This window comes from Pelobates fuscus, chromosome 6 (assembly GCF_036172605.1).
Source record: "Pelobates fuscus isolate aPelFus1 chromosome 6, aPelFus1.pri, whole genome shotgun sequence".
NCBI classification, from domain to species: Eukaryota; Metazoa; Chordata; class Amphibia; order Anura; family Pelobatidae; genus Pelobates; species Pelobates fuscus.
This window is the reverse complement of record NC_086322.1, coordinates 80,393,993-80,538,171: the sequence shown is the minus strand read 5'-3', so window position 1 is coordinate 80,538,171 and position 144,179 is coordinate 80,393,993. Positions and strand designations below refer to the sequence as shown.

Genomic DNA, 144,179 nt, shown 5'->3' with positions numbered 1-144,179 from the left:
GCCCGATGGCAGTTTTATTTTCGCGGCCCTAAAGTCCGCAAATGACCTTCGGCATTTTACACCTACAGGAAAATTACTAATAGATCAGCTTGGCAGCTCATGGACCGGCTGCTAGGAAACAGGTCACAACCCCACGTACAATGGATCTACCAGTGGAAGGTGTTTTTTCCGTATTTTGGGGTGCCTTGTCAGTTGGCATTCTCATCGATTCACCTACTGTCACTTCTCGCAGTTGGAAGGTCTATTTAAGATTGCTCTAATATATCCCGGAATAGGTACCAGCGAAACAAACAGCGTTGGATTTGTTGGCTGAGAGTTAAAACAGCAAATACGAAGCCTTCTGTCCTGGACAGGAGGCGAGTATTTCCCGCCCTTTCTTATCCCTCCCTTGTTTAATTTTATAGTTTGGTTTCATAGGTACGTATGCAACTCTGCTTGTTGTCTCTGCTACCTGTCACTTGTTCTTATGTCTGTTTTTCATTGTAGGGTTGGGATTTCTGTATATTATGGTATTTTCTGGTTGTTACACTGGGTGACTACATGTTTGTTCAGAGTACATTTCATTAGCTAACCAACCATTTTTATTCTGTTTTTTCTCTCGTTTCAGTTTACAGTCCATCAACGCTATCTGGATTGGCAGTTCTTCTCGGATGGTGGACATTGTTGTATTCATTGTATCTAGGACTTCGTTTCTTCCCCTATGTGTTTTTCTGCATTTTGTTCTGTTTCTGTCGCAGCTTGAAAGAGGAAATGATGCACGGGGAGAGAAGTTTTATAGTACCTAACTTTTTTCTGATTGGTTGTTTTTTTCTGTGCTGCTGTGGAGTTCTAGTAAAGAGAGACTTAAACAAATACTCGCCTCCTGTCATTAATAAAATTAAGATTATAGAGGCAGTCGCCATTTACAAACGCTCTTCACGGCCAGCGCTAAAATAACGAAAAAAAGGCACACCCGTAGCCCATCGACTTAAACTAACGACGGGCACAGCTTCCAGGCACACTGCTGAACACGCAGATGCCTTTTTTCCAACCGTCGGGCACGAAACGCCGCATCAAGGGGCAGGGGGCCTATCGCACACACGACCAGTACCTCACCAGGGAGCTGACAGCGTGGCTCGGGCAAAGCCCGCAGCTCATAGAGGCAGACTCCCACGCAACTGAAGATATGGGACGGAGGTCCAACAAACCGTCTGCAAGCACTTCCACGCCTAACCGGGACATTGGCAGCATACTGCAGCACCCTCCACCCGCACAGGCCCGGGCTCCCACGGGCCCTAAGAGGTCTGAAGACGAAGACTCAGAACACAGCACAGCGGAGGCCAATACAGGCAACACAAATGCACAGGCTACTAATGGATTAACCCCAGCGACAAAACTGGACATCCAGACCATGCTAATGGGTCTCCAAAGTAACCTACAACTAATGTGGCAAGCAGACCTGAAGGGACTGGCAGCAGAGGTACAGACGGTATCGGCCCAAACACAGGCCACGGAACAAGAAGTGAACGATCTGAGCCAAGCCCTGAACTCACTAAAAGACACGGTTACCCAGATGCAAACAACACAGGCTAACGTCTCCAGGCAAGTAAACATCCTAGATGACAGGGGTAGGAGGAAGAATGTCAAGATCAGGGGGGTACCTGAATCGGTGCCATTGGAGGAACTACCCCACTTTATAAGACGCCTGGTGGCCTCACTCATTCCCAACAGGCAGGCAAAACACTTTACATTTGATGGCGTATATCGCAAAGCTAAACCCCAAAGGGCACCTAAGTCAGCCCCACTCGACATAATCCTACGATGCCAAACCGTGACAGATAAAATAACCCTAATAACGGCCATAAAAGGGAAAGCGCCCTATGACTTTGAAACACATCAAATCACATTCTTTCAGGACTTATGCAGAGACACATTATCATGGCGCAAGAGCATGCAGCCTGTGACCACCGCCCTGCAAGCAGCGGGTCTAGTGTACAGATGGGCAACCCCCAGAATGCTGTGGGTGACCAAAGGCGAACAACACTATAAAATCACCAAAGTGGAAGAAGGATCGGCCTTGCTGACCACACTGGGACTCTCTAACAACGCTATAGGGGTGGGCACTCCGCACCCAGGACTCGTGACATGAAACCTGGACTGATCAAACAAAAGACCTCCAGTTATTGTTATATAAGTTTTTAATGCTTCAGGTTCATGTTCAACGCACTACACCAAGTTATGAATAACCTGTTTTTATTTAGGCCCTCATCTCTTACACCGACAGGTCATGCTTCCCCTCTCCCCCCCCCCCCCCCCAATGCCTCAGGGTTAAGAGGCGTAGCAACCGCTGGAACACATACTAGTCAGAATGGTCCAACCTTTTTAATTCACATAGACCTCCCCCACAGCCTTAGAGAACCCAGCCCTAACACGGCACAGACACACATACTTTGAAATATAGACCATTCACACATAGACGACTCTCAAACTCCTAGCCCCTACTCTAGTATCCACCCTTGTACAACTGCACGACCAAAAGGGGCAGGAGGCTTACCAGCACAACTCCTGTACCAGAACCATATCACCATCGGTGCAACCCACTAAATTCACACTAGCTATGATACCCATAGTCACCACTGGTATGGGCGATCACATCGTTATGACTACCTAGCCCTATATACAGAAAAATGTGCACAGATAATCTTAGCTCGAAAGGCAGGATGCTTCGATCACTGATATATTTTTTTTTTTTTTTACTTATTTAATATTTTATTCTTTTTCTTATTATATAAAACATATACAGCATAATATGCATTACCATTTTCTCATATTGCAATTACGTGATAAAAAAATTCAAGTGTATACATATCTAACATACAAAACATTGACTATACATTAACAAAGATAAACAATAAACAAAAAGTCCAGACTGAGGGCTCTCTTGAGTCAGATTAGATTTTAATTTAGTAATTTTACATTCCTATTATAGCATCAAGCTATCTTTATATCAAATGTAAGCAGGGTTTATCTGTAGACTAATTTTCCTGTATGATACCTAGCCAGTTTTTCAAAGTACTTGGTTCTTTAACTATCCCTATCTCCATTTTCAACTGATAGATTAATTGTGATTTTACTTCCTCCCATATTGGGATTTCTCTGGCTTTCCATTTCCTAGCAATTGATATTTTAACTGCTAACAATGTATGGATTATCAGGACAACATATTGATCCAAATTCTGAGACATATATAATTGTAACAGAAATAACTGTGGTTTCCTGTCGACCTTAATTCCTGTCCATGATTCAATATTCATAGTTACCATATCCCAAAATCTTTTTATCTCACCACATTCCCACCATATATGTAGCATTCCTGCCTTATGTTCCCCGCAGCGCCAGCATTTATCCGATGCATCCGGGTACATTTTAGCAAGTTTATCTGGCGTTAAATACCATCTATTCATGATTTTGTATTGGAGTTCCACTAAGTTCAGACAGTGTACATTTTTTATGGTCAAATTCAGTGCTTTCATCCAGTCATCGTAACTTATGTTATTGTCTATTTCCTTCTCCCATTTTGATATCACTAGACCAATAATTTCTTCCGGGTCATTTTCGATTAAATTAAAACACTTTGAGACTAACTTTTTAATAATAGTATGGTCTTTTAATAATTGTTCCAGTATTAAATGTTTCGCTGAATAATTTTTTATTAAGTGCTCTTTAAGATACCCCTTTATTCTCATATAGGTAAATATCTCTTTAGCTTGTAGCTTATATTCGTCTGTTAAAGTATTAAAATCTTTTATCTTACCATTATCTATTATATTGTTAATTTTGTTAACCCCTGCATTGATCCAGCTCTGGATGTTTAGATCCATTATATTTTTTTGCAGCTGTCTAAAATCAATGCTAGTAAGCAGTTTGTCTTGTAAGTCTAGATCTTTTCTTAATTTATACCATATGGGGATTAAATTGTTTAGGATCAAGCCCTTATCATAATTACCCTGTCTAAGGTTTTTTCTATGGTCTGTCTTCCAGAAAAGAGAATATATATCCTCCTTTATTTCATCGTTAAGTAAACTCTGTTCCATTTTAAACCAAATTTGTTCTTTTGCTAAATCGGATTGGGTTATTATTGCTTGTGCTATGTTACAAACTCTCCAAGTATGGTTTAATTGTGGGATTCCCAGTCCACCCGATTTTATCTTTAATTTTGAATGGTTTCTACTTAATCTAGGACGTTTTTGACCCCAAATAAATTTATTAATAATTGATTGTGCTAAAGATAGCCAGCTTTCTGAACAGTAAAGGGGTAGCATGCGGAAGAGATACACCCACTTTGGGTATATATAGAATTTTATAATATTTATTCTCCCCCACCATGATACTTCAATTCCCTTCCAATTATTCAGGGTTTTTGCTGTATCTTTCATTAGTCTTAAAAAATTTTGTTCCATCATATTATTCGGTTCATTAGTAATTTCTATGCCCAAAACTTCCATGGTTTTTTTTTCACAATTAAATCCGAATTTGTCAAATAACTTTTGTTTAATATTCAACGTGAGATTGAATGAAAGTGCTGTAGACTTGCTTAAGTTTAATTTATATCCTGAATAGAATGAATATTCCTCTATGGAATCCATGACCTTTTCCATGGATTTCACGGGGTTTCTCAGAGTAAGTACCACATCGTCTGCATACATTGTAAGCTTTAATGATTCCTTCTCTAGTTCTATTCCTTTTATAGAGTCATCCGCTCTGATTTTGTGTGCTAATGGTTCAAGACTAATCAGGTATAATAGTGGGGACAGGGGACAACCCTGTCTTGTTCCATTTGTTAACTGGAACCATTCGGAAGAAAATCCGCTTCCCACTACCCTAGCCGTTGGAGTTGTATATAAAGCCATGATAGCCCTGGTGATATTACCTTGAATTCCGAAGCCAGATAGGGCTTTCTCCAGAAACTCCCACCTTACCCTGTCAAAGGCCTTTTCGGCATCTAATGACAGGGCAAGGAGGGGGATCTTGTGTCTGGTTGCCAAATCTGCCACATCTATCAATCTCCTAATATTAGAAGTTGGGGCTCTACTGGATATAAACCCCACCTGATCTTGATGAATAATACTAGTTATTACGTTAGATAACCTGTCTGCTAGAACAGAAGAGTAGATTTTAATATCGCTGTTAAGTAATGAAATAGGTCTATAATTTATTACTAATTCCAAATTTTTCCCAGGCTTTGGAATTGGAACTATGTGGGCTTTTAACAATTCGCTGGGGATATTTCCGTATGACATAAAGTCATTAAATAGTTTGGTAAGAGGTTCTATTATATTACCCCTAAAGGTTCTATAAAAGCAGTTACTAAACCCGTCAGGTCCTGGTGCTTTTTTTGATTTTAATTTTTTAATTGCAGATTCTACTTCATTTTGTAAGACAGGTTCATTTAATACTTCCAGTTGAGCCTCTGTTATACACGGGAGTTTGAGTTCTGTAAAGAATTTGGAAATATCATCAGTACTGTTTCCCCCGGGTAGATTATATAGTTCTGCGTAATATTTTTGAAATGCGTTACCGATCTTCTCTGGCGACAGGACTACTTCTTCTCCGTTTATTTTTATTTTAGAAATAATTTTTTTAATTTTTTCCTTTTTTAATCTATTTGTTAGTAGTTTATCCGCTTTATTCCCTTTATAATACCAGTTTCTTCTTAAACGTTCTAACGCAAGGTTGGATTTGTTTATCAATATATTATTAATACTCTCCTTTATTTTTTTTAATTCTTTACTTGTTTCAAACGATATTTTTTTTTTTATTCTGTTTTTCCAATCTATCATGATCTATATAAAGTTGTGCCAAGTTTTGTAAGTTTCTTTTTTTTCCCTCTGTGCCCATTTTTATAAAGCTTCCCCTGATTGTACATTTAAACGCACACCAGAGCGTAGATAAGGAGATCTCAGAATTATTATTTTCTCTGAAATAGTCTTCTATAGCCTTTTGTATTGTGTCCACATTTTGTTTTTTTTTTAACAAATATTCATTCAATCTCCAGTTAGATCTAGTTTTGGCAAATTCTTCTTTGATTTCCAAAATTAGAGCATTATGATCTGACCATGGGATATTAGTGATCAGAATTTTCTTGACCCTTCTAACAATATTTATTTCTGTCAATATGTAATCTATTCTTGAATATACCTGATGCGGGAAGGAAAAACAAGTATAATCCCTTTCCATAGGATGCCATATGCGCCAAATATCCATAAGACCTGCCTTTTTAATTACCTCGTTAAATTTTTGGGAGGATTGTTCTAACTGTCTCTTGTTCTCATTTGTTTTTAATTTATTTCTGTCCATATCGGGGTCTAGTATACAGTTGAAGTCTCCCATATATATTATTTTCCCTTGTTTAATTTTTTCGACTTTATTCACCAGTTTATTTAAAAACCTTATGGGTGCTTTATTGGGGGCATATAGATTTACAATTGTGTATCTCTGATTGTTTATCTCTCCAGTTATTATGAGAGTCCTTCCTTCGTCATCTGAAACTTGGTGAATTAACTTAAAATCTATCTTCGCAGAAATTATAATTGCTACTCCTCTTTTCTTGTTCTTGGGCATAGAGGATCTAAAAATATGTGGGAACTCTTTTGAGCTAAACCTATCTTTGTCATTTTTTAACCAGTGTGACTCTTGTATTCCACATATATGTATTGACTCTTTCCTAATAAAATCGGTGAGGATAACTCTTTTCTGCGGTGTATTTAACCCCCTTACATTGAGAGATGCTATTCTAAGCATACCTTAATTCTATCTGACCCCTTTCCCCTCAGTCTGGACAACCAAAAAATAACATAACATACAAGACATTGCACCCCTACATTTAACATTAAAATAAATGGTTCCTTTCCCATAGGAGCCATAAATATCCCTGCGTTCCTTCCCCCTGTATATCAGGAGGGAAGAAAATTACAAATTAACCACCCTATATGGTTAGGTAATGGGATATACTAACAATTCTATCAAACATGTAAGAAATCTGCGAGTTACCCTGAATTCAAGCGGAGATAATAATATGAAAAAAAAAAAAAAAAAAAAAAAGTTGCTTTACATTCTTTACCAAAATTCCTTCTCTCTCCTCTGTCTTTTCCCCTGTATTATTTATCTTTAGTGCTCATGTCCAATATTATTTACTTAAAGTGTATTAAACTCTCTCTGTTTATTATTTATTTAATTTCCCTATCCTTGTTCCTTACTATTTATACTAATAATATCTATTTTTCAGTGCTCAAGTGCTCCCCTCTCTTGAATTTTACTTCTTTTTACCTGGAACTACTATCATTTATTTGTGTGATATTCAAAAGTATCTTATATTCCTTCACTTCTAACCCCCTTTGTCTTACTCGTCCTCTTCCTCTCTATTTCCTTTCTTTCTATATATTCTTTAGTGTTTGTGTGAATTATTTAACCATATGATTTTCTGTTTCTCTAATTGTATTTATCTCAGTTCAATTCACCTCGTGTTAATTTCTATAAAAAAAATTATATTAGCTACCCTACTTTCCTAATTTCCTTATTCTTTGTTTCAAAACGCGTCTTTGTATAGACTACTTATCAATGTTACCAACCATACTCTCTCTTCAAGGGAAAACGATATAGGGGGAAAGACACACAAAAAAAAAAAAAAAAAAACCTTTATAGGGCTACTTAGAGTTACCTCTTCCCGACCCCTATTCATGGGGAGGGGGAGGGGGAAGTCTAATGTAGACCCATACATCTATTATTTAAAGGTTTCCTGAATCCATTTTTGCAAACTCTGAACTTCTCTAAACATTTCCACTTTTTCTCCATACGTGAATCTTAATCCAACTGGGAACAACCAAATATACTTAATTCCCATTTCTCTCAATTTAACGGTGCAAGATGTAAAATTTTTCCTAGCCATTCTGGTACTTCTAGATAGGTCGTTAAATATTTTGATGGATTCATATTTAGAGTCCTGTAGGGACTTGGATCTCATTGCCCTCATAATTTCTTGTTTAAGTCTATATGAGTTTAAAGCTGCAATGACGTCTCTTGGATGCTGGGCTGGAATATTGCTTGGGTTTGGGATTCTATGTATTCTTTCCGTACAAAATTGGCTATTGTTCTGCTGGACCCCCAAAAATTTACAAAACTCTTTTAGGAATTCGTCAAGTCCTCCTGAAGTCACTTCTTCTTGGATTCCTCTTATTCTGATGTTGTTTCTCCTTGCTCTATCTTCGTTATCTGAAATCTTGGCTTCCATTACCGCCATTTTTTTTCCCATCTGTATAATTCTTTCTTCATTTAAACCTTGTTGTAGTTTTATATGATCCATTTTGTCTTCCATTAGATTTATTCTGCCCATTATTTTGTCTGTCTCTGTTTTAAAATCCCCCATCATTAGGTGTATCTCTTTCTTTATATTTTCTAGTTGCGCTTGTAAGCATTCATTCAAGAGATCTTTTCCAATCAGGCCAGCGTCTTTACTTAGAGAGTCCGATATTTCATGCTCGGGGTTTGTTTGTATTATAGATTGCATTATGGGTTGGGCTGCTCCATTTATACTATTTCTTCTTTCTGCCTTCTCCTTATCTTGGGGTGAGAAATAGTTTGAAAGTCTTTTTTCATTTCTTTGGTCGAGTTTTTTTTCTCTTTTGTTTCCCAGCTTAAGTTCACTTTTTTTGTTTGCCATTATTGCACTTTCTTGTATGGAGTTAATAAGAGCAGGATAGTATGTATCAAAAAGTATATATCAAAAAAAAAAAAAAAGTTTTTTATTTGATTGTTCCGTCTTTCTTTCGCTTGACTGTGTCCGGTATCTTGAGTTCAAGGACTAGGGTCTCACGGCGTTCCACGGCTTTCAATTGTTCTCTGGCGTTTTATTCTTAAGCTCCAGTTATCTTAACATTCGTTCTTAACATCTTAACATTCAACAAGTGAACTTTAGAGCTTTTAGAGCATTTAGAAAAAAAAAAATATATATATATATAATTTTATCCAATTAACCCACAGCTCTCCAGATAGCTCCAGGCCATTTACAAAATAGTAATTTTCCCTCTTGAATGTCTATTTTGAACGTGTACATGGGACTTAACGATATTCCATACTATTCCATATATTCTGTGTTATTCCATTTTTTTTTTTTTCCGTTTCAGCTATTTTATGGATAACAATTAAGTTAAGCACGCTTATCCAGAAGAGATAACTCTCTCAGCCAAAATTCGTTTGGAACCTTTGCACGCTCCTGTTAACGGAGTTTTCAATAATAATAATAGGTTAGACACATATCTCCAGTGGGAACGAGTCTCACACCCAGGATTAATTTGGAGCCTTTTCCACGCTCCTATTAATGGACTTTTCCTTAGGTCTATATATCAGTATATATCAACTGAAATTAATTTGGAACCTTTGCACAACCTTTGCACACTCCTATTGGTGGAATTTTCAGTAAGTCTATATATCTGTATAAATCCAGTATTTACCAAGTTTACGTTCAATATGCCCGTGAAAGGGATAAAATAGTTTTCTGTTGATTATGCAGACATTATTCAGCTTGTTTATATGCTTTTTATATACTTGCAGTTAGATTGTCTTCTGCCTGTTATTTATGCCATTTTTTAGGCTTGCTGCCGTACTGGATGTTCCGAATTGCTCGTCTGTCCGTCCACCACGTGTATCTGCACGTTCGTTCCCCTTTACTGCATTGACACTAACTTCAGTCTTCACTGTCCTGGATCTCTATGCCACCGGAGACTCTCCTGTGCTATCTGGACACTGTCAGCCGCGTGTCCACTCATCCGTCGCCAGCTACCGCCAACTGCCGCCATAGACCCTCAGCCTCAGGTACCTCGCGGCTTCCTTATCTTTTTCGCGGCTTTTCCCCTCACCTTCCGCGGGACGTGACCGGCGTGCGTCGTCACGTCATCGCCCCTCCCGCCTCGTGTGTTACTCATGTCGATCACTGATATATTTTATGCAATTGCTGTTGTGGCATACTCAAACAAAGTCTGTATCATTGAACCGGCACTGAAAAATAAAGAATTAAAATTTTTTTTACAAAAAATTAAGATTATAGGTACACTAACGCTAGCATAATCTACAATTATTATACCAGAACACTGCAGAACAGGAACACCTAATGAATTTTGGTTTAGTGACTAAGGATTGTGTCATTGAGACAGGCAGGGCATTCTACACACTAAACCAATTGAGATCTATATTAGAAACTGCTCAAGGATTGGTAAAACTTTAGAAACTCACCTGTGCAATAAATGGACAGGTACCGGCTTAAAAGGGACATGTCAATCTGCTATGTTTGCATGCCAATCTGACTGGCAACCAAGTTAGCCTGCCAATCTCAGAGTATAGTTTTCACAGCACAAGTGTATATTATGATATATATTCACACTGTGGTTTCTGGGAATCTGCTCTCTGCTGTCCCTTGAAGCAGTACACATAGTCCAAAAATTGGGACAGCTGGACAGGACTTTAAAGAGATCTGATTTTGTCAAATAGATTAGGTGTGACAAAATAGATGGATAACATTAGTCAAATACCCTGCTTATGGTTATTAGTAAGTAGGAGAAGTCTCTGGTACACTGAATGGCTTGTGTGCTGAGTAAAATAGCAACATTTTGTATAGTACAGATATCTGGTTATATAGGCAGGCAGCTGTATTAATTGTATACGGACGTAATACCTACAGCATAATTCCATTCTTTTAATTTTCAAGCAGGCACGCTGCAAAACCAGACTCCTACCTCCATGACCACTTCTAAAAGCAGAAGTGGTCAATGTGGTTGAAGCCAACTTTTATTATGATCCATTGTTTTATATAATACCATCAAAACAATATACAATCCTACACCTGAATCGTGGACAATACCTTCCAACCACTAACAATTACATTGACACACATATAATTCACTATTAATTATTAAATAGGCTGATAAGTACAACTTAGACATAATGACTTCTGTATTAACAATACTTTTTATAAAAATATTTCTTTACTGTAGATTCATAATATCGTATATATTATGACTTCTGCTACAGAAATAATAATATATATATAGTTAATAAAAATTTTAAACAAAAATCTGCACACCAGTCAATCCCACAGAAATCACACATTTGCCGTGATGTTACTACCGCAAAGGATTCTGGGTGGGCATAGGCAAATTTAACAAAGAATCCCATTTTTGCCTCATTCCATTTTAAACATGGATTCCTTTGAGTCTATGAGGTGAGTGCTTAGAGAATAGGGTGAATGGTTAAGCAAAGAATTGGTGACTAGAGAATAGGGAGAGTGGTTACAGAATAGTATCAGTACTTAGGATAGGGAACAGAGTGCAAGTTAAAGTTAGGAAATAGGGATAAAGTTTTTTGTTTTTTTTACAAATTTTAGTGGATACACTTTGGCGCAGTACCAATAGCGCACTATAAGCCTAGCGACACGACATGATTTATTAACTGATTGTGTAATGTACACTTTAGCATCAGGTGATAATACAGTAACTGTTCTTGCAGCACAAATCATGTCTCAAGCACAATGTGTCACAGAGCAACAGAAAACAAGAACTGTAGCTAACGGAGGAAATGACTACACACAAAAATGCTCAGAACACAGGAAAAGTAAGACAGACATGGCGTGAACATGCAGTCACCTAGTGACACGTGTGTAAAATGTCAAAATCTGATGTAATAAAACTATGCGTTGGGATAATTATTGTCCTTATTATTTGCATTCCTGAAATGATCAAGACTGTGAAAGGTAAGTTTTTTAAATTTCATTTTATCTGTCAGCATTATTCATTTTTCAGAACCCTTTCTGTTTAGAGGTTTCTCTGTATACCACGTTGTGCAACTTCTTTTAAGTTGTCAGATAGATTGTCTTGGCTACATGAGACATTAATGAGACACAGCTATGTTATATATGTTATATATTCTGTGGGTTTCCATTTACTAAACCGTGGTTAATAAAATGAAACAGTTATTTGCAAAAAATCAGACCAAAATAGCTAAGCTGGAATTTATTTAGTTATTTTAGCAATCTAGCCAATTTATTCCCATAATGTAAATGCTGTTTTCAATTCACTGCAGTTCATTGTTTACATACAACATATGAAACCCTACAATACATTTTATTCTGTTTTTATTAAATACATTTCTAGAGAAAGTGTTGCATAATAGTCATGGGAAATTAAAACAGTTTAATCCTAAAATTCTGGGTGTGGGGATTTGTGTAGAGAAATGTATGAGTTCTTATGCACTAAATTATAAAACACTAAATGTATGTTTGTACATATGTGAGTGGTCAAGAGGGACTTCGCACAATTATCTTCCCAATGGCTAAATGATAAGGGTCGGCCCTGCCTTAGGGAAAACTATCGGTGTTCTTCCATTGGATGACACTTTTCATGAATGGTGGAGCAGGGTAAATCCATGCCATGTTCCTCCAGAATCTAATATATCTCCTGCTGCCCAGGCATATTCATTAATGGTGACGCTATTTACTAAAGTGAGAATTTAAAGCCAGATCAGCCAAACAGAAAGTATAGACTTAGAAAATGTTGCTATTTTCACATTCAATTTCAATTCACCTTGAATTTTCTCTTTAGTGAATAATTCAATGAATCTCAATGGACTATGTGAGTCCATTCTATGTTTCTTTAATAGTCGAAAGGTTACTTTATTGTCACCAATACGTATAGAACCATACTATGTAAAATAATATGAGCAATGTCTAGCAATTAACAAACTTTGTTCCTGATTTTCACCTCCTGCGTCATTTTCACAGTTAGTGTCATATTCAGTCACCCTCCCCATCCTCCTGTTGACCCCATCCCCATAGAATAGGGTTGTCCTTCAATGGTCCTACTCCCCATCTCTAATTCCCTTCCTGTATCAGGGAGTCTACCCTCATGAGCCTGGACCATAGACTGAAGGTCTTAATAAAGGTGAGATTATTCACAATGCGTAGATCGTGAAAGCAGCCACAAAACAATATATCCCCATAGTTCACCGTTCTTCTCTCAAGGGTCCCTTAAGTTTTCCATCCTCTGCCCCTCCTGTCCCCTAATAATCACCTGCCCCAAGACCTCAACCGTAGTCAGAATAGAGTGCTAAGTATCCCTTGGTCCCCCTGATGAGACTCTTGCCAGGGGTCAGCGTGCCAGCAGTCTTTGAAAGAGTTTGTCTCTAGGTTGCTCACTCTCCTTTAGATTTTGTATCAGAAAGCCATGGAGAGTTTGGAGCTTTACAATTTGCTCATCCTAATGAACTGTGCTTTACACATCTATGTCCAAACAACTTTTTTTAAAGGAATCCCTGTTTCGCCATGTGACTTCCGTTCACACTTGGTTATTCATTGGGCGGACCCATCCATTTACCGTGTGGTGCGTTCCTTTTGGGAGGTGCAGTGACACATTTCTGTTGGGGGTATGTTTGAAGTGAAATTCCAGGCATCATATCCACTAACTACAGTTCATACCACTAGATATGGTGCCAAGAGGCTAAGGTGCAGATCTGATTTGTCATACCATTTTTAAGCAGTTCAACAAAAATTGTAGGTACCAGCCTTGAAAAGTCTGAGTTGAAAATATCTGTACAGATAAAGAAATAAACTTAGCCAACATTGTAAAGAAAAAAAAAAAAGAATTGGGGGCACACCCTGAACATGCTTTTCTCGCAATTGTACTGCCATAGAGACCAACATTTATACAATATATAAATTAAAGAACACATAAAAATACAGTTTTACATTTTATAAGGATACTTAAAGTCATCTATCTCAGCAAACAAATACGTTGGGATTAGTGTAGGACCCACCGATATTGGGGTACTGTGGAGTAGTGGTGGGCTTAGCACAATATGGCCATATGGTGGAACTGAATCCCCATATTTGTTTCCTCAGATTAAGTAGTCTTCTGTGTACGCTGTTCCTTAATCTGTATATTGTATAAATCCCAGCCAACATTGTGACTGAATTGACAAAGGCTTATAGACAAAAACTATAAGAGACCCATACAACCCTTACACCATACGCACTACAATAAACTGTATTGGTTATGGCACTTGGAGTGTCCATTGATTTTGTGTCATAGTTTTGTGAAATTGTGTGTGGTAGAAGACAGGGGAAAGCCTTGAACAATAAAGGCTCTGTTAGGGGTTAATTTCTTCCTTCAACCAGCCTTGCCCAATAGGGTGAATGATTATTTTTGTGTCTAAGTGGATTCACTTAGCACTATTTGCCTGTAAACTGTCTTCCCTTTACCGTTAGGCAATCGGTGACATTGCAATATGCTCTGGAATTGCAAAATACAGATTGAGGAAATAGTGCGTGTGCGACAGGCAGACAGACACACACACACACACACACACAAGACACATATACATATACATACAAAGACACATACATAAATACAAACAGACAGACAGACAGACAGACACACACACACACACAAGACACATATACATATACATACAAAGACACATACATACATACAAACAGACAGACAGACACACACACACCCATAAGGTGCAACTAAATCCCCTTTATATTTGCTAAGCTATGTGAGAAATTGAGAAATGCTTTCCTATGGACTGATTGAATGCGCGCGCGACTCGTGACAATAAAATATGACATAATGAGCATGCCTAATGTGTTATTGTAAGCCAACAACTCTCTGCTCCTGTCATCACTAATACCTATTGATGCAGAATAATATTTCCTAAGTCTCCCCCCCCCTTTTATATTTAAGGTATTATATGCTATAGATTGAGTAACTATGCACTTTTGACATTTATCATATACAACTTGATATTGTTATTATACCAGGTATAGTTGCAGTAATAGTTCCTATATATTTTCAGTTATATGTGAAATAAATTGGATGTGAAGATTGTTAATATAATTCTTAACAAATATAAAAACATTATTACTTTTTGTGTAAATTGTTTTGTGTATTTTATCAGATATACAATTCAATATATATGTTGCACCTGTGCATTTCCTTTTATATTGATAGAAATTAAGTAAGGTTTGACTTTTAGAGAAAATTAGTCTGTGGACCTATAGGGTATTTACATTACAGCTAATCCCATACCTTAGCTAAACTGATCAATAGATTTTGGTGACAGCTGTTGAACTTTGGCAAGTACAAATTTGGACCTAGTGAGTATAAATTTGACTTGGTGAGTGTGCAGAGGCGGCTCTCTAATTAGGCGCCTAAACCACCTGAGGGTGACTGAGGACACGACACCAGGAGGGGGCCAGGCGGCTTGCCCAATATGCTGCTGGGTGCGAGGCCCCTCCTGTCTGTCCGGCCAGCCATCGCAGACACCGGTCTGCAGTGAGCAGAGCTGCAGACCATGTGTCTCGCCGAGAACTGGCCAATCAGAGTGTTGCCATGGGTTACCACGGCAACGCTATGATGGACTTACGAGATACATGGTCTGCAGACCAGAAGTAATGGCCACTGGACCACCAGGCAGCCCACACTGGACCACCAGGGAATAAATTAAGGTATGTTGTCTCCTCCCTCTCCCCATCAGACCCCCTCCCTCTCACATCACCCCCCTCCCTCAGCATCACCCCCCCTCACCACCCTCAGCATCACCCTCTTCCCTTAGCATCACCCCCCCTCACCATCACCACCCCTCCCTCTCACATCACCCCTTCACCCTCACCCCCTCCTCCTCACATCAACCCCTCTCACTCTCACCATCACCCCCTCCTTCTCACATCACCCCCACATTATCACCTCCCCCTCCCTGTCACCATCACCCCCCCTCCCTCTCCCCATCACCCCCCCCCACACTATCACCTCCCCCTCCCTCTCACATCACCACATCTCCCTCTCACCATCACCCTCCACACTATCACCTCCCCCCCTCACATCACCCCCTCTCACCATCACCCCCACACTATCACCTCCCCCTCCCTGTCACCATCACCACCTCTCACCATCACCCCCACACTATCACCTCCCCCTCCCTCTCACATCACCACCTCTCCCTCTCATCATCACCTCCCCCTCCCTCCCTCACACCATCACCTCCCCCTCCCTCTCACCATCACATCCCCCTCCCTCTCACCATCACCAGGGCCGGTGCAAGGATTTTTGCCACCCTAGGCAAAAGAAAAATTTGTCGCCCCTCCCCCCATGTGACATCACAATGCCCCACCCATATGATCTGCCATATGAACTAACGCCAGTGCTGCACACTGTGTTTACATTAAAAAGCCTGCAGGGACAGGCTATAGACACTGGAACCACTTCATTAAGCTGCAGTGGTTCTGGGGACTATAGTGTCTCTTTAATGTGAGCTTAATTAGAGATTAGTGTCACTAATAATATACTAGATTGCCTACTTACAACCAGATGAAGATGGTGATGGGCTCTAGCTGCAGTCTGGCTCCACTGGTCTGGTGTAGAACCGGATCTCTGGAGGCTGTTTGTAACTGCGGTCACAAAATTCAATGTTCTGGGAGAACAGGAAGCAGCTCCATTTTTTTGAGGCCCCTTGCACAGCTCAAGGTCTGGGCCCCAGGGCCTGACGGTGAGTATGCCCATAAGGCCCACCCATAAGTCCACCTATATGTTCCACCCATTAAATTCACTCACAGGGAGTGTAGTGTGTAGGGCATGTGTTATGTGTTATTGTAGAGGATCTAATGTGTGTGCTTATGGAATGTAGTGTATAGGCATACCAGTTTGTGTAGGTGATGCAGTGTGTTTGTGTGTAGTGGAAGCAGTGTGTGTTTGTGGTTGTCTGTAAGGGATCCATTGTTTGAATCTGTGTTTGTATGCATGGGATGCAAGGTGTGTGTCTGTAAGTGTGTGTATTGAGTGTGTGTAATAAATGCATTTTTTCTGTGTGTATGTAAGAGAAGCAGTGTGTGTGTGTGTGTGTGTTTGCATGTGTGTAAGGGATGCATTGTGTGTTTCTGTGTATGTATAGGGATGCATTGTGTGTGTGCGTGTAGTGTGAAAGAGCTCTCCCTTCTGTCCCTTAGAGCTCTCCCCTGCCCCTTAGTGGTCTCTCCTCTCCCCCCAACCTCCCCTGGAGGTCTCTTCTCACACCCACCCACCCTCCCTGTGTTTTCCTCACCTCCCCTTCTCCTCATCTTCACTTCTCCTCACCCCCTCTCCTGTGTTCTTCTCATCTGTCCCCGTGTCTTCTCACCTCCTCCCTCCCCTCTTCTTCTTACTCCCCCCCTCCACTTGTCTTCTTCTTACTCCCCCTCCCCTCTTTCTTCTTACTCCCCCCTCCCCTCTTCTTCTTATTCCCTCCCTACACTTGTCTTCTTCTTACTCCCCCTCCCACTTTCTTCTTACTCCCCCCTTTCTTCTTACTCCCCCCTTCTTCTTACTCCCCCCTCCCCTTTTCTTCTTACTCCCCCTCCACTTGTCTTCTTCTTACTCCTCCTCCCCTCTTTCTTCTTACTCCCCCCTCCCCTTTTCTTCTTATTCCCCCCTCCACTTTTCTTCTTACTCCCCCTCCCCCTTTCTTTTTACTCCCCCCCTTTCTTGTTACTCCCCCCTTTCTTCTTACTCCCCCCTCCCCTCTTCTTCTTACTCCCCCACCCCTCTTCTTACTCCCCCCTCCCCTCTTCTTACTCCCCCCTCCCCTCTTCTTCTTACTCCCCCCCACCCCTCTTCTTCTTACTCCCCCCTCCACTTGTCTTCTTCTTACTCCCCCTCCCCTCTTTCTTCTTACTCCCCCCTCCCCTCTTCTTCTTACTCCCCCCTCTTCTTCTTACTCCCCCTCTACTTGTCTTCTTCTTACTCCCCCTCCCCCTTTCTTCTTACTCCCCCCCACCCCTCTTCTTCTTACTCCCCCACCCCTCTTCTTACTCCCCCTCCCTCTTCTTCTTACCCCCCCTCCCCTGCCCTCGTTCTTCTTACCCCCACCAGTTCTTCTTACACCCCCTTCCCTCACCTCCCCCAGTTCTCCTTACCCCCCCTTCCCCAGTTCTCCTTATCCTCCCCCTCCCCAGTTCTCCTCCTAACCTCACCTCCCTTGTAGCGTGGCCGAGCTCCTCTCCGGTCCGCGGTACAGGAGCTTGTGTTTCCTGTACCCGGCCGGACTGACAGGAAGTGCACACTCAGTGTGCATTTCCTGTCAGTCCGGCCGGGTCGCGGACCGGAGAGGAGCTCGGCCACGCTAAAGGGGAGGTGAGGTGAGGCAGTGCGGCAGTCGCCTGAGCGCTCTCTATAGAGCGCTCAGGCGGCTGCAACATTTAAAGGGCCGGCGATGGGGGCACAGGGCGCCCCCTCCTATATGGCGCCCTAGGCGGCTGCCTAGTTCGCCTTATAGGAAGCGCCGGCCCTGACCATCACCTCCCCCTCCCTCCCTCACACCATCACCTCCCCCTCCCTCTCACATCACCTCCCCTACCTCTCACCATAACCTCCCCCTCCCTCACACCATCACTTCCCCCTCCCTCTCACCATCACCACCTCCCTCTCACCATCCCCTCCCCCTCCCCATCCCCTCCCCCTCCCTCACACCATCACCTCCCCCTCCCTCACACCATCACTTCCCCCTCCCTCTCACCATCACCCTCTCTCCCTCTCACCATCACCTCCCCCTCCCTCACACTATCACCACCCCCCCTCTACCTCACACCATCACCCTCTCATACACACAGTATCACCCCCTTCACACACACAGCCTCCCCAGACACACTGTCACCTCCCCACACATTGTCACCCCCCACACTGTCAGCCTCTTCATGCATCCACACTCACATTAACCACTCCTTATTCTGTTAATCTCACCCCCTCCAAACTCACCTGCCCACACTCTGCCACACTCACTCTGTCACATTAACCCCCCTTAATCCTGTCACACTCGTCCCTCCTACCATGCCACAATTGCCCTGACACACTTACCTCCACTCGCCCTGTCACACTCCCTCATCAAACCATGTCATACTCCCTCTCCCTCATTCTCTCTTACAACCCCCCCTGTCCATTTACCCCCCCCCCCCACCCTGTCCTTTTTCGCCCTTCGCCCTGTCATGCTTTCCCTGCCACTGGTACCCCTTTATTCACCTTGTCACAGTCACCAGCTGAAGACATTCACCATGCACACACAGTCAAGAAACATAGCTTTGCCATAAACACAATGCACAAAGGGTACAGGCAGACCCCCCCATACACACAACACACTTCAAGCAGCTACCCCATACGCATAGGGTCCCAGACAAAAACACAAACATGCTCACAGAGACCTACATTCACACACACATGGATACTCTCTGTCAGACACACTCTCAGGCACATACACAGGCAAACTGTGCATCAATGTGTATATGTGACAGTGTGCATGTATTTTGTGTTAGTGGGGCCCAGGGCCGTCTTTAAGGAGGGGCAAAAGGGGCAGCTGCCCTGGGCCCTGTTACTCCTGGGGGCCTAAGGCAGCTGCCCCATGGGCCCCCTGCAGCACCTGAGGTAATCAGGAGACACGGCCCTTTAATACTGCTCTGGACCGGGCCCCTGTAATATGGGCCTGGCTGACTACATACTTACAACTAGCCCCCTTACACACTGCCCTGTGAGTCTCTTTCTTCCCGTGGCATGCTGGGAGGAAGTGATGTCAGACCCAGTAAGAACAGATCACTTCCTTCTCAGTGCCGCTGGGGAGTAGGCACACTTCACACAGAGGATGCAAGCATTGTGGGGCAGCTGAATGCATAGTCCTATCAGCCTGGGCCAGCAAGCTCCCAATGGACCTCAGGGAAGCCATCCTTCTCAACCCAAAAGGTAAAGAGACAGGAGGGTGGCTAAATATTGTTTTTGTTTGTTTTGCTAATTTCTGATTTCACTTGTATTCATCAGACATTACAAACATCCATGTGTGGGTGTTTGTAATGAAACACACTAGGGATAACTACATGTTAAAAATCCTAGAAGAACCTGACAGTTCCCTATTAAATATAAATAAAAAAAATATTTATTTTTAAATATTATTGCATAAAGTGTTATCAAAGGCTGTACACCATTTCCAAATGTCACTTTTGCCAAATTCTGGACCAGGGTATGTAAAAAACAGAGTTGATACATTATATTGGCCAAGGTTGTTGGGAGTTGCTGTCCAGGAGCTGCTAGAGGGCAGAGATTAATATATGTAAATTTACACACATATTTGTGTGTGTGTATCTGGCTGTGTTTGTGTCAGTGTGTGTATTTGGCTGTGTTTGTCTGTGTGTCAGTGTATCTGCGTGTATGTGTACTTGTGTGTCAGTGTGTACCTGTGTGTATGTATATGTCGGTGTGTGATAATGCATGCATCCCAGCATTTTAATGCCAACACTGCACACAAATACACTCCAACATTCCATTGCTAACACTGTACACATATACACCCCTGCATGTATACCTTTGTGTGTGTGTAAATACCTGTGTCAGTGTGTGTGTGTGTATATATATCTCTGTGTGTGGATGTGCCAATGTGTATATGTGTTTGTGAGAAAGTGCTTGTATCTGTTTGTCAAAGGGTGTGTATCTGAGTGTCTGTGTGTGTGTATATGCCAGTGTGTGCATGTGTCAAGGTGTGAGCATGTCTCATTGTGTTTGTGTGTATCTGCGTGTTAATGTGTACGTGTATATGTGTTAATATGTATGTGCATACATCCCAGAAATCACACAACATGCAAACAGACCCCTGCAAACACAAACATTACATACAGACACACCAGTTTGCTGAAACACCAATACTACACACAAATGTAATAACGCATTTAAAAAACAACACTACATACAAACACATCCCAGTATTAAACCGTTAAAATTATATACAAACACAAACTCTACACACAAAAGTACACCTGCATTTAAAAGCCAACACTACAGACAATCACACACCCCTGCATTCAAATGCAAACACTACACACAAGTACACCACTGCATTGCAATGTAATAGTACATACAAATACACACCTAAATGCACACATACACTGTATAAAAAAAACATGCTTACATTCAATTGCACAAACACAGCTCACAAATACAACCGTGCAAGGATGGTAGATCCCCAGCTGGCATAGCATCGCAGGAGTTGTCTGACAGATGGGGATCTATCTTTTCTTTACTCTTGTGCTACAGGGGAGGCCTAAATTTTTTTTGGCACCAGGGCATTCTCTACATTAGTTTTGCTGCTGGGTTGCGGTGGAGGGAATGATTACATGCCCAGGGGGCCCAAGCAAATGCTTGCCCAGGGTCCAATCAATATTAAAGACGGCCCTGGTGGGGCCTCATGTTTGAGTTTCGCCTAAGGCCTCTTAAAGTCTAGAGCCGCCTCTGTGAGTGTGCCATGGACACTCCTAGCTTGCAAGAGCAAGGAATGTTTTGGCCTTTGTAGTAGTTTTGGACTTGAAACATTGAGTCCTGCTCTGTAAAATGGAATACTGCTGTATTTAGGAAATTAATTATATTGATTGATACAAATTGGGGCAACTTTTCTGGTTTCCTCTAGTAAAACCCAGAATTTCAAATGGATTCTCAAGAGCTCACTCAACAATCCTTTTATAGAACATATGACATCGCTATAATAACACAATATAAATCTTTCTCTACGGTCTGTAAAATGGAAACAAGTCATCCAGACAAACTAATGTCAGACTAAACAAACAAGAAAATGCAGCAGCCACATCAGATAAAAATGAAATGAGACCTTGAGTCGGAAATTCCCCAAGTCTTGACATAATGCCACTTTGAGAAGTAAATACAGGTAAAGAGGGCATTGGAGAAGACTGATTGCCAGCCTCCTGCCATGTGACTATGGCCCCTGGGATGTATTGCCTGCTCTCCTGTACCGCTGAGGATTGCTACCAACTAGGTGGATTTGGCTATGGAGCTGTGTAGTGCCCTCTGTTGGTAGCAACAGTAATATGCACTACCTGAATAGCAAGACTGGTCATTTGCATATTCGGGTAGATTTGCATATCGCTAATTCTGCATGCAGGAGAGACATTTTGTGTTAATTATGTTTTTTCCACCCATTTATAAATATGTAATTATGTTATAATAAGTCACTGTATGTTGTCTTTTATTGAGTTTTCACAGCAATGTTAATGTAATGCCCATATGGGCTAGTCCCAAGTAAAACAATGTTTCAGTCAGTTCTACTTCACCCTCAATTTGGAATCCTGTCTCTTATTGGGGGAATCTGTTACAAGGTATTGCTATGCTCTGCATATTCCCTTGCTATAATCACTCCTAAGCTCTTTTAAGAGCTCGTTGCTGCTTTGCTCAGAAGGAAGAGAGGTTTTGCCTGCGGTGGTTGTGGTGTTGGCTAGAGTGCTTGGAATCCTCAAGAAGCGCTTGGAGCATCCATCAACGGAGGTACCCAGTTGGGGTGCCAGATGATCCGTTACAAGGCTCAATGGAAATTCTCTTGTATTGCACAGTTTGATAAACCTCTGAGGTACCTAGTAGATTAGTGACTGCAGTAACCAATTGTTTTTTAATCTTCCAAGAATAGTCACATAAATAAGTTGTGGTGACCATATTTTAAAAAGGACCATCTTTGAGCATGATATCCATGAAGGGGAAATTATTTTAAGGGTTACTGAAGTATAAGATTTAGAAATATATTTTATGTGAGTAGGATTGAGAATGAGTAAGATTATTATTTTTATTATGTCATTATTTTTATAGCGCCAACAAATTCCGCAGCGCTTTCCAGTGGGTGGAGGAACAAACATGTAGTTGTAACCAGACAAGTTGGACACACAGGAACAGAGGGGTTGAGGGCCCTGCTCAATGAGCTTACATGCTAGAGGGAGTGGGGTATATAGACACAAAAGGTAAGGATAGTATTAGACTAATGACAGTTGCAAGAGAGGAATCGGTCAGAGCTATTAACAGATTAATTGATACGCTTTTATGAAGAAGTGGGTTTTTAACGATTTTTTGAAGGAGTGGAGACTGGGTGAGCATCTAACGGAGGAGGGAAGTGAGTTCCACAGGAACCAGAATTTTAAATTGAGCCCTATATCTTACAGCAAGCCAATGTAGGGACTGACAGAAGGTTGAGGCGTGGGAGGTGTGGGCGGGCTTGAAGATGAGCCTCGCCACCGCATTTATTATGGACTGTAACGGCGCAAGTTGGGAACACATAAGACCACTGAGAATCAGATTACAGTAGTCAAGGCGAGAAAGCACAGTGGAATGGACCAGCACCTTAGTCGCATCTGGCGTTAAGTAGGGTCGGATGCGCGCAATGTTTTTGAGATGACTTGATGGTCCTCCCCAACTCTTATTAATGTAAATAAAACTTTGTTGAATTTTCTTGTTTGTGCACTCTACCCATAGAATAAAACTGCAGAAAAAGATGTTGACTTTTAATAAATTAAATAATTGAGGTGTCACAGGTTTGGGTAAATGGGCTCAGGATGCAGAGATGGAGGCGAGCACAGTCACCAAATTAACAGGTCTTTTATTTGTAACGTAAATACAGGTTTCATATGCAGAAAATAAAGGAACAGTAAAGTAATTATTTCAATGTGCAAATAAATGTCTTTAAAGAAAATAGAGTCCTTTACCAGAGTTACTTCACTAGCTAAGGCAGTCCAAAGGAGAACCAGTGTAGCAAGGGTTAATCCAAATCAAGGTCAAATATGAAAAAGTCCTTTTAAAGGGGAATCAGCAGGAAATAGGAACACAGCAAGGGTTTTCCATAAACAAAGGTAGGCAATATGCCTTATAAGACGGCTCTTTACTCCTAGGGATGACCAAAACAACTGAGAACAGTCGTAGATTGTATATGATAAACCGCTACAAATATATACAGAGCCAATACAAACCATTCCTCAGTCATCTGTTAATTAAAGTAACTGCGCAAAGCAAACAAAATCATATTAAAATCCAAGAAAATGTTTTACTTCGAGCTGTAAGAACACTTATAGTAAGGTACTTATAGTAAGAACATACAATTTTCGAATTCACCCTAAACTTCAACTGTTGCTTTCAAGCAAATCATAATTATATAAGTGCTTCAAAATGCAACATGTTTGTTGATGGAATTCCACTTGCAATTGAAACAGGGCCATGCTATGTTAATGGTGTCTACGATACAGTGCAAGTCAATGAGTAATTCTCCTGTCATCCATACAGTGAATCATTTGTTTGTCTGTATGCATTATTTATGTAGCACTTATGTATCTACTTAGCACTTTAGAATATATATTGTGGTAGGGAGTGAACATTAAGGGTAACATACATTACTAACGGGATGCTATTCATTAAAATACAAGGATGGGATGTCACGGACCATTAGAGCATTTAGAAATACTCCAAGCACCATAACCACTAAGCATTATGTAGTTGTTACTGTGCCAGGAGTGACCGGGCTTCCCCTCCCATATAAATAGTCAAGTTGTTTGCTCATTAATTGAATCAAATCCAAACTGACCGAATCTGTGCATAAAATGTCCATCGTTAGCATGAACTGTGTGCTAGTGATGGACATAATGAGCTTCTTCATGTGCAGGCAGCACTGTGAGCGTGCCTGCAAGGACAAGCCTGTATGACTATGTGCGTGCGTGGACTCGAGCGCACACATTCCTGTTCATCATTGGCTCATTGTAAAATTGTCAGCTTCTTCTGGAATGCCAGCCCTCCTAGTCCCCCTCGCCTACCTACGTTATATAGGACTATCCTTTATTTCTTCCAGTGCCCTTGTTCACTCCCCTATACTGCCCTGTATGCTGCCCTCCTTCTTCCTTGGCATCTCCAGAACTGGGAGGTGGGCAGGCGTTAGCTGTCATTTAGTTAATTTTACAAACTAAAAATATGTGAAAAGGGTGCTAAAATATAACCAAAACCTTTAAAATTTAAATTTAATCAGTTCCTCAAAATACATCCTTGTTCTCTCATAAAATTCAAGTATAATTTTTTTTGTTTGTTTTTAAAGGCAGGGCACTTAACAAAAACAGCAAATGCTACTCTTTTCAAACAAACCAAAACAAATATATCCATAAAATCTATATTTCAATCACCAACTGATTAAAGTGCTACCATAAAATCATGTGTAATATGTTGTAGTATAGTAAAGATTACTAACTAAGAAAGTTGGTTTGAAAAGAGAAGTATTTGTGGGTTTTCATTTAGCTCATCTCGTAAATCATGAACGCACACACTGTGTGCATGCGCAGTGTCAAGTCTACTACTAACACTGATTGGCATGTCATGGTGCTCAACACATATGCACCTAAGGTCCATAAATACTTCTTTATGAGAAGCATTTGATTGGACAACAGACAGGAACTGGGTGACGTGGTGTGATGTCGAAGTAGGTGGAGACTGGTTCGGAAACAGATTCTAATTAAGTTTAAAAAAACAATCAGTTTACAAGTATGTGCATAAAAAACGTAGGGGGGGTGGGGGGGAGGGGTGTTAATAAGTGACCACTATAGGTTAAAATATAACCCTTTAAGCCAAATTGTCTTTATTATCAATTGAAAATACCACAACCATCACAGTAGAGCTGGAAATTCATAAGCAGGAATTTCTGTTATCTCTTCTGGGCAAAGCTTGCAAAGCTGGCTGAGAGTGTTCATCTGATAATGCCTCTTTACAATCTTACAATCTGTAGTGCTTATAGTGCTTGGAGTGTTCCTTTAAAGCCATACCAAGCCAGAATGATATTGTACCTAATACCTGAATGAATATTTCCTGCGCACTAAAATTCCATGCAGCCAGATGTTTCCAACTGAATGAATCATCACATCATTGCATTCTGTTTTTAAACGTATTGGAAGCACAGCTCTGATTGATAATCAATACTGCTATGCACTCTGTATTGATGTGATTTCTAATCTTTTGCAATGAGTGAATAATGTACAAAACATCAGTCATTTATAGATGTGTTATCAATTATTTCCAGAGAACTTCTTTCACGGCCTCTAATTTGATCTCACAGTCAGAAGACATATATTATTCATTGACCCATTTTCCAGAACAGTGAATAACAGCATATTTGGATTTCTGATTTCTCTCTCCAGAAAACTCTGTAATGTTGTCCTGTACAGATACTCTTCTCAGCAAAGGATCGCACTCTTCTAAAATGGTAAACGTCTCTTTCGTGTGTATATTACAAAAGAATGAGGACAACTTCACACATGATCAACTGGAATCTTTCATGAGTGATAAACGGACAATATCTGCCACCATTGTCAGAAGGTGTGTCAACATGTCACATATTCACTCTAAGCAGTTTAATTCTGCTCCAGGACAAAGTGTGCACGAGGAAAGGAAGGCCAAAGGTAGGCACAGAGACAGTAAAGCAAGGTGTCATCTGTTACTGGTGTAAGATTTGGAAATGTGGAGGAAACCATAGGTCATTTTGCAGTCTTTTGTCTATTTCCCAATTAGAGTTGTTCTCAAACGTTTGCATACCCTTGGAGAATTAGTAATAAATGTACCATTTTAAAGAAAACATGAGTGTGCAGGCAAAACACATTTCTTATGATATTCATATTCAGCTGTAAGCTATAACAGAATAGCGCAATCATAAAACAAAACATGGGAACAAAGAAAAAAATGAAATGACCCCTGTTCAAAAGTCTGCATACCCTTAGTTCTTAATACTGTGTATTGCCCCTTTTAGCATTAATGACAGCATGCAGTCTTTTGAAATAGTTGTCTATGAGGCCCCTAATCCATGCAGGTGGTACAGCTGCCCATATGTCTTGGCAAAATGCCTCCAAGTCAGGCAAAGTCTTTGGGCATCTTGTATGAATCCCATTTTTGAGATCTCCCCAAAGTGGCTCGATGATATTGAGGTCAGGAGACTGTGATGACCACTCTAGAACCTTTTTCTGCTTTAACCACTGGAGAGTCAACTTTACCCTGTGCTTAGGGTCATTGTCATGCTGCAAAGTCCAAGAGCGTCCCGTGCGCAGCTTTCGTCCAGAAGAATACAAACTGTGTGCCAGTATTTTCTTTTTTCTTTTTTTCCAATATATCATTTTTATTGGAGTTTTGTCATAAAAAAAACCCCAAAATCATACATCAACAGTGTAGAAACAAAGTGCATGACATTTTGTACAGATGTAAATGTGCGTACGCTGTACAGATATTTCATACCTTATATTCCATGAATACTTTTCGCAGTTTACATGAGATTAGTATCTTGCATTGGTAGACATTTAGATACAGAATTCATTGCTTGACTGGTTCGTACAGAATAGAAAATTGGTTCGTTAAACATGCAATGTTACATACTACATCTGCGGATATGGCACTAAACATTCATGGACTTCAAACGAATCTACGCTAGCTGCTACACTCGGTGTAGTTTCGTCATGCAGAAAATTAGATCATACAGAAAAACTAATTTGGAGGGAGCTAGGGTAATTAACGAGGGTGAGGGACTGAGGATGGGGCAAAGTGCCCTTGGCTATGTTGCCAAGACTAGATAGGTTGCTGTGGATGTGTGTGTGGACCTTTTGGGCCTCTCAACACCAAGATTTCTAAGATTTGCTTTACACTCATTGTTCTCCTTGCCTCAGTTTGCAGAGTATTGTGTGGTCTAGACATCCAGCCGGTCTAATTTTTAGCATGGAGGTCGGTTTTTCCCTTTAACCCAGCTGCCATTTCCTCACTTAAGCATGTCCCTTCTACCCGTTGTAGAACCTCCTGTATTGATGGCGGCTTGGGATCTTTCCAATGGTTCGCAATACTAATTTTGGCAGCCATTAAGAGGTGCGTGATTACCACTTTGTGAGGAGATGTGTGGATTTCTGGTGCCATATGCAGAAATGCAGTAAAGTAATTTTTGGGGCGGAAGGGAAATTTGACCGCAGTCAAGTCAAGGGTAACACTCTATACTCGCTTCCACAGACTAGACAGGATGGGACAGTCCCAAAAGATCATGACCTAGGTCTGCATGCCAGTCTCTCATGAACCCACAGGGTGGTTCTGTTTTGTGTGCTGTTTTGTGGTTGTAGCAAATTGATAAGGATTTCTGATGTGGGGTCCTGTTCATACACATTTTTTCAAAGGGGGTTAACCCAAGATCGATTTGTTGGTTGTGAGTGTGAACTTAAGTGCCCTTTAACAGTGTTTTAAGTTGTCGGTATGGGAATGTTAATGATTGTGGCAGGGAGTATGCTTCCTGTAGCTCTGGGAAATTTTTTTAGACCGTTCTATGTATATAGCTGGTGTATGTGTGTTAGGCCGTGGTGCTGCGATTTACAGTGATTGAAAGTATCATTGTATATCTGTAACGATCGTATCAGTGTTGCTAGGGACCATGGTTGTGTGGTGGTGGATAAGTTATGGTTACATTCAGTTGGTAGTACGATTGTTTGCTGTATGCCATTAGTTCGCGTGTAAAGTTCGGGAGAAAGATCATAGGTTGTGTGAGTGTTAGTAAGATATCATCAGCAAATACGTTCAATTTGTAGTCCTTGCCCTTTATGGATACTCCATGTATGTCTGGGTTCTGTCGAATTGCTTCTGCCAGTGATTCTAGGGCCAGCACATACAGGAAAGGTGAAAGGGGGCAACCCTGGCGAATTCAGCTAAATTCCGAGTTCAGGACCTTTGCCGTTGGGGCACTATATAGGGCTTCAACTGAGGAGATGAAATTAGGGGGGAAAGCCAAACCAATCGAGGACTGCCCGCAGGAATTGCCAATTGAGTCAATCAAACGCTGTTTCAGCATTTAGGGAGAGTAATGTATTCACTGGTTTGGATTGGTTGAGTATGTGGTATATGTCTAAGACCTTGTGTGTATTGTCCGGGCCTTGTCTACCCGCCACGAACCTCACTTGATCTGTGTTGATGAGTGCAGGGAGGATGGACTTCCGCTTAGATTTTTGCATATAGTTTTGCGTCTGAGTTTAATAGTGAGATTGGGTGGACATTTTGGCATAATATAATTCAAATATAAAAGCGCTAAAATGTATGGCTCTCTGACCACCAAATGAGGAAAAGAGGAAACAAGGATACATTTGGGGTCCTGCAGGAGACTCTCATTTAGTCGCCATGGGCTGCGGTTCCTGTATTGGTAGTGGTCAGTCTTGGAAAGCGTGATCGGGCTGTGGTCCGACCACGTTGATGTGCCTATTTCGCAGGACAAAAGCTGGTATAGATGTGCACTATGCATGAGGATGCCATTGATCCTGAAGTAAGTGTTGTGTACTGGAGAGTAGTGGGTGTATCACGTTCGTTTGGATGAAATATGTGCCATATGTCCTAAAGACCATATTTCGTAAGTGTCTTGTTTATTGAGTTGCAGTGTTTGTATATCAACTTTGATCTCATGGAGGTGAAGGTAGCTGTGGAGTATGTGGTCGGGTCTAGAATGTAGTTGAAATCCCTGCATATGACCGTGGGCCCTGTTTGATGCTGGGTGATATGGTGTAGAAGCTTGCGGAGGAAAATTGGTTGGTTAATGTTTGGCGTATTTGCATTAACTATGGTGTATGTTGAGCTATTAATGGTGCACACAAGGATTATGTACCTGCCCTGGGGGTCCAGGTTGAGGGCTATTTTGTCGAAGATGCCTGCTTATGAGGATGGATACACCTCTAACTTTCTTGGGTGATGTGGCATGGAATTGATTCAGGCATACCTTGCACCCAATAATTAACGAGGAGTTGGTTTTGAAGTGTGTTTTTTGAAGACATATAATGTCCGCTTGGGATTGCGCCAGTTCTGTTAGGAGGGTAGAACGTTTTTGGGATGAGTTGAGTCCCCTAAAATTATGTGTGTATATTTGTGCGCCTGGGGTCATTGTGTTGCTTATGATAGATGTTTGTCTCTTCTCTGGGACTGCCGAGCCTAGAGCCCGTGGGATGTGTACGAGGTGTGGAGTCTTCGTTGTGGCGGTGTTATATGGGACACTAAGTGTGTTGCCCTGGCTTTCCTGGGGCCTGACTATCTTTACCTTTTGGAATGGGGGTTGAGCGGTAGTCTTAAGGAGAGTGTGCTCTCTGGGTCTCTGGCATGCACTGGAAAGGTCATTGTCGTACCTGCTGCAGTGAAGAACAACTGTAAAGCATAACAATTTAAACAGAAAATATATATAAAATCAATGTAACATGTACATTTTGGATACTTTTAGATCCAAAGTGCCTGGTGAGTTTATCCAGAACACCTTCTGGGTGGGAGAATAGTGGGCGAACCAAGTCTGGGTCCAGTCGGGATGGTCTGCCTCTGGATGGGCTCCTGTCAGTGGAAGCTCTGCGGTTGGTTGTTTTGGCTGGTACATATTACCCCTGGGCGAATAACAGTCGTGTGCTCTTTGCTTGGTTACTCTTAGTCACTGGGACTGGGTTGTTGTTGGAGGAGGGGTGGTATCTCAAACTCGGTGGGTACGGACCGTAGGGACCGGTCTGCTGGCACCTGTCTAGAGAGGCATCCGTTGTCACAGGGGTCTGTGGTAAGTGGGGAGTGGGCGAGGTCTACCAGGGAGGAGCAGGGACCATCTCTAGGGGATTATCCAGTTTTCCAGTATCGCATAAGCGGTGACCTATGTATTACAGGCATCCTCCCCCCTATGGACCTAGCATGCAGTCTCTCAGTCGCATATCCCGTCAAGTACCCTGTGGAGCCATCTGGGGACACATATATGTAACAACCTTGGTATACGTTTTAGTTGCAGGCACGGTTGCAATAACAATGAATTTGCATAATAGCACAATTACATTCACAATAGGTCCCTTTGTCCCTTCCCTTTGTTGTAATACCCAAGCGCCCATGTGGTATATCAGCTATCCCTGGGCCACCTTCTTCTCCCCCTGACTCAGGTGTGATGGAGGTTTGCCTCCCCCTGTCAAGGAAAGGACAAAGGTATAGCGTTTCCCCTTCCCAGGTGCTGCTCAAGGGGTAATGTATGTGAGATGCTGGTCCCCACGCCCCAACAGGAGGTTATGAGCCCAGAGGTTAGGGTTGAGGGGAAGTAAGGCTATCGAAAGCCCTTATGTCAAAGTGGTGTATAGTCCAGAGCAGATATGTGTGGGTGTTCGGTGATTTTATGAGGTGGTGTAGGGTGTGCAGGAGGGCATCACTCATCTCTCGGGGAAGGTCTTCTCTTTCTCGGGGTCTTCCACTCTGTCCTCAGCCGAGGGCTTTGTGTTGGACTGCCAGCGATCGGTTTCGGAGCCAGGCCCCATGTGGGCAGCAGATTAGACCCTTCAGTGTTAGATAGGATCGGGATCAGTTTGCCACCTTTCGAGATCAACAGCTTTGCCGGGTAACCCCAGCGGTAGGGGATTTTGTATTGTCGGAGCGTTTCAGTTGTTGCTCGGAACATACGCCTTCTTCTGAGTGTTTCGGGTCATAAGTCCATAAATATTTGTATCTTTTTGAACTTTGCAGCTATGTTTGCACTTTCTCTGTGTGAGTGGAGAATCAGTTCTTTCACACTTCAAGTGTACTCTGGTCAAGACATCTCTCGACGTTGAAGGAGGTAAGTGCTTAGGTTTGGCTGTGCGGTGTATGCGGCCCAGTAGAAGCATGTCTGCCAGTATGTCAGGGACCATTATTTCTTCCGGCATCCCCCTCAGACGGCGGTTGTTTCTGCGGGAATGGTCCTCCATGTCCATTATTTTTCACTAACATGCCAGGAATCTGTCTTCTAGACCCTCCATATGTTCCCTGCCATGGTGTTGTGAGATGCGGCGTGGTGAGGTGTGATTCCCCAGATCAGTAACCTCCTTTTTCAGGTCTGCTATGGCTGAGCATATTGTTGCTTGCATTTTGTTTGCCAGTGTGTCCAGTATTACTTGCAGCATTCCTGTAGTGATTAGCTGTGCCAAGCTGGTTTGTTGGCTGCCTGTGGGGTCTCCATCCACATCTAAGTTGGCGTCATCCTGGGTCTGTAATTCCACCAGCCTTGCTTGCAATGAGCGGGCTGCAAAGAAGGTCGCCCATTCTTTTACCTCTGTTGATTTCTTGTTGCGGTGCTGAGCCATTGTGCTGCAGGTAATTGGGGCAGTTTGTGCTTCTTTTTGTTGCTTTTAAGCCACTTTTGGGAGCCCTCCATGGCAGAGCTCTTTCAGAGTGTGACCCTGCAGCTCGGGTTCCGGCCACGCCCCCGCCCCCCCAAAATTTTCCACTTCTTAATAAGTGACTGAAGAGCTTTTTTTTTCTTTTTTTTTTCTGGTAAAAGGGAAAAAGTACAGGATGGTTGAGACATACATGGTTCACAGTAGAAATCAGTAGCATATGTCATATGAGATATTGCACCCTTTTATTTTTTTTTTCTTAATTAAAGTAATCCGGTATTAGCAAAATAAACAATATGACATAGAGGAGGGAAACAGTGGGAATTAAGTAATGCTAGATTGAACGTGCCATAATGGTAAAAAAAAAAACCTGGGCCCAGTTATTATTAACTGCTGGATTTAGTACGTTAACTCATGGGGAAAGACCTTAATCCCCAGATCATCATCCCATCCCCGCCACCGGCAGGACACAGTCCCTACTTGCAGGTATATGCCTGTGAGTAGTCCGCCATCAGAGTCTTGTCTGCCAAGCTTGCTCCAGTACCAGAGAGTCACTTATTGAGTGCTGCGTCAAGCGGTGGAGCGGGAGCCAAGGTGGAGAAGCCAGGTAAGCTTTGTAGAGAGGGGTTGTTCGATGCCTTGGGCGGTCCGCCAGAAACCAAATGTTGCTCAGCTGTATAGATCTCCCACATTCGTTGTTCTGGGCCTCAGGGCCGCCATCAGGGGGTGACAACCATGACGGTTGTCACGGGCCCGGCGGCCCTGGGGGGCCCGGACTGCTCTGGCAGTCCCGGGCCCCACTTTTCCTCTCTGCACACACAGATAGCGAATATCGCTATCTATGTGTGCAGCCGCGGGCCCCCGGCTCCCTGTTACCGCAGAGGGGGCCCAGGCAGCACACAGCTTCTCCTCTTCTCCTCTCTGCTAATAACTCTTGCGAGACCTGGTTGCCATGGCAACGCTCCGCGGGTCTCGCAAGAGTTATTGGAGGAGAGAAGAGAAGAAGCAGTGTGCTGCCTGGGCCCCGTTTGCGGTAACAAGTAACCGGGGGGCCCCCCACCGGACCACCAGGGATGGAATCTCCCCCCTCCCTGGACAAAGGTAAGCAGGGAGGGGGAAGAAACTATTTAATTACATTTACATTTAAAAAAAAAATTTTATGTGAAAATGCCCCTTCCTCCCCCCCAGATTGCACATTTACACACACACACACACACACTACATACACTGACACAACACACACACACACACACTACATGCACTGACACAACACACACACACACTACATACACTGACACAACACACACACTGCATACACCAACATAACACACACTGCATACACTAATACAACACACACTACATACACTAACACAACACACACTGCATACACTAACACAACACACTGCATACACTAATACAACACACACTGCATACACTAACACACACACTGCATACACTAACACACACATTGCATACACTAATACAACACACACACACACACACTACAAACACTAACACAGCACACACACTGCATACACTAACACAACACACACACCGCATACACTAATACAACACACACTGCATACACTAACACACACACTGCATACACTAATACAACACACACACTACATACACTAACACAACACACACTGCATACACTAACACACACACACTGCATACACTAATACAACACACACACTACATACACTAACACAACACACACTGCATACACTAACACAACACACACACTGCATACACTAATACAACACACACTGCATACACTAACACACACACTGCATACACTAATACAATACACACACTGCATACACTAATACAACATGCACTCTGCATACACTACACACTAACACACTCACTGCATCCACTATACTGACACACACTCTGCATTCGCTACACATTAACACACTCTGCATTCACTACACTAACACACACTCTGCATCCGCTACACACTAACACACTATCTGCATTCACTACACATTAACACTCTGCATTCACTACACTAACACACACTCTGCATCCGCTACACACCAACACACTCTCTGCATTCACTACACAGAAACACACTCTCTGCATTCACTACACTAACACACTCTCTGCATTCACTACACATTAACACACACTCTGCATTCACTGCAAATTTACACAAACACTACATTCATTACACTGACACACTCTGCATTCACTACACCCTAACACACACTCTGCATCTATTACACACTAACACAAACTCTGCATTCACTAAACTATGCACACACTCTGCATTCACTATACTAACATACACTCTGCATCAACTGTACACACAGCATCCACTACACAAACATCCTGTATTCACAGTACACACACTACATCCACCACAAATTGAAACACTCTGCATTCACTATACACAGACACTGCGTCTAATATACACACTACATCCACTACAGACACTGCATCCACTAAACACATTTCATCTAGTACATACAAACACTACATCCACTACACAAACACACACTACATCACTGTACACACACTACATCCACTACTCAAACACTCTCTGCATTCACTACACATTAACACTCTGCATTCACTACACTAGCACACACTCTGCATCCGCTACACACTAACACACCCTCTGCATTCACTACACATTAACACACTGCATTCACTACACTAACACACACTCTGCATCCGCTACACACTAACACACTCTCTGCATTCACTACACAGAAACACACACTCTGCATTCACTACACATTTACACACACTCTGCATTCACTGCACTAACACACACACTACATTCATTACACTGACACACTCTGCATTCACTACACACTAATACACACTCTGCATTCATTACACACTAACACACACTCTGCATTCACTAAACTATGCACACACTCTGGATTCACTATACTGACACACACTCTGCATTATCTGTACACACAGCATCCACTACACAAACATCCTGTATTCACAGTACACACACTACATCCACCACAAATTGAAACACTTTGCATTCACTATACACAGACACTGCGTCTAATACACACACTACATCCACTACAGACACTGCATCCACTAAACACATTTCCTCTAGTACATACAAACACTACATCCACTACTCAAAGACACTCTGCGTTCACTATACACACTGCATCCGCTACACAAACACACACTCTGCATTCACTGCACAAACAGTATCTAATACACACAAACACTACATCCATTACACACATTCTAATTCACTTCCACTATACACACCACATTCAGTCCTGCATCATTGTCAGCGGACCAGGTAGGGCGTGGGCGGGCCCGGGAGGGAGGGGGCGGGGGGGGCCCAGACCTTGTGCTTTGTCAGGGGCCCCAACATTTCTGATGGCAGCCCTGCTGGGCCTCGGTGTTGATTGTTAGCGCCCTGGGTTGTGCCTCGTGAGCCTTTTGTTACTCAGCTAGTTTTGACCTGCATTGACCACCCAGGGCGTCAAGAGCCCAGAGGGGGGCAACTTTCTTCCTGAAGTGTGGAATGCTTTTAGCCGCCATTTTGTTTGATGAGCGAGTCCTCTGACTCCAGTAGCCGGTGAAGCTGATGAAGCTGATAGTTGGGCCTCAGGGTTGACCGGGACGACCCCCACCAGTCCAGAGGGGGAAAGGTTCTATACTTGGAGGATAGCAGAGAGCTGGCTGTCCACCCCACTCACCGCCAGAGTAGGCCACAGCCACATAGCTTGAGTTAGTGGGCCAAAACTTGCAGGCAGAGCTTGAGAACTAGCACTTCTTAGTGCTTGTAAGTGCTGTTTCTGATTGTCAGATGAAGGGTTATATTGCTGTTGTGGGCCAAAAGGTTTACAAAGTACGGGAACTGTTCATTTATGTGACTAGTCCGCATGGTGGTCTGGCTCCCCCCCCCCCTCATGGAATTTCCCTTTTCAAATGTTTTTTTTCTTTGAAAAGGGAAATTCTCTCAACCACTAATAATCGACTTACACTGTGTGTGCTATATCTGTGCGTGTAGCATTGTTTACACGGTCTGAATGAGTATGTGTATAACAATGTGTGTATAGCAGTGTTTCATTGTGTATGTAAAGGTATGTGTGTCATTGCGTGTATACTTTGTCTTTGTCATGTATAACATGTGCATACTGTGTCAGTGAGTGTGTGGGACAGTGCATGTCAATATGTGTCTATGTCATTGTGTGTGTGTGTGTGTGTATATATATATATATATATATACAGGGAGTGCAGAATTATTAGGCAAGTTGTATTTTTGAGGATTAATTTTATTATTGAACAACAACCATGTTCTCAATGAACCCAAAAAACTCATTAATATCAAAGCTGAATATTTTTGGAAGTAGTGTTTAGTTTGTTTTTAGTTATAGCTATTTTAGGGGGATATCTGTGTGTGCAGGTGACTATTACTGTGCATAATTATTAGGCAACTTAACAAAAAACAAATATATACCCATTTCAATTATTTATTTTTACCAGTGAAACAAATATAACATCTCAACATTCACAAATATACATTTCTGACATTCAAAAACATAACAAAAACAAATCAGTGACCAATATAGCCACCTTTGTTTGCAAGGACACTCAAAAGCCTGCCATCCATGGATTCTGTCAGTGTTTTGATCTATTCACCATCAACATTGCGTGCAGCAGCAACCACAGCCTCCCAGACACTGTTCAGAGAGGTGTACTGTTTTCCCTCCTTCTAAATCTCACATTTGATGATGGACCACAGGTTCTCAATGGGGTTCAGATCAGGTGAACAAGGAGGCCATATCATTAGATTTTTTTCTTTTATACCCTTTCTTGCCAGCCACGCTGTGGAGTACTTGGACGCGTGTGATGGAGCATTGTCCTGCATGAAAATCATGTTTTTCTTGAAGGATGCAGACTTCTTCCTGTACCACTGCTTGAAGAAGGTGTCTTCCAGAAACTGGGAGTTGAGCTTGACTCCATCCTCAACCCGAAAAGGCCCCACAAGCTCATCTTTGATGATACCAGCCCAAACCAGTACTCCACCTCCACCTTGCTGGCGTCTGAGTCGGACTGGAGCTCTCTGCCCTTTACCAATCCATCCATCTGGCCCATCAAGACTCACTCTCATTTCATCAGTCCATAAAATCTTAGAAAAATCAGTCTTGAGATATTTCTTGGCCCAGTCTTGATGTTTCAGCTTGTGTGTCTTGTTCAGTGGTGGTCGTCTTTCAGCCTTTCTTACCCTGGCCATGTCTCTGAGTATTGCACACCTTGTGCTTTTGGGCACTCCAGTGATGTTGCAGCTCTGAAATATGGCCAAACTGGTGGCAAGTGGCATCTTGGCAGCTGCACGCTTGACTTTTCTCAGTTCATGGGCAGTTATTTTGCGCCTTGGTTTCTCCACACGCTTCTTGCGACCCTGTTGACTATTTTGAATGAAACGCTTGATTGTTCGATGATCACGCTTCAGAAGCTTTGCAATTTTAAGAGTGCTGCATCCCTCTGCAAGATATCTCACTATTTTTAGCTTTTCTGAACCTGTCAAGTCCTTCTTTTGACCCATTTTGCCAAAGGAAAGGAGGTTGCCTAATAATTATGCACACCTGATATAGGGTGTTGATGTCATTAGACCACACCCCTTCTCATTACAGAGATGTACATCACCTAATATGCTTAATTGGTAGTAGGCTTTCGAGCCTATACAGCTTGGAGTAAGACAACATGCATAAAGAGGATGATGTGGTCAAAATACGAATTTGCCTAATAATTCTGCACACAGTGTGTATATATATATATATAAATGTGTGTTCCTGCCATGTATATTAGTGGATATTCTGGCTCCATTTATCATTTTTAAATAAATAAAACAAATACAAGTACAAGAGGATACACTGTAGGCACTGTAACTGCATCATTTCATTGAAGTGGTTATAGTGTATTAAGTCCCCTGGCACTGTTCTTCCATTTAGCATTAAACCATTTTTAATGTTTTAATGCTAAAGAAATGTACTCAGCAGCCGATATCCTCTGTGCAGATTGGTGTAATGAGGTAGCCTGAGCAGCATTGGGCAGCTGTTATCACATCACCCATTGCTGCTATCATTATTATTGGCATTTAAGCAGCACCAACTTATTCCGAAGTACTATACAATTTTATAAAGGGGGAAATTTAACAATAGATCATTATCGGATGATGAGTACTCTGTTCGAAAGAGCTTACAGTCTACAGAAGGTGTGGAATAAAAACACAATAGGAAGGGCAACAACCAATCGACATGGTGGGAAAGTAGCAGGATTGGAGGTGAAAAGGGAGTGTTGACCCTCTATGAGAGAGTGAGAGTTAGATTTGTGAAATAGCAGTTACCTTGGAAGGCCATTGAGTATTTTGAAGAGATGGATTTAGATGGACTTCCTCAATGATTGAAGACTTGGGGAGAGTCTGTGGTGTAGGCAGGCTGTTCTAATGGAGTCAGGCTGTCCACAAGAAGTCCTGTAAGTGCAAATTATCAGTAATATAGCAGCGAGCAGCGGATAGGAGAAGGTCACCGGCAGAGAGGAGAGACTGAGAAGGGGCATACCTATGAATTAGTGACAACATGCAGGGTTAATATTTTGAATTCCATGCTAGAGGACACAGGAAGCCAATGTAAGGATTGGAAAAGGGGCGAATGGAGTGATGGAAAGAAAAATCAGCCTTGCAGCTGCATTCATTACAGACTGTAGTGAGGCAGTATAGCTTCAGGGGAGACCAATTAGGAGAGAATTACAGTAATCGGTGCGAGAAATTACAACAGTATGAACAAGCTACTTCGAAGAATCTTGCATAAGAATGGGGCAGATGTGGGCAATGTTTTTAAGTTGGAACTGGCAGGCTACAGACTGGATGTGAGGTGTAAAGGTGAAGCCAGAATAAAATATAACACTAAAGTAGCAAACACGCAAGGATGGGCTGTTGCGTGTACCATCAACTTGTAGGGAGAGTGAAAGAAGAGGTACGGCTTTAGAGAAGTGTGTAATCTCTGCCTTATGCATACCTCCAGTAGGAGCCAGGAACTCTTACTAGGCATGTGCATGGGGAAAATTGTCGGTTCGGCATTCCGAAATTCGGAATATTCGCAATTTGGGACTTCGGTAATTCGGCACTTCATTACTTCGGAACTTCGGCAACTTCGGCTGTTCGACACTTCGGAACTTCGGCAACTTGCGGTGGGTGGGGGCCCTAAATACAAATGGGGGACCTATTTTCCTCCCCCCCTGGCCCCCACCCCTGAGCAGTGGGTGGGGGCCCTAAACAAGAATAAGGGGGTGGACCTAATGTCCTCCCCCCTGGCCCCCACCCCTGAGCGATGGGTGGGGGCCCTAAAGGAAAATTTAACCCCCCTCCCCCCAGGTGACTAGGGGTCCCCAAACCCCTAGTCACCCCCTCCCCCAAAAAATAAACTCCTAGCTACCCCCCTCACCCGAAAAATAATGAGGGGGAACCATTTAACTAAGTATCTGTAAAAATAAAAATAAAGTTACCATTCAATGTTTTCTTTCTTCTAAAATCTTCTTTTTTTCAGCCCCAAAAAAGGCCAAATAAATATCCATAATAACCGAGGCAATTTAAAAAAAAAAAAAACAGCGCAAAAAAACCAATCCATCTTCACCCTGCAAGGGCTCCGCACAGACTGAGCTCTGCAGGGCGGGGGGAGGCTTATAAAGCCTTGCCCCGCCCTGCAATTAGGCTCAGAGCACTTTGATTGGTTGGTTTGAAATCCACCAATCAGAGTGCTCTGTGTCATTTTACACAGGTGGGAAAGTTCTTTGGAATTTTCCCACGCTGTGTAATTTGACTCATAACACTCTGATTGGTTACTTAATCCACCAAACAGAGTGTTATGAGTCAAATTACATGGCGTGGGAAAATTCCAAAGAACTTTCCCACGCTGTGTAAAATGACACAGAGCACTCTGATTGGTGGATTTCAAACCAACCAATCAGAGTGCTGTGACAGGTAAATGTAGAGACTTACCTGTCAGTCTCTTCATTTACCTGTCAGAGCACTCTGATTGGATGGCTTAAACCCACCAATCAGAGTGCTCTGAGCTTAATTGCAGAGCGTGGCAAGGCATTATAAGCCTTCCCCCGCCCTGCAGAGCTCAGTCTGCGCGGAACCCTCCATGGGTGAAGATGGATTTTTTTTTTTGCGCTCTGATTTTTTTACATTTTTTTTAATTGCGTCGGTTATTATGGATTTTTATTTGGCCTTTTTTGGGGCTGAAAAAGGACGATTTTAGAAGAAAGAAAACATCGAATGGTAAGTTTATTTTTATTTATTTTTACAGGTTTTAGTTAAAGGTCCCCCCTCATTATTTTTAGGGTGAGGGGGGTAGGTAGGAGTTTATTTTTGGGGGGAGGGGGTGACTAGGGGTTTTTGGACCCCTAGTCACCTGGGGGGGGGTTAAATATGTATTTTGGGCCCCCACCCACTGCTCAGGTGTGGGGGCCGGGGGGAGGACATTAGGTCCCCCCCCCAATTTGTATTTAGGGCCCCCACCCACCGCTCAGGGGTGGGGGCCAGGGGGGAGGACATTAGGTCCCCCCCTTATTTTTGTTTAGGGCCCCCACCCACCGCTCAGGGGTGGGGGTCAGGGGGGAGGACAATAGGTCCTCCCCCCTTTTTTTACTTTAGGGCCCCCACCCACCGCTCAGGGGTGGGGGCTGGTGGGGAGGACAAATAGGTCCTCCCCCCTTTTTTAACTTTAGGGCCCCCGCCCGCTCAGGGAGGGGGGACCCTTTTTATTTTTTTATTATTTTTTTTAACAGTGAGCAGCCACAGGCTGCTCACTGTTTAATAGACATGCCCCTACTCGCAGTATAGTGAGTAGGGGCATAATTTACTAATACTAAGTAATCTTTACTTAGTATTAGTAAATTTGGCTGAAAGACCAATTTAGGTATTTTCAGCCTTTTGGTATATAACTCCCTAATACCGTGGGAATTAGGGAGTTATCTACTTATTAATTCCTGTCATTACACTGACTGGCCAAGTAACTTACATTTTATATGAATGTATGTTACTTGATTGTTGTAAATGTTGCAAATTCTTACAGCTGAATCCTGTCTATGTTTGTATACTTTTTATTTGAAATTGTATACAGTGTAACATTCTTCTTCTTTCACTGGGTCAGTATATTCGTACTTAGGCAATACTGTGCTTCGGAACTTCAGCACTTTGACACCTCGGAACTTCGGCAACTTCGGCACTACTACACTTTGGAAATTCGGTAATTTCAGCACTTCGGGACTTCAGCAATTCAACTATTCGGACATTCGGAAGCACCCGAATGTCCGAATTACCTGCAATTCGGCCGAATTTTAATTCGGACCGAAACGAATTGCACATGTCTAACTCTTACCCTATATAGTGTAACATTGCTTGAAACGGGTTTAACACTGAATGGAAGAACAGGGCCAAGAGACTCCAACGATTACACCCGATACCTTGAGATGAAGATGGGATGGTCTCTACAATCTTTTAAGCATGCTAACACAACCAGTTTTCAATATTTGTTTGTAAAGCTGACACATATTACTCAGTGCTGTACAATGCAAAAAAAGGTAAAACAACCCCCCCCCCCCCCAAAAAAATATACAAAATAGCTAATTTATCTAAACACACATAAAAAAGGAAGGGACGTTTGTCCTGCTCACGTCTGTTTACAACATTGAAACAATAAAAAAAATACTCCAACCAATCACATGTATTTATTTGTTACTCAGATGACATAAATCGCTTAATGGAAATGAAAGGAAAATATCGGATTTCTTCCTACGAGAAGTTTCACGTTATTTTAGTGAGTTCTGAAGAAGATACCCAACCTTCAGCATCAAACATCGAAATCTACATTGCCAATGTTAGTGGACACAATCCGACAACAGATGCAATATCGTCTTATCTACCCGATGAGCTAAGGAGCTACGACATGATTAATATATCACTACAGTTTTATAGTAACACTCCATGTAAGTTATACAAAATGCATTAAGGAAATGTTTACCCTGTTTACGAATCAGAACATTAAACGGCATCCATGTAACGATTCGATACTTATTTATCTATCTTTGTAGCTCATGTTGATAATAAGATACGTAGGATATAACTGCAGTAAAAAAAAAGCACAAAAAGAAACAATGACAATCTACGTCAGTTTGTGTAGAAATATATATTTCTAAAGTAAGCTGGGGCAGTGCCAGTTGGGAAATAATAGACCACAAGCCATTAGGCAACTTCTAAATAGAGAAACGCAATAGTTTCTGTATCTTATTGGGAATGCCAAAGTGATATATCTGACAGGGTAGGGGGGAGGAGGGGAGAGGTGTCTAGCAACAGTCTACAAGGAGTGACCTTAAAAAGATAGGATAGAGATAAAGAACAAAAGAGGAATAATGAAAGTGTTTCTGTATTTGGAATGAAATTGCTATATTCTCCAATAAAACCTGTGTTCTTTCTACCCAATGATTTCGTCTTTGTTTCTTTCTACAGATTTCACAAGCACACTTGGGATCGTCTGGCTGTGTCTGCTGCCACTTATTTTTATTTGTGCATTATTCATGTTTATATATAAAATGTCGACTCAAAACAGAGATTGGTAAAAAGCTGTACGTTCTAGTGTATTTATGAATTTTTTTATTAAATAAATGATCAATTATAAATGTCGTACTCTACCTTTGTTAAAGGGGAGCTGTTAATTCCCATAGTTTTTAATATTATGTTTACTTACACTTTTTTTTTTTTTTAGCCAATCAGCAGCGCCCCTGCCCTGCAGCACTCCACGCATTCTGGCACCATAACAAAGTTCTTTAGATAAAGTTGTTGTGGTGCCTAAACTGTCCCTTTAAAAATGAGAGAAATCTTACCGCATTCTTAAATGCAAACACGATACAAGCTAGTTACTAAGTCATACAAATTCTCACTGGTGAATTTAGAACACTGATGTCACTCCAATAGAGAGTGTCTCTTGATTGGCCATTTTGACTTTACATTTTAAATTCCCCTTGAATTCTCACTCGCGTTAATAACCCTCCCTTGTTGTCCATTTCACTATGGCTGTGCTTTTGGTGACTTAAACATGCTTTATAGAGCTGTCATATACCGTACTTATTGCAAATGCTCTCAGTGATTTACTGTGCAAAGAACATAATCTATTTTATTGATTGTATTGTAAATTTGCGCTCTCAAAATAACATTGTCTTGAAGTATCTTTATCGACATCTTGCAGGATTTAAATACCGATATGCCTATGCTTAATTTTCCATCTGAAATGCTTTTAAAAGGTGTCCTCTGGGAATAAAGGAGCTGAATATTTTTTTACAGATGGGATACATATGTAATTACAAGCTCTTAAAATATTGTGTTTATTTTTTATTTATTTTTTAAAAGAGAAAATTTCATTTTTGCATTAGTCTGGTTACATTTTTACACTAGAGATCCAGGATTTTTCCAAACTTGATTTTTTTTTAAATTAAAATGTTCCATGCTCACTGTATAGCCATTACAAAATGTATTTTGTAATAATTATGATTATGTATTAGGTGTGATTCTGGGCAGCAGTGAAAGTGGAGGATTCATCAAGGAAACCAATGAATTGTTCCTGCCAAACACTTAAAACTTTGAACAATAAATGCAGTCTATATATCACCCCAAAGGATGACAGAATCAAGCAATGACACAAAAAAATAAATAATAAATTATTAAGTTATATAAATTTCCTACCAAAGCAACTGGTTTACTTTGCTTATGTCTTTGAATAGAGTATTTCCTTGTGACAATTTTGGTTAATGTTGTGTTGCATTAACAGAACCAGAGAGCAACATATTTTTATACTTTACTTTATATAGGATTAGAACTTACGGTAATTATTATTATTATCCTAAACGTGGAGTCATTAACCCCTTAAAGACACATGACATGTGACATGTCATGATTCCCTTTTATTCCAGAAGTTTGGTCCTTACGGGGTTAAAGGGGATAATACATGAAAATACTCTAGCACTGTTAGTAATGTAAAGATGTCAAATATGGTGCGTAACAGCTTCGTGAGCCTATTGCCGTTATTCCTTCTATATTCCACTAGTCCTAATTTCAGATGTGCGGAATATAGTGAAAGTATTCCCTTTGTGCGGAGTGTCCCCACTATATTGGAAGCAACCAGTCCTATTGGGTAAAAGCAGCAATCTGAACTTTATTAGGCCACACTCGGCATCTCTCTCTTATGCAGTGCCCCTAGCATGGGGTTTCTAATACAAAATCACAGGGGTTTCCTTCCCACAAGCCATTGTGTTTGAGAGATAATTGAGCTAATCCAATTATCTCTCAAATAGGAAAACGTACATACAATTTTTACATATCACAAAAATACATGACAACAGCATCAGAACCCCACAGAAATATATTCCGGAATAGCCCCGATCTGAGTGCACAACATATCCGAAAAGCGCTCAGATCAGTTTAGTAAAACTAAAGTTATGTTTGTGCATATATGAACTGGCTGCCTGGTAGAGGTGGTATTGTCAGTTTCAAAAAGGGTTAATTTGACTGTATGGGAGGTCAGATCTTGCAACCTAAATGCCTCTTTGAAGCTGGGACCCCACTTACAGCTACTCTGTAAGGTCGGAGAAGTCACACATAAGTGGCCTGGAAGTCTGGTTTAGGTATAAACTAACGCTCTCATTTGCCATATGTCTGGATTCCCTCTTAGATAAAGAGTCCTTTGATATGAACAAGCCTTGTGTTCCAATATCCTATCCAAAAGAGACATTAATGCCTATCCACAGATTAATACTCAAGCCTAATTTTTATCATATTTAGAATGGGACAAGCACAATCTTTAATCAAGCCTAAACATGATTTGCGAACAAGGGGACCTCACAGAATCAGTTCGGTAACCGAACAGAAGGTGACAATTCCATTCGAATGCAGGGAAACGGACGATACAAAGTATAATTAAGGGAACATGTACGAGGACTCCAGTGACATGGTGATTCTGCGATTAAAGTGTTACTCCAACCATTATAACCACTACAGCCTACTCAAGTGATATATTAGTAGGAGTAACAAGGCACTGTTTCTCGGTAACGGGGCAATCCTTTTTACTACTGTTTTGCCCTCTTACTTGGTCCTACCGAGTGCCTGGTTGTGAAGCAGGGTTTGCGACACCTAGCTTATGCAGAGTTGTTGAAGCCAGATGTTGATCCTTCTGCTCGTTATTTGGCTGAGAGCATCAGCTGACCGGTTTCAGCCAATTAAAGAGTGTCTGATATCTAAATTTGTACAGAATTAACATTAGCCAGTCCAGAACTACTGGATGACCCATCATGACGCTACCGGAGGTGGAATTACAGCTCCAGCAGCAAAGGGGTTAAACTTGGTGTGTGCACTTCACAACAAAACGCTGCACAGATAGACTCCAGGAACCATGACCACTTCTAGAGGGACAAGAGAAGTGAAATGAAGATGGCAGGGGGTGAATAGGTACAGCCCAATGACTTAGGTTAGGGCTGGTTTATAAGTCTCTGATAAAGTGCCAGTAGGCGTCAGTGGTAAAGACCTATTGCTCCCCGGTGTATTTCCTAGCCGTCGGTCCTTTTCACAGGAACAAAGGTATTTTGAGCCCTATCTATGGATTGAAGCGTCTTCTGTATGGAAATGTTTTGTCCATTCAGCGTTTTGTTTTCTTCTTGTATAAAAGGTAGAAGGCCAAGGAAAATCAGGATTGAGGGAGTGAAGACTCAGTGCAGAGAGGAATTGAACTGGAGGAGGAACTGATTTATATGGGACTGAGCAATAAAAAAATAAACATATCTAAGTGGGGATTGAAATGAGGGAAGGATGAATGAAGAAGTGTGGACATTTTCCGGATTTCATCAGAAGATGGGGGACCTGAGCATTTACCTTTACTGCTTTAGTGGTGGTTAATTTGGAAAATTAGAATGTAAAAAAAAAATTTATATATATATATATTTAATGAAGCTCAATTGCAAAAGTTTTAACAGAGCTGTGCATACTACTGTAATATGTAATATGTAATATAGTGTTTAGCAAAAATTGAGGCTGATCCGAGGGCCATATCTGGTGACTATAGTGTTTAGTGGAAGATGCTTTATAAATGTTTATAAACACATGGAGGTTTTGTTTAAAAAAAAAGAAAAAAAAAAAGTGTTGTACAGAAAAAAAAATGACAAAGCGTTAACACATTTAGGCCGAAATAATAGAATAGTAGAAATTGTCCAACCCATGGTCAACTTGCAACTCCCTTGAATACTTACATAAATGTTGCCCATACACCATGCATGTCATACTACTCCCATTAAATAACAATCATTAATGCTTTAAAAAGCATTACTTGTTATCTACACACTATACTAACAGAAAGGCAGCCAAATGTATAGAATTGTATAATTTCATCCTACCGCAACTCAGCCAGTCTTCGGCCAAGATGAATATTGGGTATTCCAGATGAATATTGGGTATTCCAGATGAGTATTGGGTATTCCAGATGAATATTGGGTATTCCAGATGAGTATTGGGTATTACAGATGAATATTGGGTATGACAGGTTAAGGAACGATACCAGCTTTGAAATTGAAATATACCTTTTAATGTTTCCAATGAAAATGTATAAGCCAAATTACAGCACCATATTTATGGTACATATTAAAATATTTTATAAAAGAAATGTTACACGCCCTCCCAACTCTGACAAACTATTAACACAGTACATAAACACTTCCAGAAAAGAAGTCCATGTTATCCGATTTTTAAAGCAAGTTTCCTGAATGAAATCGTATTAAACACCGTCATGATATGATTCCGTAGGATGCATTGGTGCAAGCCATTTAATAACATGACATAATCAGTATACATTCCTAAACTATTTTGGCTATTTACAGCAATGTGGAAACATGAGACAACATTTTGATAAGCAATAGGATTTATAATTATAGACTGGTGTAGTGATATATACAGGCACTTGACTAGAGCACTATTTTGCAGGGGTGCTGTGTGACTCAGGGGTAGAGCTTAGCAGTAATTTTGCAATAACTCCACCCACATCTGAGACTCTTTTTCAGGGGACACTGACTTCTGGGTTAGATTCTGTATTATCATGTATTTTGTGTAATAAAGTCGAATTAATCATCAAGTTTGGGCACGTCTTATCTGGATGAATCTCTTGTATCCTTGTAGTACCTTAAATGAATATCAGTTCTATGGCTCTATGCTTAGTTAGAATGGTGAAACTAAAAATATGTATTGATAAACACTGTAGTTGTAAGAAGTAAATTAAATATACATGGAAACATTTTAAAAGCCAATTCATCAATGTTCAGCTGCTACAAAATAGGGAAATCTGTATGTAATTAATTGTAAATACAGTTCTAGTAATTTTGTCTTCTGAATTACACTCAGACCATTGCTCATTATGGAAAAGGGGGGGGGGGGAGGTGTTCAAGATATTTACTGGGGAAAAAATAGATTTGTATTTAGACTAATAAGTAGAATATATACAGCAACTATTTTAAGAGATCCGAGTACTGTGTTTTAGATTTGGTGCTTCACTGCATATCTTGCAGTCAGTAAAATATACTTAAATTACACACAAAAATTTAATGTTAACTTAATTGTGTAACCTTTTTGGTTTTAATAGTAAATGCTTCCCCATGTTCAAGAGATATAATAACGTTTTGCGAGAGTGAGGATAATGATGTGATAATAGGAATCCTTCTCTCTCCTCCCCTCCTCCCCCTCTCTCCCCCCCTCCCCCCCCCCCCCCCCCAGGCAGTACTGGGGAATACACATCAGGGGTCAGCAGCCTTCTGAACTCCAGATGTTGTGGACTATATCTCCCATAATTCTCATATAGTCATAATGCTGGCAAAGCAACAGGATAGATGTAGTCCACAACATCCGTAGCGCAGAAGGTTGACTACCCCTATTCTACATTATTCACAGTTACTGTGTGCTCAGAAATCATGGATTCATTTACTTGCAGTAAAACTCAGACAGAGACTAAAATACCTTTAGAAAACACTCATGTTGAATCTATTTTTCATTCTTTAGTTACTAGCTATTAACCCCTTAAGGACACAACTTCTGGAATAAAAGGGAATCATGACGGAATATATCCGTCATCTGTCCTTAAAGGGAAACTCCAGTGCCAGGAAAACGATCAATTTTCCTGGCACTGGAGGGTCCCTCTCCCCCCACCCCCCAATCCCCAATTGCTGAAGGGGTGAAAACCCCTTCAGTGACTTACCAGAGGCATGTCCCACGTCGCTGCTTCCTCCTCCCCCGCCGCTCCTCCTTCTGCTTACGTCGGCCGGTGGGCGAGACTGATCCCGCCCGCCGGCCGAGGAGACCTAATGCGCATGCGCGGCAATGCCGCGCATGCGCATTAGCGCACCCCATAGGAAAGCATTGAAAATGAATTTCAATGCTTCCCTATGGGGAATAGAGCGACGCTGGAGGTCCTCACACAGCGTGAGGACGTCCAGCGACGCTCTAGCACAGAAAACCTGTGCTAAAGAGCAGGAAGTTCCCTCTAGTGGCTGTCTAATAGACAGCCACTAGGGGAGGACTTAACCCTGCAAGGTAATTATTGCAGTTTAAAAAAAACTGCAATAATTACACTTGCAGGGTTAAGGGTAGTGGGAGTTGGCACCCAGACCACTCCAATGAGCAGAAGTGGTCTGGGTGCCTGGAGTGTCCCTTTAAGGGGTTAACCCCTTAAGGACACATGACATGTGTGACATGTCATGATTCCCTTTTATTCCAGAAGTTTGGTCCTTAAGGGGGTTAAAGGAAATTACAATCTAACGCTCCATACTTATAAACACATTAACGGCTGCCTACAAGCCAATAACGAAGCTCTGACGTTATAACAAATAATAAAACTATGACAATCCTAACACTCTGATACTTTGAAACACGGCTTGATTTGATGACGTGGACTTGTGATTCCTACTTATGATTCCTCAACACCAGTTAAAGGACAAATAAGCACTGTAACTACAACATATTGACATTGATAATATTACCAATATACACGGGCACATTGTTAATTTAGGCACCTTAAAAAAAATAAAATAATAATAATAATAAAATAAACCACACACTATAATGTCCATATTAAACATAAAATATCAGTGAGACACCTGTATCATCAAAACTGTTGTTTTAATGTAAAGCCCCTCTAAAAAGTCAGTTTGGTTTGTCATTAACCGTATGATATTGGCTGAGCTCGAGATATGATTAATGTTTAGATCATGTTTTCAAATTATAAATGTCGGACTTTGGCACCATTTCCAGCAGAAGAAAGGTAATGAGGTATGGTAATTTTGGATTGTGCTCATGTAGACATCTAGATTACAAGCACTGAATTGCATTGTTGGTCAGTATTAACAAGTCTCACACTGCCCTCTGCTGGACTGCTTCTATAGTGGCTCCAGCTCTTGTCATTTTGTCTCGCTTGTGGTTATGGTTCCAGGAATGACCTAGCAACCTCTCAGAGTAAGTAGTCAAATCATTTAAGAATGGTTTGTCAACATACATGGGTTCTGCCAATACCTCCTCTGCAGATAGACGCTCCTGCACTGTGCCAAAGCTGGTGATTTCAGCCAATAAATAGACCCTACAAAGCGGTCACATGTCAATAACATTATCTGTTGCAAGCTACCTGAACCATGTACTTAAGAGTGACTCAAAGTCAAGAAGACCGGGGGGCGGGGCCGAGCCGCCGAGCTGGACGGTCGCACGCGAGTTTAGCTCCCGCTACACATCCACAATTATACACCCGAAACATGGCAAACGACCTAATAAACCGTCAGCACGGGTAATCAGTACCACAGAGACACCGGATCCAGGGAGAGGCTGGCTACTGGAGCTACAGTCCCCTGGAAGCGAGGCCCTCGACGATCGAGTGGGGGCCTATGCTGGCGGTGAGAGGGACGGACGGCCGCTGCCCCTCTATCCTGCCTCATGGTGCCGAAATGGAAGCGGAGACCTGGGCGGACTCGGCCCTGTCCCCCCCCCATGGACCGGTGGGGGTGATCCCGGTCCTCACCCAAAGGCTATGCATCCAGGGCCCAAAGACGGGGCCATCCCGCTCAAGCGCCTGACCGCACCACCCAAGATGGCGGATGCCATGTGCGCCAGGACCGGCGGGGGTGACTGCTCCATCATGGAGAACAGAACAACAAACAAGGCCTACATAATCGAGCCTAGGGGGCAGAAAGAACTCAGGCCCATTATACCAAGCACCGCAGCCCCGCAAGCAATCACCCACCCGCCCTCCTCACGAGTGGTATCACGGACAAGCAACGGCGGAGGCCTAGCCGGATCCATAATGGTTGCGGCACCGGCATAGACCAAACACTACTCACCCATACCAGCGACTGCCGTCCCGGCAACAGGATAAGGTACTCCCGCGACGGGGCTGACCGCATACCCACCCTGCACGCATCAAGCAGCACAGCGGCCCAGAAGAGGTTCCCACAGGCCCCCCTGACACACAGATGCATCAATGAGCCTCCAAGCATCCCCCCTAATGGACACTCACCGCCGGACGTCCAGAGGAAGCACACTTTGCTAGCTGGGGAGACTAACAGCACTACCCGAACACCGACGGACACCCCCTCCTGGCCACATCGACACAGTAGATCGGGCATCGGTTAAGCACAGACCCGCGACCACAAACAAGACCTCTGGCCCACCAAACCAAAGGCCCCTGGAGCATAAATCAACCCAAGTACTCTAGACCAGCCAGGGTGATATACCTCTGCTATGCTACTACTCGTAGCCTATAATTTTTTACCAACGTGTTTATATCTTAATCTTTCCAGTGTGATATATTGTTTAGCATATATATAGGCATGCTTCCACTCATTCATATACTCATACTCAGAAAGACATGTAATCTTATACAGGATAAATGTATGATTATTTTGACCAGAAGTCACTGTATAGCATGCATGTCCCTCTCAAGCATAGATCACCATAGATGAGCATAACCAAACCAACATTGAGAAACTAAAACGATTACACTCGCCATGAACACTCATCCTCAGCTACTGAATTAAACGTATTTCTAACTTATAGTTGCACTGCACACTCAAATTTCTGAGAATTTCACCTCGCATGTCATGCTTACTCACTGTCTTTACCTTCTCTAACAAAACCTAAAAAATGTACCGTTTACTCATAAACTGTATAATGTTTAGAATATGCACCTGATTAAACAAAGTGTTAAACATGAGCAACGAGCATAGACGTATAAGGATTAGAATGTATAAAGAGCCTATAAGCTTAATGATTAGCATGTGCAGCGAGCGTAAACGTATACTGTTCAAAAAGTGCTACATAATACTGTTTTTCTCTTCGTTTTGCATTACAATCTCAAAAAAAATTGTGCAAGTCCTAGCTGCATACCACCTCCTATGTCAAGCTATGTCTTAAGAGTTTTGTGTCAACTGCTGTTGTGGCATGACATAACTGTTTGTACATCTCTGCACAGCAAAAATAAAGAATAATAAAAAAAAAAAAAAAAAAAAAAGTCAAGAAGACCTGGGAAAATACACATTTCAAGTCTGAGCCAAGTTCGGAGATAAGATGAGCCTCTTAGATCATGGCTGACACTGTATGTGCATAAAGTTTGAGGTCCACCATTTGAACAAACAAAATAATGAGTAATTAGTGAAAATTACATCAGGGGGCAGGCCAGACCCTGGAACTCAGCGGCAGCCATTTCTGAAAGCTCCTGCCCCGAGACACGAAAATCAGGCAATTTCCACCCGCTCTTACTGATTTGCTCGACAGAAGCACGCAGAGGAATACCCCTGCTCTCCACCGACACCCGCCCGTTACTGATCTAACTCGGGTAAGGGCTACATGAGCACCCCGGGCCTACATCCCATGCCAACAATGGTAGACCTGACCCGACTGGAGAGCTTAGAAGGGGTCTCTATGCCCCAACGGAACCACCCTGACTGCTGAGCAGTAACATAGATGCGAAGCCGCAACAACCCTGAGATGGCACGAACCCCGGCCCCGCTCCCCCCCCCCCGGCCGGTGGGGGTTATCCCGGCCACCAGTTTAATACGCTCACTATGACCGACACACATTGCCCTCGTTGCTGGCCCTATATCCATCTTGAGCCTGTCAGCCCCATTCAGCAAGAAACGATCCGTATTATACCAGCACTCTGAGGCACTGCGCACGGGCAGCAGGGCCCGCCATGCAACAACCGCGACACCCAGGTGCTAGACTGCCATGAAGTCTGGGCTCCGGGTCTGTGCCGGGCTGGGATTGTGGAGCCGTCGCATCCAGGTTTTGAGGGGGACCTGGAGGAACTTGTCCCCAAAGCCGTAAAGTGGGGTGCCGGAAAGTGAAGGCCTCTGGCAGACCGGTAGCCGTGAGGACCGCCGACGCCGGCCCTGAGCGGCCGGAGATGGGAGAGACACTCGAAACTCACATCTTACCCAGCTGGGGACCCTGGGCACAGTGGGGGTGCTGGGGACGACCGGTGCATGGACTTCAGTGGGGGGGTCCTGTGGACTGGGAAGCTCCCGAGTGCCCGCTGGGCCAGGGGACCCTCGGTTGGAAGCCTGGCGCAGCCTAGAGGGCCGCGGACGAGTGGCTGGTGGCCCTGGAGTAGCCCGTGGAGGTGGGTGAGAATGGCACCCTGCCTGAGTGCGCCCCACCTGTTGCTCCCCCTGCTGAGCATGAACAGGACACAGGCATGAAGAAAAGACCACTGTATATACCATTTTAACACTTGTTTTAACTACCCTAGCCCCCTTTTTTACTTTGGCGAGACTGAACGCCTGGAGACACGTGCACTGGAACAGACCCAAGGGAGCATGGAGACAACTCACTCCAGAGCTCACACAAGGGCCTTCACGTACTCCCTACACCCTATTCTTGACTCCACCGAGAGTCCTGAACTTAACTTTACTTTCAATTTTTTTTTTTTATTTTTTTTTATTTTACATGTACAGATCCACAGGTCACACTTCCTGAGGCGAGGCAATCCCAGGGCCTGAGTTGTTGTAGGACCATCATATACCTATATAATGCCTTCTCTTGCCATCCCGACACTGCTATACAACTAGGCTGGGTCTCGAGCGATTGGTTAGTACTACCTTTCCGCTGCATCACATGCAGAAACTGGAGAAGTAGAATTACGCTCACTTAAGCTGTTTTATCATTTTAGCCATTACTTTTGATATATACCTGCTTCATTTATGTGACTACCCTTTAGAAAGTTAACTATGATATGTACGGCTTGTTTTGACATAACCAATTGTAGACGACTGTTATGGATCACTGAAATTAGTATATGCGTTAGTCGTGTCTAACCTGTTTTTGATAATTTTCGGCTACTACTCTCTAGCACAAGAATCTGAACCATACCATAACTAGCTACTCCACATTACATATATTTAGTCTACGCTCCGTGATACTAGCTTACGTAACTTTGTGACATATCACTATGCTTCACCATGCAATTGTTCAGATCTAGGTTATTCTACATGTATGTATTTGCCTATGCTGAAAAAAAAATCAATAAAATTACATCAGGTCCGAATTCGGCCAAACTATTGGTCTGAGACTGGATCAATCAAGGCTTGGCTTGTCCACCTTTAACCGAGATACAGATAACATTTAACCTTGGCTAATAGTTTATTTTACATTATGAATAACTACAAAAAAAAAACGTGATTAATTATTTAGCTATTCTTTTAATTAATCTTAATAAAACGCATTTTACATTTATGAAAAGGTTTGTCCTGATGTGTAATCGTTCATCCATGGAATTAATTAAATTAGTTTCTAACTGGATTACAATAGTGGGCTTTCTTGAAGTCTGCTCCACGATGAGCAACGGCAGGAGAAGAGACAGAGTAAAGCGGGTTTTAATTTATAATACTTATCCATAATACTTCTCTGACTTCATTTTCAGGGAAATAACACTTACAAAACGATTAGTGATATCACCTGGTCTACAAATAATCAAAAAGACTATCCAAAAATATATCTTAAATCAATTTCAACAATGTGCAAAACTGCATATAACCAATATAAAGCTCCTATAAAGCAGCAGGCAGGCCAAGTAGTGACTCTTCCATTTCCCTGTGGAAGATGATGCTATATTGTGGGATATAGCACATGTGTGCCTGTTCAGAGCAAGTCCTATGCTTTTGAAGAAGTGGCCTGGATATAAGAATATTGCATTACTGGGAGTAGCAGTCTGAACGCATCCTGGATGTAGGTGGTGCTGTTGCATCCCTGTAGGGAAAAAAAAATGTAGATTATTTTACTGAACATTTATTTTATCGTCACTGTGATGGCAACCACATGCCATCCAATGGAAAACATCAGGCATGGGAGTTTGTACTGATCTAGATTAAGGGTAGGCAACCTTCGCTACTCCAGGTGATGTGGACTACATCTCCCATAATTCTCGTTCAGCCCTTATGCTGGCAAAGCATCAGGGGAGATGTAGTCCGCAACATCTGGGGTGCCGAAGGTTGCCTACTATCGATCTAGATTTATCTTGCAGAATTAAAAGATTCACCAGGGAGTCACAATGTAACAAATCCGGTGAAACACATGAACACGAAAAAAAAAAAAGAGAAGTTTATCTACTACAAACAAACAAGGAAACGGGTTGCATCGTATCAAATAATAATTAGCTTCAGCAGAAACAAACAAAAGAATAAAATAAAATGCAGCTAAAACATTCCCGATTACATTTTCCCCAAACGACGTGCAATCACATTTCTGCACATTCAACAACAGTCACATCACTTGTGCACATATGTACACTCAGATATAAGAATACTATTACGCATGAAAAAAAAAAAAAAGCAGAAAACCAGAAAATGTGGGTTTTATTCTGTAAAGAGTGAGTTGTAATAAATAGACATTTGTAATAACAAACTCCACTATTGCGCAAGTTGCCTAATCTCACTATTTATTCACCACTTAGTGAATAAATCCCTTTACTCCTGGTTAGAAAAGGTCACTCATTTTTTTGCACAGAAAGAGCTTTTCTGGCATTTGTGTAGCTTTTCCATGATTTTAGAACTAGGCTATTTTGCCTACATTTTTTAAATTACGTATAGAATACATAAAACATCTGTGGGAGAAAATGTCTGAATATAAATAAATTGCAAGGTAATAATAATAATACTAGGAAAAAAATCCCCTTCCACCCTCCCCCCACAAATGATCATCTTTGTGGGGAAAACGGGTTTCTTACTTGATGTTTGCAAATACCACCCATTGGTTTATGCAGAATGTGGATAACATAAAAATTTGCAATATTACCTCCAGGTTGATACTGTTGATCATTGGATTCAGGATTTCTGCCTTTGTCTTGCTCTTTAAAATAATAAAATAATACATTTAAAAAAAAAGCTAGAACAGATGTCCAAAGTTGTATATATTCTATTAAAATAATGGATTAGGTTTTATATAAATTTATATATTTCTATTAATTATTATCCAGCGTTAGTTCTACAGACTGATACATGGTCAAATATTTTCTCAAGGCAAGAGCGAAACCAGACCATTCAAGGTGTTAGCTATACTTACTCCAGCTGAGGTTAGAGAATTGGAAAAATTATTTGATAATGAGGATACCTCCTTACACATCGCACTGGTTAACCTGCAGAAGAAGAAGAAGGAAAAAAAAAAAAAAAAAAACATTTTGCAAAGATAAGTTTGTTTCTAAAATACTTAATATTATTTCTGTAAGGTATTGCTTTTTATACTAACCTTGTTATTTTCTTAACCCCTTAAGGACCAAACTTCTGGAATAAAAGGGAATCATGACGTGTCACACACGTCATGTGTCCTTAAGGGGTTAAATACAAAAAACATTCCACTTTGGCTGCGAATAATGAATATTACCCATTTTCAGTTCCATATAACAAGAAACTGTAATACTCAAGTTAAAATGTAATAAAAGTACACACACACACACACGCTACCATTACTTTAAAATACTCTGAGCATTTTGTAATAGCCGACCATTATTTGAATTCCAGCTGTACTCTGATTGGGATAATGCACCAGGCAGCCCATTAGAATATGCATTTGACTTGCACTGAATGGTTTAGTTATTTAGCGGAGAGGTTTATCTACAGTCTCTCCAGACAGTGTTTCAATACGTTGCAGTAAAAATCGTGACGGGCAGGTAATGGCAAATAACACTTAAAGCGGTCTCTATGTGTCAGTTCATTTAAAAGCCATTTACAATAAAGCATTATTGATCCATTAAACGAGTGAAATGTTTAATTGAAAGAGAGGTGCATTCATTTTTATTATTTGAGGACAGATCCCAACAGATTGCGGTAATAAAAAAGGTTTCACCTTCGCAAACTGTTTAACTGTGTGTAATCTCGCACTGTCTGAGTTATAGACTCACTAACAGACTTAATATATTTTAAAGCATGTGCTACTTGTCTCTTGTATCCTATTGTAGATTTTTTTTATTTCTCCTTAAAAAATGATTGGATAACGTTTTTAGTTTTTATTACCTTACAATTTATTCCAGTAAAAAGAATTCGGGCGTAAGAAACACATACTGAGTAGCTTGTCCTTGGGCAGTTCCCACTCAGGTCTTAAACAGGTTTAAGCTCACTACTGATAATATTGAGAAACCTACACAATTTGCAGATTAGACTATTTGCACTCACATGGGCTAACTAGTACTGAAATGATAGACAGGTTTGTCTCTTTAGAAATATTCTCCCACAAATGTTTTATAGAATTCTAGAAATAAAAGAAAATGTAACCACATTAATCTGAGGCTGCTCGAGGCATCCTTTCACCATGACAACCCGTCATCTGATTATCTAAGCAGAGCTGAAACTACGGCAAGTCTTGCAGAATCATTTATTTGCCTGGCACTTCAATTGAGGCACTGTTTATCACCTCCTCCCCCCTCACCCCCCCACCCCTCAACATTTGGGGGAGGTGGAAAAGCACATCTGAAGAATTTGAGGAAGTTGTGAAGCAAATTTGCTTCAGATTCACTCTTTAAACTGAGGTTCCAGTAAACTCCAAAATGTAACAAACAAAAATGTGAAATGTAGTCTAAAATAGCAGATTTGGGGGGAAAAAACACCAACTCCAATATAATCACAGCTCGGCTATCTTAGCCTGAAATGTGCAATTTACTACAATTCACCAACTTCTGAATTGACCTAAACTCATAGCTAGAGCCTATTTTAAATCAATGTGAAATTACCCAGAAATGCCCTCAGAAGAGATGAGTGGAAAAATTAGTTCAGAATTCTCTAGAAAATGTCCAAATTAGTCCTGAATCATACATATATCAACCCACAGCTTGCCCAAGACACAGGACATTACTATTACTGGAAGATTTATAATTCTAGTTATTAAAGCCATGACATAATATTTCTGGATGCTAGGCACAAAGTGCATGATATGATCGTATTACGTTGTAAATAATAGAAGCACTTCTAAGGCAATACGGCTGCAAGAAAGCCAGCACATGGAAACTCTGGGTGTCTCCCTCAAACATCCCTCCAACACTTTCCACTTCCAATACATCACTTAACTTCACCTTTCTTTTCCCTCTTTCCTTTATTTTATGTTTTTAAAACATTTAAAAACCTCTAGTGATTGTCTGAAAATGCATTCAACTTTACTGAATGGTTACCCAAGTGCCGAGGCTTACAGCTATCAGAGTAACATTTTAAATGGAAATAAAATGCATACTTACTTGGTTAAAACCACCACTTGGTCTTTTGCTGGTTTCTCTACATCTTGGCCGTGGAGAATTAATTCAGCCACTTTGTGTAATTGCTCAATGCAGCGAGCTGTAATCTCCGCCAGGCTTTCAATAGACTGCATATATACCTCCTTAAAGACAGGATAGACAGGACATTACTCTCATTCTAAAGTATAATTACATCCTTCTACATACTACTAGACACACTAATCCACTATTAGAATCATCAGATGTCCTTCTCGAAAAGAAACACAAAGACTTGGAATACCACTGTTAATTCAATACTGCTCAATGTCTAGAGGAGAGCGCACAAGGACCAATGTGTGCATTGTTTAAAAGGCAGCAAGATAAGGCTTGTACCTTGAGAGAATAAAACCATTAAACATTATGTTGATTCACTAGGAAAATATACAACCCAATAAAACATCGTACTAATAAAATCTAGAAGGTTTAACCATTATAAAGAAAGAAAAAGAAAAAAAAGAAAAAACAATGTTTATGTACAAACAGTATTTATTGCTAAATATGATCCTACTGGATTTTTCAAAAACCACGAAACAAACAAAAAAGGCAAAAAAAAAAACCCAAAAAAAACCACAATGGGAAATTTAGCCAATTAGTTGTTTTACATGAATGCATTATTTCAGAGTTCGTCCTGTTATAATATTCCTCTATCATTGGAGATGTCTTATTTCAAAGTCCCTGCTTGCAGAAGCTGGTTTCCGATCCTGGTACTCATTCATTGGCTGAGAACGTCAGCTGATCATCACTCTCAGCCAATGAATGCCCAGACTGACACCCTAAACACGCAGCCAGAGTTGTTGTAACACTTCCGGCAGAAAAGGGATAAAACGCAGTGTGTACTCAGTTTCCCACCGAAATGCTGCACATACAGAAGCCAGGCACCATTACCACTTCAAAAAACTAAAGTGGCCATGGTGATTAGAGTAACCGTTTAACTTCAGCATATCTACTACATTGTCTGAAGATTTTAGATTACCTCCACATGCAAGCCTTTCTTAACATCTGGGTTATCATCTTCACTGATATTTTTCTGCTCTTCTGTTTCGGTAGTTTCTTCAACAAGTGAGTCGTGATTTTGAGACAGCTCTGAATGAGACGTTACTGAGGACAACCAGTCCCGAGCTTTCTTTCTAGCCTAAAATAAAAATAAATATTTTATTGAAACTGCCAATGTAAAACCATGTTACAAATAAAACCAAAACACAACAAACACAGGCATGCTTCTAATTTCTAAGTGAATTGGTTTTTTCAATGCAAATGGAAAAAAAATGTAACTTCATGGAATAAAATTAAGGACCAAGAAATCAACAAATATAGTGTTAAACTGACTAGTTACACTCATAAACCTTTATACAATCAAGTTTATTTACAAACGTGACCATTTAACATAAATTTAAAACGATACTAAAAATTGGAAGCAATTTTTATAGTTCGGCTATTCTAACAAATTTAAAATTGAATTGGAATTCTCACTTTAGTGAATAACCCTGTTTGTATTCAGAATTTAAATAACTTTTTAAACTGCGTAATTTAATAAAAAGTCTAAAAGCAACACAAATAATGACTGATAAGTCCTCTGTTCTGTAACTTAATGCCCAGAAAAAAGATAGCTGGGGGCGTGGTTCCGGCTCTGACCAAGATGGCCGCATAAGGAAAGTGCTCCGCTCCACCGGACCCCGAAAAGCCGAATAAGCACCGTATTTTTCAAATTAGCTGACCTCATGGGGCGCACAAAACGCCCGGAACACCCCCAGACCCCTAAAAGCTCGCAACAGGGGCCGCTGGACAGCTTCTTACAGCCGCAACAGGGCTCGAGCGGAGGCCCCCCTAGCCCCAAAATGGCGGCGCCTACTACACCGGCCCCTGACATGGAGATGCCAGCCTTGAGCCGCATTGAAGCTTCCCTGCGGGACCTAAAAGACGCTGCAGTAACTAAAGCTGACCTCCAAACCATAATCGCTGCAATTCAGGATACCCTGCGATCCGAGATAGCGGAGATGCGTAACGACCTCACCGCGCAGGCAGGCCACATCACTGTAATGGAGGAAGCGACTGAGGCCCTCACAACCAGGGTGACGGCCACTGACACCACGGTGGCGCGACAGGGCGAGATGTTACTCTCCCTACGCCGACAGATGGAGGATGTCGACAATAGGGGGAGAAGGTGCAACATACGGGTCCGTGGGGTCCCAGAGACTGAGGGACCGGAAGATGCAGTGGCCACACTCACGGATCTCTTTAGCTCTCTCCTGCAACCGTCTCCCCCAACAGAAATTGAGTTTGAGAGGGCACATAGAGCCCTGCGACCCCGCTCGGTCGAGGAGGGACCACGTGATCTTATTTGCTGCCTACACTCGTTCCCACTGAAAAACGCCATAATGCTGAAGGCCAGGGAACGGCAGACATGGCCCTTCCGGGGGACTCAGGTTTCCCTCTATAATGACTTTTCCCCGATGACTCTTGAAGCCCGGAGGGCCCTACGCCCGGTCACTACAATATTACGTGACCGTAACATACCTTATAAATGGGGATTCCCCTTCTCCCTGCAAGCCCGACATCAAAACCGGTGGATATCGTTAAGGTGGCCAGAAGAGGTACCTCGCTTCATGGGAGAACTAGGCCTACCCTCTCCGCCGGTCTCTGACTGGATCCTGGGCCCACTGAACCCGCCACCAAGACCGCAAAGGGGACCCAGAAACCGGGGTGGGAGAATGCCCCCTGCTCAACATGTGGGAAGCCGCGGTGATCCGTTATCTCCGGAGGAGTGATACCGGAGGCCTGCCAGGACCCATGCACTGCTTGGTTCCGACCCGAGACGGCTCTCCTTGTTTGCGCCCTCTACATCTCAAATGCCCCTCCTGCACGACCACGATGTAATCCCTTAAGCCGCTGCCAACTACCTGATTTCGCCTACCAGAGCCTACAAGAAGCAGGTTTGACTTAACACTCCGACTCAGGTACTATATACTTTGGGCTCCAAGCACAGAGATAAGGGTTTTGGGAGGGGGGGAATAGGGACATACAGTTTGGGTGGGGATATTGTTCCTATCTCTGATACAAGCGAGGGTCCCATGGGGGCTATGGCACTGACATTTGCATATCTCCAACCACCAACTCTTTCCATGCTAGAACGGGTTTACCCTGCCTTGGGGTGGGGGGAAAGGGGGGGTATTGCAATGTATACGCACCTACTGTCCCGTGGGGGACATCCCTCATGAGTTTCCTCCAAGCGCAGACTACTTGGAATTGAATGTTCAGCTGCTGTGGGGGACTTCTTGCCAGGGACAGCAAGGGGAATGTTGGTATCTTCTTGGTTCGATTTGGGGGGGAGTTGGGGGGTAACGGGAATTGCATTTCAAGCTTTAATATACAATGTAATGTTTTGTTGAATTTGTGCCTGCACCTTACATAAGGTCCGTACCCATATTCATTTTCAACTATGTTGGGACGGAATGTTATAGAAGCCCGTAGCCCTTTACCACCACATCCCCAGCCCCCCTCCCCCCCTCATCCCCCCTCCTCCCCGGCTATTTGAAAGATTGCATGACCCACCGCTACACCCCGGGCCCTCTAGCGCGTAACAGCGCACACTACGCTTGCCCTCAACCGAGGTCCTTTGATGTGGTCCCCCCCCCCTTTACACCTTCCTGGTTGGTGGGACACCTGCACGGTTTACAGCTACATCGTAGGCCTACTGGCTCATAACAGCGCATGCGGTGTCCACACTCCACCCTAATTATTTAGTGTAATGGTGACCCCGAGAAATTCCCCCCCTCCCCTGCCGACACACTTGACCGTGCGGTCACCCGGGGACACCTGGGGCGCAGGGCCCCCGGACACTAGAGGTAGATATGTGGGTATCAAGGGGCCACACACATTTTATCTTGGGGGACGATGTATATATGACCATAATGTTTGATGTTCTTACTTGCTCGCACCATTTGTGCGCGTACTGTATATATGTTGATATTGTTTATTTAGAGCTCTAACTAGGGGGCTCGGTGGAGCGGACGACCTCGTACTTGACCCGTAGACTCTCTGACGCCTCACTTGGCTGGGGCTTGACCCACGTTCTCTATAATTTCCACTCGCGCTAGTTGGTTGGTAACCGGACGGTAGGAACTTGGACTCCTGGGCTGGTCCCGGAGATACCCTCTGCTGTACCCGGTTACCGCGCGAGTCTCCCCCCCTCACCCTGTTGAAGGGATTCTACCTGGAATAGCTCACGGGGATCGGGGAAGTGACCTACGTACAGTTACACGACTCCCTATACATACACAAGACACTGCTAGCCTGACCCCCCCGTGCCGGCTTCGGTTCACCGGCTACCGACATCTACTATCTCCCACTCTTCCCCCTCTTTCTCGCCCTCGCCCTCCCTTCCACACGTCCTCCCCCCCCTCTCACCCCCTGCTCTCTTCTTGCCGCCCGCCGGCCGGCCCATACCTCGGGTGCGCGATTGCCCTTAGCCCTCTGCGTCTTGGGGATACGGCCCGGCCCTCCTCCATTTGGAAACCCTGCCGAGACGTATCATGGCATTTCAAAGTGCACCTCTGAGATTCCTCACCCAGAACTGCAGGGGACTTAACATTCCGGAAAGGCGCACGCACCTGCTGCGGGAAATGAAAAAGAATCACATCTCAGTCGCCCTGCTGCAGGAAACGCACTTTAAGGAGGGATCGGCACCTGGATTACGGAGTAGACACTATCCTGTCAACTGCTTCTGCAACCACCCTATGGCTCACAAAGCAGGTGTAGCTATATTGATTGCGAGGGAACTGGATTTCAAAGAACTGGAACGTGTTCAGGACTCTCAAGGGAGGTATCTCTTCCTCAAAGGCGTCATAGCGGATAAGATCTACACTATAGCGACTATATATGTCCCCAACAAAAAGCAAGCAGCGTTCATTCGCAATGTTTTACTCCAACTGGAGGACTTCACAGATGGGATATTGGTGGTGGGAGGGGACTTCAACGCCCCACTTGACCCGACTCTAGACTCCTCCACAGGTCATAGCTGTATACCACAACGCAACATTAGGACAATCCGGCAGTCACTCGATTCCCTTCGGCTAGTAGACTGCTGGAGGGCCCTTAATCCCTCGACAAAAGATTACACCTACTATTCCGCACTCCATAATCGATACTCACGTATAGATTACATCTTCATCGCGAGGGAAGGACTCTCCCATCTCCGCGGGGCCGACATAGGAACAACCACCTGGTCAGACCATGGATCAGTCGGGATAGAGCTGAACTCACCCCTCTACAGACCGAAGACCTGGACCTGGAGGCTCAATCCGTCTTTATTGCTGGACCCAGGCGTTAAAATACAAATCCAACAGGAACTGGACCAATACTTCCGAGAAAACGACACCCCGGAGTCTTCCCCGATCACCATCTGGGAGGCTCACAAGAGTGTAATCCGGGGCACACTCATACGCATCGCGTCCCAGAAGCGTAAGGCCCATATGAAGGATATGGTTGAAGTCTATACTGCCATCTCTACTCTGGAAAGCCAACATAAACGCTCCCAACTTAACGCCACTTATGGCGAACTAATGGAACAAAGGAGAAAATTGAAGGACCTTATCCTTAAAAGGCATCTTAGTTCGGTTCAACGCACAAAGGGCTTCTACTACACGCACGCCAATAAGGGGGGCAAATATCTGGCGAGACTGCTGAAGGGCCCCCAGCCCCGACAACAAATTCATAAGATCCAGCTGACCTCCGGAGAAGTCTCCCCATTCCCGCAGAGAATTGCGGAAGAGTTTCGGCTATTCTACGAACGATTATACAACCTCTATGGCCCTACTGGAACCCCTACAGACTCGAGGGTACGCAACGCGACACGAGAATATCTGTCCGGAACGATCGCCAAGGTGATCGATCCGGAATCAGCTACACTTTTGGATGCCCCGATATCCACGGAAGAAATAGCGGCGGCCCTTAAGGCGTCCAAAACGGGTAAGGCCCCCGGACCAGACGGTTTCCCCACGGGTTACTACAAGTGTTTTACGGATATACTGTTGCCCCGGCTTTCTAAGGCGGTCAACGCAGTTGGAGAGGGAGGAACCCTAGGGGCGGAATCCTTGGCTGCCACCATCACGGTCTTACTGAAACCGGGGAAAGACCCCTTGCAATGTGGTAGCTATAGGCCGATCTCCTTGTTAAACGTAGATGCCAAGCTGTTCACGAAGGTTATAGCCACCCGTCTTAAACATCTACTTCCGGACCTTATACACCCTGACCAGACGGGCTTCATCCCGGGTAGGGAGGCCCGGGATAGCACATTGAGACTCTTCTCCATTCAGCACCACGCGAGGAGGTTGGGGACACGGTTGCTCCTGTTATCGACCGATGCCGAGAAGGCATTCGACCGAGTCAACTGGGCATATATGCTGGAGACCCTCCGATTACAAGGCTGCGGGCAGAGACTCCTAGCTTGGATATCCGCGCTATACAGCAGGCCACGAGCATCGGTACGGGTTAATGGGGCCACGACTGGGGACTTCGCGATCAACAACGGGACCCGACAGGGATGCCCGCTTTCGCCCTTACTGTTCGCTCTCTCCCTGGAACCTTTATTACAAGCGATTCGTAGTAACCCGGACATCCAGGGGTATGACTGGAAGGGGGTACAACACAAAGTGGCAGCGTACGCGGATGATCTCCTCTTCTTTGTCCGCAATCCCAGGATCACGTTGCCGTGCCTCCTCCAAGAACTCGAAAGATACGGGCAGATATCCGGATTTAAACTCAATGTCTCGAAGTGCGAGGTCTTGAACATCACGCTCCCCGCGGAGGAATTCCGTTCCTTGGAGACGGAGTTTGCATTCCACTGGTGTCATGACAAGATGAGGTACCTGGGGGTTTGGGTGTCTGAGAACCCGGATAACATCTATCAACACAACTTCGCAACCTTACTGAAGACCGTACTCTCGGACCTCACCAGGTGGGCGCACCCGCACATAACGTGGCACGGCAGAGTCGCGGTCATTAAGATGAACATTCTTCCGCGGGTTCTGTACCTTATGCAGACCATACCTCTTGCTCTACCGCCGGTTTTCTTCTCTACCCTGAAGACGGCGGTGCTCAAATTCGTCTGGAGAGGCGGTCGATCTCGGATCCGACACGAAATCATCTGCCGACCTAGAAACCAGGGTGGCCTGGCATTGCCCGACTTTAGAAAGTACCATCAGGCCACGATCATGCAACGCATCCTAGACTGGCATGTAACGTCCTCCGCCAAGCATTGGGTGGTACTGGATAGAGGCCTTATTGGTCCGACCCTGGAAGAACGAATATGGGGCACCTCGGGACGATCACCGGCCCACCCCCCAGTGGAGGGACTGGTCCTCCAAACCCTGACGGGATGGAGATCTGTGAGACAGCTGGACCACATATCCCCATCCCCTAGCCCGATGCTCCCGCTCACGTATAATGAAGCCATAGGGGGGGGACTTCCCCCCTTGGCTTGGCCTATCCAAGACACAGGGACATACATACCGATACACAGAGCTCTGGAGGGCGGGGGGCTGAGGACTTTGCCCTCGCTGTTGGGCGACAGACCACGAACGCCTCTCATCTGCTTTCGTTACTTCCAACTACAGCACTTTTATGAAACATTACCACATAAAGAAAAACTACATAGAACCCTCACATGGTTTGAACGCCTCTGCGACCGGGGTACCGTGGTGGAACACGCCATCTCCGTCTTATATCAACAACTCCTGACCAATCACGCGGAAACACCTCAGACATTCAAAAGACAATGGGAGGAACAACTTGGAAAAGCTCTTACGGTACAACAGTGGGACACAGCATTATTATGGCAACATAAGAGCTCCATGAGTTCTTATTACCAAGAGGTGAATTATAAACTCATTTCCCATTGGTATAGGACACCGGCTCTACTGCACCGCATATTCCCCTCCATACCCTCTGTATGCTGGAGGTGTCAAGAGACGCGAGGAACAGTTCTGCACATATGGTGGGACTGCAAGGCTATAACCCCATACTGGGAGATGATCAGGGAAACAATCATACTGATTCTGGGGGATATCCCAGACTGGACTGCAGAACTCGCCTTACTACACATCACAACGTCCTCAGTCGCCTCGTACAAGAAGTCAATATTGCGGCACCTGCTCAATGCCGCTAAAGCCAACATTCCAGCCCACTGGAAAACATCTGATGTACCTTCCAAATCAGAATGGATTCGCAGAGTAGAGGAGATACAGGGTGCCGAAGCAGCCTACTCGGCCCTAACCGGTAGGGAGACAAAGCATGCGGAGGCTTGGTCGCCGTGGTATATGTATATCTCACGATGCTGTGACGCTGGGGGCATACCGGGGAGCCCGACGGGGGCGCGCGTCGTCCCGAGCTAGGCAGAAGAGACAACACCCCGACTATCTCATCCACTCTATCCTCTTTCACTCCCCTCCTCTACCCCTCTTGTCGGTGGCCGGGGCTCCGGGGTCGGCCCGGAGGAGTCTCCTAGACACCTACTGTAAGATAACGACTACACACTTATTTCCTTGAACACGAAGAGGTGCCTTGAGACACACACACGAAATTACCAGAAGTTAGCGAACACTTATGGGGGGTGCTCCACATCTGGCTAATAGATGTGATAACCAACTGCCTTATGACGAGATAACACCCACCGAGACGTAGGTCCCAGTTGTGACGCACTCACGATACAACCTCTCTTCATACAACAATAGCACCCACAACACACACCACAATGCACACCTCTGACGAAGCTCGAGAGAGGGAAATCCCTTATGTTCCCCCCCCCATATCTCAGATACATTGACGCGTGATGACCTATAGACCTAACCCAATGCTGGGATGATGGGGCTTGTCGAGGTGACAAATACGAAGCTACTGTTAGACATAGGACCCGACTCCCAGGTTAAATTGAGATCTGGGGTCTTCACCTCAGTACCCGCAGCTATCCTTACTATAACCAGGGTTTCGATCTGGCATTATCACTGCAAGCTCGCAAATCTTGGATACCTTACTCTCCAAACGGATACTAAAGTCGAGCGCACTGTAGGGTAGAATTCTACACTGAGTAGTGCACACAAGGGTAGGTCCTCCCGGACACCGTCCATTCCTGAATACCACATAACGCACCGGGATTCAATGTATAAAGAGTCTACTACGTGGGGCTGCCCACGTTTGTTTTTCTTTCTCCCTTTTTATTTTTCCTCTCCTTATCACTGTATATATAATATTGTATTGAACGCCGCTGATCCTTTGTTAACCAGCCGTTAATAATGTTTAACCGTTCTCATATATAGTATGCTCAGCAATGCTGGACCTGCGCGTCCTAACCGCTTGATAATATTGTCTTTTTGAATCTCTCAATAAACAGATTTACAAAAAAAAAAAGAAAAAAGATAGCTGGCATTCAAATGGTTAAACATCTCTACAAAAGGAGGCCGGGCCGCCGAAGGGATCAGACATGCCTTGTCTGAGCTCCTGCTTCAGGGCCGAAAATCGGCGATAACTGGGGGCCAAACCCATCCAGCGACACACTCCGGTGACCAAATTGATCCCCTGCCGGGTACGCAGTGATACCTCCTACGATCACACCCGGTACCGACAGCGACCCGACGGAGGCCCAAAGCACGAGGGAGCTTGAGCCGGGAAGAGACGGCCGCTCTCCCGGGTCTCCGGCCGGCGTCCCACCCCCCCTTCAGGACACCCAAGTATGCGCCAAATTAAGTCTGAGAGCCTCACCACGCCATGGCATACTTACAAAGCAGCACCCCTCAAAATGGCCACCGCACGCAAGCCATGTGCGCGACCTGCCAGCATAATGGAGGCGAGACCATCCAGCGCCACCTGACCTACTTCAGGGCCGTACCGGCTGACTACACAGAGACCAGTAGTGGTGACTATGAAGAGACCTGCACAAAACAGCCCATGAAGAGAGAGGCAGTCAGACCCAGATACTGCAGCCGCGCTACACGACCTGCACTCAGCCTCCTTCATCGGATCACCACCTGTCCAGTCCAAACGGAACAGACAGCACACTACAACCTGCCAACCTCATGGACTGGGCCTATACAAGCTCTTCAGCTTACTTCAACAAGCGGTATCTCTTGAATGAACACTCACTCTTATACCTGCTTTATGTCGCATATCCATGAGAATCACGCTAGGCCCGGGGCATGCAAGCCTCCTTCTGTAAATTGGCTAACCCCTATGGTATGCTAGGTTGCAGGTGGGTCGAAACTACACACAAGCTGAGGGTAAACTAAGCATTAATAAATAAGCCTGCTGACTTGGCGTTTTGGCATTTTGAATGCATATATACAAAGTGAGATCCGTGTCCCAAAAGCGTAGTATAGACCTGTATTAAATGTGAGAAACTAACCTAACTAAAGCTCTGACCAAACATGTATATAATATAAGTGTATTCGTACAGCCGAAACTACAATGCTACAACTGCTTATACTCTTAGACCATAATTTTAAGTATGCTTAAACCTGTTTAAAATATAAAATTGTGCATGTTAATCTTGTGCCCAGCGTGGGAAAAGCTAGAGGACTGCCTTTGGGGTACCTCTCGCCCTGATTGTTATATATTTGCACTACAAAAAAAAAAAAAAATCATTACAAAAATAGTAATGGAGACTGTCTTGCGTACCTAACACAACTCTTAAATGTGCAGAAACCAGGAACAAGAATTACAAGTGGCAAAGTAATATGCTGAAGTGAAAATGCAGTGCAATTCCCAAATACCCTTACACCTTTCCCACTAAAGACTCATCATTAATTGACATATAAGAGAAATGGAAAAACAGCATAGCTTAATACTATTAAAATACTATTCTTTAATAATCAACCACAACTAAAAAAAAAAATAAAAAAAAAAACCACACACTTAGTAAAAACAAACAATGTTGTTCAGATTACAGTAATGGGCACCCGCATTTCATCGGGCATCATTTTCCAAAAGCTGCATCCTACGGAAAAAGGACTAGAATTTCTTCACAAATGATGGTTTCATTAGTAGGAAACTGTGGCATCCAAAATCCTTTCCTCCTGGCTTTTTGCATTTTATTCCTATACATTTTGCCAAGAGCATTACGTGGAGCTGTATTTATTGCACCCCGCGTCATTTGCCTCTGGTTAAACATCTTTGCTAAAGGAACACAATGCTGATTTCTGAGGTTTCTATGCTTTTTTTTTTTTTTTTATTACATTATAATAATCTGACCCATCTCCTAGCATCTGTGTCACTGGCCTAACCTTACTAAAATATCCATCCCTTTGGTCTACACCCTCTCCCAGTCTCCAAGTTTCCTCTCCCAAGTCCCTTATTCTATGCCCAAAGGTTTTTTCTTCCCTTCCCTGCTTTTTAAACCTTGACACTTACTCCTTAGACATCTTCTTCTGGACATTAGATTACTTTGATCATACTTTTATCTCCCCCATTCCTCTTTAAACATAGTGAAATGTTGTTATACAGCAACCAGGCTGGCTAGTGTCACTTCTGTGCATACATGGCCAGAAAACCAAAGACAGCATGCTTACCCCATCCATGCCGCTCATGTCTTACCCTCTTTCATCACACATTTGTCTCTGACATTATATGCCCCCCATTCCTCCTTATACATAATGCAAGATTACCATTTTATTTTAGTACACAAAATCACACTTAACCCCTTAAGGACACATGACGTGTGTGACACGTCATGATTCCCTTTTATTCCAGAAGCTTGGTCCTTAAGGGGTTAAAGAGTTAATCAGTAATTTGTTAAAGGGTCCAGTTGTGCTCTGGAGTCTTGCAACACTACATTACATTGCAGAACTGTGATGGCATGAGCCTCTTACAAGTAATGCCAACCGTCATGCATGGTCGCACTGGGAGGAAGTGATGTCCATTCATTTAAACCCAGAAACCCAGTGCTGAAAGGAAGCCACGTGGGAGAGAGGAACAGTTCAGCAACTCCTCTCAGCACTGCTTGCAGCTGACACAGGATCTCTGCTGAACCACAGGGAAACCACCCTCCTGGCAAAAAGGAGGGTTACTAAAACTACTTAAATTTCAATATCAGTGTTAGTGTATGTGTCTGTGTATGTTTGTCTGTCCATGGCTGCCAGCATGCGTGGGTATGTTTGTCAGTGTATGTCTGGCAGTTTGTATCTGGATATGTGTGTGTATCCAGGGGTCAAGCCCTGTGGAAAAAAAGATTCCCCCCCCCAAAAAAATAATTTATATGCTCGTATGAATTTATATTGCTCAGAAAATACAGTGCAACATGTATTGTAAAGTTCCAGTTTACACAGACATTCCTAAAATTCACATGCAATAAACAAATACAAACAGTTGTAACAAAATAAGTAAACTATGGAACAAAAGAATATAGAACTGTTATAACAGTTGTAAAATAAATTATTAAATTAGAAATAAAACTGTTGTCCTCCCCGCCATTATACAAAACCCCTGTCCTGCCCCCCTCATACAAACCCCCCTGTCCTGCCCCCCCTTCCATAAAATTAATGCACCCCTCTTCACATAAAAACCCTGCATGCCCCATACACATAAAAACCCTGCATGCCCCATACACATAAAAACCCTGCATGACCCATACACATAAAAACCCTGCACCCCATACACATAAAAACCCTGCACCTAGGCCCCTTCACATTAAGTTAATACCCCCCCTCACGTAAAGTTAATACCCCCCCTCACGTAAAGTTAATACCCCCCCTCACGTAAAGTTAATACCCCCCCTCACGTAAAGTTAATACCCCCCCTCACGTAAAGTTAATACCCCCCCTCACGTAAAGTTAATACCCCCCTCACGTAAAGTTAATACCCCCCTCACGTAAAGTTAATACCCCCCCTCACGTAAAGTTAATACCCCCCTTCACGTAAAGTTAATACCCCCCCTTCACGTAAAGTTAATACCCCCCCTTCACGTAAAGTTAATACCCCCCCTCACGTAAAGTTAATACCCCCCCTCACGTAAAGTTAATACCCCCCCTCACGTAAAGTTAATACCCCCCCTCACGTAAAGTTAATACCCCCCCTCACGTAAAGTTAATACCCCCCCTCACGTAAAGTTAATACCCCCCCTCACGTAAAGTTAATACCCCCCCTCACGTAAAGTTAATACCCCCCTCACGTAAAGTTAATACCCCCCCTCACGTAAAGTTAATACCCCCCTCACGTAAAGTTAATACCCCCCCTCACGTAAAGTTAATACCCCCCCTCACGTAAAGTTAATACCCCCCCTCACGTAAAGTTAATACCCCCCCTCACGTAAAGTTAATACCCCCCTTCACGTAAAGTTAATACCCCCCTTCACGTAAAGTTAATACCCCCCTTCACGTAAAGTTAATACCCCCCTTCACGTAAAGTTAATACCCCCCTTCACGTAAAGTTAATACCCCCCTTCACGTAAAGTTAATACCCCCCTTCACGTAAAGTTAATACCCCCCTTCACGTAAAGTTAATACCCCCCTTCACGTAAAGTTAATACCCCCTTCACGTAAAGTTAATACCCCCCTTCACGTAAAGTTAATACCCCCCTTCACGTAAAGTTAATACCCCCCTTCACGTAAAGTTAATACCCCCCTTCACGGAAAGTTAATACCCCCCTTCACGTAAAGTTAATACACCCCTTCACATCAAATACCCCCTTCACATAAAATCCACACCCCCTCCTTCACATTAAGTTAGTACACCCCTGACCCCTTCACATAAAATTCATACCCCTCCCCCCCCCCAGTATGTGTGTAGGTGGGCTTGTGCGCCCCCCCCCCCCCCCAGTACTCTGATGGCAGCCCTGTATAACACATACTGCATTGAGTGAAGTGGAAGTCCATGCTAACCATTAAGGATGTAAAAACATTTTTCTGTTCTGCAGGGTTTAAATGGCATTAGTGGCGGTCACTCTGACAGCCAATACAGGGACTTAGGCAGAAATAGCCAAGTAAAACGCTGCTATTGTTCTGTTATTTTAATCAGATGGCATAGCCCGGCAATTTACCATGCATGCACACTAGCCTCCCAATGGTTTCTAAAGACAGATCACGGGATTGGCCAAGATCGTTGATCCTAACTAAGAAGTTTTGCAGAGGAAGGAGAAATGGTAAGCTACATCTAACCCTTGTGGCAGCAGGGATACTATAGCGTTAGGGATACACATCTATATTTCTAACACTATAGTGTTCCTTTACAGAATTTTGAGACCTGACACATATGTATACGCGTAAGGAAGGAGACACAGGAAATGTTACCAGTGAACATATTCGGAACCTGCACACAGCACATTCAGTTAAAGCTGGAACTTTGAAAAATGCGTCAGTAAAAATACAAACTATAAAACAAACCTTGTTGAGCTTGTCAGGGGTGGCGGCGACGTGTAGTTCAAACAGTAGTTCTGTAAGCATGCTGGCAAATTCTTCTGTCTCCTCTTCTGCAAGGGAAAATACATTAGTGAAAAAATGTCCAAATTAAATAACACTTGGCAACCGGTCAACAATAACCTGGCTCTATTGCTTATAATTGCATGGAGGAGACGTTTTGGAACAGAATATTGGAAGAACACCATCTAATGACTTCAGCACAAACGGGCAAACTGCACAAGCAAAATACATTTTACAGATATTTTTACGAGAAATAAAAAGTTAATGGAATTAGTTTTTTTTTTTTTTCTTAACTCTTTAATAGTTACCACTAGTGATCCTTTTAAACTAATGGATAACAGCAAGAATGTTGTCAATAATTAACTTTTTTATCATTTTAAAATGTAAGTTTTAACAAACAATTTGAGATACACAACACAATCCATCTGGTACTAACATTCATTCCACAAAGGCAGTTACTAGATCGTATTTCATTCTCTTGTTGGGTTTGAATATAGAAACTTAACCTCTTGACCAAGTCGGTCTGTTTTCTATTGAATGAGTTGCCAGTAATTAGCTTACAGGTGTATCTGGTAGAGGTCAGTGAATGCATCCACATCCTGAAAACCACTTTGCTCCAAAATACCTACTGAAGCTCCAGGTTTCATGAACCACAGTCAGATTGGTTCACAGCTAATTTAGATACAATTATGTAACATGGATCTGCAGTTTCTCAGAAATACATAAAAAGGTCTCCGAGCGCCATCCAGTGGCTTCCTTTGTGATTTATAAAACAAAGCTAATATAAGGGTGAATTGTTATTATATTTCTAAGCACAGTTTCCCTGGTTCATCTGGCTCTAAGACATCAAGATCAGCTTCCAGAGGTTCAGAGATAAATCGTCATTTTATATTGCCGAAACATACTACTTTTTTTACTTTTTTGTAAGTCCAGTTCTAAATGGATCTAAAAGAGCTCCACACTGGAGCTCACTCCAAATTTATGGAAAAACAAAAACAAATGTCCATGATATATTCCAAGATAGGCCGACCAGTTTACACATTATTTGAGACTTCAGCCCCTGGATTCTTTTTGAATTAATCAGAAATTAAATAAATCAGCCTGGCACATATGTAGATTATACAAAGTATTATTGATACTACAGTATAGACAAAGAAATAATAGAGGAACAGAGGACCCTGCCCAGGAGCAGAGATATATCATTTGCAGCCCTTGTATACAATGTACTATGCTAGATCATGGCTTGTGAGCTTACAATCTAAAATTTGAATGTGATGGCCAGAGAGTTTTTTTTTTTTTTTTAAAAACTGCTTAGATGTGACTTGATTGAGAAAGTAATTGGGTAATCATCCAGAAAGGCATACCATGAAGTTAGCAGAGAGCAGTGTGGGTGGGATAATGTTTAGTTTAATGGAGGTTATTTGCTTGCAGTGCATATGATATGTGATACATAAGAGTTAAAGAAACGCTATAGTCACCAAAACAACTTTAGCTTAATGAAGCAGTTTTGGTGTATAGAACATGCCCATTTAGGTGTTAAATCACTTGGTTTATACAGTCCTACTTACACCACCCTGCATGTGACTTGCACAGCCTTCATAAACACTCCCAGTAATTAAACCTTTAGTGTTTAAACTTCTGTTATTGCCCGGTCTGTTTAATATAGAATTTCCTGGGGCGGAGTCTGACAACCAAGATGGCCGGCCGTGTTTTCTAAGAGCTCCAGCACCGGTGGGCCAATAAACACTAATCCTGGCTAAACTATTGACGCTACCAACTCACGGTGACCAGAGAGTGACAAAGGAACAACCGGAGAACAGGAGGATACCTGTCCTGGACCAAAACGGGACAAAATTGCCTGAACCGGCCATGCAGCCTAAGTCAGAGTGGAGCCTGATGCCTGGGGGAGGCGGGGGTCATCCCAGTCCTTGCTGGGGACGATCACCCCCATAACACAGCCTGCAACTCACCGGACTCAGAGCTCCCCCGGGACCACGGCTGTGAGAGCTCCTGGTTGACTCAGGGAGAGTGCAGAGAAACCTGCAGAATGCCAGGCAGAGCAAGCTGACTATACAGCAAGGCTGGAAGCAATATTTACAGCTTTTTGGCAGAAGCTTGAAAGGCGCATGCAACAGCATGCCAATGCCACACACGGATTTTGTCCATCAAAGCGACCACGAGGAGAACACAAAATGGCTACCGCATACTCACATCAGCGCTCACGGGGCCAACTCTGGCGTAGGCTAGCAAGTAAGCAGCATCAGCCTGTCCGGAACCAGCCAGGTGACCACTCTCGGCACAAGCCGACCCCAGCTACAAAGCAAAAGACAGCAGCGACGACGCCCAGCCGAGCTCTATCATGGCGGCGAGGCGGGAGACGTGCCGGGCTAAGAGGCGCACATACCTACCCGGGTAGACTCCCAGAGGGGGAAAGCCTGCCTTGGGGTTACTCCCCAACATCAGCAACGGTACCAGTGGGAGCAAGTTCATCATGGGGACGCAACATCCATAATGCCCTCCACAAGCCCAAGACAGCGAACTGTAGCAGTGCAATGGTGTCAAATATTGACAAGGGAGGCTCAAGCGGACCCTCCTCCACCTTACAGGGACACCGATACTCACAACACACGAGGTACCTCAGCCGAAACGGAGGCATACAGACACCACCAGCTCCACCAAGACAGTCCTGAGGGACAGAGATACACAGCCACCCGACACTCATCCAGCTAAAGATGGATCCTTGCTACAGCCTGGACCAGGAATGCCACAGCCGATCAGTACCCACATGTACAAGGCCCAACACCGGCAGCAGATTCATACGACGGCAAAGGGGATCACAGCTGCACCTCCCGCATACCAGAGGCTCCTGCTGAAAGCCGGAGTCGGGTGAACCCCCGAGACTGAGGTCCCAGAGACTGTAAGCACCAACCACTGTGGACTCACGAGGCAGCTTACCAATGATACTACCCTCCTCTTTGCCTTTTAGCCTAGGGTGTATTACCTTCTAATCTTGCAGAGTTATTCCTGTACCTAATCAGTGTAGCAGGTCTTCTATATTTTTCCTATATATCTCTCATTACAGACAGCTGGCTACAGAAGTCCACTTACTGCATAGGTGTCATATACCAGCCAGCTACTGTCATGCTGCAAAACATGCAAATACGCTCTAATAACCTAGTATTGTTAAGCATCAATCATTTTTGTTTTGTACTTAGCCTGTATACCATCATACAAGTACAACATTTTTTTTCTTAGCGTTAGAAATATAAGTTTCAACTGATATGCCATTATACTGTTACCCCTGTAGTTTTGAAGTAACAGAATACCCTTGGTACCTACACTTTCTTCCCATCTGCAGCATATCCAAACTACAGGTCTAAACAGGATGCCAATTGCTGTTGTCTTTATTTCAATTTTTTTTTTTTTTACTTTGTATGAATCTTGCTGTTGTGGCCAGAATAGCGAGGGAACAGAATTATTCATAGTCCTTTGCATTTTTCTTGGCTCGGTCCTAAGCATGATTAGATAGGCATGCAGTAATAAGCTACTGCCTGGCCACATTTATAACACACAAGCAGTGCTTCACCTGACATAATTGTCCTAAACCACTTGATGTTTCGCTTATGGTTATCTACTTTATTATAAATACACTACTCTTGTTAGTAATCTTATCGAATGCTTAAATAATATAAAATGAGGCAGTTCCTCATAGGAGATGTTGTACTGTGTTAACATGACCCCAAGCTGTATGAAAACCGTACATCCCTTCTTTATTCTGTACCGCATTTAACAAATGCCTGAATAAAAGAAAGATTGACAAAAAAAAATATAGAATTTCCTATCTCTGGCTTAGTTAATAACCTTATAGACCCTGCAGGAACCTCCTGTGTGTGATTAACCCCTTAAGGACACATGACATGTGTGACATGTCATGATTCCCTTTTATTCCAGAAGTTTGGTCCTTAAGGGGTTAAAGTTCAATGTACAGTGCAGGAGATAAAACTGCTAAAACAAGTTAAGGTCTTTTTTTTTTTTTAATTCTTTGTTTTTAGTTGTGCATGACATAACGAGCTTACGTAGCCACGACAGCTGACGTAGGCGGCAAACATCAAAACAATGTATACATGGCATAGAAAAACATATTGCACAATTTTATATTTTAGTAAAAGAAAAAGCATAGACAGCGGGTGAGTATGACCTTCTGTAGTTGAGTTTTCCTGGCCGACCAACAAGTTAAGGTCTTATTGAGAATAAAACAATTTTTTCTCATGCAGGCTGTGCCAGTCACAGCCAGGGGAGGTGTGGCTAGGGCTGCATAAACAGAAGCAAAAGGGATTTAATTTCTAAATGGCAGAGAATTACCGTATATATACTCGAGTATATAACGAGTTTTTCAGCACATTTTTTGTGCTGAAAAACCCCAACTCATCTTATACTCGAGTCAATGTCTGTATTATAGCAATTTACATTGCCATAATACAGAAAATGGGGCTGTGTAGGAGGGGGGGCTGCCAGGAAGCTGTAACTTACCTCTCCTGCAGCTCCTGTCAGCTCCCTTCTCCTCCGCGCGGGTCCGGTCAGCTCCCCTGTCAGCTCCCAGTGTAAGACTCGCGAGAGCCGCGGGGTCATAGTGCGGCTCTCGCGGGACATACACTGTGAGCTGGCAGAGGGAGCTGTCCGGACTGGCGCGGAGATGGAGGGAGCTGACAGGAGCTGCAGGAGAGGTAAGTGCTTCCTGCCAGCCCTCCTCCACTGAACTGCCAATGCCACTGGACCACCAGGGAGTGAGAGCCCCCCCTCCCTGCCATGTATCAAGCAGGGAGGGGGACGAAAATAAATAAATAATAATAAAATAATATTTTAAAAAATAATAAAATAAAAATTAATAAAAAAATATTAACAAAAAATTATTAAAATAAGAATAAAAAAATAATAAAAATGCCCACCCCCCACCAAGGCTCTGCAACACACACACACACTGCACTCATACACACACACTGCATTCATTATATACACACACTGTAAATAAATATTCAATATAATTTTTTTAGGATCTTATTTTATTTAGAAATTTACCAGTAGCTGCTGCATTTCCCACCCTAGTCTTATACTCGAGTCAATACATTTTGCCCAGTTTTGGGGGGTAAAATTAGGGGCCTCGGCTTATATTCGGGTCGGCTTATACTCGAGTATATACGGTAAGCAGTAATACTGCAGGGTGAATGATCTATACACCAAAACATTAATTTGGTAAAGTTGTATTGATAACTACAGTGTCCATTTAAGTACAAGTAAGAGAAGGAGGAGAGACAGAAAACATGTATTGTTTAATATGTTACAGTTTGCCAAAGAGATTCTCTCAGAAATGTAATAATGAAATGTACTAAATACCATTAAACTGCATGTACAGAAAAGGACACTGACAAATTAACAGTAAATAAAGTAACATTGGAAATATGTATAGGTTTAATAAATAAATTAGGGAAAGTTTAGACAAACACTTGTCTGTCAGGTGGGATCTTCTCAAATGGTTATTTTATCCCCACAACACCTGTACCGCAATAAATAATACGGTTCCCCATGTATAGGATACTACTTCCTGCTTTATAAATTATTATTATTATTATTATTATTGCCATTTATATAGCGCCAACAGATTCCATAGCGCTTTACAATATTTTGAGAGGGGGGGATGTAACAATAAATAAGACAATTACAAGAAAACTTACAGGAATAATAGGTTGAAGAGGACCCTGCTCAAATGAGCTTACAGTCTATAGGAGGTGTGGTATTAGAAACATTAGGATAGGAAATATCAAGTAGGAGTGAAGCAGAGCTGGAGGAGAGAGCAAAGCACTATCCCATAGGGACAGGTATGTAAGGGAAAGATTACTCTGGGAGGCCATACGCTTTCCTGAAGAGATGGGATTTAAGGCCCTTCTTAAATGATTGAAGACTAGGGGAGAGTCTGATGGCAGTAGGCAAGTTATTCCATAGGAGAGGAGCCGCCCGTGAGCAGTCCTGCAAGCGTGAGTTGGCCGTACGGGTGCGAGCAGCGGTCAGGAGGTGGTCGCGGGCAGAGCGGAGGGTACGAGGAGGGGCATACCTCTGGATCAGTGAAGAGATATAAGAGGGGCTGGAATTGTTCAGTGCTTTAAATGTATGGGTTAGCACTTTGAATTGACTCCTATAGGATACAGGGAGCCAATGTAAGGACTGGCAGAGGGGCGAGGTGTGAGAGGACCGACTGGATAGGAAAATCAGTCTAGCTGCAGCATTCATTACAGACTGTAGCGGGGCAGTACGGCTTTTGGGGAGACCAATCAGGAGAGGGTTACAGTAATCCATGCGGGAAATTACTAGAGCATGGACAAGCTCCTTGGTAGCATCTTGCGTAAGAAAGGGGCGGATGCGGGCTATGTTTTTGAGTTGGAACCTACAGGACTTGGCAACAAACTGGATGTGAGACTCAAAGGTGAGACCAGAGTCAAGTATGACGCCAAGACAGCGCGCTTGTAGGGATGGACTTATGTGGATATCACGGACTTGAAGGGAGAGTGAGAGAGGAGGATCAGTATTAGGAGGAGGAAAGACAAGGAGTTCAGTTTTAGAGAGGTTAAGTTTGAGAAAGCGTGACGACATCCAGTCAGAGATGGAAGAGAGGCAAGCAGTGACACGTTGCAGGACGGCCGGGGAGAGGTCCGGTGAGGAGAGGTATATCTGAGTGTCATCAGCGTACAGGTGGTAGTTGAATCCAAAAGAGGCAATAAGTTTTCCAAGAGAGGCAGTATAAAGAGAAAATAGAAGGGGACCAAGGACAGAGCCTTGGGGAACTCCAACTGAGACAGGGCGAGGGGAGGAGGTATCCTTGGAAAAGGAGACACTAAATGAGCGTTGGGAGAGATAGGAGGAAAACCAAGAGAGGACAGAGTCACAGAGACCGAGTGATTGAAGAGTTTGAAGGAGGAGAGAATGATCAACTGTGTCAAAGGCAGCAGAGAGGTCAAGGAGAATTAATATGGAGTAGTGACCTTTGGATTTAGCGGAGATTAGGTCATTAGTCACTTTGATAAGAGCGGTCTCAGTAGAGTGGAGAGGGCGGAAGCCAGACTGAAGAGGGTCAAGGAGAGAGTTGGAATTAAGGAAGTGAGACACACGGGTAAAGACAAGTAAATAACCTGTACACGAACTATAGTGAATAACCACCAATTCTGGTATATATTACCATATTGTAAAGTCACACATATTGCCTTGTAAAAGCATTCCGACCCCTTGAAAAGTACTTTTCCCCCCCTAGATTACAAATTATTCGTATTCACAAATTCCCAAACAATTATCTTTTTTTGCCAACTCTTCTGCTCCAGGTGGTTCTGGTTGGTTGGGTGGCACTTATGGCCTTTAGATTTCAAACTGTGCTCATGATTCTAATTAGGATTGAGATCAGGACATTGACTGGGACACTGTAGAATATTCATATTTTTGTTCTTGAGCCATACCAAAGCTGCTTTGTATAGTGTTTTCCACCATCATGCTGCTGAAAGGTTAACTTTTTCCAAAGCTTCAACTTTTTAGCAGACAGAGGATGGTTCTCCAACGATTCATCCACTTTCCCTCAAATGTTACAAGACTCTTTGCTGATAATTTCCATGCATTTATTTTGGTCCCCATTTAGTCACAGGGGATTGACATTATAACATTCTTGAAAACAGGTTATTCAAGTTTACCTTTTTCACAGGTTTCTTGTAGTTCATTTTCAAAATCTTTTTGAAGAAATATCTCTTTGATGGCAATTAGCTCTGCTTTTAACGATTCCAACCCACTCTCATCTAGAGATGATAAATAAGACTGAACCTAAATAAAAATAGCACAGATAATATACAGGTTTAGTTGCTGATGTATAAGCACAAAATGTAAAAAAAAAAAATACCTCAAAGCAATTCAAAGGATCAGTCATGTTTGAGATAAAGAAGTATAGATAGTAAAAATAAACGGGGAAATTATTTACCCAAAAGGAGTATGCCTGCTGACTCTCTCATATGTATGTATATATCTATTCAAAGACTTTCTATTTATGTTTTGTTATAATGTAGCACATTTTATCACAATACTGTAATTTGCACATATTGTTTCATGCTGATAACAATAGAGATCAATACATAGAATAAGCAATACCTTAGCTTCACTTTCATTGGAGAGTATTTCCAGAGCTTCGAGATGTGACAGACCCTGGTAATCATCGAAAAGGACTCCATAGTGTGCAGTTTTTTCATCCGTAACTTGCTCGGCCAGTCGCTGCTTTTCTTTTTCTTTAGCCTCCCTTAACATCTGCAAAAAAGTTCAATGTCAAATACCAGCAGATCACTACCCTTTCTACGAACTGACCTGTATTCCAGAATAAAATGTGACCGCAGGAAGATAACCTTAAGTCACTATGTTCATAATTCCGAACTACAGATTCATCTTTGTTTAATTGTTCTTCCACACCAATCTCCATTGTCTGCCACGTATGTAAAATACATGTTGACCCATTTATTTATATTATTTGTCTTACATCTTCCAATCATTAAGGGTAATTACACAGAATTAGTAACTAGGCAGTGATCAGTGAACACAAGGACTTGGGGGAAATCACACTGGATTATTTCCACTTGGGGCTCAGAGAACAACCAACCAATTTTCAATGGTTTAAACAGTTGGGTCCCCAAGTGCTTACATGCATTGCCTCCTCTCTCTTCTGCTAAGGAGTTGTTCAGGAATTATTACCTTCGACAACAGTGATATCACCGGCGACCAATTTTAGACCCAGCTTAGGTATTACCCTGTTCAAAGTGGAGTGTGTCTTTAAAAATAGAACCTTATAAAACATACAACAAACCACTTCAACTAATAAGAACAAAAAGTCAAATTTTTCACAATGTGATTGACTTTTTTTCCCCCCATTTTGGTTTATTTTATTTCTGGATGTTTTTTTTCCCAGGACATATTTATTACATATTAATTTGTATATGACGTAGTAAGCAGAAACATAGTGCTAACATATTCCAGGATTATTTGGCAAAAAAACTCACTGTATGATATATGGAGAATGCATTATCCCAGTAGCAAATATTTTACTTTCTATTCAAAAGGTTACTTGTTCATATTCTAGGATGGATTTGTTACTAAGGTGCAGTCTTTGGATAAGTTCATTTCCTCAAAGACAGGCTCAATAACATGGTCGGATGCGCCAATTTTTTTAAAGGTCAAAAACAACAAGGAATATATACATCTGTTCAGATCAATACCTCTAAGAGTCCCAAGAAATATTCTATCTGAATTTAGGAAACAATTTAGGGCTTTTATTTGGGGAAATAAAACACCTAGAATCTCTTATAATACTCTGACAAAAAAAAAAAAAAAAAAATTAGATAAATGTGAAAAATCTCCCAGACATAATAGAAATACACAATATCTCACTCTCCATACATACATACATACATACATACATCAGATATCAGATTTCTGTTAATCCAAGTTTGAAGTGAATGGAAGAATGATCTAGTTATAAAATCTCTGTTTAATCTAATATGGATTGATTGTAATTATTACAATTTTTTTTTTAAATCTTCAAATTAAATCGTGAATGATATCATTCTAGCCCTAAAAATGTCAAGAAGAAATTGGGGATTTCCAATACACTCCTATCTACACCTATTACAATTACAATACAAATTCTATATAAAAGATATTGATCTATCAAAGTGGAAAAGCTGTGGAATTCATAACCTATCTCAAATTGCCCCATTGGCGAAATGTAAATTGTTTGCCGAGTTTAAAACCCAATTTAGATTAATAGAAAACTAATTTTATAATTATATACGAATTCAACAACTAATTAAGCATCTACAGATTAAAGAGTATTCTAACTTTGAGAATCTCATTAATAAACATTATACAAATAAACTTATTTCTAAAACCTCTCAAGTGTTAAAATGTTCTATAGACACAGATAAACCCCCATCGATAAATAAATGGGAAAAGTACTTAAATAAAGTTTTCCCACTTAATGAATGATTCCTTCACACAAGTTAAGAAAATTACCCATAGCTTGAGTCTACGCGAAAACTTCTTCAAAATTACTCACGGGTGGTATCTTACCCCGTACAGAATTAAGAAATTTAAACATAAATCACTCAGATACGTGCTGGAGATGTTTAGGAGCGGTGGGAACATTATATCATATGTGGTGGGGCTGTAATGGTTTGGGCTGAGATTAAAAAAAAATATTGATTTTCAAAGCTCTTGGAATACAGGAAGAACTATCTCCTCAAACATTTCTTTCACTTAGATTTCCCTAGATGTAGTTTTGAACACAGAGCACAAGTAACACATATTTATGGCAGCTAAGCTTACAATAGCCAGAAATTGGAAAGTACCCTCTTCGCCTAAGTGGTCAGATATAATCGGTCAGATAGCATACCAGGGCATAATGGAAAAAGGGTTCTATAGAATAGCAGATAAGATTCCTTTATATAGAGTCATATGGATGACCTGGAATACAATTTACCCTTTAAATTGCATTGGTATTTCATGAACAAGTTAACAGGATATACATCATTACATAAAGAAATTTAATATTTGAAGTTAGCTAAAATTGAAGCAGAATCTAGAGTGGATATAGGCAGTGCTCCTGAGCATTGAATTTATTTTATCATATACTTGGCTCCTGAATCTCTCTCCTTTCGTCATATTTAAATAGGACTCTTAAGAATATAAAACATATGCTCTTACCGCAGTTATGTCTTGTCTATAGGTTTCGCATGTATGTCTAATTTGAATGTATGATATGAAAGTTGTGGTAAACTGATTATGGTATGTATTACAATTAAGAGGTACTATTAAAGTTCCGATTCAGAATTACAATAATCAGTTTACTATTATCGCACCTTGTAAATGTTTGTCTCACAATATTTAAACACAAAAGGTCTGTAGATAAGGCTTAATGATTTTAGAAGTTAAGGTTTTAAAGTATTCAAAAAGAGTAAGAGAACTCCTAAAGGAGGTCAGACTAAACAGTAACATATGATGATATTAGCTTCTGACGATTAATGAAAATACATAATCTAAAAAAAAAAAAAAAATTAAATGAAATAAAACAAAAACAATATATGGTATGTAGAAAAATCTAAAAACATTGATCAGAAAATACATTAGTGTGCAGGAATGAAGTGAGATACTCATCGCTGTCATGGCTGGATGCTAACACTGTCTTAATGAACCATACATGCTCCATATTGCTCACCTGGAAATATGGTGCATACATTATTTTAACCTTGAGCAAAGCAGGAAATTTATCTCACCTGTGATAAGGATGCAGTTCTCTGCATTAGTATTTTAGTTTTTTTAAACCCAGGGTCACTTTCAGCCAGAACATTCATTGTCTTTTTACCAATAAATTCCAAGGCATCGAGACCTCCAGTGAGAACACTTTTACCCTGTATATAAGACATGAAGTGAAATAGTCAGGAATCATAGTAAACAAAGTCATATTTTTTAAAGACTTCACAAGACCCATTTATCAAAATCATCCAAAACTCCGGTTTTAAGTCAGGTAGGGAAAGGCCTCTTTAACAACTGACTCAAATAAAGTTGGCTAGAGATAACCAAATATTGGACTTGTTGTTTGGAAAATACCAAATGAAATAGTCGCTAACCGTTGGCTACAAGGTAATGTTCAAAATACAGCCATGTCATTTGTTCAAAATGTGGATATTCATAATGACCCTGCCTGATCAAGCAGATAGAGAAGAGAAAAAACACAATACACAACACATAAAAAAAATCTCTTGAAAATTAAGAAGAGAGCTTCTTCACATTAACTGACTCTTAAGCAGCAGTCCATAATGCAGTCCTCGACCTACAAACCATGCCCTATTTATTATTATTTTGGTATGGCCAGCTGTCTTAAAGAGTCAATCAGCGTGCATTTATGTTTTAACAGTTATGTATTAAAGGGTTACTTTAACCACTTAACCACAACACCTGTTTAAGTGGTTATGCTGCAAGCACCCTGTTTGTGCAGAGCTAGAAAGACTGCCTGTTTTGAGATATTTCGTTTTTCTTTCTGGGTTGTAACTCCATTTTTGGCTCTAGTCAATCAGCCAGCTGGAAAGTCTGTTTCCGGGCTGGGTATATCAGTTGTATCCAGGTTTCGAATGCAGCGTCTGCATACCACACTCACAACTTGGGCTGAGCTCTCACTCCTCCAATGAGAAAGAAACATCCCAGAGGCTGTGCATTAATGGACTGCAAATCTGCCAAGATATGACTGCTATAAGTTTACAAAGCAGGTCCAGCTTTGGATTGCTCTTGGGAATAAACATATCCTATAAATCTATTATGCAATGATTCATTCCATTCAAATTTCTTCCTGCCGTGACAGCAACCTGCATCAAGGGAAAATTTATATATATATATATATATATATTTTTTTTTTTTTTAATTCTTTGTTTTATTGAGGAAAGAGTAACACTAACAGGTTACAGAGAGTGCTTGTTTAGTAACCATGGATACATTAGCATGTTTGTGAGAAGACATTCATTTACAACATACATAATTTTTAATATATAACATGGACAAGCTTGGGCCTTTTAGGGGGTAGCATGGTATAAGACCATAGCAAAGCCATTTTGCAAGTTAGGGAGTCAGAGCGGGGGAGTCAGTCTTGTGCTGCCATGATGTGGGTGTCTGAGGTATAAGTATCAGGCCCTTCTCCCATGGGGATGTTACCTCATGAGAGTGTTAGCGGCTTTATGTTGGGGTCACGTGACGTCCCCTTGCGAAACCCTTCTGTGTGGCTAGGATTGTCGTATATATGGAGGTGACTCAATGAATTGGCTGCTCTATTGTATGCTTAGTTATCTATAATTTTGTATTGGTTTTTAATGCATTACATTGACATGCATTATTTTCGATTTCATTCAATAGCAATTTACAGTTTCCCCATTAACATTTGGGCTTTTCTCTAGTTAAATAGCATCATGTCTACAGTTTGGCTAGAAAAATGTATTGAAAAATGTAGCACTATTCTTTGCGGTTTGTCATGGCGATGTCTGTTTAAAAACCTATCATCATCGAGGATAATCAGGGTTAATTGAAGTCAGTACACGCTTCCTGAATTAGAAGGGTGTAGCTTCCTAGTACTCGTTTACCAATATACTGGGCAGACAATAGCCTTCTGGTTGAAAGTGACCTGAAATAACGTGTGCATAAAGTCCACTATTCCTGTGTGCAGAAGTCATTTGTTTTATGGTCATACAGAGCTGTAAATGTAATATAGAAAATAATACAAATTATATGCCATGTTCATGATCAGCTTTGCTCAAAACAGGAAGTGGCTGGCACCAGTGGCTAATACTAGCCGAGCTTCCCATTCTCATGTATTTGAATGAGGTAGTGGCAAGTTCTGCAAACTACTTCAGTTATAAGCAAAAGTCAGAAGATAGACACTGACAGGGAATCTAAATTATACAATAATCTATGCAAGGAGCATAATAAATTATTACTCATAGCCTACCTATATATATATATATATATATATATATATATATATATATATATATATATGTTATCATTCAGCGTATATCTACGAAGCTTATTTAATTTTTAAATCTGGGCAGTGGATTGTACCTTTAATGACTTTTTATTTAACATGAATGGGACACAAGTACATAAAACTAAATATATTTATATAGGTAAGAGTTTTATTTGGAATACTTGTAACACCAATCTATAACATCAAGTCTTTACTTGGGAATTCTGTATAACTTACTGTATTCTGTACAACATTTGTTAGCGTTGACAACACTCCACGAGGACTTGAGGGAGATGAGGAAGGTTCCGAGATGTAATCGTCCTTCTCCGATGGTTCTTCTATTTTATCAGCAGACAGAGGTAAGACACAAAGCATCACACAAGCAAAAATGACACAAATATAAATCAACAACTGAAAAGGTAAGATAATTCACATGGCTTAGACTTGACATAAACTTGACAATTCCTTTTCTTTGTATTAGGCATGCAACATAACTTTTTATCCAATTAAGTCCTCTACAAACCAGATAAACAACAAACAAAACAAAGCAGTCTGAAACCAACCATATGCAAATGATTACTATAAACAAAACAAAATTCTCACTTTCAGTGATGCTAGTAGTTGCATAGTGAATACATATTTAAAGGGACAGTCCCGGCAGCACAACAATTTCATCTATGCCAGGAGGCCTCGGGGACACTCTTACCTCAAAAGGGTTAACCCAGTGGTTCATAAACTTTTTAGGTTCAAGGCGCCATTAATATTTCAACATTTTTCCAAGGCACCCCAAATCAAAAATAATTCTAGGTTGTATATATGTACAGCGCTGCGCCATATACTGTGCCCCTGTACGGCAGAAATTCTTGCTATTTAGGCGAAGATCCAGAACCTAATCTTGCGAGGGGCACTGGTAGATTATTTAAAGCATGGGTCGTCAACCTGGTCCCTACTGCCCACTAGTGGGCGTTTCAGGATTCCAGGTGGGCGGTAGGGATTTTTTTTTTACAGATTGGGTGATTGATTGATTGGGCAGGCGGACGGGCGCGAGCCGGCGGTACCGCTGTGACTGGGTACCGCCATCACCACTTGCGGCCCCGGCGGCAAACCGCCGGGGCCGCATATGGAGGGGTCCATCGGGTGGGCCATGCTGTCAGGGCCACCCGATGGATGTGGATTGTGAGGGGGCCTGGTCAGCGCTGGGCGCTTTAACAGCGCGACCGGGCCCCCTGTGATGACATCATATCTGCTGGGAGGAAGTGATTCCCCGGTCACTCCTCCCAGCATACCGAGAGCCGCGCGTGAGGAAGGAGGAGGAGGGAGTCAGAGTGGGAACTCTGACTCCCATCCACCTGAGCCACCACTGGACCCCAGGGAAAGTCACCCTCCTGCACCTTAAAGGTAGGAAACAGGAGGGTGACTTAAATATAATGTGTGTTTGTTTGTGTCTTTGTATGTATGTCTTGTGTGTGTCTGTATGTGTATGTCTGTATACATGTGTCTTGTCTTTGCATGTGTGTCTGTATGTGTGTCTTATGTATGTCTGTATATATGTGTGTCTTGTCTTTGTATGTATGTGTGTCTGTATGTGTCTTGTGTGTGTGTATGTCTGTATATATGTGTGTCTTGTCTTTGTATGCATGTCTTGTGTGTGTGTCTTTGTATGTATGTCTTGTGTGTGTGTCTTTGTATGTATGTCTTGTGTGTGTGTCTTTGTATGTATGTCTTGTGTGTGTCTTTGTATGTATGTCTTGTGTGTGTGTCTTTGTATGTATGTCTTGTGTGTGTGTCTTTGTATGTATGTCTTGTGTGTGTCTTTGTATGTATGTCTTGTGTGTGTGTGTGTGTCTTTGTATGTCTTTGTGTGTGTGTCTGTATGTCTTTGTATGTGTGTATGTATGTGTGTCTGTTTCTTGTGTCTGTCTGTATGTGTGTATGTGTCTTTGTATGTCTGTCTGTCTGTATGTGTGCCAGTCTGTTATAGTGGGATACCTAGCTCAGCCTTCCTACTGGGCATTGCTATAAGGAAGGTGAAAAAAAAGGTGGGGAGGGGAATTGAGGATGGAGAAGAGGGGAGCTGACGCACAGATGAGAAATCATATTATGCGCAAACAGAGAAGTCGTCTGAATATCACCGAAAGAGGAGACCTTCGTTTGTTCCTTAAGAAAATCGAACCAGATATCAAATATTTAGCCTTGCAGCATCAACCTCAAGGATCTCATTAATCACTAGTAAAGGTAATTTCAATTTACTTTATTGTTTTCTCATTAAACTTTATAAAGTTAAAAACATTATAAACATGCATTAATTGGAAATAAAAAGATAACTGTACGTACATTTATTTTATTTTTTTAAAACACCCTCCTTTCGAAAAAAAATATTCCGCACTTGCGCGAAAACTGGTGGGCGGTAAGGAAATTTTTTCAACCAAAAAGATGCATTAGTGGGCGGTAGTTAGAAAAAGGTTGACTACCACTGATTTAAAGAAACAATCCAGGCACAATAACCACTACATCACTCTGTAGTTATGGTACCAGGAGTGCCTTGGTGCTCTCCCAGGGTAAGTAGTCAAACGGTTTAAGAATAGTTTGACAACTTACCTGTGATGTGCCGGGATAGGGGCTGTAGTATGGGATAGGGGGGCAGTAGTGTGTATGTGGGGTGCAGCATGCGTGTGGGGTGCAGTGTGTGTGAGGGTTGAAGTGTGTGAGCATGTGATGGGTGCAGTGTGTGTACAGGGGTGCATTGTGTTTGTGAAGGATGTAGTGTGTGTGAGCGTGAGGTGGTACAGAGTGTGTGTATGGGGGGCAGTGTGTGTGTGCAGGGAGAGTTATTGAGGGTGTGTGGGGGTAGGAGGGGAGATTAATATTTAAGTGGTTTTTTTTAAAATTTAAATTACAAATAAAATAAAAAGGCAGCATCCGGATTCTGAAATATCAGGTTCAGGAAGCGTGGAGTACTGCCGAGTAGGGGCGCAGCTGATTGGCTAAGAGTGATCAGCTGACGCTCTCAGACAATCAGTGAATCTCCATTCACAAAACTGACTTGGAAAAGGCGTGTTTCTTTTCAAGCCAGTTTCGTCAGCTAGCTGCTCTGAGCGGTGCTCATGCTCATCAGCACTCCCAGCTTTCTGAACCTGAAATTTTTAGAAGTCGGATGTTGCCTGGGGGGGAAGTTGACATCGGTGCTTAAACCGTTGGAGAACGGTTTAACCCCTTGAGGTAAAAGTGTTCCTGACATTTCATGAAGTTGTTATGGTGCCTTTAATACAAAATATAGACCTAACCAATTTGTTAATTTATACCCATGTGTATAGATTTATGTAAAAAAATTTAACTTTTGTCTGCATTTTGGTCAGTTGTTTAATATTTTGTGCAGGTTTGTATATTAAAAAACTACATACTTTGTATGAATATAGACACATAAAGCTATTTTAAGAGTTATCAGGTAGAGTCTACATTTTTAGCCTCCATACTTTGGACAATTTGAGACCAAGTTTTAAATCTCAAAGAAATTAACAAAACATAATTTTTGAAAAAAATAAAAATAAAAACTACCTGTACATATTCATCTTGGAGAGATTTTGCCTCAAACTGGCCCAAATGATTAGACGTAACCTTGATAATTTCCTAAACTAACCCAAAAATTGCAGTGGGCAGAGTGTTAAAATACATAGATGTGCTGCTCAATTTTTCAATGCGCTATTTTGAATGTAAAGAACTAAAATCCCTGAATTTCAGAATTAACAGGACAATTATTTATTGAGCACCAATATACTGCAGTGCTGGCAATAAATTGATTTGATTCATGTCCAAATCGCAACATTTTAAACTGAATTAAGACTATTTTATGCTTTCATTGAATAATCTTTGTTCATTAAAGGCAGTTCTCAGAATACACGAGTCATAATCAAACTGTTACAAAAGAAAAAGGGTAATAGGCGCTCACTATAGAAACCAGGCAGCAGTATACAGGACAAGGATTCCCCAACCTTGTGAGTGAAATAGTTGAAAGAGAGAGGGCGTATACCGCGCTTATAGTATTACAAATAAAATATACAAAGATACATACATATGTTCTTGAGTATTTCAATTGGTCGTGACCTCAAAGGGAAATACAAATAGAAAAACAATAATAGCGCAATACAGCAAATATATTTATAGAGATAAATGATAAGAAACTAAGTACAGTCCACTCACATGAAGTAGAGCTATAACAGAGCTCTACTGTGAAAGCGCTTGGACGGTACAATCCCCGTCTTAGGATTCGTGGTGGTTGCCGCAGTTGTATTCAAAGGTGCCAAATATGGAGTTGGTATAAAAAGAAAAAATAGCAGCAATATGGTGAAGTAGGTCCAAGTGGTAGAGTAAAATAGTAAAAAGTAATGTACTTACACTTTCTAGAGCATGAAACCTGCTCTAGTGTGAACAGCTTGGGTGGTATGATCCCCACCAAGGATATACAGGATACCAGGAAATGAAGATAATAAAAAAGTAACTTAAAAGTATACTTTAATAGAACAGACTAGACAATAAATGTAAAATATAGATATAAAATATAATATATAAAATAAAGTCCCACTTTACGCGTTTCGCCTGATAGGCTTCTTCAGAAGTGTGGTGTAGAGTTCAAACAGTCCGTTTATATATCTTCTTTGATGGTTAGATGAATTCCTGGTGAGATGATTTCCGGGTTTCGGCTTTGTGATGGTGCGCATGCGTCAGACCGGAAATGGCGCGACATCCGTGTCGCACCGGAAGTGATGCGTTGTTGTGATGCAGGCCGGAAATGGCCGCGATTTGTCCATAAGGGAAGGGGGAGGGTGCTGACGTGACACTCGTGGAGCGCACGCACAACCAGGAAGTGGTGTGCGTCGCGTTCCAGACGTCACTCCTAAGTCCACTCTTAAAGGGAGTATCGGTTGTAATGACCGGGTAATGGCGTAGCGGCCATATTGGATAAGGGCAATAGTCCATAAATATATGAAAGACATAAATAATACATGATAAATATCACAAGCAATAATTAAAGGGAAAGTTAATATTCTGTTAGTGTATAATCATAATAAAAAACAGAATAAAAGGGCAGTTTTACTAAATAGCTAAAAACCTTAAGGTGAATAAAGTGACAGTAGCTTTGCAAGCATAATTAGCAGAGTGTAGATATTGCAAATAAGTGCACCTAATTGGTGGAGTATACTTTGAGAGAGGGTGGACAATTAATAATTAAAACACATGGCTTAAAAATTGGAATATGAATAAAAATATAAAATCTTATTTGGGTACTTGATAAAAATCTAATATGAAAAAGAGGGAAGATAAAAATTAAACCATACGTAATCTATAAAATATAGAGTGACTAACTAAACTTATAAAAAATATTATAAAAAATTAAAAAGGTCGAAATCCACATTTAACCCCTTGGGGTGTAGGGTATCTAGTTGATATACCCATTGCATTTCTGTTTGTCCAATCTTTCTTATAATATCTCCTCCTCTCCAGTGGTTTTTCACTATTTTAATACCAATAAAAGTAAGGTGCTTAGGATCATTGTTGTGCATGCAGAAGTGTGCTGGTATTGAATGGTTTTGTACACCTTTTTCTATATTTCTGCAATGTTCTGCAATTCTGGTTTTCAGTGGTCTGATCGTTCTGCCCACATATTGAAGGCCACATGAACATTCTAATAGATAAATCACGTTTTTACTGTTGCATGAAATGACATCTTTAATATTATATATTTTATTTGTATTATTTGATTTAAACTCAGTAATGGTTCTTTTAGTAGTTTTTGTTTTCTTACATGCCATGCAGCAATTACATTTATAAAAACCCTTTTTGTCCATAAAATTGTTTATCTTATTGGGACTCTTTTTTGTAAAATTTTTTGTCAAATGCATTTTAAGGTTAGGGGCTCCTCTGAATATTATTTTTGGTTTATCAGGGATTAATTTACCTAGAATTTCGTCTTCCTTCAATAGGTGCCAGTGTTTCATTAAAATTTTCTTTAATTGTCTGTTTTTGTTATTGTAATCTAGTACGATTGGTAGGGTAAAATCACAATTGTTCTGATTGGCTGGAGTTTTAACCTTGTGTATAAGTTGGTTCCTATTGGTTGTGGTAATTTGGTTAATAGTTGCATCAATGTGGTTACTATTATAGCCTTTTTGTATAAAACTTTTTTTCAATGTATTTGCTTGCTCTAAAAACACAGAATTATCTGAACAATTTCTTTTTAGGCGCATCATTTGGCTTTTGGGTATGTTGTCCAGCCATATTTTATTGTGACAACTTTCAGTGCTTATATAGTTATTAACATTTACATCTTTAAAATGTGTCTTTGTTTGTATTTGATTGTCTTTAATGTATATATTTAGATCTAAATAGGTCACTGCAGTACTACTAAAATCAGCTGTTAAAACTATTCCTTCTTCATTTATGTTTAAAAAAGAGATAAAATCCTTGGCCGAACTCATAGAGCCTTTCCAGATGAAAAAGAGGTCATCTATATAACGAGAGTAGGATATCAGGCTTTCCACCCAGTCATGCCCCCTCCACACGGCTCGGTCCTCCCACTCCGCCATATAGAGGTTGGCATAACTGGGTGCAAACCTGGTACCCATAGCTGTGCCGGTTTTCTGTAGGTAGAAGCTATCTTTGAACCAGAAATAGTTATATTTTAAAATTAGATCTATGCCTTCAATAATAAAATCAGTGTGTTCTTGAGGCATAGAGTCATCTCGTTCTAAAACAGATCTAATTGCTTGGCATCCCTTATTATGCTGAATGATCGTGTATAGTGACTGGACATCACACGTAATGAGTATATAATCATTGTTCCAGGTAATGGTTTCCAATTTTTTCAAAAGATCTATTGTGTCTTTTAAGTAAGATTTTGTTTTTTTAACGTACGGCTGCAGCATTATGTCAATATACTCAGATAGGTTAGAGAGAAGGGATCCTATTCCTGACACAATAGGGCGTCCAGGTGGGTTATTTAAACATTTATGAATCTTTGGTAAAAAGTATATCACTGGGGTTTTGGGGAATAGTATTTTTATATAGTTATACTCCTTCTCGTTTAAAATTCCAATCTATCAGCTAATACAGCGAATACAAATCCAAAAGTTTATAAAGATAGTGAACTAAAAAACAAATCCACCTTCTACCCGGCACATTTCAAATCGAGTGCTTTAGATATATTCGAAAAGAAAGTAGTCAAGGACTTAAAAATCCTAGACACTAAAAAAATAAAAGATAGACCAAATATGAGCAGAAAAGAAATAAAAATACTAAAAGAATTATATGACGATACCTCAATAGTAATCAAGCCAGCTGATAAAGGCGGAGGTCTCGTCATCTTATCTAAAGATAAATACGAAACAGAAGCTTATAGACAGCTCAACGACTCTAACACTTACATTAAATTGGACAGTGATCCAATAGGAGATATCAAATTGAAATTTTTTGACTATTTAAATAGAGGTAAGGAAATTGGAATTTTAAACGAGAAGGAGTATAACTATATAAAAATACTATTCCCCAAAACCCCAGTGATATACTTTTTACCAAAGATTCATAAATGTTTAAATAACCCACCTGGACGCCCTATTGTGTCAGGAATAGGATCCCTTCTCTCTAACCTATCTGAGTATATTGACATAATGCTGCAGCCGTACGTTAAAAAAACAAAATCTTACTTAAAAGACACAATAGATCTTTTGAAAAAATTGGAAACCATTACCTGGAACAATGATTATATACTCATTACGTGTGATGTCCAGTCACTATACACGATCATTCAGCATAATAAGGGATGCCAAGCAATTAGATCTGTTTTAGAACGAGATGACTCTATGCCTCAAGAACACACTGATTTTATTATTGAAGGCATAGATCTAATTTTAAAATATAACTATTTCTGGTTCAAAGATAGCTTCTACCTACAGAAAACCGGCACAGCTATGGGTACCAGGTTTGCACCCAGTTATGCCAACCTCTATATGGCGGAGTGGGAGGACCGAGCCGTGTGGAGGGGGCATGACTGGGTGGAAAGCCTGATATCCTACTCTCGTTATATAGATGACCTCTTTTTCATCTGGAAAGGCTCTATGAGTTCGGCCAAGGATTTTATCTCTTTTTTAAACATAAATGAAGAAGGAATAGTTTTAACAGCTGATTTTAGTAGTACTGCAGTGACCTATTTAGATCTAAATATATACATTAAAGACAATCAAATACAAACAAAGACACATTTTAAAGATGTAAATGTTAATAACTATATAAGCACTGAAAGTTGTCACAATAAAATATGGCTGGACAACATACCCAAAAGCCAAATGATGCGCCTAAAAAGAAATTGTTCAGATAATTCTGTGTTTTTAGAGCAAGCAAATACATTGAAAAAAAGTTTTATACAAAAAGGCTATAATAGTAACCACATTGATGCAACTATTAACCAAATTACCACAACCAATAGGAACCAACTTATACACAAGGTTAAAACTCCAGCCAATCAGAACAATTGTGATTTTACCCTACCAATCGTACTAGATTACAATAACAAAAACAGACAATTAAAGAAAATTTTAATGAAACACTGGCACCTATTGAAGGAAGACGAAATTCTAGGTAAATTAATCCCTGATAAACCAAAAATAATATTCAGAGGAGCCCCTAACCTTAAAATGCATTTGACAAAAAATTTTACAAAAAAGAGTCCCAATAAGATAAACAATTTTATGGACAAAAAGGGTTTTTATAAATGTAATTGCTGCATGGCATGTAAGAAAACAAAAACTACTAAAAGAACCATTACTGAGTTTAAATCAAATAATACAAATAAAATATATAATATTAAAGATGTCATTTCATGCAACAGTAAAAACGTGATTTATCTATTAGAATGTTCATGTGGCCTTCAATATGTGGGCAGAACGATCAGACCACTGAAAACCAGAATTGCAGAACATTGCAGAAATATAGAAAAAGGTGTACAAAACCATTCAATACCAGCACACTTCTGCATGCACAACAATGATCCTAAGCACCTTACTTTTATTGGTATTAAAATAGTGAAAAACCACTGGAGAGGAGGAGATATTATAAGAAAGATTGGACAAACAGAAATGCAATGGGTATATCAACTAGATACCCTACACCCCAAGGGGTTAAATGTGGATTTCGACCTTTTTAATTTTTTATAATATTTTTTATAAGTTTAGTTAGTCACTCTATATTTTATAGATTACGTATGGTTTAATTTTTATCTTCCCTCTTTTTCATATTAGATTTTTATCAAGTACCCAAATAAGATTTTATATTTTTATTCATATTCCAATTTTTAAGCCATGTGTTTTAATTATTAATTGTCCACCCTCTCTCAAAGTATACTCCACCAATTAGGTGCACTTATTTGCAATATCTACACTCTGCTAATTATGCTTGCAAAGCTACTGTCACTTTATTCACCTTAAGGTTTTTAGCTATTTAGTAAAACTGCCCTTTTATTCTGTTTTTTATTATGATTATACACTAACAGAATATTAACTTTCCCTTTAATTATTGCTTGTGATATTTATCATGTATTATTTATGTCTTTCATATATTTATGGACTATTGCCCTTATCCAATATGGCCGCTACGCCATTACCCGGTCATTACAACCGATACTCCCTTTAAGAGTGGACTTAGGAGTGACGTCTGGAACGCGACGCACACCACTTCCTGGTTGTGCGTGCGCTCCACGAGTGTCACGTCAGCACCCTCCCCCTTCCCTTATGGACAAATCGCGGCCATTTCCGGCCTGCATCACAACAACGCATCACTTCCGGTGCGACACGGATGTCGCGCCATTTCCGGTCTGACGCATGCGCACCATCACAAAGCCGAAACCCGGAAATCATCTCACCAGGAATTCATCTAATCATCAAAGAAGATATATAAACGGACTGTTTGAACTCTACACCACACTTCTGAAGAAGCCTATCAGGCGAAACGCGTAAAGTGGGACTTTATTTTATATATTATATTTTATATCTATATTTTACATTTATTGTCTAGTCTGTTCTATTAAAGTATACTTTTAAGTTACTTTTTTATTATCTTCATTTCCTGGTATCCTGTATATCCTTGGTGGGGATCATACCACCCAAGCTGTTCACACTAGAGCAGGTTTCATGCTCTAGAAAGTGTAAGTACATTACTTTTTACTATTTTACTCTACCACTTGGACCTACTTCACCATATTGCTGCTATTTTTTCTTTTTATACCAACTCCATATTTGGCACCTTTGAATACAACTGCGGCAACCACCACGAATCCTAAGACGGGGATTGTACCGTCCAAGCGCTTTCACAGTAGAGCTCTGTTATAGCTCTACTTCATGTGAGTGGACTGTACTTAGTTTCTTATCATTTATCTCTATAAATATATTTGCTGTATTGCGCTATTATTGTTTTTCTATTTGTATTTCCCTTTGAGGTCACGACCAATTGAAATACTCAAGAACATATGTATGTATCTTTGTATATTTTATTTGTAATACTATAAGCGCGGTATACGCCCTCTCTCTTTCAACATAATCAAACTGTAATGTATCATTTATTTTGGTTATTCTACATTAAATTTGCTAAATGGATTCACATTTGCAGTTGAGTAATAATTGCCCGAGATGCCTGCAGCTATGACTGTTTGTGGCTGTTTAAATAAATTATTATCTCACTTTGCTCTCCTGTGTCATGTGGGTCCAAAGCATTACTTTCATGGCTTTCCGACTCAGAACTTCTCATTCGTAATGTTGCGCCAGCCTTTTCTTTTACAGCAGACAATCCGTGACCTTGTGGTGAAAAAAAATGTGTATGCACAGGTTTATAAACACAAACAGAAATACACAGTGGAACACAAACGAATTTAAGAGGTGATCTCCAAATGCACAAAACACCAAAAGGGGACCGAATCTTAAACAGTTACCACCACTCCTAAATTCATTTTCCTTGGTAGTATTAATAGATGAAATTTAAAATCAATACAGTTTTAATATTAGTTATATTAGTTTTAATATGTACCACACGAAATTCCGATGTACAAAACAACATAAATAAGTGAAGTGTGTGAAATAAATGATAGTTTTAAATTAAATATTAAAAAAAAAAGGGGGGGGTGGGGGTAGAATCTGAATGAGTCAATAGTGCTGGCTCAGAAAGACTCTTATCTCTCACAATCAGTGCTAGGGGCCTTTTAAAAATGCCAGGGGCCTTTTAAGTTGATCCTTAGGGTGTGAGCTCTACACAAGGATGGACTTAAAAAAAAAAAAAAAAGGGCAAAAATATTAATAATATTATATATAATCCATTAGAGGTACTATTGGTTACATATTTATTTTTTTATAAGATTTTAGTCCATGTCAGTGTGACATCCAAAAAATTGGATCACATAGTGACTGGCTCGCTAGTATATGAAGTAAACCACAAATAAAGTACCATAAAGTTTTTTTTAAAGAGACCACAGTTTAAATTATCATAAATGACACCGTTATCTGAGATTCATTTCTGCGGAAGGTTCTGAGTCAGTGTGAACCTTCCATAGCAATCACACACTGGCTGAGATACCAGCAGAAAATCTACCACAATACAATTACACAGTGACTTTAACGTAAAGGTCTAAAGAAGAAATAAAAAGCTACTATAATTACTATAAAAATAAAATACTATATGGGTCTCATTTCTAGGTTTGTTTTAATCTGCATGCGTGATGTATGTAGCTTTTAATAAGCATGTGTGAAATGTCGCAGGTTAGATGAATGGAAACACTAAGGGGTTTAACTGTGGATTGCAAACATGATTGGAAAAATAAATACATAAATCAAAGTAGCCAAGCTGTTAAAAAAAAAAAAAAAAAATTTGGGGGCTTTTAATTCACTTCAATGTGCAGCTTACTGAATAAACTCTAATGGACAACTTGCTTAGATGATCACATTTGAAGTGTGCATGTGCTGAACATAGATTTTATTGCGTCTTGTTGGAGTTGCTATGTCTATAAAATGGCAAACAGGCTTTTTGTATAATTTGCAAATTAGTAATGCTAAGTGGTGGTCGGTATCATTGGAGGAACATGTGTAGCTAGCAGACGTTATTTACTTTTTAGTATTTGTGAGTCGAGGAGATCTACCAGCAGTTTGTATTTACAATATTTAATAACTTTATCTTAAACATCAAACATGGAAATGAGTTAGTGTTTCCACATGATAAATAGAGGACACTGCCCCCCACAAACACACAGCCCCCCTCCTCCTCTCCCCACACACACACACACACACTGAACCTGTCACACACTGCAACACTCCTATGCCTTACTACAGCCCCATATCCCAGCAGACCCCAGGTAAGTTGTCAAACTGTTCTTAACCCCTTAAGGACACATGACATGTGTGACATGTCATGATTCCCTTTTGTTCCAGAAGTTTGGTCCTTAAGGGGTTAAACAGTTTGACTACTTACTCTGGGAGGGGGCCCCAGCACTCCTGGCACCATAACCACTACACAGAGCTGTAGTGGTTATTGTGTGTGGCGAAACCGACCTCGCCACGTGTCCTTGGAGGGGGCTGATTGCCCGCCTCTTGCCTTTGGACTATGGACCAGACTTTATGGGAATGTGATACCCCAGATAGCCATACCATGGAGCCTATTCATATAATGAAAGACTATGGGAAAGACTTTAGCTCCATGGCAATTGTACTGTGTGAGTAGGATCTGCGCGCTATTTGGTAGTTTTGTGCGTGCAGATCCCAGCTATCTGGGGATAGGTGAAATGTCTGTGTGTTATGTGTAAATGTGACTTTATGTATTTTAAAGTGTTTTATGTTGTTTTGCAACCATGTGGTTAATGGAGTCTGCCTTTAGTCCTGGGTAATTGGATTACTTCTCCAATTAACTCCAGGGCAGAAGGGAGGAAACCAGGGTGCATTGTGGGGATGTTTTTCTGCCAGCCAGAAAGGAACAAAAGATACTTTTAGTAACTTTTGAACCCCTGGTCGGATTCATGCCATTTTTTAATATGTTGTTCCCCTGAATGGATTGATTGTGGATATGTATTTTTATGTGAATGTGATGTATGGTTTTAAAGTTATGAAAGTTGTGTAAAAGTATATTTGACACTGTATGCATAATGGGATTATGTGTCACACTAAGGGGAGGGGATGTGTGGGAGGTAACATCTATGTCATTGGTTCTTTTATGCCTCCCCCTGGGTGTGGCCTGTATGTGTGAGTTGGAAATAAAAGCCAGGCTGGATGAGCCAGTCCAGAGTTCCTGTTTTACCCTCAAAGTGATGTGTCGTCTCATTATTGGGGGAAGGATTTATTGTATGCTGTTCCAGTTGACTGCTAGGAGTACAAGCCTATTCGTATGGTTCCTATTCAATGGTCTACAGCATTCATATGCTTGGGAGAATTTAAAAGGTTTCTCGGATTCGGTGATTGTGGTGTCTGCCAGAGTGCTTGGAGTCCTCAGGAAGCACTAGGAGCATCCATTAACGGAGGTACCAAGTTGGGGTGCCAGTGGATCCGTTACATTGGTGGCAAGCGGTGGGATGGCGTCCTAGTGTGAGGTAAAGCAGCTCAGAGACACTGTTTGGATTTACCAATTGAGGGCAACGCTAGCAGTCGTGCAGCGCCCCTGGGAGCAGACAAGTATGGAAGGTTCTGGCTCTGGAGATGATTGGCTGGCCGAGGTGAGGCAGCGAGTGGCCGAGTATGGGGATGATATACCCATGGAGACACGCCGGGTGATCTGGAACCAGGTCATGGCTGAGCGAAACACAAGGCTGGACCGAGAATTCCGGTTGGCAAAAGAGAGGAAGTATGCTCAGCAGCAGGAGCGGTACAGCAGCCGAGTAGAGGCTGCATCCGAGGAGGTTAGCCGTCTTTCCCTGAGGCGGCGGGAGGAACCCGAAGTGGGGGTCCTCATAGACTGGTCCTGTGAGGAACCACAACAGGCAGGTAGAGATGGGACCAAGGTCTCTCCACCGGGCCCTTACTCACAAATGTTGCGGGGCCTCACGGATTGGTCCTGGGAAGACCCACAGATGGCAGGTGGAGATGGGACTGCGGTCTCTCTACCGGCCCTACAGGGATGCTGGGCAGTCGGCCCAGATCCCCAGCGGCAGTGTGCGTTACAGGGAGCTGAAGGTGCCGTTCTTGCTCCCCAGCGGCAGTCTACGGTGCAGGGAGAGGAGCCTGTTATCCCCTCTCCCCAGCGGCTGAAGGTGTGTAAGGGAGAGGAGTTTGTTATTCCCTCTCCCCAGCGGCAGCGCAGCTCACCAAGGGGAGACAGTAAGCCCCTCACCAGCGCAGATGGGACCGTGGTCTCTGCGCCCTGCCTACAGGGAGTACAGAGGGTCAGCCCTGCTCCCCAGCGGCTGAAAGTGTGTAAGGGAGAGGAGTTTGTTACCCCCTCTCCCCAGCGGCAGCTTAGCACACCAAGGGGAGACAGTAAGCCCCACACCAGCGCAGATGGGACCGTGGTATCTGCGCCCAAGTTACAGGGAGCTGAAGGGGCCGTCCTCCCTCCCCAGCGGCAGTGTGATTTGTTGGGGATTGGGAGCCCAGTCTCCATTCCCCAGCGGCAGAGTATCCAGCAGGGAATGGAGAGCCCAGCCCCCTTTTCCCCACAGCAGGACTCTGTGCTGGGAGGAGAGACAGTCGGTCTCCCTCCGCAGAGACGGGAAGTATGCATGGGAGAGGAGATTGTTACCACCTCTCCCCAGCGGCGGATCATTAATGTACAGGGAATAGAGAGCCCAGTCTCCATTCCCCAGCGGCAGAGTGTTCTAATGGGAGAGGAGCTGGTTACCACCTCTCCCCAGCGGCAGCTTAATGTACCAGGGGGAGACTGTAAGCCCCACACCTGTGCAGATGGGACCGTGGTCTCTGCACTTCCAGCACAGGGGGTAGGGACGGTCGGTCCTGCCCCCCCACAACAGGGCTGTTTAGCCAAAGGGGAGACAGTCTGTCTCCAGCAGCAGAGCTGTGTAACTAAAGGGGAGACAGTCGGTCTCCAGCAGCAGAGCGGTGTAACTCAAGGGGAGACAGTCGGTCTCCAGCAGCAGAGCGGTGTATTTAAAGGGGAGACAGTCTGTCTCCAGCAGCAGAGCTGTGTAACTAAAGGGGAGACTGTCGGTCTCCAGCAGCAGAGCTGTGTAACCCAAGGGGAGACAGTCGGTCTCCAGCAGCAGAGCGGTGTAACCCAAGGGGAGACAGTCGGTCTCCAGCAGCAGAGCGGTGTATTTAAAGGGGAGACAGTCGGTCTCCAGCAACCAGGCTCCAACCAGACTACTCCCGTGGTAGTGCTGGCAACAGGACAGAGTACCGCTGGTCTCTGCCCCCTCAGCAACCTACCAAGGCAGCCTACCAGTCCCCCACACAGCCGTGGTGAGGCACCTGAACAAGATTCTCCCTCACCCAGGTGTAGTAACTGTTTATTGTGGGTGGGCTGCTCTGCTGTTTCTGTCTTGTGGGTGGGCTGCTGGACTAACAAGGGCACTGACCGGCAGGAGGTCAAGTACCCTGTTAGTCTGGGGGGTAAAGGGGAGAAGTGTGGCGAAACCGACCTCGCCACGTGTCCTTGGAGGGGGCTGATTGCCCGCCTCTTGCCTTTGGACTATGGACCAGACTTTATGGGAATGTGATACCCCAGATAGCCATACCATGGAGCCTATTCATATAATGAAAGACTATGGGAAAGACTTTAGCTCCATGGCAATTGTACTGTGTGAGTAGGATCTGCGCGCTATTTGGTAGTTTTGTGCGTGCAGATCCCAGCTATCTGGGGATAGGTGAAATGTCTGTGTGTTATGTGTAAATGTGACTTTATGTATTTTAAAGTGTTTTATGTTGTTTTGCAACCATGTGGTTAATGGAGTCTGCCTTTAGTCCTGGGTAATTGGATTACTTCTCCAATTAACTCCAGGGCAGAAGGGAGGAAACCAGGGTGCATTGTGGGGATGTTTTTCTGCCAGCCAGAAAGGAACAAAAGATACTTTTAGTAACTTTTGAACCCCTGGTCGGATTCATGCCATTTTTTAATATGTTGTTCCCCTGAATGGATTGATTGTGGATATGTATTTTTATGTGAATGTGATGTATGGTTTTAAAGTTATGAAAGTTGTGTAAAAGTATATTTGACACTGTATGCATAATGGGATTATGTGTCACACTAAGGGGAGGGGATGTGTGGGAGGTAACATCTATGTCATTGGTTCTTTTATGCCTCCCCCTGGGTGTGGCCTGTATGTGTGAGTTGGAAATAAAAGCCAGGCTGGATGAGCCAGTCCAGAGTTCCTGTTTTACCCTCAAAGTGATGTGTCGTCTCATTATTGGGGGAAGGATTTATTGTATGCTGTTCCAGTTGACTGCTAGGAGTACAAGCCTATTCGTATGGTTCCTATTCAATGGTCTACAGCATTCATATGCTTGGGAGAATTTAAAAGGTTTCTCGGATTCGGTGATTGTGGTGTCTGCCAGAGTGCTTGGAGTCCTCAGGAAGCACTAGGAGCATCCATTAACGGAGGTACCAAGTTGGGGTGCCAGTTGATCCGTTACATTGTGCATGGATTATTTCTTTAATCTAAAAGTGCCCATCCCAAGATCAGGCTCTGGATCCGCCACTGCAGTCATAATTCTTTGACATATTTTATACCCTATTGCTCCCTACCAAGGTTGCATGAAGAAATTACTATAGTAATTATTACCTATATAGAGCCTACATATTCTTCAGTGCTTTACAGAGCTATGCTAATAGAAATACAAAAACACATTAGAAAATCAAAGTGGTCAGCAGGACACTATGTGAGACGAACAAGTACATCTTACCTACTGTTGCACTTGCAGAGGACAAAATAGACTTGCCCCATGTCCCCCAAGAACTCCAACCACTATCTTTTGTAGGCGGATCTTGAGTCTTTTGGGTAGAAACACAGATTATATATTTTCAATGAATGAATAGAAAAATGAATGCATTGGTATATGACAACCAATCTCTTTTTGACTAAAAAAAAAAAATATGCAAAAAATAATTGAAAAATTGAGGGGGGGGGGAGGAGGAGGGGATTGGGGAAAGACGGGAATAGAGGGGAAATGATGGAAAAAGAAAGGAAAAGATTATGGAAGGGAATATAAACAATGGAAAAAGAAGGGAAGAGAAAAATGAGTAATGATGCGGAAAAAAAAGGGGAAATTGATGAAAAATTGTGAAAAAGAAGGGGAAGACATACTTTTCAATCACAATTTTGGAATTTGACAAAAATACTTCCGTGCTAATGAGTTCATATTAACCCCTTAAGGAAGTAAAAGGCCAGCATGATGGAACATTTCCATAATGCATCCTTAAGGGGTTAAGGTACCAAGCAGGTAACCAGCTTTCTACAGCACATATTAGCTAATACATCCATACCTGCATTCCTAGGAGGCCAAGCTAAATGCAATACTGATTACAGAAAAGAATACCTGATTGCAACTGTCTTCCTGAGTCTCCCTGCCTTCAATTTGTGGTTCCAGGTTCACGGAGTCACAGCATTCTAGAGTCTTTACAGGTAATTCCATTTCCTTGCTGTCAAGTTCTTCAGGGGTTGAAAGGGAACCAACTTCGTGAGTCACTTGCACAGGTTCCTCATGTGTTCCACTCTCTTCCAGATGCTCCTCTAATACAGCTTCACCTACGTTGGTCAACTTAAGATCTTTAATCTCTTCTAGTTCATCTTTATTAGTCTCTTCTGTTTGGCTGGTTTCTGTAGACATTATGACTATAAAAAAGGAGAGAGTTTGTCATTATTATAATTTTCTGTCAAGCCATGTTTCAACAACATATATAGAATACATAAAGTAAAGCTCAAAAAAATGATTTCACCGAAATGGCTATACAAAGCTGCACCTTACAATGTGTAAAAGCTCAAAACACATAGCAATACAAAACAAAAAAAATAAAGATCTGAGGAAGCCAAGGTGTCATCGTGCTCCCCCCAGAAGTGTGTCATTGGCACCTTGTTTCTTGGCTCATTAGAAGCTGGCTTTGGACCATAAGGGATGCTGAACCAGAGGGGTACAGAGCCTAGAGGGTTTACCTACCCGCTGTTGTTCTTAATCAGATTGAAATAAAGCTTTCTACAGGTTTATTCCAGTCTCTACACCTTCACTAAATATAAGGTGGAAACCTGTACAGTTAGAGCAGAGTTCAACTGCTCTACACGTGTGTGATATTCCTATTTTTGCACTATTATTTAGTATCATCAGTATTGCCCTATTTTGTTTTTTTCTTACATGTTATATGCTGTATGAAATTGTATATATATATATATATATATATATATAAATATTTATATTGTAATTTCAAAACAAAAACAGCCTTAAAGGATCACTATAGTGTCAGGAAAACACAGCGGTTTTCCTGACACTATAGTGCTCTAAGGGTGCCCCCACCCTCAGGGTCCCCCTCACTTGGCGCTGAAGGGGTTAAATCTCCTTCAGCCACTTACCTTATTCCAGCGCCGGGCTCCCTCAACGCTGGTGACCTCTCCTCCCCCGCCGTCAGCTCCTGGGTGCAGTGGAATGCTGTGCGCGCATTCAAACAGTCCATAGGAAAGCATTTCTCAATGCTTTCCTATGGACGTTCTGCACGCTGGTTGCGAATTTCGCATCCAGCGTCGCAGATGCGCCTCTAGCGGCTGTCAGGAAGACAGCCACTAGAGGTTGGGTTAACCCTGCTATGTAAACATACAGTTTCTCTGAAACTGCTATGTTTACATCTGAAGGGTTAAAACCTGAGGGACCTGGCACCCAGACCTCTTCATTGAGCTGAAGTTGTCTGGGTGACTATAGTGTCCCTTTAAATCGGTCTTTTAATTTTTGAATGATGGTAAAGTCGTCAAAACATGTTTAAAGCACGCACAGAATATAATTGAGTCTTAGACAAGTAATATACTAGACAGTGGATAACAGTGTAAGTGTCCCTATGACCTAGGCATCTCCACCTGACATTGAGTGGTTAGTAGTCTGCTCATGTACATCTGGAATTCTCTACCCCAGAAGTTCTCTCTGTGTCCATGCTCTTCAAACATACAGTAATAATGTAGGTAATAACTGCCTCCAAGTGGAAGATTATCGAAGACAATTTAAAATTAGTATTTCTTTATGTCGTGGCTTTTTTTTTTTTTTTTAAGAAGGCTGGGTCTTTCACTTGCAACCAGCTCTTAACCAAGTAGAATGGGGAAAATACCAAGAGCATCTCAAATGAGCATACATCCACTTAACTTAGGTGCCATGACATGCATTAATGGTTTTTGGAATATTGTGGTTTTTTTTTTTTTTCTTCAATAACTGGATTGAGCACTTTTGAAGGATTATATAGACATAGCGTTGCAAAGTTATAAAAAATAATATCAGGAAGTATTACTTTACTGAGAGGTTAGTGGATGCATGGAATAGCCTTCCAGCTGAAGTGGTAGAGGTTAACACAGTAAATGAGTTTAAGCATGCGTGGGATAGGCATAAGGCCAGGGACTAATGAAAGTATTTAGAAAATTGGGCAGACTAGATGGTTCTTATCTGCCGTCACATTCTATTTTTTTATTTTTCAAAACAATTTCAGTTTAATGAAGCAGTTTCGGGGTGTAGGTAATGAGGTCTCAAATAAACTAAACTAAAAATCACTTTTGTTTCTGCAGCCCTAGCCACACCTCCCCTGTCTGTGATTATTTTTAAAGTTTATTAAGTTTTTATTTCCTGCTCTGTAAATTGAACTTAAATCATACACAGGAGGCTCCTGCAAAATCTAGCAAGCAATAAACAATCCAGGAGATTAAAAAAAACAAAAGAAAAAAACTCTAAGTTAAACATACTGTGCAATAAAGGATGTTTAAGCAATAGATTCACTTTACAGGAAGTATTTAGGGAGGTTGTGCAAGTCACATGCAGGGAGGTGTGACAAGGGATTCATAAACAAAGTGATTTAACTCCTAAATGGCAGATAATTAAGCAGGGGGAAGATCTCTTCACCAAAACGGCTTCGTTAACTACAGTTGTTTTAATGCATTACCTGTGTAATAATTTTTTTCTCTTCAACTTCTTGACATCTCAAAATCTGCAAAGGGATATAATCAACCTGCTATTATCTACTACCACTTGGAAAATTCCACAGTGGCTATTTATAAGTTCAAACCGAGCACTCAAGTAGTAAGATTTTTTTTTAGTTTCCATAGTGATCCGCTTTCACAAGGACTCCCGTTAACAATGTCTGCAAACAATACTAACAGGGTTATTCACAAATGTGAGAGTTCAACCTGAATATCACATTTTAGGTCAACATAGCTTAACTAGAAGAACAACGGAGCCCGCTTTTATGTTTTTACCTTAAGTTTGACATTCTCTTTGAATTCTCAATTTAGTGAATGACCCTGTAAATCGAATATGGTTTTCAAATCCTAAAGTGTCATTACAATTCTAAGAAATATAGGTTTTTTTTTAGGTTTTATTCAAAATGTGGGAATTATCTAACAATATTGACATGCAGTGACACCACGTGATTTAATAAACGTCATGCACATAACTCAATACAGGGTACTTTCACTTTACCTTTTAACCAGTTCAGGATTGTATGGGAAAGGATTCACATTACCTCCTTAAATCACGGTTTCTACATAAATGCCAAAACTAATAAAACGGTGCATATTGTAAACAATGTAACTGTTAACTCCAGCAAGTTATTCTATACAGAGGGATGCAGTTACACAGTATAAGCTTTAGATCTCCAAGTGCCTGATGGGATATCACAACATTGCAAAACAACCAGTTGTGCCTCTTGTCTAATCATCCAAAGTGAGGGTTAATTGACAGTATAGGTAAATACATGAATTAATAGGAACTATTCCTTACCTCTCTATAGCAAGCTGTGCTGTCCCTCCTTCCAGTAATCAGCCTAATTCCTCCACCCTCCCTGCCACGTAGACAGACTGGGGAGAGAGCACTGAAATAGTTCATGTTGCAGTCAGTGAAGGAGTGACTGGATACAGTCTAGAGATTCTAGAATGATGAGCCCAATTCCTTCTGATTAGCATGTCACGCAGAGAATGTTCGCTGTTTTCAGAGTTCTCATGAATGGTTTGTTTATGTCAAATAGATCTGGTTTTCTGTGAGGGTTAAGAATGTGCTATTTTATGGTTTTGAGTTTTTTTTCAGGAAGAAATTGGATATATTTATTTTTTTTGCCTCTCAAATTAAAATAAATCCAAGGCAGCTGGAAGGATTGTTGACTAAACATTAACTTGTATTGAGGTTAAAAGGGCACTTTTATTTTTTTTTATTTTTATTGGTTATATTATTTTTCAATACATTTATGGAAAATAATAGGTGCTTAAATTGAAACACTAAGCAAAAAGTGACTTCTTGTTTTTTTATGAAGATAATGAATGAAATGTATGCCTATAAATGAAAAAAGTTAAGTAAAATATCTCCACCTTCAAAGATGCAGTTGTACCTTTTATAGAGGCTGTCACAGTTACATGCTGACCCATTCCTGACAGGGGATAGGTTCCACTAAGCAAGAACATCCAGGACAAGAGCTCCTAAGAAGTCATGAGCATTTTTATCTGATCAGCAGCTGGGGCTGAATGAATAACTAACCTCATGAAACACATGTAGCCATGTTGCATATATGAACATACCTCCCAACATTGGGAGGGATATGAAAGGGTGATGCCCAAAATGCTCAGGCCTGTCTGGAAAAGGGGTGGGCCTGACTGGCCAACCCCCAACCTGCAGGACCTTACAGAGATGTTGTAGAAGCAATCTCAGCAGGTTGTCCAGCTAATGATGCGCTTGCACTGTGCTGCCTGGGGACAGTGTCCTGGTGTGCCTGGATGCGGGTCACCAGAGAACTAATTTGGGATGGCGGTACAGGATCTCTGTGTGAAGCCATATTCTAATTCAGCAGGTATGTAATTAGAGCTGTCTTTAATGCAGTTAAAGTCCATGTTCTGCAGAAGCCCGCCGCCATAGCAGTTCACGTTTAGCCCAGTGATAAACCAGCTGCTGCAATTTGTCATGTCCCTCAAGCTTTGCCATCACCATGTTGTGTGTGTGTGTGTGTGTTATGCAGTGCTTGGTCAGGCATCATGTCGAATGCTGGGCACTCTGTGTCAATACATGCTCTACTTTTTAGATGCTAGGTCTTATTATAGGAAATTATGTGATTAAATCACATCAGGTGGATTACATTTCTATGCCTCTGGACACCATCAAAGGACTAATTCCGATCACCACTGTTATACATTAACCGGACAATTAAATACAAAAATATCATAAAACAGAATAACAATAAAATTAAATGACACCAAATGTATCCACAAACTAACTGCACTGAATGGCCGAAAAGATGGAATAACCTCAATATAAAGAATATATATATAGAGGTCCGATCACTAAGTGAAGGTAGGGTGGATACAAAAAAGCAAAAAAATTTTATACCAATAAACACAATAGTAATAATAAGTGGGAAAAATATATATCTGTCCTCGGTGTGGGCCCCCACCTGAGGTAGATATAACCAGAAGATGAATAAATGAAATATATAAAAATAAAAGACAAAAGACAAGAAACAATAATACTAAGTGAAATAAAATAAAATGAAAAAAACAGTAATTGTCCGGAAGTCCTCCCTGGGTAGGCAGAATAAAGGTGGTGTCGGGCGGATCAAAGAGCAACCAGATAAACCCTCGTTATGGGAACTCCAACTCCAATTTTTTACTTAATTAATAAATTATTTTTGATAATTTTTATACTATTTATCTAGTTTTATATTCTTAAGCGCACACACCCTATTTTCCATTTCTGAGTATATAACTCATTAAGTCGCTAGAGTGGGTGTGTAGCTGCTACTCTTCTTTTTTATTGATTTATTTGTGGTGTTATCACTGCATGTACTGTTTTCTATAAGTTTCTCTGGACACCATAACAACCTTATCTCTGGGCACCACCTTAAGGGGTCAAACTGTTTATATAAAGTCTACCCCAAAGTTGTCAAGATATCACCCATCCTCCAGGTCCTTCTTCCTCCGCCTCTGTCCCCGACTTCAATTAGGACGCCTCAGACTGGGTGCTGGTGATTTGTTTCTCATTGGAAGCTGCAATTTCTTCTCAAAATGTTCCCTGTCCCAGGGCCTATTTTCTTTAAACATTTATTCAAGCCCCATGACCACTCCAGCCTGATGTAGTGGTTATGGTGGCAATATAACCCTGTCACCATCTCAGTGTAATCTGCCAAACTACTGTAACACAGTTTGATACTTACTTGAGTCCCACTTGGTGTCCGCGCTGCACCCTTTCTACTCCATGTTGTCAGGGTATTTATATCGGCAGACATTTTGTGCTATGATAGAAATTAAAATGTATATTGTCAGAGTAAATCTGAACAGACCAGACTCCATTTTGATATTTTCAAGTTAACAAAAGACACAAGATTTCTATCCCTTCTGTAAAAGTGACCACTTTGCCAGAAGCTAAGGAAAGGCCAACCCCCGGAGTGGATAAGGAGGGGGGAGCATGACTGCTGCCCGGAGAGGTTGCCATGGTGACAAAAATTGATACAATGTTTGGGATGAACTTGGACCGGGGTCACTGGGAAATACTTACCAGACCACTGGAGAGCACGCTGAGGGAACCTAGCAGTGCTGTTTCTGGTCACCTTAAAAAAGAAAACTGCTGTTAGTGTTTTAAAACTGCTGTTCCAGAATTTTGCCACTGCAGTTAATAACTTAACATCATGGCTCATGTCCCTGACATGCCCAGAGAGGCTCTACTCACGATTTTGCAGGCCTTTCAGAGGACACACGGCGCAGAGTCCTATGCTGCACTGCTTCACAGCGTCCAAAACACCCAGGAGTCTCAAGAGGGGTCGGGGCCCACCAGAGGACGTCGTACCCGCCGTTCCAGGCCGCCATCCAGATTGTCTCCCAGTCCGGTGAGGAGAGCCAGGGCTGTGCCACCAGCTACTACCTGTCCGGGGCCGAGTGAGGCTGGCTTTCCGGAAGAAGAAGGAGCGGGGAGAGGTGTTCCACGCGTCGGATGGCTCGGTCGGGGCCTGGCCATCAAGATGGCGGATCCCAAGATGGCGCTGTGGGAGAGGTGAGGTCGCGCAGTCCTCACCCTTCTCTTCCGGCTGCAGCGGATGTGACGTCAGGGCGTGCGGCTGCACGCCGGAAGAGGCGGGGCGCCGCACGCCGGAACGCTGGTGGCGCGTACGTGACGTCTGCGGGTCAAGGAGCGCAGACGCCACTGCCGAACCCGGAAGTCCGGGTGAAGATGGATCCGGGGATTCCGGAACGGAGCACCGCTGGCCCCCCGAAAGTGGAGATGGCCAGCGGGTGCAGGCAGGCCGGCGGAGGAACTCGCCAGGGCCTCTTTGGACCACCAGGGAGAGGAGAGGGACGCAGGATTCCCCTCTTCTTCATCACCCCAGGAGACCTGAAGGTGCTTCTGCAGCCACAGAGGAGGGAGGGACGCAGGATTCCCCTCCACACACCCACCCCAGAAGATCTGGAGCTCCCATGGGGGTGAGCCGCCAGCCCCCTGGAGGGCAGGCTGGCAGGCTGGCCACAGGACCTGTATTGACGGATGGATCGGATGTGGAGCTGATGGAGAGACCCCTGCTCCAGAACCGTGAGTTGGAGTGCGCACGCGCTTGGTTAGGGGCAGAGGGGGTCTCTGGGCTGGAACAAGGGAATTCAGGGGAAGTCATAAAATTGCTGCGCTTAGTATTAGATCGCTTAGGGCAGGTTGGCTTAACTGCGCAGGACGCTTCGCTTCCCACGGGGACCCCTCCGTTGGGTTCTATGGAGGGTACTGCAGGGGGGCCGGTGTGTGACATAGCCCCCCTGGGGATGCATGTGTCGCTGGAGGTGAAGGAGAAAATATTGAAGGGTGAGTATGTGGACCTCATATCGTTAGTCGCGTTTGATAGGGAATCTGCTGATAGACCGCGACGTGGTGAGGCGACGGAGATTGGAAAAGGTAAGGAGCTCCCCCGTACCTTCGGTAATTGGTTGCAAGGATTTGCAACTTACGCTAGTATTTTGTCGACGAGGTTTCCAGAGCGGGCCCCGTCTTTGTTTTCTTATTTGGATTTAATTTGGGGGGCTTATAAAGTTTATGGGGGTCAATGCTGGTTTAAATACGACCAGCAATTTAGACAAAAAATGGCGGTTCGACCGCACATGCATTTTGGCATGCAAGATGGTAACCTTTGGTTACTTCTCATGACCCCGTGCCGTCCAGCCTCATCGTCCTTTCCTTCGGCCGCCGGCGCTCCTGGCGGAGCGTCGGCCGGGATCAAGAAGGGCATCTGCTTCAATGAGAGTCAGTGCAGGTGGTACAACAGTTGTCGATTTAAACATGAGTGTTCCCACTGTGGTGGGGCTCACCCGGCGGTTCGGTGTTTTAGAAGAGGAAAACCCCTCCCCAGGACGGCATCTAAGGATGACGCTCCTCGGGGGGAGGACCCCGGTACGGGCGGTAAAACTGCTTCCGTGGCTCGCATGGTACCCCAGGCATAGGGATGCGCGGGTGCTTTGGGAAGGTTTCACCGACGGTTTTAGGATCCCATTTACTCCGTCTGGGGAGGCGTCGTTTGCGCACAATTTGTCCTCGATTCGGGGTAAGGAAGGGATTCTGGCGGCTAAGCTGCAAAAAGAAGTGGACTTGGGACGGATGGCGGGTCCGTTTTCCTTTCCTCCGTTTGATAATTTGCGGGTGTCCCCATTGGGCCTCGTTCCTAAGAAGGACTAGGGGTTCCAGTGGCAGAGGACAAGACAGAGGGCCCGAAGGCGGTTATTTCCTTCCTGGGTATAGAGATTGACTCCATCGGCTTGGTCTTTCGTTTGCCCAGTGATAAATTGGGGACCCTTACGACCATGGTTGATCGGGTGAAGGGTGCGCGGAAGGTGCAGCTTCGTCAGATGCAATCCCTGTTGGGCCACTTGAACTTTGCATGTCGGATCATGCCTATGGGTCGGGTGTTTTGTAGACGACTGTCTCTGGCTACTGTCGGCATTAGCCTTCCCCATCATTTTATTCGGGTCACCAAGCGGCTCAAGGACGATTTGAATGTCTGGAGTAAGTTTCTCGCAGGGTACAATGGTCGGACTATTTGGCGTCGAGAAGCGATATCTAACGTGGCCCTGGAGTTGTTTACGGATGCCTCCGGCTCCCTGGGCTTCGGGGCATTTTTTTCGGGGACGTTGGTGTGCGGAGCCTTGGCCTGCTGCATGGCGCGAGGCGGACCTGATACGTAACTTGACTTTTCTCGAGCTTTTCCCTATTGTGGTAGCAGTGGAATTGTGGGGGGAGGAGCTCGCGAACAGGCAGGTGGTTTTCCGCACGGACAACATGAGTGTGGTCCATGTGGTGAATCGTTTATCATCTGGCTCGGTTCCAGTATTGGCTTTGTTACGCCGGTTGGTTCTGCGTTGTTTGGAATTTAACATTTGGTTCCGAGCAATCCATGTTCCCGGAGTGTCTAATGTCATTGCCGACTCTCTTTCTCGCTTTCAGTGGGATCGTTTTCGGGAGGTCGCTCCAGGAGCCGAGGAAGCTGGTCTGGTATGTCCCACGTGCTTATGGACCCTTGATTTCGGAACCTAGCAGACCTGTTCAGGAGATCGCTGGCTCCCGCTTCGTGGTCTGCCTATCGGGCAGTGTGGGATCGGTGGCTGGTCTTTGCAGGAGAGTTCGGTTTGTACTCCTCTGAGGGTAGGTTGCTGTCTACTTTGGCTTTCATGTCCTCCTTACGGGAGCGCGCAGCTTCGGTGTCATCGGTGGAACGCAGTTTAGCGGCTCTTTCTTTCCTGATGCGTTGTATGGGGTGGGAGGACCTTTCAAAAGAGTTCGTGGTCCAGAGGGTTCTTCGGGGATGGAGGAAAGAAAGGGTTCCTGATTGTAGACGGCCGGTGTCCGTCCACTTATTGGATGATCTTTGTTGGGTTCTCTCTGCGGTGTGCTTCTTTTCAGGGTGGCCTTTTCTCTGTGTTTTTACGCTGCGCTGCGGATAGGTGAGTTGGTGGCCGCGTCGGCTCGGGCTCTGGCATCTCTTCGAAGGGGGGACGTTCGCATAGGGCAGAGTGGAGTGGAGGTTTTCATTCGGAAGTCCAAAACAGATCAGTTAGGTCGGGGGAGGTCGGTTAGCATTGGTGCTACTGGGGGTAGGTGGTGTCCTGTGGCGCTGGTAGGTCAATACACGCGCTTACGGCCGGAGGCTGCAGAGTCCTTCTTGCTTCACGCAGATGGGTCAGTCTTAACTCAGTCTCAGTTCTCCAGTGTTTTTAAGACTAGTTTGCGGGCTTTGGGCATAGAGGATAAGGGATATTCTCCCCACTCCTTCCGGATTGGTGCAGCAACTCAGGCGCGACAGGTAGGGTTGTCCGATGCTGCAATTCAGCGCATGGGTCGATGGGATTCTCGCAGGTTTCAACTGTATATACGTCCTCATCTGTTATAGTCTGTTGGTAGTTATGATGTGTTGTTTTCTTCACAGGTTCCCCCCGGTATGTTTGATTCATCGGTCACTCCTTTATTTATTGGGCGGCTAGGCGCGCTGAGCACAGACCATACGGCCGGAATCTAGGGCTCCCGCATGAGCAGGTTAGGGTTCGATGGCGGGGGATACGGGGTTTGGAGTGGCACCAAGTGTATCCGGAGTGCGTCGCGCTCCGGCGCTTCGTGACCGGGTCAGTGGTTCTGGTACATCATGCCGGGGGGAATGACTTGGGACGGTGCCAAGCTGTGGATTTAATTTACGCGTGCAAGCACGACTTGGCCCGCTGTATGGCGCTTTTCAGCGAGGTCACACTGGTGTGGTCCGAAGTTATTCCTCGACCGGCTTGGGGGGCGCTGCCACACGCCAGGGCGGTGGAGCGCGGCAGGCGTCGTTTCAACATGACGATCGAAACATAATGAGGGCTGATGGGGTCCACCTAAACGAAATTGGGCTGGATATATTTAATTTGGGATTACAGTCAGCCATTGAACAGGCGCTGGCTTCGGGGGGGACGCAGTCCTCTCCAGGGATAGGGGAGAGGCTGCGGTGGCGGTTTGTCCTTCGCCAGCAAGTGGAACTGAGAGCAGTGCCCGGACGGGCTTGGGGAGTCGCAGCCTGGTCTGGTTGAGGACGGACTTCAGGCTGAAGAGGCTCTGGAAGATTTGTTGTGTTAGCTGTCTGCTGGGAAAACCCAGCAGCTGACAGTTGGTTTAAATTATGCTGGCTTAATAATAAAAGCTGTGGCCGTTGCCCTTACCCACAATTTGGTTGTCTGTGTTTTATTGGGGGGAAGGGTAACGGAAGATAAAAAGGGAGAGAGTCAGCAGTCATGTATTGTATATACAAACCTGTTGATAAGAAATGAGAACGGGGGATGGACAGACTGTTAGCTAAATGCTAATGGAATATAATTAATTCTAAACCCAGACATTTGTGACAGAGAAGATTAAATAATTTAATTTTACTCTCGATATTGTATAACGTCCCATTGTAAGTTTAGGGGTCATACTTAGTTATAACTGTCATATTAGAAATTATAGCAGAATTTGCCAGACACATAGTCTGGACAAAACTTAAAGAAACTTTTTGATCTGACAGAAAACTTAAGTTATATACAACTATAAAGATAAGGTAAATGACGTCAAAATAGCCACCAGGAAAACTTAACTCTTTCCTGGATAGGTATGTTTAGTGGGACGAGACTGCCGTCTATAGACCAAATACTTAAATTGTTAAAAGGAAGGCAACCACACCCCCAGTGTCCCTATTGGTCTATCACCTAGTGATTTTTTCCTTTAAAAGTTAAGACAAAGGGAAGAGAGAGGTATGCAGAGAATGCAGAGAGTATGCAGAGGAAGCAGTTGGAAGCAGGCTAAGTCAGGAGACAGAGAAAGAGACCCATGACATTCAGTTCCTGAAACTACCTACTAATCTGATGAAAATATCTACCGTATTTATCGGCGTATAACATGCACTTTTTTCCCCTGAAAATAGGGGGAAAATCGTGGGTGCGTGTTATACGCCGATATCCGATAATTACTTACCTGTCCTGAAGCGTGGGCCGGCTTCACAGCGCGCACCGCGGTACAGGAACTTTAATTTCAGGTTCCGGTTTCCGGCGGGACTGAAAAGAAGTGTGCACAATAGTGTGCACACTTCCTTTCAGTCCCGCCGGAAACCGGAACCTTAAATTAAAGTTCCTGTACCGCGGTGCGCGCTGTGAAGCCGGCCCACGCTTCAGGACAGGTAAGTAATTATGGGAGGGGAGGAAAGTACACTATGGGAGGGGGAGGAAAGTACACTATGGGAGGGGAGGGGGAGGAAAGTACACTATGGGAGGGGAGGGGGAGGAAAGTACACTATGGGAGGGGAGGGGGGAGGAAAGTACACTAGGGGAGGGGGGAGGAAAGTACACTATGGGAGGGGAGGGGGAGGAAAGTACACCATGGGAGGGAGAGGAAAGTACACTATGGGAGGGGAGGGGGGGAAGTACACTATGGGAGAGGAGGGGGGGAAAGTACACTATGGGAGGGGGGGGGAAATACTATGGGAGGGGATGGGGGGAAATACTATGGGAGGGGAGGGGGGGAGAATACTATGGGAGGGGAGGGGGGGAGAATACTATGGGAGGGGGGGGAGAATACTATGGAAAGGGGGGGACACTATGGGATGAGGGGGGAATACTATGGGATGAGGGGGGGGAATACTATGGGAGGGGGGGAAATTTCTTGGAATTTCTTTCTAAAAATGAGGTGCGTGTTATACGCCGGTGCGTGTTATACGCCGATAAATACGGTACTTATCTCCACACGTCAGCTGATGCCTATATTAAGCATTTCTTGAATAGTGTTTCCCTGATACCCTGTTTAGTCGAATAGCCGATCCACTTCAGCAGTCTTATGCATGCAATGATATTTTATTTATTTATTTATTTATTTATTTGTTGTTTTAATTACTACTTGTTGCTCCTTCCTGGCAAGGTGATTGTGCTTACATCAAGTCTGTTAAGCCCTCTACTTCCATTACTATACTAGTCTAGCCTTTCTAAGGGTCATCTCACCTAGATACCGCTATACTGCAAACCGTGATTACGCATTAGGACAGCAACAGCATAGAAAAACTAAAGCAGATGACTAAATGCCAGTTTATATGTTGGATACTCTCACTATAAAAATCTGCCTTAGGAAAGCATGGACACTAGCTACAACCAAAAATATGGCTAACCACCTAACATAGCACACCCTGCAGGGTTAAGCAATACCTGTATTATTTCACCAATCCCTTTGCCAGTAGATAGAGAGGGACTCACCTCGGGTAAATACCGATATAATATGCATACACATTTTGAAGTACTCACCTTGGCTGATCACTCCCATGATCCACCTGTTGTTTCATTATCTACTGGCAAAAGCCTATTGTATTTAGCCTAGCCGTTATTATTTCTTGTTCTTCTTCCTTTTTTTTTTCTTTTTTCTCTTCTTTCTTTCACTGTCAACTACACAGTTAATCTTTACTAAAGAATGAAAAACGTGCCAGTCTAACTAATGCCATACATTGTAATGCAAATGTAAATGTTGAACACCTGACATATGGCTCGCTCTGTTACTATGTGAGGTTTACTCCTTTTGTTGTTCTTCTCACTGCACTCTTGCAATTGACCAAAACATTAGCCAGATCTCCGATAATATAGTACTTACTCTACAGTTAAGCAAAGAAGTTTCTTATATATTTCACTAATTTTAGGATGTATCTGCTGATTGTTAACAACTAAAAATGTAAAATGTGCCTGATTAATCTGTGTCTCAACATGTAATGCAAATTGAAATTACTCCAACCTTGACACCGCTGTTGTGGCGAACCAAGGCTGCTTGTCAATCTTTGTGCACAAGAAAAATAAAGAATTTAAAAAAAAGGAAAATATCTACTTAACTGGTAATTATACTGGCTTCAATTAATTAATCTAAATTAATTAAAATTTTCTAATAGCATGATATATGACTGGATAAATCACGATCAGATTTCGATATTTAGAAATCTTAGTTAAATAAGAAGTACATGTTATAACCATTCTATTCTGCAGATAGAATTACAATAATTATGTATTTATGTGACATATCACATGTTAGCATATCGTGATATTTATCCAGGTGTATTGATTTGCTCTAAAATAAGATAAAATATCTATTTAGGCAAGTTAAAATTCTGCTTATAGAACATGGTAGATTAATCTTATTGGATGGTCCCAGGAAATGACTAATGAGCTGGTTTAAATGTTATTTTACTTAATTACTTAGGAGGTCTAGCCAGCATTGAAAGGGTTATTCTAACTGTCAGCTAAAGTTTTTATGGCTATTCGCTGGAAGCTTTCTCTGTGTGTAAACTTTCACTCTCGTTCTCTGTGAAGCCGTCATAAATCTTCTTGACAGCTAATGTTGTAGATTCTAAGCTGTATTAACCGTTGGAAAATGTATTGCCATTTGTATTGCATATTCATGTTATACTGAATATGCATTGATTATTGTCACGCATGTTACATATTATTATTTAAATTGTCACAACAAATTGTGATTTTATTTATATGGAATACATTTCACTTACACGATAACGATCTTTGGGATCTGAGAATTGAAATAGTGGGCAATTCTCAACTGTTCACTATTATTATCCCATAAATATCCCCACAATGTTGAAGAAATCAAATGTTGCTTTGTTCACTTTAGCTTTAACTGAACTCATTCAATGTCTGAGAACACTCAGGTGATGCTCTCAGCCAATGATTGAATGTCCAGAAAAGAAGGATAAGCTAGAAGTAACGGAAGATGAACAAGGCTTTTGGAAGTGTGGAAAATGCCAGGGGTGCATCAACAACCCTGGGCAGGGACATGTGCTCGCCCTTAGACAAAGGAGAAGTTCAAAATTAGGACCCATCTGGATTGCAACACATAATGAACCTATGTGCTAAACTGCCCCTGTGATAAACTAGAAATAGGTCGGACAAACAGAGCCTTTAAACCACGAATAAGGGGAATATATTAGAAACATTAGAAAGGAATTCCGTACCCATAACTTATCCAGACATTTCAATGTTGTTCAGGCGAGAAATCCAAAAGCACTTAGGCTTTTATGGATACAATAGGTGAATACACATTGTAGAGAAGATGACTTGAAAAAAGAGCTGGATAAAGCTGAGGCAAAGTGGATTTTCCAATCAGACACTTTGGAACCCAAAGATCTAAACATAGATTTTGAATTAAATGCGCTTCTGTAGATTTTATATCATTCATGTTGTAGTATAGATTTTACATGCTTTAAAACATTTTTTTTTTTTAATCTGAGTGATGGATTTATTAATTTATGGACACTTGAAATGTCCTCTATATACATGTTCACATTTATATACTTGTACTTTTAGATATTTTGTAGATATTCTTTTTTATTTTATTGTTATTTTTTTATTATTATTAATTTTATTATGTTACTTCAAGTCAGTTTGTAATTTTATTTGTATGATGCAGAATTTTATACCAGCTTACTGCTCTACATTTTATCATGCCCTTAATGAATTACAATCCATTTTAAAAAAACAAAAAAATAAATATATCATATTTTTTACATTTCACTTTTATCCTGTGGTTGTCACTATTTGTATTGAATTTTGGTCCTCTCATTTGTCCCACTAAATGTGCTCTGTTGTTTTGAAATACAATTTTTTTTTTTTTTTATAATTCTTTATTTTTCATACGATAGGTAGAGCAAGTAAAATACAACTTACAGGCTTGCGCAGAAGCCAATCACGAGGATAACATTCTTGGAAATACAATATGTAACATAATCTCACATGATAAGCCTCTTTCGAATCCCTTTGTGCCTTGCCTCCCACCGAGGATTTTGTATTTAATCTAGGCAATGTAGCCTAATAAGGAGCCCTAAATCTACACACTCCAGTAACATCTTTAGGCATCCTCGTTTCTCCGACTGTGTAATCATGCTAATTGCCAGAATGTCGTGGGTAACGTGAGCCCACTTCCCCGCCACGATCAGCGTTGGGAGGAAACTGAGGATCCCTAAAGCTCCTCCTCATACGCGCACTTCCTATCATATTTTGACCTCTAGGTTTTTGTCAGGATCCCGCGGGCGGCTGCGAGGGGAGGCTGCAGTCCGCTCGCGGCACTCACCCTCCAGCCGTCCGCGGTCCCCTTCCTGCCATGTGTTCGGCGGGCGGCATCCTCCCAGCCACGGATGCCGCCCACGTCTTCCTCCAAGTCCCCCAGCGGCAGCATGTATGACGCTGCACGCTGGGAGACCGCCCAATTTGTTACACGCCGGGGTCAGTCACCTGACCCGGCGTTAAAGGCACAGTGCCTCAATCACAGTGGGAGATTTAGATATCTCCCACGTGTGATTGTTAATTCTGATTGGAAATCATCCAATCAGAATTAACCTTCTGGTTTAAATACTTACCTTTCCTGTTCCTCCCTGCCCTGTTGTGGTCTTTGCTTTATAGTATTGATTCTGAACGTGTGCTTTCTGGTTACGTACTCTCTGGCTTGTTATACTGACTTTGTGACTTTCTCCTACCCTTTGACCTCGGCTTGTTTCTCGTTATTCTGTTTTCTGGTTCCCCTTACTCAGCTTGTCTCCTGACTATTCTCTGTGTGCTTAGCCCGGCCACTCTAAGGACTGGTACTGCACACTTTCTGTGTGTGTGTGTTAGCGTGTTGGGTTCCCCGAATCGTGACATTACAACAGGGCCATAATGGAACCTGCTGACATACCACAGCTCCTAGTTAATCAGGAGGCTAGAATGGATGGCTTGGACCACCGTATGGATCAGTTTGCTCAAGCTTTGCAAACCATACTGGCTCGTACTGCACACTTGCAGCCTGCCGTTCAGGAGGCTGCTGCTGTTGTGCCCGAGCCCATTCCCACTCCGGTACCCGTTCCTGCGCATGTAGTGCATATGACGCCGCCACCGCGCTACAGCCGCGACCCAGCCTTGTGTCGTGGTTTCCTCAACCAAATCGACATCCATTTGGTGATGAATCCACGTTCCTATCCCACTGACAGATCTAAAATAGCCTTTTTGATAAACCACTTGTCAGGGAGAGCTTTAGCATGGGCTAATGCCATGTGGGAGAATGCTTCCCCAATGTCCTTTGCAGACTTTTTGACCGCTTTCAAACGCACATTTGATCAACCCGGTAGGGTTGCTTCTGCTGGCAAAGCTCTGCTTAGGGTACGACAGGGTAATAGATCTGTTGCGGATTACACTATCGAATTCCGCACTCTAGCAGCTGAAGTGGTTTGGAACAATGACGCCCTCGTAACAGCCTTTCAGGAGGGTTTGGCCGCTTACATACTGGATGAAATAGCATCCAGGGAATTGCCTGTTCTTTTGGATGATGTTATAGACTATGTGATCCTTATTGATAACCGTATTAGAGAGAGGCATAGTCCAAGACGCCTGGATACACGGGTGTTACCTGCCCTACCCAGTACTGCATTACTAGCACTACCCGCTCCTAGGCCACCATCCCCTGAACCCATGCAATTGGGCGCTACGGGGTTAACTGAGGCTGAAAGAGCGTACCGTAGAAGGGAGGGGTTATGCCTTTATTGTGGAAAGAGGGGGCACCACTGTAATGCCTGCCCTAAGGTACAGGGAAACTACAGCACCTAAGGCCTAGAGAGGGGTCGGCCTCGGGTGTTATGACTTTGTCCCCTCATGTGTCCATCTCCAGACCGTTTATTACGGTTTCTCTTTTGTTCAATAAAACCACCATAACAACTAAAGCCTTGATCGATTCAGGTGCGGCAGACAACCTTATGGATGAGAACTTTGCCAAAACCGCAACCTTGACTTTGATCCAAAAGGCCACACCCTTGGCCGTTGAGGCCATAGATGGTAGACCGCTTGAGAAACCTCTGGTAACCCATGAAACCCAAGAAATCATTATGTCTGTGGGTGCTTTGCACAAGGTAAGGTTAACCTTCCAAATAATTGACTCCCCTACTGCCTCCATCGTTCTGGATTTTCCCTGGTTAGTTAAGGACAACCCGGTACTTGACTGGGGTTGTTTAGATATACTCTCCTGGGGGGAATCTTGTCAACGAGATTGTATGGCTCATGTACGTCCTTTTTGTTCACTCAATGTGCCCACGGCTAAACCACTTTCTGTTTCTGTCCTTTCTGTATATGCAGACCTTGCATTGGTTTTTGAGAAACGGGAGGCAGATAAGCTACCTCCACATCGGGAGTATGACTGTGCCATAAACCTGTTACCGGGTACTATGCCTCCTAGAGGTAAGGTCTACCCTCTTTCTGAGAAAGAAAACCAGATCATGGAGGAGTACAAACGGGAGTCCTTAAGTAAAGGTTTTATTAGAAGGTCCTCCTCTCCTGCTGGGGCTGGTTTCTTTTTTGTGGCTAAGAAGGAAGGCGACTTGAGGCCATGTATAGACTACAGGGGTCTGAACAACATTACGATTAAAAACGCCTACCCTATCCCCCTCATCACTGAGTTGTTTGATCGTGTGAAAGGTTCTAAGTTCTTCACTAAATTAGACCTCAGGGGGGCTTATAACCTCGTCCGTATAAAAGAGAATGACGAGTGGAAAACAGCGTTTAATACGCGCAGTGGGCATTACGAATATCTGGTCATGCCTTTTGGACTGTGTAATGCTCCTGCTGTGTTTCAGGACCTCATAAACGATGTCCTTAGGGATCTTTTGCATGTCTGTGCCGTGGTGTACCTTGACGACATACTTGTGTATTCCCCTGATTTGAAGTCACACCATAATCATGTTAGGATGGTGCTCAAGAAATTGTTACAGAACGGACTCTACTGTAAGTTAGAAAAATGTTTGTTCGACCAAACCTCTGTGCAATTCCTTGGATATATAATTACTGAACAGGGTTTCAGTATGGATCCTGCTAAATTGGAAGCCATACTGTCCTGGCCACTTCCCCAAGGACTTAAGGCTATCCAGCGTTTTATAGGATTTGCCAACTATTATAGGAAATTTATAAAAAAACTTTTCACCCCTTATCTCTCCTATAACGAAGCTGACTAAAAAAGGTCTACACCCTAGGGTTTGGACTCCTGAAGCCCTTAAGGCCTTCGAAACTCTCAAGAAGGCATTTGCCTCTGCTCCAGTACTGCACCACCCTAATCCTTCTCTTCCCTTTGTTATGGAAGTAGACGCTTCTGAATCGGGTGTGGGAGCAGTACTGTCACAGAGGTTATCGTATGATGAACCCCTCCATCCCTGTTGTTTCTTTTCAAAAAGATTGTCTGATCCAGAAAAGAATTACGATGTTGGGAACAGGGAACTATTAGCTATTGTATTAGCTTTTAAGGAATGGAGGTACTTATTAGAGGGTTCTAGACACAAAATCATGGTTATTACTGATCATAAAAACCTCTCCTATATAGCTGACGCTAGAAGGTTATCTGCCCGGCAGGCTAGATGGTCTCTATTTCTTTCACGTTTCCAATACGTTATTACCTATAGACCTGGTTGCCGTAATGCCAAAGCTGACGCTATCTCCCGACAGCATGAACCTTTAGAATTTGTTAATCCGACTCCTGTACCTATTGTACCTGCATCTCAGATAATCGCTGCTACCCGTTTGGTTGTTTCGTCTCCTTTTCTTGATAGTATTAAGACATACCAACCCCAAGCACCCCCTGAGACGCCGGCTGGTAAACTATATGTTAAAACAAAGGACAGAAAGAAGTTGTTAGCTTTATTTCACACCGCCAAAACTGCTGGTCATCCGGGGGTTACTAAAACCTATAAGGGCCTCCTTCAACAGTTCTGGTGGCCTTCACTTAAGCAAGACGTAGTGGATTTTGTACAGGCTTGTCGGGTCTGTACGCAGTGTAAGTCCCCTAATGTGAGACCCCAGGGTCTACTTATGCCTTTATCTATACCCATGAAACCATGGACCCACTTATCCACTGATTTCATTGTAGACCTTTCTCTTTCTGATGGTCAGACAGTGATATTGACTGTGACGGATAGGTTCTCTAAAATGGCGCACTTTATACCGCTTAGAAAGCTTCCTTCTGCGGTTCAGTTGGCTCAGGTGTTTGCCAAAGAAGTGTTCCGCTTGCATGGGGTTCCTCAGGATAACGTGTCTGACAGGGGTCCTCAATTTGTCTCTCGGTTTTGGAGGGGCTTTTGTGCTGAGATTGGGGTCTCCTTGTCGTTCACTTCCTCCTATCACCCGCAATCTAATGGTGCAGCCGAACGTGCTAACCAGTCTGTGGAATTATATTTGCACTGCTTCACTAATGCGCACCAGGACGACTGGTCTCACCTCCTTCCGTGGGCTGAGTTTGCCAGGAATACAGTGTCTCACTCGTCTACTGGCTTAAGTCCTTTTGAGGTTGCCTATGGGTTTCGGCCTTCTGTCCTTCCCGGTGCGTTCTCCGACAAGGGAATGCCCGCCTTGGACCAGCACCTCGCCTCTTTGCGGAAGATGTGGGATCAGGTCCATGTTGCGCTGTCTCGTTCAGCAGCTGCTCAGAAGAGGTTTGCTGATCGCCGTAGGGTTGCGGCCCCTTCTTATGTTCCGGGTGATAGGGTATGGTTGTCCTCCAGGAACCTCCGTCTCAAGGTTCCCTCGATGAAATTTGCTCCCAGATTTCTTGGTCCCTACAAGGTGTTACGTAGGGTTAACCCCGTTTCCTACTCCCTTGACCTGCCTCCTTCCATGCGTATTCCGAACACGTTTCACGTCTCGCTTTTGAAACCCTTGCTGTGTAACCGGTTCTCTCGTCCACTCGGGCGGCCCCCAGTGACGTGTACGAGGTGGCTGCCCTTCTCGACTCTCGTGTTTCTAGGGGTCGGCTGCAATATCTGGTGGATTGGAAGGAGTACGGTCCTGAGGAGCGGTCTTGGGTTTCGAGCTCTGATTTGCACGCTCTCTCTTTGGTCCGCTCCTTTCATGCCCGGTTTCCTTTGAAGCCTTCTGCTTCCCGCCCTCCGGGCGGTCTTCGAGGGGGGGGTAATGTCAGGATCCCGCGGGCGGCTGCGAGGGGAGGCTGCAGTCCGCTCGCGGCACTCACCCTCCAGCCGTCCGCGGTCCCCTTCCTGCCATGTGTTCGGCGGGCGGCATCCTCCCAGCCACGGATGCCGCCCACGTCTTCCTCCAAGTCCCCCCAGTGGCAGCATGCATGACGCTGCACGCTGGGAGACCGCCCAATTTGTTACACGCCAGGGTCAGTCACCTGACCCGGCGTTAAAGGCACAGTGCCTCAATCACAGTGGGAGATTTAGATATCTCCCACGTGTGATTGTTAATTCTGATTGGAAATCATCCAATCAGAATTAACCTTCTGGTTTAAATACTTACCTTTCCTGTTCCTCCCTGCCCTGTTGTGGTCTTTGCTTTATAGTATTGATTCTGAACATGTGCTTTCTGGTTACGTACTCTCTGGCTTGTTATACTGACTTTGTGACTTTCTCCTACCCTTTGACCTCGGCTTGTTTCTCGTTATTCTGTTTTCTGGTTCCCCTTACTCGACTTGTCTCCTGACTATTCTGTGTGTGCTTAGCCCGGCCACTCTAAGGACCGGTACTGCACACTTTCTGTGTGTGTGTCTGCGTGTGTGTTAGCGTGTTGGGTTCCCCGAATCGTGACAGTTTTACTGCGAGCGATCACTTATCCCTTTCCAATTCCCCTTTACGTGGCCACCCTCTGCGGTGATAGTCTCATATAGTCCTGGGGACTGTAATTGAGTGTTCCTGCCCCCCTTAGCCCCTCGTAGGTCGGTGAGGATCCTGGTCTCCCCCCTGATCAATCCCCTCTCAACTAGCGGGGCCCCCCTACATTGCCAGCGGCTAAAGCTTGTCCATGGGAGCTGCACCTCTGCCCCCCCACTCCGCCCAATCCCCACCCCCTGGCACTATGTGTTCCCCATGCCTCAATACTTTGTAAGACTTTCACTTTCCCCCATGGGGGCTGTGGTCGCTGGATAACCACATGGGAGGTGCCAGCTTGAGGTATGTAGTATCATGAGGGAGTAGGGGGACAGAGAGGAGTCAAGGCGGCCCAGACTCAACCCACCCATCAAGACCACTATACAGACGCTACTTCCAGGCTGAGGGAAATCACACCCCTCTCCTACCAGGGGTGGGGCATAGGCGACTAAGGCATACTAAGAGTCCATTCGTGGACATTTTCATACATTTTATACCATTGACCTCATGTGTGACGTAAACTCCATCGATACAACACTCCCATTTAGCAGCACAGAAGAGAATTAAAGAAGAAACGAAAAACAAAAATGGAACATATACCAATGTGAAACACATACAGGTATCTCATACCGTTCAACTTGTTAGAATAAAAGTGCCGCTTATGTCGGGTGTGGGGCATCTTGCCTTCTCCTTGAGGAGGTAACGTACAGTCGCGCTACTTAAACAATAGGACCAGTGGTACCCACCCTAATGGAACCTCCCACATTTTAAGTGTGCTAAGTGGTTTCCAATTCAGCCTAGCAGTGTATCGGCAACATCATATGCATTTTGGAAATTGCCTCGTAACTCAGAGGGTTGCCCTCAACTCCCTTGGTGACACAGAATATACCATTGTAACAATGGGTAGTTGGGCTTACACCATGTGGGCATGGGTCCTGACCTGTGGTATCATGGTGTTTGTGTTGTGAGTTTCGGGGTAATTTGCATTGTAGGCTTACCGACTTAAGGTTTTGTCTTTTGAAAATTTTTTTTTTTTTTGCTGCAATGCGATGTCTGTCCCCCCCCCCCACCCCTCCTGCAAAGATAGACAGTAAAACATTTTGTTTTTTCCTATGTACATTTTTCTCTTGTCCCAGAAATAATTTTCCCTGCTTCTGCAATGCGAGTACTGTTTTCCCCCCGTCTTGCAACAATATACAATATATTTACGTACTTAAATTTTCCTCTTTTTTTTTTCCTTTGTTGCCTGTTCTTCCCCGTTTTCTATTTTTTTGTTTAACTATTGTTCTTAACCCATCACCCCTGTGTGGATGAGAGAATCCCGTGTTATCATGCCACCATATGAGTTCCGGTGTAACTAACCAAGTGGAGAGGGGGGCGGGGGGAGGGGAGGGGAGGGAGGACATGACACAGGCCCAACGGGACTCAAGAGGGGTGTACTTCAGGGCCCACATAGCCAAAGACCTCAAGAGTGCCCTATCTTATGGCTGCATCGGGAGAGGACCTTTACGTGTGGGGTGAAGCCCGTTAGGCCAATAAAGGCCCTCGCGGTCGTGGCAAAATAAAGGTACACACCCCAGGGGGAGAGCAACTAAACAAAATTAAGTTAAAAAAAAACATATTGAACCATGGTGTCATTTTGAACCTTAAGTCCCTCTTGGAAAGTGTATCAATAACCGTCGTGCTCCAGAAGCCTGAGACTGTCGGTTGGTGCCCTGTGAAGGTGATCCAGTCAGGTGCATAAGAAAAAAAAAAATCGCCCCGTTCCCCTCCCAATCCGGCCGATCGTCGCCCTGCCCGTACGGCCGTGTCCTGATCCAAAACCCTCATTGATGAGGTGTAGGACAGGGTCCCCCCTGCAACCCCTTATGGAAGGAGTGGGAGGCAGCGTTTCGGGCCCACTTAACAGGCAAACCCCCACGCCTAAAACTGTAGATAGGGTGATGAGTCGAGAAGTGGGGTGCAGAGAGGCAGTGTCCAAGACTAAGACAGGGGCCCCCACCCAATCCCCCCTCCCCAAACGAAAACTTGCAAATCAACTTCCCCCTGGCCCAGCACCCCAGAGAGAAAAAAAAGGGCAGTCTGTGGCAAAGCAATACGATACCATCTGTGGTTAGCGGTGTCCTCTTGCTCCTGCTTCGCGCCACTCCGTCTGCAGCTGGGGAAGGCCGTCCGGAAACATCGCGACGTTGGGATGGTCGGGCGGCGGTTGGATGCCAAGGCCACGGAGCAGTCGGTGAGGGTCCCCTCCCGGGGAAAGAATGTGCGCCTGGTCTCCACGGAACACCATCAGCTTAAAGGGGAATCCCCACGCATATTTGAGGCCGGCTCCCTGCAGAGCTTCTGTTATGGGTCGCCAGTCCCTTCGCCATTGCAGTGTCGAGGGCGCCAGGTCATGGTAGAGGGATATCACCGCTCCCTCGTGCCGGATGGGTCCCTCACGACTCTTTTTCATCAATGCCTCCTTAGTGCCAAAGTATAGGAAGCGGATTATAATGTCTCTCTGAGCTTACATAATTTCTTTGGCTTCTCAGGGCCCTGTGTGCCCGCTCCATATGCCAATGAGCCTCCAGAATGTGCGGGAGCAGCAGCTTCAGAATGGTGAGTACAAGCCCCTGTAGGTCATCATCGGTACCTTCGGGCAAGCCTCTCAGGCGGAGGTTATTCCTCCGAGACCTATTCGCCATATCTTCGAGGGCAAGGTCTGTTTCCACGCGGTTCACCCGCTCAATCACGGCATTATGGGCCTGTGTTGTTGCCTCCATGCGGTCCTCGAGTTTCGCGGTGCGGTCCCCTAAGGCCCCAATCTCGACCTGGAGGACCGCGGTAGATTTGGCGATTTCTCCCGCGAGGAAGGCCCTTACTTCAGCCAGCTTTGCCAGCACAGTGTCCTGGTCACCTGGGGAGGCCTCTCTATTGGCACAAGGCGATGTCTGCCGGGAAGAACCTGCGCCATCTTGGGTCCCCGGAAGGCCCTGCTTTTGTGCTGTGAGTTAGTCGAGGACAGTTCCTCCGGAGTCGGTACCCCTCTTCGTCTGTTTCTTGGGGAGTCTCTTCTCCATGGTAGAAATCTCCGTGGGGGATTTTTCAGTAGAAAAGGTCGCTTTTGTTGGCTTTTTTGGCGCGTTTGTCTGGAGCTCTAGTGAAACACGTCTAGTCTCATCGACAGTCAGACCACGCCCCCCTTGAAATACAATTTTATACTTAAAGCGGCACTGTCATGGCCGAATCCGTTTTTTTTAACCCCCTCCTGACTCCACTACATCTAATTGTCACCCAAGTCACCCCTAAATGTCCCTAAACTCCCCATATTACCTATTTTTTAATCTTTATTTCGTGCCCGCCATCTTTGTGTGGGGAGATGAAGTCCCTGTGGGACACGTCATCTGCCCACACTAGATAGCGCTGTGAAATTCCCGTGCATGCCCAGTTAAACACTTGGGCATTCAAACGGGAATTTCATCTATTCATTAATTCGTCAGAAAGACGAATAAATGAATAGAAATTTTAAACGAAGACCTCTTTGTTCGTTAGTTTATTACAAGGAGGGAGCTACCTTTCACGCAGCTCCCTCCTTGTAATATGTAAAAATAGAAGCGGCAGGGAGCAGTGCTCCCTGCCACTTCCAAAGTCCCCTATGTCCTCTCTCACTCTATGGGGCTCAGTATGACCCCCATAATAACAGAAGAGAGATTAAAATGTCTACTAAACAGTGAGCAGCCAGTGGCTGCTCACTTTTGTAAACCCCCCCTCTAACAAATGGCCCCATGGGGCATATATAAACCCGGGCCATGGGGGGAGGATAATAGGTCACCCCCCTTATTGTAATTTAGGGACCCCACCCGCCTCTCAGGAGTGTGGGCTGGGGGGAGGACAATAGGACCCCCCCATTTTCATTTAGGCCGCCACCCGCCACTCATGGGTGGAGGCCAGGGGGAGGACAATAATCCACGCCCTTATTGTAATTTAGGGCCCTCACCCGCCGCTCAGGGGTGGGGGCCAGGGGGGGAGGACAATAGGGCCCCCACATGCTGCTCATGGGTGGGGGCCGGGGGGGGGACTATAGGTCCCTCCTCCATTTTTATTTAGGGCCCCCCACCTGCTGATGGGTGGGGGTTGGGAGAGGACAAAAGGCCCCCCCATTTTCATTTAGGCCCCCACCCACCATTCATGGGTGGGGGCTGGGGGGAAGACAATAATCCCTCCCGTATTGTAATTTTGGACCCCCCCCCAATTTTCATTTAGGACCCCCACCCGCCGCTCAATGATGGGGGCCAAGGGGGACTCTATGTCCCCCATATACTTGAATAGCCGCTCTCGCGGGGCACAGAGGGGGCACTATGTCCCCCCCAGGCTAGTTAAGAGATGCCCCACCATGGGACCATTTATTGGGGGGTTATTTAAAAAATTTTTTACAACAGTGAGCAGCCACTAGACATGCCCTTACTCGCGATATAGTGAGTAGAAGCAGATTAATTACTAATACCAAGTTATATTTACTTGGTATTAGTAAAGTTGGCTGAAAGACTTGGAATTTCAGCATTTTGGTTGATAGCTCCCTAATACCGTAGGAATTAGGGAGCTATCTACTAAGCGGCTGCAAGATGCAGCCACAATCGGATCGGAATTTCATTCATTCGAAAGAAATTTAGAACCGAACAAAGTCTCATTTCGTCCTAACGCGAATTTACGAACTGCTCTCATTCTGTTAGGACGAAATTAGGTAGTTTTGCCGGTGTTCGGGAATACGGAAAGGAGGCATTGAGAGAACACGGAGGAAAGGTGAGAATTGTGGGAAAATTTCTCTCACCAGAGGAAATGGAGCACACTTTGCTCCTCCGATGGTCATAGATGGTCAAGCGTAGGAAACCTCCATAAGACAAAGTACCGTATATACTCGAGTATAAGCCGACCCGAATATAAGCCGAGGCCCCTAATTTTACCCCAAAAAACTGAGAAAACTTATTGACTCGAGTATAAGACTAGGGTGGGAAATGCAGCAGCTACTGGTAAATCTCTTAATAAAATTAGATCCTAAAAAAATTATATTAATTGAATATTTATTTGCAGTGTGTGTGTATGAATGCAGTGTGTGTGTGTATGAATGCAGTGTGTGTGTGTATGAATGCAGTGTGTGTGTGTATGAGTGCAGTGTGTGTGTGTATGAGTGCAGTGTGTGTGTGTATGAGTGCAGTGTGTGTGTGTGTGTATGAGTGCAGTGTGTGTGTGTGTATGAGTGCAGTGTGTGTGTGTGTGTATGAGTGCAGTGTGTGTGTGTGTATGAATGCAGTGTGTGTGTGTGTATGAATGTGGTGTGTGTGTATGAATGTGGTGTGTGTATATGAGTGCAGTGTGTATATGAGTGCAGTGTGTGTGTATGAATGTGGTGTGTGTATATGAGTGCAGTGTGTGTATGAATGCAGTGTGTGTGTATGAATGCAGTATGGGTGTGTGTGTATTAGTGCAGTGTGTATGAATGCAGTGTTTGAGTGTGTGATGCAGAGCCTTGGTGGGGGTGGGCATTTTTATTATTTTTTTTTATTATTTTAATACTAATTGTTTTTTTGTTATATATTTTTTTTAATTATTATTTTTTAATATGTTTTCATTATTATTATTATTATTAATACTTTTATTAAATTTGTATTATTATTATTAATATCTGTATTATTATTTTCGTCCCCCCTCCCTGCTTGCTAGCTGGCCAGGGAGGGGGGCTCCTTCCCTGGTGGTCTAGTGGCATTGGCAGTTCAGTGGGGGGAAGAGGGGGGCTGGCAGAGCTGTAACTTACCTGTCCTGCAGCTCCTGTCAGCTTCCTCCTCCTCCGCGCGGTCTGTGCAGCTCCCTCTGTCAGCTCACACTGTAAGTCTCGCGAGAGCCGCGGCTCTCGCGAGATTTACAATGGGAGCTGACCGAGGTGCTGAACGGACGGCGCGGAGGAGGAGGAAGCTGACAGGAGCTGCAGGACAGGTAAGTTACAGCTCTGCCAGCCCCCTCTCCCCCCCAGTCTGTATTATGGCAATGCAAATTGCCATAATACAGACTATTGACTCGAGTATAAGCCGAGTTCCGGTTTTTCAGCACAAAAAATGTGCTGAAAAACTCGGCTTATACTCGAGTATATACGGTAGTCTCTACTTTGTCTTATGTTTTAAAGAAAACTAGAGCAAACAGGAAGAAATGAAGAACAGATCCTGACAGAGGGAGAGAAGAGGAAGCGATTAAAGAAAGGTAAGTTCGGCATGACAGTGCGGCTTTAATACAATCTTGACATTTTAATGTTACCATTTCAAGTTTATTTCAATTTAATTTTCTGCTATATAAGAGTATTAGCCATATTCCTATTTGGTTCTTTATTTTTATTTGGCAGATTCCAACTGCCACCATTCTGACCATTGCTTATATTTGAAATATGGCAGCAGGTAGTATTCTAGCTGCTGCCATAATTTAAAGCTGATGCTGGTCTGGAAAGCTGAGGCTGGGATAACTGTTAGAGCTATTTAAACCCAGAGGCTTCATACAGATGCTACCCTATGATTGAGTAACCCGAGTTCAGGAAACGCGTAAGGCTCTACTGCATCTGTTGCAAAGTGTGTTGTGCTACTGGAATGCAGGACGCAAGGTTGTGGAATGCACACATTGCTCGGACAAGGATCTCCATTCTGATCTACCTCCCAGCCGGCCAGAGTCTAGGAGTGAAGAGAGTGTGAGTTATAACATCGGAAAATTTACCCCGCTATTCTGCTATATGCCCATTACGCAAATACTAATGTATAGTAGGAACCTTCTGATATAGGCTGATTCATGTGCACACTGTGTGCATCACTTCTAGAGACACTTTATGTTTATGGTCACCAGTTTAGTGGTGTTATAAACGGATTTGTTGTTTCCTTTTTATTTTTGTCTAGTTTTCTATTATTCCTTTTCTGATAAACTTGGAATGTCTAATAGCTTATCTTTTTAATTTCTTTAGTATTATTGGCCATCTGGTAAACCCTGACAAATGCCCAGTGGGCCACAAAGGCCATGGGTCGAGGCCGACAGGGGAGATGCAGTCGGGGCATGCCAGCGCTATCGAAGTGCTGACCTTGCTGTGTGCCTTCAAGAGATGGTAGGTAAATCAATGATCCTCCTCACCGGCCCGCTGTCACTTTACTAAAGGAGAGGGTGGGGAGAGGAGGGAGACCCAGAAGGATCTATTCCTCCCACAAGGTGGACAGTTCGGAGTGCTACTTGTTATTTGTCAGGATCCCGCGGACGGCTGCGAGGGGAGGCTGCAGTCCGCTCGCGGCACTCACCCTCAGGGCTGCCATCAGAAATGTTGGGGCCCCTGACAAAGCACAAGGTCTGGGCCCCCCCTCCCCCGCCCCCTCCCTCCTGGGCCCGCCCACGCCCTACCTAGTCCGCTGACAATGATGCGGGACTGAATGTGGTGTGTATAGTGGAAGTGAATTAGAATGTGTGTAATGGATGTAGTGTTTGTGTGTATTAGATACTGTTTGTGCAGTGAATGCAGAGTGTGTGTTTGTGTAGCGGATGCAGTGTGTATAGTGAACGCAGAGTGTGTTTGAGTAGTGGATGTAGTGTGTGTACAGTGATGTAGTGTGTGTTTGTGTAGTGGATGTAGTGTTTGTATGTACTAGATGAAATGTGTTTAGTGGATGCAGTGTCTGTAGTGGATGTAGTGTGTGTATTAGACGCAGTGTCTGTGTATAGTGAATGCAGAGTGTTTCAATTTGTGGTGGATGTAGTGTGTGTACTGTGAATACAGGATGTTTGTGTAGTGGATGCTGTGTGCACAGTTAATGCAGAGTGTGTGTCAGTATAGTGAATCCAGAGTGTGTGCATAGTTTAGTGAATGCAGAGTGTGTGTTGGTGTGTAGTGAATGCAGTGTGTCAGTGTAATGAATGTAGTGTGTGTGTTAGTGCAGTGAATGCAGAGTGTGTGTAAATGTGTAGTGAATGCAGTGTCTGTTAATGTGTACTGAATGCAGAGTGTGTGTAAATGTGTAGTGAATGCAGTGTGTGTTAATGTGTAGTGAATGCAGAGTGTGTGTAAATGTGTGGTGAATGCAGAGTGTGTGTAAATGTGTGGTGAATGCAGAGTGTGTGTAAATGTGTAGTGAATGCAGAGTGTGTGTAAATGTGTAGTGAATGCAGAGTGTGTGTAAATGTGTAGTGAATGCAGAGTGTGTGTAAATGTGTAGTGAATGCAGAGTGTGTGTAAATGTGTAGTGAATGCAGAGTGTGTGTAAATGTGTAGTGAATGCAGAGTGTGTGTTAATGTGTAGTGAATGCAGAGTGTGTGTTAATGTCTAGTGAATGCAGAGTGTGTGTTAATGTCTAGTGAATGCAGAGTGTGTGTTAATGTCTAGTGAATGCAGAGAATGTGTTAGTGTGTAGCAGATGCAGAGTGTGTGTTAGTGTAGTGAATGCAGAGAGTGTTTGAGTAGTGGATGTAGTGTGTGTACAGTGATGTAGTGTGTGTTTGTGTAGTGAATGTAGTGTTTGTATGTACTAGATGAAATGTGTTTAGTGGATGCAGTGTCTGTAGTGGATGTAGTGTGTGTATTAGACGCAGTGTCTGTGTATAGTGAATGCAGAGTGTTAATGTGTAGTGAATGCAGAGAGTGTTTGAGTAGTGGATGTAGTGTGTGTACAGTGATGTAGTGTGTGTTTGTGTAGTGCATGCAGTGTTTGTATGTACTAGATGAAATGTGTTTAGTGGATGCAGTGTCTGTAGTGGATGTAGTGTGTGTATTAGACGCAGTGTCTGTGTATAGTGAATGCAGAGTGTTTCAATTTGTGGTGGATGTAGTGTGTGTACTGTGAATACAGGATGTTTGTGTAGTGGATGCTGTGTGTACAGTTGATGCAGAGTGTATGTTAGTGTAGTGAATGCAGAGTGTGTGCATAGTTTAGTGAATGCAGAGTGTGTGTTAGTGTGTAATAAATGCAGAGTGTGTGTTAGGGTGTAGTGAATGCAGAGTGTGTCAGTGTAATGAATGTAGTGTGTGTGTAAATTTGTAGTGAATGCAGAGTGTGTGTTAATGTGTAGTGAATGCAGAGAGTGTGTTAATGTGTAGTGAATGCAGAGAGTGTGTTAGTGTAGTGAATGCAGAAAGTGTGTTAGTGTAGTGAATGCAGAGAGTGTGTTAATGTGTAGTGAATGCAGAGAGTGTGTTAGTGTGTAGCGGATGCAGAGTGTGTGTTAGTGTAGTGAATGCAGAAAGTGTGTTAGTGTGTAGTGGATACAGAGTGTGTGTTAGTGTAGTGAATGCAGAGTGTGTTAATGTGTAGCGAATGCAGAGTGTGTGTCAGTATAGTGGATGCAGTGAGTGTGTTAGTGTATAGTGTATGCAGAGTGCATGTTGTATTAGTGAATTCAGTGTGTGTATTGTATTAGTGTATGCAGTGTGTGTGTTAGTGTATGCAGTGTGTGTGTGTTGTGTTAGTGTATGCAGTATGTATGTTGTGTTGGTGTATGCAGTGTGTGTGTTAGTGTATGCAGTGTGTGTTGTGTCAGTGTATGCAGAGTGTGTGTTGTGTTAGTGTATGCAGTGTGTGTTGTGTTAGTGTATGCAGTGTGTGTTGTGTCAGTGTCTGCAGAGTGTGTGTTGTGTCAGTGTATACAGAGTGTGTGTTGTGTCAGTGTATACAGAGTGTGTGTTGTGTCAGTGTATGCAGTGTGTGTTGTCAGTGTATGCAGAGTGTGTGTTGTGTCAGTGTATGTAGTGTTGTGTTAGTGTATGTAGTGTGTGTGTGTGTTGTGCCAGTGTATGCAGTGTGTGTGTGTGTGTTGTGTCAGTGTATGCAGTGTGTGTGTGTGTGTTGTGTCAGTGTATGTAGTGTGTGTGTGTGTTGTGCCAGTGTATGCAGTGTGTGTGTGTGTGTGTTGTGTCAGTGTATGCAGTGTGTGTGTAAATGTGCTGGGGTGAGGGGGAGATGGGGCATTTTAACATAATAAAAAAAAAAAAAAAATTAATTGTTTCTCCTCCCTCCCTGCTTACCTGTGTCTAGGGAGGGGGAGATTCCATCCCTGGTGGTCCGGTGGCATGGTGGGGCCCCCTGGCTTCCCTGTTACCGCAGAGGGGGCCCAGGCAGCACACAGCCTCTTCTCTTCTCTCCTCCATTAACTCTCGCGAGACCCGCGGAGCGTTGCCATGGCAACCGGGTCTCGCGAGAGTTATTAGCAGAGAGGAGAAGAGAAGAGGCTGTGTGCTGCCTGGGCCCCCTCTGCGGTAACAGGGAGCCGGGGGCCCGCGGCTGCACACATAGATCACGATATTCGCTATCTATGTGTGCAGGGAGGGAAAGTGGGGCCCCGGACTGCCCCCCAGGGCCGCCGGGCCCGTGACAACCGTCATGGTTGTCACCCCCTGATGGCGGCCCTGCTCACCCTCCAGCCGGCATACGGCATACGCTCGCTGGGCGGCATCCTCTCAGTCTCGGATACCGCCCGCGTCCTCCTCTCCGTCCCCCAGCGGCAGCATGCATGACGCTGAACGCTGGGGGACCGCCCACTATTATAAACGCCGCGGTCAGCCACCTGACCCGGCGTTAAAGACACAGTATGACAATCACAGTGGGAGACATAGATATCTCCCACGTGTGATTGTTAATTCTGATTGGAAGTTATCCAATCAGAATTAACCACAGGGTTTAAATACTTACCTTTCCTGTTCCTCCCTGCCCTGTTGTGGTCTTTGCTTTATAGTATTGATTCTGAACGTGTGCTTTCTGGTTACGTACTCTCTGGCTTGTTATACTGACTTTGTGACTTTCTCCTACCCTTTGACCTCGGCTTGTTTCTTGTTATTCTGTTTTCTGGTTCCCCTTATTCGGCTTGTCTCCTGACTATTCTGTGTGTGCTTAGCCCGACCACTCTAAGGACCGGTACTGCACACTTTCTGTGTGTGTGTCTGTGTGTGTGTTAGCGTGTTGGGTTCCCCGAATCGTGACATTATTAATGAAGACACAACCCTTCTTCCCCTGCTCCTCCCCCATTCCTGCCCTCTTCACACTGGGCAGTTCTGCTTTGTGCTAGTTACAAATCCTACATCACATTCCATTCACAAACATTTTGGACATAAAAACCTGTCATGGTTTACTTTAGGTTATTTATATTATCTGTTAGCTGTGATGTAGAATTATTAAAAAAAAACCTTTATTGATCCTGTATTGAATTTTTGTACTAACTCCATTTTAACTACATTACATGACAGATTTTCCTAACAGCATTTAGAATATTGAATAGAGAATGTATTTTCTAGAAGGACATGACTAACACCGGAATTATCAAGTTCCTGTAATATGAAACAAAGTATACTATAGCTAGGCCATGAGAAACCGCTCTAATGAAATGTTCTTTCATAAAAAAGACCCTGAACCTGACCCAGAGTCTGACATCACTAACTACCCAAAATGACGCCCAAGCCCCCCTTCCCACCGAGTAAACCTCGTGCTGGGTAAGATGGCGCTTGAGCCATCTGTCCACACCCGTGTCCAGAATGACGCCACCTCCCGGTGGGAGGACACCTAGCCAGCCACTTAGTACTTGAGCCAATTAATAATATTGATGGGTGGACATTGACATAACCACTTAACTCCTAATCCAATTAATGATGTTTATTTGTTGTTATCTTGATATTCAATGATGATGTAATTTCGCTCTTATAAGGGTCTGCGAGCCCGCTTTTTAACCAGATGCCATTAAATTTTCTCGAAGTGCTTTTAACCTGAACTCCGTGTGTCAGTGTGAATTTACTTCTGCGTATACGCAATTTAATCATCTCAGATTTGGACAGGAACAGATAGACATTTGAACATATTTGTTTATTTTTAAAATAATCCATAACAATTTGGCGCCCATACGTGGGGCACCGGGCTATGGCCTCTGGCCGGTAAGCCGTCCTAAGGAAGACGCTGCTGGACGGAGGAATCCTGGGGGAAGGAAAGGAGACTGATCACCTCTGAATACACGGTTGAGCCTGCAGCATCCTGGTATGTTCCAGCCCCTTTGATTGACCCGTCCCAGTGTCTGTGACTGCTACCGGGAGGACATCAAAGACAGGTAATATCTTGCCCGGTGCCTTATTGTTACCCACCTGTTTACCTGCATTTTGTCTATCTGTTGCCTGGGTGTGTTTGCATTGGTCTGTCTCTAGTTTAAGTGCCCGGGTGGAGTGTTTATCTGTGTACCCCTTTTGGGATAAAGGGGGGTGGACCTGTGGTAGTTTGCCTGGGGGCCCTCTGTTTGTCTGTTTACCCCTTTTGGGATAAAGGGGGGTGGACCTGTGGGTGTTTGCCTGAGGGTCCTCTGTTGCCTGTTTACTCCTTTTAGGAGCCACGTGGCTGTGGCTGCAGGGAAAAAGGGGGGTGGACCTGTGGAAGTTTTCCTGGGGGTCTTCTTTGCCTGTTTACCTCTTTTAGGTGCTGGGTAGCTGCAGCAGTTAGGAAAAAGAGGAGGGGGGAATCTGTGGAGGGGTGTAGACTCATTGCTTCCTGGGGATTCCCCATGGTGTCACTTTGATAGCCTAGCTAGCCTCATTGTGCACATAGCTCTGCTTGCAGAGAGGTGGTACCCTCCAGCTTCGAGCGCTGAGGCTGGTGGCATTCCAATTTTATTTGTGGCGGGTGGATTCAAGCAGGCATTGCTGTCTCCAGCACCACGTGGTAGTGAGACTTACGGGTGGGTCCGTAGGGGCACTACGGGAGTGAGGGATAGTGGTGGCCACACTTAGTGGACCGCTGTAACAAGGGAGGCTATACAGGATTCGGGTCGGAGATGGTTGCTGTTTCCTGTGGCCGCTGGTAGTGAGACTTGAGGAAGTCATTCTCCGAGCGGGGACACTACGAGGTTGAGGGAGGTGGCTCCGGTCACATGAGTAAAGGAAAGGGATTACTGTTGAATTTATTTGAACTGTGATGCATGCACTGTATTTCAATTGAATTGTTGTCTTAATTGGGAGTCATTCAAACTCCTGTGTCTGTCTCTACTTTCACTTTACTTTTACTTTTTTTACTCTACTTCCTGTGTTATTTACACTTTCCACTCCTATTTCTCTTGTGAGAGAAGTGATTGGTCACACACTTCTCACCTCGCTCCAATCCGTGGCTACCTCGGGTAGGCGGAATTAGTGACTAGTCTACGTTTTGGGAAGACGCACTTGGGGGGACCCACCCTCTCAAGTGGCAGTCGAGCATTGTAGACACTCTGTTTAAAACCTTCTTTCCTCTATATCTGGGACGCCTTTTATAGGGGGAATGGGTCAGGGATTAGAAAAGCCCGGTAAGGGCTGGTTAGCGTGTGATCTAGTTGAAGACAGAGAGGGTGAAGAGATGGTTAAGGGAGTTGAAAAAAATTGCTAAAGTGTGTAAAATTGCTGTGCCTTCATGTGGTAGATTACAGCCAGAAAGCTGGCGTAGATTACTGACAGAGAAGAAAGGCAAGCTTACAGATAATGATTTACTACGTACTGCAGAAGCCTGGTATAGAGTAGCAAGAGCTATTCAGCAGGAAGGTTGGGTTGAGGAAGAAATAGATCACAAAGGTGTAAAATTGTATGTATATCATAATAATTATGTTGCTGGGGCATTCCCTCAGCCAGCGCCCCAAAATGGCGCTCAGGGGATGTTTATCCCCAAGGTTCAGTCAGCAATGAGTGACAGCCAGCTGACCATGCTCCCCACTCCCAACCCTCCCATAACCCATCCCGTCATCGCCCCTGTTTGTCCGGTCCTGAATTCTGATGGATCTTTATTCTTCCCCCCATCGTCCCTAACATTCCCATCATCCTCATCCATCCCTACACTACCTTCTCTGTCTAAACCAAACATTTCATCTGCCATTCCTTCTCTACGCTCTCTCTCCGTCAATAATCCTACCCTCCCACTTGCATCCACCCAGTTCTCTAACCCCTCCTCACCCGCTACTGTCAATCCCACTACACCCACTCCGGCTCCTCCTACTACACCCGCCTCTGCTAATCTCTCTCCGTCCTCTCTCCTACCTATTCCTCCCACAGCCCAAGTTCCCACCCCTTCAGCTTAATTTCCATACCCCGGATATTCCTCCTCCTTTCCTAATCCCTGCCCAACTAAACCGCCCTCCCCAGGTTCCACCTCAGCCCCTGCCCAGATGGCCTGGCCATACCCCTTCCCTTACCACATGGCCCTGCCCTATCCAAACCAAGCCTACTTCCTTTCCCAAGCCACTCCCCAGACCCCGTTCACGCCCAATCCGGCACAGTCTACCCCGGATGTGCCCACATCCAACATGGCCGCCACTACCTCCCTTAACCCTAACGCCTCCAATATGGCGGCCCCCAGTTATCCAGCACCCCTGATGCCGGTACTTCCCGGTGACTACTCACCCCAAGCTCGTAATCCACTGGCCACCCCAGCATCCGGGATTCCCACATTCCCCCCGGTTCTGACACCTCAAGCGGCCCCACTACCCAGAGGGGTCCTGGTCACAGACGAAGATGAGTATGAGGAGACCGGCTCTCATGGATACCGGGGCTCACCGGATGCCACGGGGCCTCCGCCTCGCTGTTCCCTCGATGATCCTTTCGGACATACGGGCCGGGGGGATCAGGCCCCTCCTAAATATGTTTATTTTAATCCTACTCAGGCTAGTGCTCTGATGAAATCACTCCCTGACCCAGAAAAGCAACCTATGCCTTTTTACCGAGGAATAGTTCAAATTCAAAAGACTTATTCCGCCGCATGGCGTGATTTACTGAGCATTTGTGCTATCAAAGCCAGAGATGCATACTGGCCCAGCATTGCCCGCCACCTTAGTACAGATTTGCTTGTAAGTGACATTGATTACCCTTCCGGAGTAGCATTCTGCAACCAGCTAAAGGAATGGGCTAAGGACAAACTTGCAGATCAGGCTGCTGGCCTTACTGATATTGTACAGGAAAAAGGAGAATCAGTGGAAAAGTTTCAAGCTAGACTGTTTCAAATGTTTACAGATTTGGGATTTGATCTCACAGACAAGATCCATTCTCAAATGCTGTCTGGTTCATTTGTCCAAGGCATCAAAGACTCCATACGCAAGGGAATCATTGCTGCACGCCCTGAATATAAAGTGGTCCCTCTGGATACCTTACTCCTAGTTGCTAGGGGTCTGGAATCTGCTCAGACTCCTAGAAAGCCCAATTCAGCTCCTCTCATGGTGTCCCGCCCCGGACCTGTTCCAAAAGGCACCAAACCCGAGGATGGACATTGCTTTAATTGTGGTGCTAAAGGACATTTCAGAGGTGAATGCCCAGAACCCAAGAAAGTGACAAAGGCTCCACATGTCCCCAAGGCCCCTAAAACAGTTCCAATTGTTGAGGAACCAGATGATTAGGAAATTGGCAAGCCTGTGTCATTAACCCCTGTCATGGCAGTGTCTTCAGGGGATAAGGGGACACTTGCCACTGTGACTCTACCCATTGAAGGACAACCTACTACATTTCTTGTTGACACAGGTGCAGCCCGAAGTGTTCTACGAGAACAAGATCTGCCAGACCCATCATTTCTGTCAAATATTGATGTCTCTTGTGTAGGAGTGGATGGCCTACCAAGACACAGTCCTTTAACAACTCCATTACAAGTTGGCAACTACCCTAGCTTGCTTGCTCGTTTTGTGGTATCCTCCACATGCCCCATTAACCTGTTAGGCGCTGATGTCCTCTCACGCCTGCAGGCATCTATCATCTTCACTCCAGATGGACAAGTAGAGTTATCTACCCCTCTATCTGTGTCAGACACATCAGCCTTGTGCTCCCTGCCTCTGATGCTCCACTTAGAAAATCCCCATGAGGATGCAAAGGAACTGAGGTCCAATTTCCCGGATTCACTAAAGACACAAGTACCTGCAAAACTGTGGTCCTCAGGCCCAGAGGACATAGGTCACCTAAAAGTTCCACCTGTGGTGGTAAAACTCATTCCAGGAGCAAAGTTACCAAGGAAACCACAATACCCTTTGAAACCAGCTCAAGCTGAAGCTATCTCAATTCAAATCAAAGCTCTCTTGGAGAAGGGTGCTCTCGTGAAATGTGAATCAAAATGCAACATCCCATTGTTTCCTGTGAAGAAGAAGACTCCAAAAGGGGAACCAGAGAAGTACAGAATGGTTCAGGATCTCCGTGCAGTGAATGAAGCAACAGTCCTGGACACCCCTATTGTGCCAAACCCACACACTCTGCTCTCTGGGGTTCCACCCTCTGCAAAATACTTCAGTTATTGATCTGGCCAATGCCTTCTTCAGTGTACCCTTGGATCCAATCTGCCAATACCTGTTTGCCTTCACACATGAAAAGCAACAGTATACATGGACTGTCATGCCCCAAAGGGCACAAAACTCTCCTAGCCAATTTGCAAAGGCCATGTGCTCTATCCTTGATCCATGGCAATCAGACCATCCAGCAGTTGTCCTACTCCAGTATGTGGATGATTTGCTGCTCTGTGGAGATGACATACCCACAACTGAAGAATGTTCAATTAGTCTCCTTTGCTACTTAGCAGACCAAGGATGCAAAGCTTCACTTCTCAAACTTCAATTCTGTCAACCTACTGTCATCTTCCTTGGCCATTGTCTATCTCAGGGTACTAGACATCTCACTCGTGACCGAGTTAGAGCAGTACTGGATATTCCACCTCCAAGGACTTAAAAATCTCTACATGCCTTCTTAGGCCTCATTTCCTACTGCCGAGCATGGATCCCAGAAGCCTCTCTGCTCATGCAACCACTCTATGATGCACTCAAGTCAGACCCATTCTGCCTGACCAATGAAGCACAAGACAACTTCTGTACACTAAAACGTGCCATTGCATCTGCTCCTGCTCTAGGCCTACCAGACTATACCAAACCCTTCAAGTTGTTTGTCTCTGAAAGACAAGGCCACGCTACAGGAGTCCTTACTCAAACAAATGAATTAAGAGGCCGTCAAAGGCCTATTGGATTTTTCTCCTGCCAGCTGGATATTGTGGCCAGAGGGACCCCCTCTTGCCTTCGGGCTGTTTTTGCAGCAAGATAACTAATTGAAAGAACTGCGGACCTGGTCCTTGGCCACCCTCTAGTTGTCTTGGCCCCTCATGACATTTCTGCCATCATCAACCAAGTACAACTCAAGCATGTGTCTCCTGCAAGACACCTACGCATTCAATGTCATCTCCTATTACCAGACAACATTACCATACAAAGATGTCAAGTTCTCAATCCGTCCACTCTTCTCCCACTACCTGAGGGAGGTATCCACTATGGGTTTATCATGGATGAAACCTACATCTACCTTCTTACTGGTACAATCAAGATAATGCATCCTGATTTATCCTTTCATGATGGACAAACACCTCTCCGCGAGGGAGCAGGGTATGCCTTCTGTACCATGTGGTACAAACCAAACATCACTCCTGAACTTTGCTATGAAGATGAGCTCTATCATCTGGTAGAGGTGAAACTCACTGCACAAGACTTCTACTGTGACTCTGAAGGCAACAGCATGGTTCTGATTCTTCTACCTTCAGAACTCAAATACTTGTATCGTCATTGGGACATTGCTGTCCCACATGTCCCTGTCACCAAGTTGAAAACAAGATCATGGAATGATCTTGGGCCCATGGCAAAATTATGGGCCACCATGAATGAATCACAGCTACAGGAAAACGGCATTGTCAAATACCCAACAAATGACCATCTTGAAGCATGGCCACGCCACTTCCTGGAAAATGAATTTCAAGATCTGGTCATAGTGAATGACTATGACCCAGAGACACCTCATGACTGTTTTGAACAGATGAAAATGGAGACAATACATCTACCAACTGTACATGAGGATCCATTAGCAGATCCTGACCCCACTCTGTTTGTGGACGGTTCAAGGTATGCTGATGAAGAAGGAAAATACCACACAGGATATGCCGTAACCACAACAGATGAAGTTATCAAGTCATCATCTTTACCACCAACAATGTCTGCACAAGAAGCTGAATTGCAAGCCCTGACTTCAGCATGCAAGATCTCCGAAGGAAAACGTGCCAACATCTACACAGATTCAAGATACGCTCTGGGTGTGGCACATGACTTCGGACTAATTTGGAAAACAAGAGGATTTCTTACCACTGCCGGTACACCAGTCAAACACAGTTCTGCAATCAAGGAACTAATGGATGCCCTCCTACTCCCGGAAGAAGTGGCCATTTTGAAAGTAAAGGCACATGGGAAATTGGATACAGATGAAGCAAAGGGCAACCACTTGGCTGATCAGGCTGCTAAGCAAGCAGCACGAAAATTGCAGGAAGTGGATGAAGAAGTGTCCGGACACGAAGAAATTCCTATTTTTACCTTGCAGACCCTTCCTACTGACCTAAGAATCCTACGGGAACAGCAAGCTACTACAGCCCCTGAAGAAATACAGAAATGGAAGAAGAAAGGAGCAGTCCTAAAGGATGGAGTATATTACAACAACTTTAGATTCTGCCTTCCTAAGAATCTATATCCAGCAGTTGTCCAATGGGCACATGGACCTGCACATCTGTCAAAAGACTTAATGGCTGCCCTCATACAGAAGTATTATGAAGCACCTGGAATCACAACATTGATCAACAGCTTCTGTAGGGCCTGTGTCATTTGCGCAAAATGCAACCCAGGAAAACCAACCAAAGTGCCCTTGAAACACCTGGCTAAGCCTATGTACCCATTCCAGAGAATTCAGATTGACCACATACAAATGCCCAAGAGTGGGCCTCATGAATATGCACTAGTGATAGTAGACATGTTTTCAGGCTGGCCAGAGGCCTATCCAGTAACTAACATTACTGCCAAAACAACAGCAAGACGTCTGCTCACAGAAATTGTATGTAGATTTGGACTACCAGAAGTTATTGAGAGTGACCAGGGCCCAGCTTTTACAGCAACAGTGACTAAAGAAGTTTGGAATGCTCTGGGAGTGACCCTAGCTTTTCACACCCCTTACCACCCACAAAGTAGTGGCAAAGTGGAACGCATGAATGGCACCCTAAAAGCCAGAATGTTAAAAATGTCACAAGAAACAAAGATGCCCTGGCCAGAAAGCTTGTCAATAGCTTTATTCAGCGTTCGGCACACACCTAGAGGGAAGCACTCACTATCCCCATATGAGATTCTGTTTGGGACTGCACCCAGACTAAGTTGTTATTACCCTCAACAGTTGCAGCTTCAAACTGATGTTTTGGTAGATTATGTAACTGAACTTGCAAGTGCCTTGAACAAAATACATGCCCAAGTTTTCTCTTCAATTCCAGATCCCGAATTTGATACGGGTACCCACAACTTGCTTCCCGGAGATTGGGTTCTGGTCAAGAGATTTGTGCGGAAACATACCCTGGAACCGAGATTTGACGGACCATTCCAAGTTCTCCTGATCACTTCAACCTCCGTCAAGTTGGCCGGCAGGCCACATTGGATCCACGCTTCCCATTGCAAGAAGACTCCTGCCCCAGAGGAAGCAGATACCGCACAACCATGTACCTCTGGTACATCATCTCCTTAATTAGCCTAATTAAGGCTCAACAAGTAGCCATTACCAAAGATGCCAGTGGGTATACCTTCTGGTACAATTCCTCATGTACCCGTGTGGCTACATACACTTTTGATTACTGTG

At 43.2% G+C, this 144,179-nt stretch overlaps 2 protein-coding genes across 3 annotated transcripts; one reads left to right on the top strand and one right to left on the bottom strand.

The window, feature by feature from the left end:
- The first annotated feature begins 11,647 nt into the window (after positions 1 to 11,647).
- On the top strand, positions 11,648 to 42,598 carry LOC134566061 (uncharacterized). Its single transcript, XM_063425771.1, has 4 exons — positions 11,648 to 11,776; positions 26,021 to 26,281; positions 41,726 to 41,968; positions 42,489 to 42,598. The coding sequence occupies exons 1-4, from the start codon at positions 11,689 to 11,691 to the stop codon at positions 42,596 to 42,598; spliced, it is 702 nt and encodes a 233-aa protein (XP_063281841.1). The 5' UTR covers positions 11,648 to 11,688.
- A 10,974-nt stretch (positions 42,599 to 53,572) lies between these two features.
- Positions 53,573 to 107,342, bottom strand: FAM114A1 (family with sequence similarity 114 member A1). Of its 2 annotated transcripts, none has more exons than XM_063459912.1 (14): positions 107,281 to 107,342; positions 103,260 to 103,555; positions 102,627 to 102,714; positions 96,483 to 96,596; positions 85,999 to 86,099; positions 83,528 to 83,662; positions 80,361 to 80,513; positions 79,913 to 80,039; positions 72,153 to 72,238; positions 58,766 to 58,924; positions 57,757 to 57,896; positions 55,599 to 55,671; positions 55,332 to 55,385; positions 53,573 to 54,287 (listed from the first exon to the last, which is right to left on the bottom strand). In XM_063459912.1, the coding sequence occupies exons 1-14, from the start codon at positions 107,315 to 107,317 to the stop codon at positions 54,192 to 54,194; spliced, it is 1,659 nt and encodes a 552-aa protein (XP_063315982.1). In that variant the 5' UTR covers positions 107,318 to 107,342; the 3' UTR covers positions 53,573 to 54,191. The 2 variants fall into 2 exon arrangements, with proteins under 2 accessions (XP_063315982.1, XP_063315983.1); XM_063459913.1 differs by lacking the exon at positions 107,281 to 107,342 and adding an exon at positions 106,680 to 106,764.
- Between the last annotated feature and the right edge of the window lie 36,837 nt (positions 107,343 to 144,179).

What these genes read in the sequence shown, in the direction of transcription:
- LOC134566061 (XM_063425771.1), top strand. Translation starts at nt 11,689, where the DNA reads ATGTCAAAATCTGATGTAATAAAACTATGCGTTGGGATAATTATTGTC. An exon ending in CGAGGAAAGGAAGGCCAAAG is followed by an intron (nt 26,282 to 41,725) that starts GTAGGCACAGAG and finishes TTTGTTACTCAG; the next exon opens with ATGACATAAATCGCTTAATG. An exon ending in GTTTTATAGTAACACTCCAT is followed by an intron (nt 41,969 to 42,488) that starts GTAAGTTATACA and finishes TTCTTTCTACAG; the next exon opens with ATTTCACAAGCACACTTGGG.
- FAM114A1 (XM_063459912.1), bottom strand. Translation starts at nt 107,317, where the DNA reads ATGGGTCAGCATGTAACTGTGACAGCCTCTATAAAAG. An exon ending in CCAATGAAAGTGAAGCTAAG is followed by an intron (nt 80,040 to 80,360) that starts GTATTGCTTATT and finishes ATTTTTATTTAG; the next exon opens with GTTCAGTCTTATTTATCATC. An exon ending in ACAAGAAACCTGTGAAAAAG is followed by an intron (nt 72,239 to 79,912) that starts GTAAACTTGAAT and finishes TTTCCCTTGCAG; the next exon opens with AAGAGGAGACAGAAGAATTT.